At 50.9% G+C, this 112,590-nt stretch overlaps 1 protein-coding gene across 3 annotated transcripts; it reads left to right on the forward strand.

Moving 5' to 3' along the window:
• Positions 1-15,773: 15,773 nt before the first annotated feature.
• On the forward strand, positions 15,774-98,594 carry FHOD1 (formin homology 2 domain containing 1). 3 transcript variants are annotated; one of them, XM_090062802.1, is made up of 25 exons: positions 15,774-15,985; positions 53,487-53,593; positions 54,499-54,563; positions 67,212-67,279; positions 68,096-68,201; positions 68,416-68,510; positions 69,182-69,293; positions 71,509-71,603; positions 71,856-71,999; positions 74,971-75,236; positions 77,053-77,163; positions 78,710-78,733; positions 80,624-80,677; positions 84,843-85,012; positions 85,823-85,927; positions 86,750-87,549; positions 88,443-88,598; positions 90,209-90,391; positions 90,949-91,068; positions 92,868-93,029; positions 93,303-93,493; positions 94,419-94,611; positions 94,704-94,866; positions 96,075-96,251; positions 97,965-98,594. In XM_090062802.1, the coding sequence occupies exons 1-25, from the start codon at positions 15,815-15,817 to the stop codon at positions 97,997-97,999; spliced, it is 3,873 nt and encodes a 1,290-aa protein (XP_089918928.1). In that variant the 5' UTR covers positions 15,774-15,814; the 3' UTR covers positions 98,000-98,594. The 3 variants fall into 3 exon arrangements, with proteins under 3 accessions (XP_089918928.1, XP_089918927.1, XP_089918929.1); XM_090062801.1 differs by lacking the exon at positions 97,965-98,594 and adding an exon at positions 96,802-97,934 and having other exon boundaries at positions 15,775-15,985; XM_090062803.1 differs by lacking the exons at positions 78,710-78,733; positions 80,624-80,677; positions 97,965-98,594 and adding an exon at positions 96,802-97,934 and having other exon boundaries at positions 15,775-15,985.
• Positions 98,595-112,590: the final 13,996 nt, after the last annotated feature.

Below are 112,590 nucleotides of genomic sequence, written 5' to 3' on the forward strand. Positions count from 1 at the left end.
AGGGAGCAGCAGGGATTAGGCCAATGCTGCCACCTCTCTGCTAGGCATATTCCTTCCAGGAAAAGGATTTGTTACCAAGCAGAAGAGACATGAAACTGCAGGCTCTTTTCTTGTGCAACGAGGCATGAATCATGCTGAAACTTAATAGTATGGGGTTTGGAGGGAGTGAAAGGCCTGACCAACCTCAGTGCGGGTCCCAGCAAGTCCTTGTCCCTGCCACTGTGGCACAAGCTGGTGGCCAGGATTCTCTCTAGCAGCAACAAAGGAAACCTCCTTTACAAAAGCACTGCTAACCTGACTTCCACATGTTCCAGCCTTTTACCTAGGGATGGTGCCTCCACCAAGGCAAACTAGGATTTTGATCTATTGTCCTATTGTTTAATTATTTCAAGTTATTTGAAATGGAGATCTAGCAAGGCAGACTTTGCCTCCTGAGGCATCCTTGAATGCCCTCAACTTAGGTTCTCAATTCTCTTGAGCCCCTGGACTAATTGTGAAAAGGAAAAAATAAAATCACAGGTCACCCATTATTTCTTAATATAATTTAAATCTCCCCAAAAGGGTAATAATGAGTCACTGCTTAATATGATCCATTTGGTGCATGAGGGAATTGTTTCTGCAAGTGATGATAATTGCTTGCCCCACCACCTAGGAGCTTTGCCTGATCAAAGCTCATGTAAAAGACTTCTGTGAACTATGCCAGCTTCCCAGCAATCTTGATGTTGCTGCTATTACCTGCATTACAGGTGTTAGGTAGGTTGGTAAAATGATAAAATGAGCAAGAGACAAATCTACAGCTTGACCTTAAAATTATTTACACCCCAAAGCACAAGCACTTATCCCACAACAGTGCAATACAGACTTTTACTTACACTGTCTAGAGAGACTCAGGATGGGGGAAAGGATGGCAGCCGGACTAGCAGCAGGTCTTTTGGTATTTGCTGAGTTCTCCAATTTTCCCTCCAGTCAATACCCCACATTTATACGTGGCATCCTCTAATACATAGGTAGCCAACCTGTGGCACATAGGCATCCTCCATATATGGCACTTGCAGACCAGGGAGGAGACAGGTAGCACAATGGCAGACAGAGCAGGGAGCAGAAGTCAGAACAGCAGACTGAGCCTGGAGCATTGAGCAGGGAGCAGAAAGCAAAGCAGCCAGCAGGGGAAGGGGATCACAGTAGCACTCCAGGAGGATGTAAGGCTATTTTGTGGCACATCTGCCAAAAAGGTTGGCCTTCTCTGCTCTAATATACATTCTCTAATGGGTTTAATTACATTTCTTTGTTTCACTGAGGCTCTGAGAACTGGACTAAACCAGATTTTCTTTGGCATTAGAAGTTGTAAATTAGAAAAGATTTATATCCTTGTCAAACTTACAGTTTTTTGTAGGAAGGATTTCTTATTTCCTTCCTTCACCATTTGGGAATGTCCCTTGCCATTGTCCTTTTTTTTCACTTTGGTTTATGGTCTTCGCTGACAAAGCTGCTCTCTTTTTACAGGTTATCTATGAAATTTGACACAAATATATCTATTATAGCAAAACTCCACCTTTTATATTTGGTTACATCTATATCCTCACTACTAACATTCTTAAGATGAAACTCTAATATCCTATATTTGGATCTATTATTTATTTTAAGGCCTTCTTGTATACTGTGTATTTTCAGGCCTTTAGCTCTATTTAATTTGGTTTCATTTGCCTTTAAGCTGGACATGCTAATTACTTTCTTCACTTTGCTGATCAGGGTAGTTGTCATGTCTACAAAGGGTTACTCTGTAGTCACTCAGAAACAAGTTTTTGGGCCTTTTGCTATCGCCAAATTCCTGCAAATGGCCAAGGCTGGCAACACCACTGAGAAACAAGTTCTGCCCACTCTCACCCATTCTATATATTCCATATACTAAAAGCATCTTTAGCTGGATGGACCTAGAATCATAGAAAATTAGGGCTGGAAGGGACCTCAGGAGGTTATCTACTCCAACCCCCTGCTCAAAGCAGGACCATCCCCAACTAGATCATTCCAGCCAGGGCTGTGTCAAGCCAGGCCTTAAAAACCTTCAAGGATTGAAGAATCCACCATCTCTCTAGGTAACTTGCTCCAGTGCTTCACCACCCTCCTAGTGAGAAATTTCTTCCTAATGTCCAACCTAAACTTCCCTTGCTGCAACTTGAGACCATTGCTCCTTGTTCTGTCATCTGCCACCACTGAACAGTCTAACTCCATTGTCTTTGGAACCCATTTCACATAGTTAAAGGCTGCTATGAATTCCCCTCTCAGTCTTCTCTTTTGCAGACTGAATAAACCCAGTTCCCTCAGCCTCTCCTTATAAGTCATGTGCCCCAGCCCCTGAACCATTTTCATTGCTCTCCGCTGGACTGTTTCCATCTTGTCCACATCCTTTCTATAGTGGGTGGCCCAAAATTTGACACAGTACTCCAGATATGGCTTCACTAGTGCAGAATAGGGCGGAATAATCACTTCCCTCTAACTGCTGGCCATGGTCCTAAATACTGCAGCTCAGTATGCTGTTAGCCTTCTTGGTGACAAGGGTGCACTGCTCACTCACATCCATCTTATTGTCAACTGTAACCTCCAGGTTGTTTTCTGCAGAACTGCTTCTTAGCCAGTCAGCCCCCAGGCTGCAGTGGTGCATGAGATTGTTCTGTCCTAAGTGCAGGACTTTGCACTTGTCCTTGCTGAACCTCATGAGATTTCTTTTGACCCAGTCCTTTCATTTGTTGAGGTCACTCTGAATCCTAGCTCTACCCTCCAGCATATCTACTACACCCCCTGCTGGGTGTCATCCACAAACTTGCTGAGAGTGCAATCCATCCCATCTTCCAGATCGTTAATGAAGATATTAAACAAAACCAGCCCTAGGACTGACCTCAGGGGCACTCCACTTTATACTAGCTACCAGCTAGACATTGAGCCACTGATTACGACCCATTGAGCCCAACAATCCAGAAAGCTTTCTATCCACCTTACAGTTCATTCATTCAACCCATACTTAACTCAGCTTGCTTGCAAGAATGCTGTGGGAGAGTGTACCAGAAAGCCTTGCTAAAGTCAAGGTATATCACGTCCACTGCTTTCTCCGCATCCGCAGAGCCATTTATTTCATCACAGAAGGCAATCAGGTTGGTCAGCCATGACTTTCCCTTGTGAATCCATGCCGATTGTTCCTAATCACTTTCTTCCCCTGGTGCTTTGAGGACCTGCTCCATGATTTTTCATTGACTGATGTGAGGCTGACTGGCCTATAGCTCCCTGGATCCTCCTCCTTCGCTTTCCTAAAGATAGTATATAATTGCCCTTTTCCAATCATCTGGGACCTTCCCCAATTACTACAGGTTTTAAAAGATAATGGCCAGTGGTTCTGCAATCACATGAGCCAACTCCCTCAGCACTCCCATGTGGCCCCATGGACTTGTACACATCCAGCTTTTCCTAGTCCCTAACCTGTTCTTTCACCACTGAGGGCTGCTCACCTCTCCCCAGACCGCGTTGCCTGGTGCAGTAGCCTAGAAGCTGACCTTGCCTATGAAGACCAAGGTAAAAAAGGCACTGAGGACTTCAGCCTTTCCTCATCATGTCACTAGGTTGCCTCCCCCATTCCATAAGGGACATACACTTTCCCTGACCTCCCTCTTGTGCTAACATACTTGTAGAAACCCTTCTTTTTGCCCTTCATGTCCCTTGCTTTCTGCAACTCAGATTACGCTTTGGCCTTCCTGACTTCAACCCTACATGCCTGAGCAATATTGTTATACTCCTCCTAAGTTGTTTGTCCATGCTTTCACTTCTTGTAAGCTTCCTTTTTGTGTTAAGCTCACTGAAGAGTTCTCTGCTACGCTTGCCACATTTGCTATTCTTCCTACACATTGAGGTGGTTTGTTCTTGTGCCCTCAGTAAGGTTTCTTTAAAATACAACCAGCTCTCCTGGACCCCTTTCCCCCTCAGAGTGGCCTCCCAAGGGATCCTGCCCATCAGTTCCCTGAGGGAGTCAAAGCTTCCTTTTCTAAAATCCAGGCTCCATACTCTTTCTTCCTTTTGTCAGGATCCTGAGATGAATAATTTTGTGGTCACTGCTGCCCAACTTGACATCCACTTCTACACCCCCCACCAATGCATCCCTGTTTGTGAGCAGTAGGTCAAGAAGACCACAGCCCCTAGTTGGTCTCTCCAACACTTGCACCTTGAAGTTGTCTCCAAAAACTGCCTGGACCTAGCACCACACTCAAGAGTATACTCAAGGCTGAGCTCTTGGCAGTGATAGGTGCAGAGCAGACAGGACTAAGCAGACAAAGCTTCCTTCCTTGCAGTGGTTCCAAGGTCATGGCAGAGGCAATGTTAATGTACCCTTTATCAGTCTCAGATCTCTCTCTTTTGTATTTGACTCCTTTCTGCAATTCCACCTGGTTCAATAAACTGCCTGTTCTCCAAAAGTCTGCGGAGATCTGTCTGAAGGGTACCACATTTAGCATCAGATTCTTTTCAAGGCCTCTGTGGATTATACTATATCGTTATCTTGATAACAATGAAGCAAGATTCATGGGGTAGTCATATATTTTATTGGTGCACCCTGTACAGCTGGAAGAAAGGTCAAACAAGCTTTTGGGCATCAAGTGCCCTTCATCAGGTCCAGGAAAGAAACAGGGATTTTCCAAACTAAATGTAAGTTAGAAAAATGGCTTTTATTTAATGTTATTATGTTAGTGATATGACCACTTGAAAGGCAATTGGACAGTTATGACATATGGAGGAAAGAGAAGTTAGCAGAGGGAGAGGTAAGAGACAAGTTATGGTGAGATATGTTATTATGGGGAACAGATATGAGGCCCTGGTATCACTAGAGGAGAGTGCAGCAAAGGAAGCTGCATCCACAGCCACTACCATGCAGACTGAGGGACAACTGGATAACCAGAAGAAGAGGCACCGAGTCGTCATGATGGGTGATTCCCTCCCAAGAGAAACGGAGGGAGTCTTCTGTAGGCTGGATCCCACAATATGAGAGGTATGCTGTCTGCCCAGAGCCTGGATTCAGGACATCACTGTGAGGATTCCTGACCTCATCCAGCCCTCCAACTATTAACCCATGGTCCTTATCCATGTGGGTACAAATGATACAGCCAGCAGTAGTCTGGGCTGAATCATGAGTGACTGCAAGGCTCTGGGGGGTCAGGCTTAGGAGACTGGGGGCACAGGTGATCTTCTTGTTGTTCCTCCTGGCCAGCGGTCACATCCAGCATCGAGACAGCTGTATTAGAGAAGTCAACTCGCAGCTCCAGAGTTGGTGCCACCATGCAGGTTTTGGCTTCTTTGACCATGATCCGCACTTTCACGAAAGAGGCATGTTGGGACGAACTGGTCTCCATCTCTCTTCGAAAGGTAAGAGTCTGTTCTCTTACAGATTGGCTGATCTCCTACACAGGGCTTTAAACTAGGTTCATTGGGGGATGGGGATGCAGAAGACAGAGAGGACACCTAGGAACAACAAACCATGCACTGGAACAGTCCACGTAAGTAGAGGGGCCCGATAGGCATCAGGACAGGAGAGTACCAAGGGCACCTATCAGGGAACTTAAGTGTCTCCATACTAATGCTAGGAGCATGGGGAACAAGCAGGAGGAACTCACACTCCTGCTTGCAAACAAAGACTTTGACCTGGATGGATTAACTGAAACCTGGTGGGACCCTACCCACGATTGAGCAGTAGGCATTGAGGGCTATAGACTGCATAGACATAGTAGTGGGAGGAAAAGGGTGTGTGGGGGGGAGCATTGCTTTCTATGTTAATGAACAATACACATCTTCAGTAATCAAGATGGGATCAGAGGAGGGACAAATTGAGATACTGTGGGTCAGAATACAAGGGGGTTGGGGTGAAAGGGACTTGGTAGTGGGAGTCTATTACAGACCATCACACCAGGAGGATGAACTAGACCTAGAATTCTCAAGGCAGCTCTCAGAGGCTGTACGCTCAAGGGACATGGTTATCATGGATGACCTTAACTACCCTGACATCTGCTGGGAGGAGCAGTCAGCTAGATCAGGGAAGCCCAGGAAAGCCCAGGGATGAAAAAAAGGGACCTACAGACTGTGGAAGCAGGGGGTAGCCACCAAGGAGGAGCATAATATATCTGCTTGGCTTGCACTTGCAATTAGAAAGGCCAAGGCAGCAATGGAACTCAGGCTGGCATCAAAAATTAAAGATGACAAAAAGTCCTTCAGGTATACAGGGAGCAAAAAGAAGGTGCATGGTGACATAGGACCCCTGCAGGACAGACTAGGGCAGGGGTTTTCAACCTTTTTTAGTCTAAGTACGCCCAGCGGCTGGAAGCCAAGCAGGGAACAGGGGGAGAGCTTGTGGCCAGACACAGAGCAGGGAGGTGGGGACAATGCATGGGTGAGCAGGGATGGCGTGCCACCGCCTCCCAGAAGCAAGGCTGGGGCAGGGCAAGGGAAACTTACTGGGTTAGAATGAGGGCAGTGGCACCTTTCTGTGGGGCAGGGAAGCTCACTGGGTTGGTGTGTGGTTGCAGCAGCTGCTGTGTGTGAGCTTCCCCACCCCACAGAGGGGCGCTGCTGCCCCTCCCCTGCCCCTGGGAGGTGACAGCACTCCATCCCCACCTGCCTGTACCCCTTAGGACCAGTCCAAGTACCCCCAGGGGTATGCAGACCCCCGAATGACAATCCTTGGACTAAGGAAATTAGTGACACATAGGAGAGACAAAGCTGAGCTCTTCAATGAGTTATTTGCACCAGTATTCCTCAACACAGATAAAGACATATCTCCAAACTGGACTATAGACAGGCACAGGAGGGACACCAGCCTATCAACAGTTAATGCCAACCTAGTGAAGGGACACTTGGAGGGGCTTGATGTGTTTAATTCAGCAGGCCCAGATGATCTTCATCCAAGGGTGCTGAAAGAATTAGCCAGTGTCATAGCAGAACCACTGACAAGAAAACACTCATGGCTCTCAGGACAAATCCCAGAGGACTGGAAAAGGGTCAGTGTGGTCCCTATTTTCAAAAAGGGCTGGAAGCAGGATCCAGGTAACTATAGACCAGTTAGTCTCACCTCTATCCTTTGAAACAATTACAAAGGACTACATTTGTGGGAGCCCAGCAGGAAAAATAATGCTGACAGGCAGCCAGCATGGATTCATTGCAGGGAGATCCTGCCTGACAAATCTTGTTTCTTTTTAAGACCTGGTCACAAAATGCTTAAAAGCAGGAGTCAAGGTAGATGTAACATACCTAGATTTTTAAAAAGCCTTTGATACAGTGTCTCATCCCAGTCTCATAAATAAACTAAGTGGCTGTGATGTAGATGATTACATGGTCAGGTGGGTGATGAATTGGCTTATGGGATGCATCCAGAGAGTGGTGGTGGAGGGGTCAGTATCAACCTGGAGAGATGTGGGCAGTGGTGTCCCCCAAGGCATGGTCCTTGGACTAGTGCTGTTCAGTATTTTCATCAGTGAGTTGGACGAGGGCATGGAGAGCACTCTGTCCAGATTTGCAGATATCGCCAAATTATGGGGCAAAGTAAACACACAGGTGGACAGGGAATGGATTCAAGTGTCATCTTAAACTGTGAAGAGCAAGGAGGACAGATGGAGTTAGAGACCTACCTCCATGACTAGCTTGATTCTGCCATGGAATTTGATGGCAATGAGGGTAAAGAAGTCCTTCTCTCCAGCTAGGCATTCATAAATTCACAGATTGTAAGGGGCTGGAAGGGACTTTGCAAGACCATTGGGTCCAGCCCCCCTGCACTAGGCAGGAAAGTCAACTGGGGTCAGGTGACCCCAGCAAGGTGACTGTCCAGTCTCCTTTTGAAGATTTCCAGAGCAGGTGATTGCACCACCTCTAGAGGGAGTTTATTCCACAGTCAGGGCATTGGCTGAGCATCATCCATTCATCTTTCAGAAGTACCTGCTCAAAGCCATATTTCTCAATAGACTTCTGCAGATCTTTGAAAAGAATCCCCCAAGGTTTAAGTAGGTAAAGATTCCCCAAATAAGAAACCTGCATTGATTATATTGTCAAACTTGTAGCATAAGTATGTCAAAAGATGAACAACATTTCCCACCTCTGCTGACTCATTTCACTGCAGAACAAAGGAGCAGCTGTGTTTTATTCCAGTCTTGAAATGTTCTTTCGTGTTTTCTGATGTTATCTTGTAGTCTGTGGGAATCAATGTCATTTGATAAAGGCTGAACTGTTGTTTTGCATCTTCTCCCATCATTAGCATTCTCAGCAGCTGGTAAAAGCTACACTTGAAATGCTTGAAGGAGCTAGAGGAGATACTTTCAATGCTCTTGAATAGTCATTGAAATTATAAAGGTTGGTTACAGAGGGCTCTACAGCACTAGTGAAAGCTGCAGCCCTCTGAACTGTTACCAATAGCATAAGGGGCCACTGACTCAGTAGTAGCACAAATACCATTGTGCTGTGAACTTCTGCAGTACTGATGGAAGCACCCACAATTTTATCATAATTGCTATGGGATGGGGTCCCTAAGGATGGCCATGTTACCCCTAAGGCCCCTTGACCATGCCAATTTGGCCCAATGGGCACCCTCTATTCTTGCCTGCCGTGTCTTGATGTATTTTTGTAATATAGGAAGGTTGCCTTCATGTCCTGTTGGATTTCCCTGAACCCCATGGGTCCCATTTCAAAATGGGTATTTCAGGGCACCTTACCCTTATGGGCTATATGCGTGCCTCCAACCACCCCTTTACCGCACCCCAAATCTCGCAGATCGTACTGACATTATCTGGTCTAGGCCTTGTTGTAATGTGGCCCTCTTGTCCTGCCTGGGCTCTCCGCAGCCCGGTCTTGCCCTGCGCTGGGGTCTGTGCACCCCAAATGCCACACCCTCTCTGGTGCTGGGGTCTGTGCACCCGGAATGCTGCACCCTCTCTGGCACCGGGGTCCCCATGCTGCAGTGGGCCCCCAATGAGGCCTCCTTCTTCCCCAAATAGCCTCACCCAAACCACCAGTCTTATAAACAGAAATCAACCTGTAAGCCCCAAGGCTATAACATAAACTCAAGCTGCCTGGCTATAATATTAATTGAGCCACACAAGGGGTGCTCTGTCCCTCAACAGTACCAGAAGCTGCACCTACAGTCAGGCCTGTCCCCTTTGCTTCCTCTGGAAGAGCTCCTTCCCCCTTGACTGCTGGCGAAGAACTGCTCTCCCAGCCTCTGGCCCTGCCCCTTCTGGTCAGCTGACTGCTGGCAGGTTGGGGCCCACTAGCTCCTTCTGGCTGCCCTGGTAACCAGGAGCTGGGGCTCCTAACTCATTGCTAGGGCTCTCCCCCTAGCAGCTCCAGCCCTTAAAAGGAGCAGGACACCCTAGTGCCCTGTGACAATAATACCAGCGCTATGGGATTGTAAGCCTCCTCTACAGCAGTGGCACAAGTGTTTGACAGCTGTGCAATAAAACCAGAGTACAAAGGGGTAAATCAATATTACCCCTTTCCTTTCTGTCCCAGAGACAAAGAGAAACCAGTCAATTTGTAGTGATTCGTTATGAGACCAGCAATAATTATCACATACCAAGAAGTAGCTCAGTTAATTATCAGACAACTGATTGGCAGGCCAGCCCAAGATCACCTATTGATTCCTGGTAGCCAAAGAGCATTATGGAGCATTATAGATTATGGAGAAGCCTGTTGCCTTCAATGAGGGCTGAAGGAATCACACCTCTAAAACTCAAGCCTTGAGTTTCTGTCAGCAGAGTGACACAGGACTTCTCAAAAACTGATGCTGGCCTAAAGCAGAGGTGCCTTACCATGCTTGTTTGGACCCTGAAAGAAAGGTCTGGCCTGACCCTTAAAAGTGGGCCTTGTCTTGACCAAGCAGACCTTCCCCTTCCCCCACAGCAGGAGCCATTCCTTGCTGGCCCAGGGAGCAAACCCTACTGGGTAGGCCTTTGAGTAAGAGCATGCAGACAGCCAATAACTATGGAGCAGCTCAACATAAACGCTCGTAGTATGGGCAACAAGGAGGAGGAACTCACCCTCCTGCTGGCTGACACCAGCCCGGACATAGTGGGGATTACAGAAATGTGGTGGGACGCAACACATGATTGGGCGGTGAATGTCAAGGGCTATATGCTGTACAGGAGGGACAGGATAGGAAAGAGAGGTGGGGGCGTAGTGCTCTATATTAAGGAGGAATACACATCCTCGTTAATTAGCAAGGAGTCAGGGGAGGGGCACTCTGAAGTGCTTTGGGTTAGAGTACAAGGCAGTCGAGGGGAAAGGGACTTAACGGTGGGAGTCTACTACAGACCTCCCAACCAGGGAGAAGAGCTTGACCAGGAATTCTTGGGTCAGCTCACAGAGGTAGTGAAGGCTAAGGATGTGGTAGTCATGGGGGACCTGAATTTCCCGGACATCTGCCAGGTCTGACCGCTCACGTAGGTTCTTGGCCAGAGTGCAGGACCTCCGTCTAACCCAGGAGGTGCACAGCCCCACCAGGGGTGACGCCTTGTTGGACCTAGTGCTGACCACGGGTGATGACCTGGTGAGGGGGCTGCGGGTGCTCAACCACCTGGGCGACAGCGATCATCGCCTGCTGGAATTCACCATCCAGCGCAAGGTGGCAAAGGCATGCAGTAAGGCAGCTGCCCTAGATTTTAGGAGGGCAGACTTCAACGAGCTAAGGAGGATAGTTGGGGATGCGCTGAGGTCCCGCAGGGGAGGGGAGCCAGGTGTCCAAGGAGAGTGGTCGCTTCTTAAGGAGACGATCCTCCAAGCCCAAAGGAAGGTAATCCCAGCGAGGATCAAAGGGAGCAGGAGAGCACACAAGCCTCCGTGGCTCACCAAAAGCATCCAGGAATGTCTCCTTGCTAAAAAGGAGGCTTACACCCAATGGAAAGAAGGGGTCATCACCAGGGAGGACTATTCTGTAGTTGCTCGGGGATGTAGGGGGTAGTTAGGAAGGCCAAGGCAGAGATGGAACTGGGACTAGCTTCTCAGATTAAGGACAATAAGAAGTCCTTTTTTAAATACGTAGGGTGTAAAAAGAAGGTCCCGGATAATGTGGGGCCCTTGCAGAATGCCATGGAAAACTTGGTCGTCACACCAGACGGCAAAGCTAACATGTTTAACGATTTCTTTGCCTCCGTCTTCCTAAGTAGGAACCAGAACAGCCACCTCCCTGCTGGGCCCCCTTAGGGCCCCGGGGGAGGCACACCTGGGCCACGGGTTAGCGAGGATTTAGTTAGGGAGCTTCTGGAGGGGTTGGATGTATTCAAGTCAGCCGGCCTGGATGATCTCCACCCTAGAGTTCTAGAGGAACTGGCCGAGGTCATTGCAAGTCCCCTGGCACAACTTTACGAGCACTCGTGGTGCTCTGGTAAGGTACCAGAGGACTGGAAGAGGGCCAACGTGGTCCCCATCTTCAAAAAAGGCAGGAAGGAGGACCTGGGAAACTATAGGCCAGTTAGTCTTACCTCGATCCTAGGCAAGCTGTTTGAGAAAATTATGCTGGCACACATCCAGGAGGGCCAGCTGGGGTCTGCATGCTTAGGGGCAACCAACACGGGTTCATCAGTGGCAGGACCTGTCAGACCAACCTGGTGGTCTTTTACGATCAGATCACCAGATCATTAGATGCAGGGGTAGCAGTGGGTATAGTCTTCCTGGACTTCCGGAAGGCTTTTGACACTGTCTCTCACCCCATTCTCCTGAAGAAACTGGGGGGCTGTGGTGTAGACACCCACACAGTCAAATGGGTCACCAACTGGCTGGAGGGCCGCACCCAGAGGGTGGTGGTGGATGGGTCCTTCTCAACCTGGAAGGACGTGGGCAGTGGGGTCTCCCAGGGCTCGGTCCTCGGGCCCGCACTGTTCAACACCTTCATCAGTGATTTGAATGAGGGGGTAAAAAGCACCCTGTTCAAATTTGCTGATGACACCAAGATGTGGGGTGACGTGGGTACACTGGAAGGATGCAACAGGCTACAATCAGACCTAGACAGGTTACAGGGGTGGGCGGACGAGAACAGGATGGGATTCAACACAGACAAGTGCAAGGTGATGCACCTCGGGAGGAACAACCGGCACCAAACCTACAGGTTAGGGAACTCCCCCTTGTCAGCATGGAGGCGGAAAAGGATCTGGGGGTCATCACTGACTCCAAGATGAACATGGGCCGGCAGTGTGGGGAGGCAGTCAGGAAGGCCAACCGCACCTTGGCATGCATCCACAACTGCATCTCGAGCAGGTCCAAGGAGGTGATCCTCCCCCTCTATGCGGCACTGGTCAGGCCGCAGCTGGAGTATTGCATCCAGTTCTGGGCACCGCACTTCAAGAAGGATGTTGACACCATGGAGAAGGTCCAGAGGAGGCCACTCGTATGATCAGGGGACAACAGGGCAGGCCCTATGAGAAGAGGCTACGGGACCTGAACCTGTTCAGCCTCCAAAAGAGAAGGCTGAGGGGGGATCTTGTGACCTGTTATAAACTAGTCAGGGGGGATCAGCAGGCGTTGGGGGAGTCACTGTTCCCCCAAGCACTGCCAGGAGTGACCAGGAATAACGGTCACAAGCTGGCAGAGGGCAGGTTTAGGTTAGATATCAGGAGGCGCTACTTCACTGTCAGGGCGGCTAGGGTCTGGAACCAGCTTCCAAGAGAAGTGGTGCAGGCTCCTACCCTGGGGGTGTTTAAGAGGAGGTTAGATGAACATCTTGCTGGGGTCATTTGACCCCAGTATTCTTTCCTGCCATGGCAGGGGGTCGGACTAGATGATCTGTTCAGGTCCCTTCCGACCCTACAAACTATGAAACTATGAAACAATAAACCCCACCCCCTTTTACCCTGTAACATTCATAGATTTCATAGACATTAGGGCTGGAAGGGACCTCGGGAGATCATCGAGTCCAGCCCCCTGCCCAAAGGGCAGGAAGTCAGCTGGGGTCATAGGATCCCAGCAAGATAAGCATCTGATTTACTCTTGAAGGTGTTCAATGTAGGTGCTTGAACCACCTCCGCTGGCAGACTGTTCCAGACCTTGGGGGCTTGGACAGTAAAGAAATTCTTCCTTATGTCCAGCCTGAAACGGTCTTGCAGGAGTTTGTGACCGTTCGACCTCGTCATCCCTTGGGGCGCTCTGGTGAACAGATGTTCCCCCAGATCCTGGTGTTCACCCCTGATAAACTTATAGGTGGCCATCAGATCACCCCTGAGCCTGCGGTTTTCCAGGCTAAAGAGTCCCGTGGCTCTCAGCCTGTCATCGTAACATCTGTTTTCCTGACCTCTGATCATGCGCGTGGCTCTCCATATTGTTCATATGTCTATACCACCGTATATTACTGGGTTCAAAACTGTGCTGCTCAGGCAAAACTTCTGTGTCGCTGTAAGCAGCAAAAAGAAAACTTCAGCTAAGAAAACAGCAGAGTGATAACTGCAACCCTACACAGATAGAGTGTGAGGCTGTGTAAACAGCAAAATGAAAAACAACACTGAAAAGGCAGAAAAGCTTAGGACCATTTGGTTTAGAGAGGAGAGAGTTGGGAGGAGAAATGCATGGAGGCATCATGTAAGAACTAATAGTGATCTCAGATTTAATCTGTTGGAAGATAATCTTTTCTCACCTCTCTCAGGAAAGTGTTTGCATTGTTTAGTGCAAACTAAACATCGATTTAAGCCTCCTCTGTTTCGGTCTAATTTGAAGCTGCTGTGCCATGAGCTGGTGTGCTGACCAGCGCTCCTGAGATGGGGAGTCTCTTTGCATCTCTCTCTCGCTGTCACTCTCCTTTTAAAAGAAGGGACAAGGACATTCCCTCAAAAAGGAAAATGTGGTTAAAAAACATTGGTTTCCATGCAGATGGCACCTTCTCAGCATGAACTCTTCTGAACAAAGGAGCGTTCGTGAATGTATCTTTCCTAACCCACACTCCCCATGTTCACTGACAGCCTCTGCCTTCTATAAATAATGCTGTGTTCCCGCATACCTCCACATAACACACCCACTGCATTCCTCACCAGAGCATTATAATGCAAAACCCCACAGCAACCACTTACCCCCCTGGGAAAACAATGCATCCTACAAATCACAGATGTCTAAAAGGCATGCATGTTAATGCTAGGCTATAAGAGTTAAGGGATTACCAGAAGGGAGAAGAGACCCACTCCCAAACACCAGAGGAACTCTGCAGCTGGAGAGGGTGCTAAGCCAGACCTGGTCTCAGGACCTTGCAACCAATGCAGTTGACTAGGTCCCAGCCCAAATACGGTCCCCTTGCGGAGCAGTTTCACAGCTGCAGTAGGGTTGCCTAGTAGGGCTGTGCAAATTTTCACTGGCTGTTTTGTTTTAACGCTGTTTCAATTTGTTTCAAGCTCAAAACAGGGAAGTGGAAACAAAACCAAGGGCTTTGAAACAGCCTCCAAACAAAATGAGGGCAGTTGAAACCTTTCAAAAGTTTTGAAACGTTTTGAGTTTCAAAGCTGAAGCTAGGCTTGCCTGCAGGGAAACAGAAAGTAAGGACAGGGAGGGGGAAGAGGGGATTGTGACTGTGACTGTGACAGTTTGGCTGCCTGAGATGCTGCTGGTCTACTGTGCTGCTTGCTAAGTTATTACCTGTTGTCATTTAAAGTGGTGGACCAGGCTGAGGCTGTAGGAGGCCTCACTGGGGCACACTACTGTGTCCTGTAGAGGCCCCAGTGCCAGTGAGGGTGTGCCTTAACGAACACACACACACACACACACACACATCACAAGTTTTGCTTGTCAGCAGCCTGAGGTACAGTTTCCTAGAAACCCCTGCACCTATTTCCTTGAAAGCTGGCAGGCTTCATGGCTTCAGCAGGGGCTACCATCCCTGCAGTTTTCACCCTGCTGTGCCTTAACAAACACATGACATGAGTTTTGCTTGTTAGCAGCTTGAGGTGCCATTTCCCAGAAACGCCTGCACCTATCTCCTTCAAACTCAGCAGGCTTCATGCTCTCAGAAGGGCCTACCATGCCTGCAAGTTTCATCCACATCAAGCAAGAAATCACAGTTATAGGCTGTTTCATGCTTCCCCATTATAGCCTATGGGCAAAATGTTGAAACAGGTTTGATGAAAGCAAGGGAAGGAGCAGCGCTTGGAAATGAAACCAGAGGCTGAACCGAAACCCTGCCCCGGCAAAACGGGAGTCGAAACAAAATGGTGCTGTTTCTCATGGCCCTATTTGACTCGTAAGGAGTGGGGGCTTCCTAGAGAAACTCTCCCCCCAGGTGAACCCTGCCCCCGCCCGGATCCGTTCCCACAGCACCTGCTCGGGCGCATTCAGGCCCCCCCGGCTGCTGCCCTACCAAGGCGAGCAAGGGCTCACCTGAAGGCGCGGGTGCCCCGTGCCAGCCCCGCTCGCAGAGCAGGCAGCCGGGGCCGCAGCCCGTCTCGGGGCCGTGAAGGGACGCCCCCCACGAGGAGCCAAGCCCCGCAGGACCGTGGCTCTCCGGCGGTGACAGGAGCGGGCCGGGCTGGGCGCGCGGCTACCAGCCAGCGGCCTTTCTCCAGACTTAGTAACGTGTCAGCTCGCGGCCGGGCCGGGCCGGGCCGGGCCCGGTCCATCCCCTCCCGCCGCTGCGAGCAGCTCGCTCAGTCGCCTCCGCCGACTTGTTGCCCCGGCGACTCCCCGCGGCGGAGGGCGCGGCCCGGCGCCGGGACTGGCGGCGTTCCCGCGTGCTCGGAGCCGCTTCCCCGCCTGGCGGCGCTGCGCTGCCGGGGCCGCTGCCCTGGTGACGGCCCGGCCGGCGGGTGCTCCTCCCCGCGCAGGGGCGGCTGGCGGCGCTGCCATGGCGGGTCGCGCGGTGCCGTGCCGCGTGCAGTACCTGGAGGACGCCGACCCCTTCTCGTGCGCCAGCTTCCCGGAGCCGCGGCGCGCGCCCATCCACGCCGTGCTGGAGGCGCTGCCCTTGGGCGCGCAGCTGCCCGCCCTGCACAGCCTGGTCGGCGCGCCGCAGCCGGTGAGCGGGGCCGGGCGGGGCCGGGGCCGGGGACGCGCGGCTCTCCTGGCCCCTTGCGGCGGGGACGAGGCGGCCGGGAGCCGGGCGCTGCGGGGCCGCCCTGCCCCTTGGCCTCGGCGGCGGGGGGCGATGGACCTACGGCTTTGACTTCACTGCTCGCGAGGGGGGATCTGGGCTCTGGCTCCCCGTAGGCATCTCAGTTTCATGGGGCAGCTGTCCTGTGCTTCCTCCGAAACTTTCAGGCCAGAGTCCTCGTCTCCAGCAGGGAGCTCGTTAGGCTCAGAGGGACAGGGACGGTCACAGACAACGCTGCTCGCCAGCCTCCCGGCACAGAGCTGTTGTGCAGACCTGCTGGTGCTCCCGCGGGGCAGGAGGGGCAGCACGACTGCCTGGGTTTGCAGCTAAACCTTGCCCGGTGGCAAGAATTTGATGCTGCCGTTCCCAGGGCGTGTAAACCAGCAACACTTGCAAGCGGCTCTAGAGGAATGCCTGACAAACACAGCTGAAGGAGAGGTTAGCTTGAATCTGTGTTATTCTGGCAGATAGGGCAGCTTCTTGCTGCACTGCAGTAGGCTTCTAGCATGGTGTGGAAAATCAGGGCTCCTTTAATTATAAGAAAGGTTGATCTGCATCTCGGATCCTAATGTTCTCCAGCAGGGCTCTGAAATTTTAATTTGTGCCTGTATGGAGCCGCCTTGTGTTGATGATAGGCCCCTCAGACTGCACTGCAACCTCAGCTCAGAGGGTGAGCCTGTCTCCCACTTGCTGCTGTGTCTCATTGCCCACATTGCTGTCTGAGCTGTTGTCATTGCAACATCTTCTGGAGGCAGAGGGTTGGATCCCCTGACCAGCTGGCTCACAAATAGGGATGAGAGAGGGTTGCTCTTCAAATGGCAACTTGGTGGTCAACCTGGGGCATGAGTGGCCAGGCTTGGAGTGTGGCTTGTGACAGATCAGGGAGAGAACAGGCAGTGGAGAGAGGGCAGGAAGCAGAAGGCAGAGCAAGACGTGTGGTACAAAACACACTAGGAAGCAGAGAAGCAGCTTGGGTAGAGGAAGGGGATTGACGTGGCACTCGATGAGAGTGTGGAACTAACTTGTGGCACACCTGCCAGAAAGGCTGACCCCCCACTGTTTTCTGGTATATTTTTTCAAAGTCACGGGGCATGGTGGGAGAGCAGTGAAAGTGTTTTCAAAAGATGCAAGTTTGAGCCTTTCTTTGGACTTGGGCTGAAGTCTTCCCCCAGTTTAGGTTGGGGAGTTAAAGGTGGCTGCTCTCTTGTGTGGTGTCGGCTGTAGAAACTGGTGCGCCTTAACCACAGCAGCTCAAGATGCTAGTCTCAGGTGGACCTTTGCCCTTTTATTTCCTACAAAACTGATTCCCAGATCACTGAATCTTAAAAAATAAAGCTGGAAGACACCTTTGGGAGACAACCTGGTGCAATGGTTCTCAACCTTTTTTGTACCAAAACCCATATGTAAACATTGACCAGTCCTGACCCAGTGCCCCTCACTCCTGATCTGCTGTCCCCCACCCCTCCAGGGTGTGGGGGGGCAGGGGGCGATGTGGTGCATGGGGGGGCCTCAAGCAGCCCCTTGCAGCCTGGAACTGCCAGCTTGCAAGGAAAAAGCCACGGTTTTTCCCATTTTTAAAGTTTGTGCATCTATTTTTAAAGTTTGTTTGCTACTCTTTCATATATTCTTGTGACCTACAGGTTGAGAAACACTGATCTAGTCCAACCCACTGCCAAAGTCAGGATTGTCCCTGTCTAAACTATCCCAGGCAAATGTACCTTTGCTTCCAAGGACGGAGATTTCATGACCTCTCCACCCCAGTGTCTGTAGGTCGTAGCATGCAAGGGAATGCGTGCCCCCCGTGGCTAAGTGGGGCATGGTGGTGGTGGGAGCATGGCGGTGGTAAGCGGGGAGCTCCTGCAGATGCTGCCAGTGCTGTCGGTGGCAGGGCTGGGGTGGCGAGTGCTGATCAGGAGGTGGTGACCACCCGCAGACTCTTGCCAGCAGTGGTGGCCAGCAGCAATCTCTGACCACCGGCAGATGCTGCTGGTGGTGTTGGTGGGGGGATGGGGCTAGCGATGGGCAACTGCCCACAGGCGCCGCTCACAGTGTTGGTGGCACCTTTTCATAGGGAGTGCACCACCATGCTCAGGGTGCATGTGCACCCCCTATGCATCACCAGTGGTGTGGCGGGTGTCACATTCACACTCCTCTGTTTCCCCAGCCTGTTCCCATGCTCATCGTAGCTAACTCTCCTTGTTGCAATTCAAGCCCCATCCTTTCTGCAATGGGTGCAGATACGGGTGACACACAGGAGAGAGAGACAAAAAATGACACAAGCAGTGCTGTGGCTGGTCACAGACCAAGCTGGTATGGAGTTGGAAGGAGGTGAAAGAGAGGCGGATAAAAGGGATCTATGGAGTCCTCCAGAGAGGGATTAAAAACAAGAATAAGTTTGACTTGGTTCCTAAAAAGAATGAGCCAGTGGAGGTATCTAAGGATGAGAGTTAATGTTCAGGACATCCAGAATATTTGTGCTCCATTGAATATGTCGGGAAAGAAGCAGCCTCCAGAGAGCTTAGGGTGTTGCGGGAGTGTATGTGGGCAGGGCAAGAGGAGATGGCTTGGCAGATGGGGGATAGTGACAGCAGGCTTGCAGACTAACAGTGACTGAGGGAAGGCCCCAGGGGTTTCTGGAGTATTTATCTGGGCCCTTCCTTGCAGGCTAAGATTAGCTGGAAACTGTCTTGTTTCCTTTCCTGAACTCTGAGTGAGTTGTCCGGGAGGAAGTGGATAACCATTGTTAGGGTAAGTTTAGGATGCTGTCTACTTCCATGAGAGCTGTTCTCTAGACATAGCAGAAGGTTTCGCAGTGCGTAACTGTTCTTCTGAGAGCTCAGAAAACAGACTTTAGGCTGGGTTTTACCTTGCCTCAGAATGAGTTGTTGGAACAGTCCGTCACACCTTGTTTTCATGATTCTTTTCCTTTGTATAATACAACTGAGCCTGATTTTGGTCTGAATGTCTTCTATAGTACTATATTGGGACACATCCTGGCCAGCATGTCACTTGATAAACAAGCAGTCAGTGTGTCTGGAGTCTAATGTCTCTGCTGATTCCCAGAGGGAAACAAAAAGGTTGTGGGCTGGGTAGAGGCTCCACACAATGTCAGTTTTCCTACTTCAGAGTGCTGAAGCAGTCTGTGCTGAGGAGATGACAAACCCCTGTGTTGTGCCCACAGGGCTATTCAGGGTGAACAAAAAGGGTATTGAGGGACTGAATGGACTTGCATAGCATCCTGGAGTCTGCTTAACTGCATGCCAGGAGCCTGTAGAAGAGGGGAGGGTGTGAATAGGTAAGAATGAGCAGTGTAAGCAGGGAATTCTCATGCAAAGTAAAGATCTCTTATATCTTCCCATTTCTGTGCTGCAGGCAGTTTCCTTTGGCAACAGGGAGTGGTTTGTCTTAGCTGATAAGAGTTGCTTGGCAAGCGGGAATCTGTCAGGTGAAGTTCTTTGGACACAGCCCTATTTTCTGGAGCAGTGAATAAACTGAGGGCACTTCATCTGTGTCCTGTTCCCTTTGCTTGATGGAGCAAAGTAGAGAGCCATAGCAATGTCTGATATGGGGAATGGAAAGCAAGCATCTGTACTGACTGACTGCAGCTATAGAGGTACCCTCTTCCAGTAAGACCTGCATTTAGAGTAGAGAATTGTTGAGCAGGAGAGTAGAGAATTGTTGTAGTGGGGAATCCCTCCTACCTAGAGCTGGAGGGTTATGGTACATCTTATCAAATGTTATCCATGTAGGTTCCATGTTATCCCTACATCCTCTCCTCCAGGCGTTCCCCAATATTTTTTTAATGGCTCATCACTGGAGATGAGCACACCCTGCCCCATTGCAACGTATATTGCGTAAGTATGTGATGTTTCCTCACAATATAGTATCCTTCAAAAAAAACAATCAAATGCATGAGCAGCAGCAGAACAGCAAAGGCACACTTTGATTCAGTGAAGCGTGGTGGCAGCCATGTTGCAAGGTTCGGGGTTAGGGTCTGTTCAGATAAATACATGGGCTCTGAGTGATCAGCTGTGACCACAGGGCCCAGAGATACCTCACCACATAAGAAATTCCTGCCCAGAAGAACATTCCGTCCTTTTACTCTTCTGCGGATATGAAACATTATAACCAGAAGGAAATATGACTACATCCTGCTTGCCACCAAAAAACTTTGAAGTAAACAGACTATTCCAACGTTTCTCTCAGCCTAACCTGTATAAAGTGAACCATCCCAAACAGGAGATTTTACCACACCTTGAACGCTCCTATGAAATATGAACTTTCATTTCAACCTAGGAGAACGCTTACAATCTCTTCTTCTTTGCCTGATGCAAGATTTCAGGCACAAGCACTCTTCAATTAAATAATTTGTTTTGCAAAAATCTAGTTGGTCTAATAAGATATCACCTCTACCTCTAGTTCTTATTCCTTTCAACTTTGCTGCATTCCTCCATCAAGCCCCATGATCATTCCTCTGCTTGTTTCCCTAGGAGACATTACCTTCCCCTTGCCTTCATCCTGGGAAATAAGGAAGGCTGCAGGGTTTTCACTTTTCTCCAGTGTCTTGTGCATGTTCTCTTGTCCACCATTTCTGTGGTAATCACACCATCTCTTCTCTTTAGAGGTTTCCTTTTTTTCTGTGTCCTTCTATGCAAATTCCCCTTCCCAGTGATTATTTTTTCCCCCAAAGTACTGGGTTGCCTTTCCCATAAGGATGCAGGACAACCTTGGGTTGTTTACTTGTTGATATAGGCCCTGCTGACCCTACCTCACATACGCACACATGCATGGGGCATGCTGCTTTTGGCTTCTGCCTGTATTGCAGCTACATTCCTGATGGGGAGAGAGTAAGGAAAGAGCAGGGGCTGGGAGGTGGGGTGTATTCAGCTGTGCCCACTGAAGAAAGGATTTTCACCTACATAGCAGCAAGAAGAGGTTGCTTTTCTCAAAGCAGGAGAGTAGAGAAGGCAAGCAGGAGAAATGCACCAGATACATTTGACTCTCACATGAGCTGAAAAGCTTGGCATGTCTAGATACTAGACCTTGTTGTTAGATCTTCCTCTGAACCAGACAAGCTCCTTTTATCCACATCTGCATATTTTTTTTTTGGACTGAACCAGTGGAGTCTCATGTCATTGAAGTCATGCGATATTTTTTCCTCAGTGACTAAACAGAGTTAATTTGGGAGCAAACAGCAAACGCAATGCCTGATGGAGCAAACTTGGATTTCAGGCATTTGTTTTCTTCTCTGAGCTGGACTGTATTTATAAAAAGACCTTTTATCTTGGACTGCAGGGAATGTAATAAACATGGCATGAGAGTTTGGATGGCAGAATTAGAGATTTCTAGAAGGGCTGTACGTTTCTGTGGCATTTCAGAGAATGTTGCTATGTGTAAAGGGTGTTGGTTTTGTGACTACCTCACAGGAACATAATTATAAGCAGGGTCCTGGTTTTCTCTGTTTAAAAATTGCAAATTCTCTGACAGCCCCAAATTCTCTAATTAAAAAACCCCAAATCTACGTTTTTCTGTGATTAAAATGAAAAGCAACTCTGTATATAGGTATCAGTTGAACACAATGTTTTACTGATATTTATAATTTTAAAGCAATTTGGAAACCTACCAGTGCCTCAGTCACTATAATAAAATAATTTCTAAATATCTGTGCATTTTGCCATTTGATTTTGGGTTTTTTATCATGGAAAATCAGAGCTCCCCCTGCTGCTTTCATTGACCAGAGTGCGGGTCCAGCTGTATCTGTCTGTTCCTCACCTCCCGCTTTGTGGCACTGAGTAGCCCTGACATGCTGGCACCCTGCCCATGCCATTGCCTCTTGCTCCCTACCCGCAGCCCCTTGCCCCTCCCAGCCCCGCTGGAGGGGGCTGCCAGCTGCCAGGGCTATGGGGCCAGGGTCCACAGCCCCATGACCCCTGCAGCAGCACCTGAGCCCCAGCTGCCACCCATGGGAGGTGGCGGCTGCTGCGGCAGAGCATAGCGCAAAACCCAGCTCCCTCTTCCCCCATGGGTGGCTTGGCCAGAGGAGAGCCCGGCAGGGGAGGGGGGAGAGATGTGGGCTGCTGGGAGCCCCATACCACCATAGTGAGGTGCCCCCCCTGCCCACCCATCAGCAGCAAGGGGCACAACCCTGTGCCATCACCCCTGCTGCTGCTAATCAGGTAGGGGGGTGCCTCACCATGACTTCACAGGGCTCGCAGCCATGGCACCAAGTTTCTCCACCCTGCCATGCCAGGTCCTGTCCGCTGGGCTGCAAAAGCCCTCGGGGAGGGCAGCTGGGTGGGAAGCCCAAACCTGCAGTGAGCAGCCTGCATCCACCCCTGTCTCATGCACAAATCTGGGGGGTACTCTCTCCCCCCCAGGCTCCTCCTGGGAGTGTGTGGAGCTGCAGGGAACCAGCTTCACCTCCCACCCCTCCCCGCCTCCCGGACAAGCCACCTACAGCTCTGTCCCACTCTCTGCCCAGGCCCTGTACCCACGGATTCCAGCCCCAAGTCCCATGTACTACCCCAGCTGGGCAGCAGCCCCAGCCCTGGCCAACTCCCCCCCCTCCCTCACTATGGGGGCCGCAATCCTCCCCACCCCTCCTGACCTACCTGTGGGGAGCTGCTCTCCGTACTTCCTGGTGGCTCTGTGCATGAGTATGTGCGCACATGTACATGTTGCCCCCTGCCTGACCACCCTCCTTCCGCTCCCCCCAGCCCCTTGCAGCTTGCCAGCCTGCAAGGAGAAACCCACCTTTTCCCATGTTTTTCTCCTTAGAAGGAGAAAATCTGGGTTTTACCACATTTTTCCTTGGCAAATGGAAAACCTGAATCCCTGATTATATAGCTCTCTTCCCACTTATCTGTCACCTGGTTCCAGGGCTCAGTAAGTTACATTTTTGCAGTTTATTGCTGATGATTTTCAGTTTCATGTGAAACTGCCTCTTGGGGAGCCATATGGAGGGTCTTCTGGGGTTCTGCTCTGATTGCAGACTCCCTGTGTTGGATTTACTTTTTCCAGCCTTCCCAGAGCATCCAGTGGAGGTAGAAAGCCAAATGTCACATGAATTTGACATCCTTGTGGAGCAGCCCAGTTGGCCTGGAAGAGCTGTCTCCTGCACAGTGGCCTCTTTGGTGCAGTTAGTGCAGCAAAGAGTGGGTTGGCCCCATGTTTTCTCATTCAGAGTCCCTGTACCTTCCTTCTTATGCCACAAATGGAAAAGAACAAAGCTTTTCAACTGTTGTCTTCAGTGACTGATTTAAACTTTCTTGAGGAACCATCAGTAGGTAACAGGTGCTGTCTGAACTAATGGAGCAAAACCTCCCCTAGAATAAGTCCATTTGACTTATCTGCAGTTGTTCTCAGGGCTTGTCTGCAGGAGATTTCCATTGGTGTTGCTACTTAGCATCCTAGTGTAAAGTGCGTCTCACCTGTTCACCTACAAAACTTAACTGCACCGGTGCAGCTTATCTACATTAGGGGTTGGCCTTGCTCTAACGGCACTGATGTAGTTCAGGCATGTCAAACAAGGTTCAGTGGGCTGGATCTGATCCATGGAGCCCCTTTTTTCTGGCCTCCATTGCTAGCCTTGGGTCTGAATTAACCTGGATAAGCCCTGTGTGCAGAGCCCTGGACATGTGCCACACATGGCACCCATTCCAGTCACTCTGGAACCAGTGCTGCGCATGGTGCCGATAGGCACCACATGCAGCGTGGGTCCCAGACTGGCTGGAGCAGACACTGTGTGTGGTACAGACCCAGACCAACTGCTAACGGGTGCTGTATGCAGCACGGGTCCTGAAATAGGTGCCGCACGTGCCTCCAGCTGGTCCAGAATGCACGCTATGCGCGGTGCTTCTTCAGGCTGAACTGCACTGTCTTGACAGCACAGATTTGAGAGTGGCTGTAGCAGGGGCTGGATCCAGCTTGTGGGGAGGAGGGCAGTCTATGAATTGACTCCATGTCACTCAGTTTGGCACCCCTGATGTAGTTACACTGGCATGAACTGAAAATGTTCTTCATTTAGAGCAGCTCATCATTCCAGGTAACAGTGAGATTTCACCTCTGGGCAGATTAGCGTGCTGTGCCCAAAATTAGTAACTGAACAGTCACATTTTCCTAAAGAATTTGCTTCAAAATTTCATCTGGGATTATTAAGTATAAAACTTATTCTAAGCACTATGTGCCATCAGTGTTGTGCATGATTCTCCAGAGTAGACCTGTCTGATTTCAGACACCAGTAGGACTGCTTTTTGTTTAGTGAACTCAGAAGCAAATTCCTGAACTGTATCCCAAAGGCATGGGCAGGGATGTAGCAGAGATATAACCCTTGTACTTTCTAGTAAATGTACTGCATTTATGTCCTGGAACTAAAAGAGGAACAGCTAAGAGAAATGACGCAACAATATACCCTGGCCCAGCAGCATCCCCACACAGGATCACCAAAGCAGGGCTTTGCAGGCTTCCTTCCTTCACCCCTCCACACAGCAGAGAAACAGAAGTGACTGCAGCAGAGAGACCAAGGTGTCTGCAGCAATGGAGAAGGGACTTGATGGACTTTTCTGCACTGATGTCAGAAGGCCATTACTGAGGAGGGGTAGGAAGGTTTACTTTCTGTGGAACGCCGCATATTTTCCTTTTCACTTAAAGACCTTGCCAAAGTGAAAAGGCTAAGCCCCTCCTATATCTGAGAAAACCCATGGATATCTTTGTGCCTAGCCCATCTGAATTTAATTGGGCTGAACCACTTACAGGTAGAACTGTATCATAGAGCCAAAGTGCTGTCAACTTTCCCTTACTTGAATGAAAGTAAGTGCAACAAAAGTAATGTGGACTTCAGAGTATATATCATTCTCAGTGCTATAGAAATGCATCTCAGAAAGCCTGGATCTCAAAGCTTGAGAGATTATTCGTTTGCACTGGAACCCCAGGGCCATTTCAGTAGCTGGTGGGCATACTGTCTGAATGCTCCTCAAGGTTTTGGTTAATGTCAGACAACATTTAATCTTTCTGATACGAAATCCACTGAAACTTAATGTTTTAAGTAGAGGTGCACTGATGCATCAGTCCCATATTGTATCGGCACCAATATAAGGAAAATTGACTGCATTGGCAATCAGCTGTTTTGGGCTGATGTGGCCGATAATGCCACTGATAAATGCCCCATGTATGCGTGCAGCCACAGCGCAGCATACAGACGGCCAGGAGCACAGCCCGGCAGCATAGAGAACAGCCAGGTCTGGCTGGTAAGTCTGTTGTGAGGGACAGGGTGTGGGGGTGGGGGCAGATTGAGGCCCTGTGGTGAGGGAGGGAGTGAGGCAGGGGGAGGTGCTGCCCAGCTGACCCACAGGAGAGACCCACGAGCAGCTCATGGGGGAGGTGGCTCCCACTGCCACATGTACCCTGGGAGGGCATGCGCCCCCAGATCTGTGCATGGGGCGAGGGCAGGCTGTCGCTGTGGGCTGGGGTTGTGCCGAGCTCTTCCCAGTGGGGAGCCTGGGCCAGGCTGTGCTAAGGGTGGATGGAGGTAGGGCACTGGGAGGGAGCTATGGCAGGTTTTGGGGTGCCTGCCCCAAGTGCAACCCAGCCCAGCCCCACTGCTGGGAAGAGCCCAGCGCCACCCTGGCCCCAGGCCACACTGGCACACATAGATCTGAGGGCACGTGCTCCCCATGCCCTCCCAGGCTACACACAGCAGCAGGAGCTGCCCTCCTCCCCTCCATGCCACACATGATGAGCGGTTTGCAGTGCTGTCCTGTGCCTCAACCTGGTTGTGCAGCGCCTGCCTCTGCCTCAGCTCTGCGCCACTTCCTCCCTTACTGTGGCTGCCTTGATCTGCCCCCTTCCCTCTCCAAGCCCCTTCCCTCACCCCTTCTCCCACAACAGACTTACCAGCCAGATGCCGCTTTCCATGCTGCCGGGCTGCATATCAGAATTGGATTGGCATCGGCCAATGTGGCTCATTAAAAATCGGCCATCGGTATTGGCTCAAATTCGCTGTCAGTGCACCCTCAGTTTTAAGACATCTGGAAACTGTGCCAACAAAACTGTAGCATTGCGTTCTATGTCATGTACTATGTGAAGACCTTTGGTGTTATTCTTTGCTGATTTAAGCTGATGTAACCTTTTTTTAATCACTCTAAATCTCTTCAGTGTGGTTGGATGGCTTCATATACTTCACAGTTTATATATTTTTTAATCAGCAGTGTCTGTGCAATCATTTTTTGTACAAATGAATATTAAGTAGCTAGTATGGAGCGAAGATTGATCTTTGAAGTCCTAGTTATGGCAAGTGTAGTTTTCTTTTTTGCAATTGCAAAAGGTAACAATGTGTTAGGGACTATCCCTTGCAGAAGCAGCAAGTTATTTTAGTACAATGTGTAATTTGTCCTGTCTGGTAAATTAGTTCATTTGTAAGATGTTTTTGCACTAACTGTGCTAGTAAAATTACAAGCGTTTTCCCACTAAAAGCTGCTCTGTGGCTGCAGAAACTTTTCTTTTTACTTGCAGAGGAACACCCCTTCTCCAGGCAAAAGAAGGTTTCTGCTGCCTACTGGAAGGAGGCTTATGTAGATGAGCCTCTACTTTTTTTGCCAGCTGTAGTGGGCCTTTCAAAAGCTGGTGCCTTCCCAGAGTGTACTTCGTCCTCTCGCAGCACACCTATTGACTAGAGCCAGGAGAAGCAGCTTAGTGTATGCAAGGCCTGTGGTGGGAATTTCTTGTGTGATGACATCAGGTAGGCCCCTCCTCTTGGCTCTGCAAAGCTTTTTTCCCCCTCCATTCCTGAGACAGCCCGTTATTTTGGTTTCCTTTACCCAGCATTTCAGTGGCAGCTTCATGCTTCTGTGTTTGCTGGCATGCAGAGTGCAGCCAGCCTCACTGGTTGCCCACTTGGTGAAGTACAGATCACCTTGCAGGCACCTAGTGTTGTCTACGTATTAGTGTCGGTTGACAGTCCTTTAAAAACATGTGGTTAGCCAAGCCAGCGAGGTTTAACCAGATCAAATCCCTGTCTAAAAGTACAATCAGGACTTGTGGTAGAGGTGGTATCTTTTATTAGACCAACAAGATTTTTGCAAAAACATTTATTTAATTGCAAGTGTTTGGGCACAAACACCCTTCATCAGGCATTGGAGAAAAGATTGTAAAAGTTCTCCTGGGTAGAAATGAAAGTTCATATTTCACAGGATTTCACAGAGGAGTCAATAGATGGAAAACTCCTCTGGGCAGTCAGTTCATAGCTGGTATGAAGCCTCTCACCTCCTGTGAGGATCTGTGATGATGCAAATTACCTTGAAACAATATCTTCCATGTGTCAGGTATTCAGGCTGTAGCTGTATTAGTCTAGAGGAAAAGGTAATCAGGACTCAGAGCAGAGGTATATGAAAGTACAGTACTTATATTAGTTTACCGGAAGCCTTTAAAAGTGTAAGCTACCTACCAGGTGCTGCTGTCGTCAACAAAGGCTGGGTTCAAAATCTGGAAGTTCCTCACAAGACTACAAGTCCCCATTCAGGAGGCTGGGGAAGCACCTACCTCTCTTGGTAGACCATAAACAAAGAAAATGTAATTATGGGGAAAGGGAACGCAACATTAGTTTGAGAAAGCATAAGGACATCAGCAACGTGAAAATAGTAAGTAAATCTCCCCCCTCAGCATTTTGGACCAGAATCCTTTGTCTCAGTTTTTTCATCCACTGAAGCTAAACTGAGAGAAAAATGCTGTCAGGTAGAAGCTTTCTTATGGGATTTGTACCAGTTTAACTGCACTGGTTAAAAAACAATTTAATGTGAAACCAGTATGTGCAACTGTCTTGTATGAATAAGACCTGCTTGAACCAGATTTCTGGTTAAAGGGATCTTCTCAGCATTGACAAGAAGCTGAATGTTACAGCGTTCCTTGTGATACCTACCAGCCTAACTAGCCTGCTCCTCAGGTTTGAGGTTGTTTCTGAGACCACTCAGAAAGTTTTCTGCAGATTTCTAAAGTCTATACACTTTCCACCCACTGTTCTGTGAGCATTTTCAGAAAATCAGCTAGATTTTAATAGCAGACCCTCTCAAAATGCCTGCAAGGACTAAAACTGATTAGTGAGATATTTATATCAATATTGAACATTTTTAGGAAGCAGGAGTTTTGGCAGAACTCAAAACTCTAAGTAAGAAAACATCCAAGAGTGTGAGAGAGAGCTTATTATTCTAAAGGAAGCTTACGGATGGTGCAACAGGTTGGGACAACTCTGCAGTGTGAATTATAGAGGGAACAAAAAGGAGTCAGCATGGTGTCTTGTAGGTCAGCATGAAGAGCTTTAAAACAGTCCCTATAACTATTTTGAACACAAGAGCCACTTCTTATATCAGGGATTAGCAGTGAACTAGAGGGTGGATATGTTCAGGAGAGTTCATCTGGCTTTCAATACAGAGCTCCTTCTTAAAAAAAATCATAAAGAAAACTCCATCTAGGCAATGGGGTGTGTAGACAGAAATGCAGCTCCCAGCTGCAACTCAGGTTTTCTGCAAAGTGTTCTGAGTTACAACCTTACCCCGGACCAAACAGAAGTGCACTGGTGGTTCCAGCTGGGAGGGGAATCTAGGGGGGGCTGGGAGCCTGCAGCCAGGTTCCCATAGCAGGAGCCAGGGCCCTCTGCCAGTGTTTGCTGTTTTCAGAAGGAAAGGAGGGAAAGGCAGCAGAGGGAGCTCATTCTTGGGGCTCCCCAGCTGGTGCTGAAGGGTGAGTGAATTGGAGCCCCTGCCCCCACCTCAGGAAGGCTTCCAATACACCTGCCAGATGAAACCCCCCGAGAATGAACTTCCTCTGATCCCTTTCCCTACCCTCAATCTGAAAACAGGGAGAGGCTGGGAGCTCTGCAGACATAGGTTACAGAAGATGTATAATCTTTATCTGATACCTTATGCAATGAGGGGTCAGATTTTCACCTGATCAGCCATTTTTGAAGCTGCCCACAGCTATGCACTTGTGTTTGGTTACACCTATAAATTCCTTTCTGTGGCCAGATCGGGCAAAAATTGTCACTTCTGGAAAAGAGAATTGTGAGCAGGATCTTTTATAATGGCCGGACTTATGCAGATCACACTCGATTTACAGGGTCAGGCTTGATTTTATTACTAAACAAACAAAATAACTATGCTGGGTGCACCAGGAAGCACCCACTCACACTCGGTGGAACCGGGGAGGGGTCGCCGGGATCAGGCGGGTCTGGCGTCCTTCCCTCCGGCTGATCAGGCCGAAGGTCGCTCCGTGTCGGTCGTCGTGGGGTACATTTCGTTCCGTCGGGCGCACAAAGACCCCAAAGTTCACAGCGTGATGATTTTTATACTCTCTGTGATGCGGGGCGGTCCAACCACATGCGGCGCTTTCCCATTGGCCTGGGGCGGTGACCGTCACATTATTGACAAGCCCTGGACTTCCCCCTGAGAGACCCCCCGTGCGGAAAATTCCAGCCGCATGCTGCTTCCACGCTGCAGCCCCAGAGCCTCCCATCCACCCAGCACCTGCCACACAAACACTAAACACATGCGAACATGGCCACCCATAGCACTTAGCAAGTGCAAAATAATTACAACATGCCCCCCTGGCCATGTGAGCCAAGTGGCTTACAACAAATTGGTAAACGAACCACTACAATAATAAGATAACAAAAGGAACATCAAACAGCTGTAAACATTGGAGTTGCTTCCGTTACTTAACACACTCGAAACCTTAGAGGGAAAATGGGGCAACGGCCCAAACACTCAAAGCGCAGTTGAACAGAAACCTTAACAGGTCTAGTTCAGTTCAAGGTAAGTATTACCATTAAACTTAACTAGTTAAACAGAAATGGAACTTGGCTACTGAACTAGCTCTATAATACGCTTCGCCTTATTTCTTGAGGGTAAACATTTGTCTGGGGAAAGTGCTTGTGATGTGTAATAAGCATAACAGATGTAACCTGACGTCGGATACAATGGGCAACTAGGCCAATACAACAAGACCCAACTAAAATCACAATCAGGATTGTAAACAGGGGGGTTAACAGATTTACTAACCACGGCGAAAGCCGAAGGTTAAATAGTGATTCGAATGTGCTTGTTAACCAATTAAAAGGGGTCTGAATGATTGTGCGTATGTCTTCCGCTACCTTGCGGATTTGGCTGATAGCTTTGGAGAGGGGTTCTGAGGCATTATAAATGACGAGACAACAAGTCTCATGTGGTGCAGTGAGGTTCAACGTCGCGCAGAACCCAGCTTCTTTAGCTAGCATAAAATCCAGTACAAGACGGTTTTGGAACGCCATTTTAGAGGTGTCCTGCAACTGGCGGTTAAACACTTCTAAAGCATCTGCCGTACCGTTGGCGAGTCTTGCTAACAATTCTAAAGTCTGTAACTGCTGAATGGCTAAAGCAGAGGCAGAAGCACCAGTGGCGAACATGCCATATAAAGTCCATCCGGTAGCAAACTTTCTACGCTCAGTGTGGGTCATATTGGACCAGAATTTGGGTTCTCCCATGACACCTGTGATTTGGTCAGTGGAAACTACATCGCGGCGTTTCCGAGCGTTACTTGGGAGGGTGAGCGGGGCGGTCCAATGAGTGACATTGGAAAACTGATAAGGGCATAGGGTAACCTGCACTAAGATACAACAAACGTTCAAGTGATATGGAAAATGACTATATAAAATGGCCTGGGTTGAATTTTCATCTTGCTGGCAATAAAACATGGTGTCATGGGGAGCTGGAATTAGCCCCACTGGGGGGGGGGGGGTTGGTATTGAAAAGAGCCAATAATGACTTGAGATCCGAGCTAAAGTGGTTGGTAAAGGTTTTAAATGCCTTACGGTGAGCAGGTAAACCAAAATTGCTCCCTGTTGTCATAAAAGCTTTTGTGGAGAACAAACGGAATGCCGTAATATCTTCAAAAGCCCTCCTGGATACGGACGTTTTGAAGGTACACGGAATAGTGTGACACCCCGGCCAAAAACACTGGGTGTCAAGGGTAGAGAGTTTAACCTTTACTGTTTGTAAAACGGCTTGAGGAAGTGACGGGATAGAAAGAGTGACATTATTGGGGTCCGGCACGATGGAGTGCGGTGCTCCCCACGATGGCCCATGGGTAAGATTAAAGCAACCCTGTGGCACATCTTGGACCGTGCAATTAATCGGGTGGGTACCATTCCACTTCCATGCATAAGTAAGGGTTTTAACGGAACAAGTCGTTCTACATGCTAAATAGTGGATGGTTTCGTTACCGGAAGAATTATGTGTAAAACTCAAAAATAACTCCGTGTAATTAACAGGGATAACAGCTATACGAAAAGGGCTATCTGCAGCTGAGGTAGGTGCATGGGCACAAACCAAGCCTGAGGTGTGTCCACTGTAACATCCACTCCCGTGAGGTGTGGAGGAATAAGTTATCCGCAGCGGGTAATGGGGATAAATCTAAACTTCGCTTCGCGCGTTTTGTAAAGGAAAGCATTACAATGACATTGGTTAACGACAAGAAATAGATCAAAAACAGTAACCATAGCTTCCGACGTTGGCGTGGGATTACACTCAGTCCCGATGTGGGGGCAGTTGCTCCCGATCCCCTTGGTTTCCCCACAAGCCTCACCCATAGCCCCACAAATGACAGGGGAAGCGCCCGTGGGTCTCGCGGTGGCAGCGTGATGGGTGGACAGATGAGAGGTTCGGTAGCGGCCTCCTCGTCCTGTCGACAGGTGGACATCGCGAGGAGTTACCTGACTTAGAAAACAAACAGTTGTTAACTTAACAAAACACTGCGAGGCTTTAACCAGTTGAAATGTACTAAATGCTCACAATCATCGACTGAGTCAATTAAATGGAGCTTGTAGGTATGGGCTAAAGCCGTGGGTTCAACGACCACGCTAGGAAATGTGGGTGGATACTTGGTGGGAGTCGAGGTTGGGAAGGCAACCCATACAGGGTCCCCAGGTTTAAAGTCTGGGTCCCATCCCTCTCGAGTCTGAAGAGGCCCTATGGCCCAGAGGTGTTTGCCACTGTTGAAGATGTCTTGTAGCTGTGGAGGATCACTAATATCACTGCACCGGCGGGCGCTTGGATCCGCAGTATCAGCGTCCACCCATACTAGTTTTTTGGCTTGGGGGTGAACTGGAAGCCAAGCTTAACCGCTAACTGTCTCTGAGTCTCCTCGTCTAGGTGACGAAGCATTTCCTTTCTTATGCCAGCGTGATTTAGGAGGAACCCAAAACGGGCGCGTTCCTCCAGGGTACGTTCGGGATACCGACGTGGAGCTTCACGGACGAAGTTGGTGATTTTGGCTAACAGGGCTTGTGCGGGGTGTTTTGGTGCTCTGTGCTCATGCTGTTGTTGTCGTCGTCTGTGTTGGAACCGGTACAACGCTGCAATGGGCTGATGATGAAGAGAGCTAACTTGAAGCTCTGCGAGCTCTGGATTATCTGCATAGATGTCAATCACGGCTTGTAAAATTGCTGGGGAAATCTGAAGTTGGAGAGGGTCCTTGCAGTGCCGCTGAGGCCACAGGTCATAACCACGACGAGGCTGTTGCGTTGGTCGATTGGGTGATGCCTCTGATCCGGTGGATGTGGAATCCGGTGGCCTGGAAGAGGTAGGTATGTCATCACTGGAGTGATGTTCGTCCCTGTCATCATCATCGCTATCGTCATTATCGCCCTTGTTTCCTGCTCGGGTGAGAACAGATATGCTGGCATCAATCGTGGAACGTCTCTTCGGGATAGAGAGATACACTGCGCCAGCCAATGCGTTAGCAAACGGCTGTGAATGCAGAGCGTGCATCGGCTGGGCCCCCTCGTGCGCTTGATGTGGCTTCTCGTGAATGGCTCCTGCCACTAGAGCGGGAAGCGAAATAGGCTACGGAGTACGTGCAATTTCTAGGACATTAGATCCGGGTAGAAGTCCTAAGCTGTAACTGCCATGTGTGGTCAGAACTACAGCCTCGCGATGGCTGAGCGTTTCATGATCGCATTCCAAAACCAGGCGTCCTAGCCACTGGGTTGGCGTCTCATCGCTTTGGCGGGCTGTCCTGCTTATGAGTTCATTCATTTCACCATGATCACGGTCTCTAGTAGTTCGCTCGGTGATAATGTTACCGTCGTTGTCCTGACGGGTCTTCACAATTTCAATAGGATAAACCTGAAGCGAAGGGGTTAACACAGAGTTGGCTGCTGGAGGAGGAGTTGAAGGAGGAGCTGGAGGAGGGGCTGGAGGAGGACGAGTCTTGCCCCGCCCTTCAAGGAGTGGCGGGTATAGTGACGTCACCGGTGGAGGTGGTGCCTTGTCTCCCAAATATGGTGGTGGGGGTGGTATGGTGGGCGGAGCAGTGGGTGGGGGCTCTGGCGTGTCTCCGCCGCTCGGCCGCTGCTGACAGGCGCCATCTTTGCTGGCGCGGCTCATAGTCACAACTGCTACCTCGTGATCATTCAAGCGGTTGAGGGTGGCTACGAGGGTTTGACAACAAGCACGCAGGCACGCGACTTTCCTTCCCCTCTTTCTCCCTTCTTTTAACACCCCGAGATCTTTGGCCAGGGCGTGCAGCCGCCGGTGGCTGACGCCACCGGGGATCATAGATGGAGAGGGGGGAGCGATTCCCTGTAGGCACCCCTTGTCACCCGCAAGCACCGTGATCGCCTCTACACAGCCGTCCCCAGTCCTGGGAGGGGGTAACGTCCCACTCGGGAGGGGGGAACTCGCTGGCTGCAGCAACCTGCTCCCCTTGGGCCGACGGGATAGAGAACGCGACCGCGGGATCTCTCAATATACAGCCGAGAGCGCGGCCTGTAAGACGGGCCTCCCAAGGTCTCCTGGGGTTTTCCCCAAGCCACGTACAAAATGCTTGGGTCCCGTTATTATCAGTGTGGCTGGGGGCCTGATGAAATTGGAGATGGCGCCACAGTTCATCAGCGTCCACTAGCTGCCTGCAGCCAGACGCCCAAGGACATGCCTGACAGCAGGACTGATCATCCCTGTCATGATCTGCAGCCGACCATCCTGTTCGTGACGCCATGTGAGCAGGATCTTTTATAATGGCCGGACTTATGCAGATCACACTCGATTTACAGGGTCAGGCTTGATTTTATTACTAAACAAACAAAATAACTATGGTGGGTGCACCAGGAAGCACCCACTCACACTCGGTGGAACCGGGGAGGGGTCGCCGGGATCAGGCGGATCTGGCGTCCTTCCCTCCGGCTGATCAGGCCGAAGGTCGCTCCGTGTCGGTCGTCGTGGGGTACATTTCGTTCCGTCGGGCGCACAAAGACCCCAAAGTTCACAGCGCGATGATTTTTATACTCTCTGTGATGCGGGGCGGTCCAACCACATGCGGCGCTTTCCCATTGGCCTGGGGCGGTGACCGTCACATTATTGACAAGCCCTGCACTTCCCCCTGAGAGACCCCGTGCGGAAAATTCCAGCCGCATGCTGCTTCCATGCTGCAGCCCCAGAGCCTCCCATCCACCCAGCACCTGCCACACAAACACTAAACACGTGCGAACATGGTCACCCATAGCACTTAGCAAGTGCAAAATAATTACAACAAGAATCATTTATAAAAATAGCTGGGGAGAATCAAGCAGGTTATGGCACACTTAAAATGTTCAAATGCTTAAGAGTAGCCAGCAGGGTGATGTGTGTCCTAGAATATTAAGGGGATTATCAGATTGGTGCTGTGCCACTGGCGGTTATTTTGTTTTGTAATAGTGATGGAAGCTGTGACTTCTGCTAGTAGCATTATTGCCACCTCGTATCCCACTAAACTTGACTACACTGACACTGTGCTGTCTTTGGGTCATTAAAATGCAGATGAAAATGAGATCCCAGAATGTAGCAGTTTCCAGTGCTTCCTGGATCCCTGCAGAACCCACACCATTTCAAAACCCCAGATGTACTACCCCCCAGGACATTGCTGGTCCCAAGTATAGATTGCGACAAAACTTGAGGCATTCAGTTGCTCAGCATGGCTCTTGTGCCCTGTTGAAACATTATCCTTTCACCCAAACTATCCAGATCCTATACAGACCTCTTCAAATACTTCTGCAAGAAAGTGAGCTTATATACTTTGTAAAAGGAAGGTTAGATCCAGAAAGGGATGGTCTATGTATAATTCAAAGCTGTACTGGGGGCCACAGCATATGGGTCTCCTGCACTTGAATGAAGCATGGAAGCCTATCACATTTTCAGCCATAAATGCAAATGGATTCTCAGCATTAACACTTATTTCCATCAGTCAGATGGCAGCAAATAGGTTTCAGTAACTAGACACACTTGAAAGAAACACTAGGGAGAGGTTGTTCAGTGGTATAGTCGTAGGTGTTCTCTGCAGTCTGGTATTTCTAGCTTTAAAAATAAAAGATGGCGGGGGAAGAGGGGAGGGGGTGATCCTTCTGTTCAATCACTTAAAGCCCCACTATTAATTCATGCCTTGGAGCCTGCAGGTGGAAGGCATAAAATGAGAGCTGTGCATCATCCTGCCTAGCTCTGTGGCACATTAGTTGTAAACCCAAATCAAGATAAGGATGTGTACAGAAAAGCCCGGTGCATGTTTTCTGTATTTTCGAACACTTTTCTTAGAAAGGGGAGCCTGCATCAGTTGTTACTTTGTAACTTTTGTGTCCCTTAAAGTTGCCAAGGTTTTGCTATATTTGTATCACTAGAGACTGAAGTCCTAACAGTTACAGTATAACAGCTTGTATTGTTTAATATTGCTACAGTTGTTACCTCTGTCTGTAGCCTAGGACAGACCTGTATGGGAATGCAGAAATACAGGGGCGGGCAAAATACAGCTCACAGGCCAGATCCAGCCTGCCAGGCTATTCTGTCTGGTCCACAGGGCCCCTCCAAAAAACAATTATAACTGGACTGCAGCTGCCTTTCTGAAAACCAGCAGGAAGCAGGCTTTCAGAGGTCGCATGCCATTGGACCGGGCAGGCTGTGTGTGTCTACCTCTGTGTGGCTTCCAGCGCTCTAACTGGGAGCTTCATGTGGAGGCACAGAGTGTGATGGCTTGCATCTGGCCAACTAGTGAGCGGGGAGGGGAGCTGCTGCCTGCAGGAAAGAGTGTGGGGTTTGTGTGGGGCTCCCCCACCACATGCCCCCCCCTCCAATGGCACACAACCCAGCGGCAACAGGCCCTTGGGGTACTCATGGCCCATGGTAGGCAGAGCCCCCCCAGTGACACACGGCTCTAGCTGAACTCCTGGGAGCTGCACATGGTGGCATAGAGCCAGACTGGCCTGGATCGGTAGTGCACACCTTTGCACCAGACTGGGCTGGCGCTGTGCCAGCATGTAGGGCTCCCAGAATGCAGGCGGGAGCCATGTGCCATTGGGCTGGGCTGGCTCCAGGCTTTCACACGGGGCCTTCAGCACTCCAGTGGGGAGCCACACTTGGAGGCAGGCTCCACACTGACATGTGCAGCTCCCTGCTGGAGTGCTGGAAGCCCCACGTGGAGGCACGGAGCTGGCCCAGCCCGACGGCACGTGGCCTCCACCTGCAGTGCCAGGAGCCCCATATGCTGGCAGAGAGCCAGCCCGGTCTGGTTTGAAGGCATACACCAGTGGGCTGGGCTGGGTGGACCCCATCCGTCTATGTGAAGCTTCTGGGATTCAGCTGGAGCTGTGTGCCACTGGGGGGCTCTGCCTGCTGTAGGCCAGGAGTGTCCCAAGGGCCCACTGCCTGCTGCTGTAGCCAGTGGCGGGAGGGGGGTATGGCGGGAGGGCCCATACCCTCCCACAGACCCCATACCCACACACACACACCCCTACACACCCTCATACCCCTTCACAAACTCCATACACATCCACATCTTCAAATTCCACACCTAATACACTCCCACACACAATATGCAAGAGTAAGACTTAATTTTGAGCTATTATGCAATCACCTCTATATACGCTACACAAACGCATGTAAATCAGGACAAAAATATTTTTTGAAATAAAATTAAAGTATGTTATAGTAGTCATTGGATTTTTAGTAGATGATTTTTTTTTCTGGTTCCAAGATTGCAAACACACTGGAGTACTTCCAAGGGCAAGGGGAGGGACTTCTGGTGGCAAAGGCTAGGGTTTAGGGGTGGGATTTCTGGTCCCAAAATGGCAATCCAGGGGTAGGACACCTGTAAAGGGCCAAGGCTACCTTTGAGGCCCTCCACAGCTCACCAGTCTTTAATTTAATAATTGCCCACCTCTGCAGTAATGTTTGTCACCTTGCATGAGGATTGTCTCATCCTGATTCCTCAGTAGTTATCCACACATCTAAAATCAGAAAACACACTTTGTATACACCTCTGCATCCAGGGCACGTTAGAATTGTGTAGAACTTCAAATACTAAGTTGCCCCTGTCTGCACTATGTTACCCGTGTCAAGTATATAAGATCCAACCTGAACAAAATTCCTAGGTATATAAATAATGAGATCTAGCTATGGTCAGAAAGGACAGAGGAGGGTTTGGTGGTTCTGGGCATTTCTCCAAATCTTGCTGTTCAAGACTGTAAGATTTCTGCTGCTGCATTTCAATATGCTCATGAGACCCTTGTCAAATTGTGTATATTGTAGACGTATGTGCTTGGCATTCCAAGGGCTCACTCACTTACCATCTATTCATTTCTGTTGTGTGGTTTGTTTTGTCTTAATTTTACAAACCATGACTCTCGCTTGAATCTGTCCCCTGTTTTACTGCAGATATGGGATACCAGCCTTTTCGCATTCCTAGTGCTAGCATATGAATAGCATCCCATGGTGGGGGCAGCTGTAAGTGTGTTCAACACCTGTGACTAGGGGGATTTCTTCTGAACCAGCCAGAGCACCTGCACTTCAAATTTTGAGAAAGTTATCATCACCCTGTGAGCAGAGTGCCTACAGGGTATTCAGTCATTTTGGGAACTGCTACTGTGTGTTATGCCATGAACAGGCAAAGCACCTGGGATCTATGAAGTGATGTGATGCAAGAATTTCTTCAAATGCACTAAAGATTGGAAAATAAGAACTGTGTGGGCAATTAGGAGCACAGTAAAGTTGGGAAAATGTCTGAAAAAAGAAACAGAAAAAAGTGGTTTCCTTATATCTGTGTTGGATAGAGACTATTGACAGCCAGCTCATGGAGTAGCCACTTGTGTGACAGAGGGCAAACAAGGAGATCAAAACTAGTGGGAGGCCAATGTTAATGCAGAAATGGACCAGTCAATGTGTAGGGGCATGTTCCATTCTGTGGTGCCGGGATGGGCAAACTGGTGAGCTGTGCGTTCTAGCAAGTCTTTTAGTAATGGAAAAGTACCAGGTGTTCAGGACACAGTAACTATTGTTTCAAGATTCAGAAAGAAGCTGTGGGAAAGGATGCAAAAACAACATACCTGCAGATGTATACCCTTTTGTCTTGTACAAGGATTCAGCATATTTGTGGTGCTGTTGCTTAAGGTTGCATTTGAGAAAGTGCGGCTGTAATAGGAGCTAGCTAGTAGTTATAAAAAACAGATCATGCTATAAATCTGACTGTTTTCTAAAATAATAATCCTCTTGAAATCCCTGTTCCTATGTTTCACTGCATACCCAAAGATTGTAAGGAAATTGTTACAGCTCCTTACCCACAAGCTTCTAGTTTTATTTGTAGAGAAGAAAAAAAAGCAGGATTAGGCACAGATTATTACATCAGGACTGCATCCAGGCTGTTATCCTGGGCCTCTTGAATAAATAGCAGTGACTATGTGTAGTGTGGCTGCACACAGAGCAGTTAGATTACTCCACCTTTACAGCTCATATAGGAAAGATCTTGAGTTAAAAACATCCCTGAATGTTTGGAACCACTTAAAGAACTAAAGCCTGAGCCCTTCCAGGTCCTGTATAATATGCGTCTGTCTTCCTTTATCTGCTTTGCAGCGTTAATTAAATGGAGGCAAATAAAATGACACTTTGTCTACATGAGAAAAGTTTAACTAAGTGCATGATTTTTGAGCTAGTGCCAATCCCTGTGTGGTCATTCTTAGTTAGTTAAAGTTGGTTCCAGTTAGCTGTTCTTATACATAAATAGCATATCTGCCCACATTTGACTCACATTTAAGCAAATCGAGCTCAAATCTTGTGTTCAAAGTGATATCACCTCATCATGAAGACAATGCCTGTTCTTTGAAACAGTTTGAGGAATTCTTGGCACACCAGAGACTCCAAAGAACAGGTTTTGGTCTCCAGCTGCACAGCTTTCTCCATGCTGACTGGACTGAGCACTAACAGGGAAAATGTCAGTTGATGTTCAATTTGTGCATTTCCAGCTTTGACACCTACACAGAAATTTCCTCTTGCCCTTTCACTGTTAGGTACAGACCTCTGATAGTAGATGACTGCTTGCACCTGCACCACAATAGTAGACAGTATGAACTTCTTTAGCCCCAGGTGAAGTTGGAGAGGATGTGAGCAAGTAGGTTGCTGTCTGACCTAATATATCTCTACCTCATAGAATGCGTTATACCCAGACTGTGCTAAAAATCCACGTTCCTTTAGGGACAACCCCAGACAGTAGAACTGATTCTTGCTCAAGATCTGCAAGGAAATGCATCACCATATGGTGCTGAGTAGAATAAAACCCTACGGTTAAGATGTGGCTAAAGAGAATACCATTAATCTGAGACATGGAACAAATTACAGCTTGACTCATAGTCCCAAGACTAGTTTGGAAAATGCTGGGCTTTAATGAATCTCTGATTACAATATATATATATTCTAATATAATAAAAGGCTTTGTCTGTGTGTCTGTCAGTAATGCTTTTGACCAACTGCACATGCACTGCCAAGAGGGCGGGGGGCAATTGGCTGCGCGGGCCCAAGTTTGAGCCCCTGCCGGGGACGTTTGCGGCAGCAGCGAACACGCCCCAACCACCCGAGCAGCAGGGCTTGCCCATGCCTCCCTGCCTAAGGGAGAAGGGGGTGGTCACGGTGGCAGTGCCCCCCCCGCTGCCTGTCCCCAATACCGCCCCCGAACAGCTGGCAGGGAGGGGAGTGGGAAAGTGGGGGTCACAGTGGTGGCTGTTGTCAGGGCCAGGCGGAGAGGGGAGGGGAGTGGGAAGGGGGCCCTGACAACAGCTGGTAGGGAGGGGGACACAGTGGGGAGGGAGGGGAAGTGGGGGGAAGCCCTGCAGCGATGCAGGTGGGGGGAGGGAGCCATTTGCATGGCTGGCCCCTAAGGGTGATGGGGGAGGGCAGGGGGGGCCATGTAAACACTCCCTGAAACACTGTCATTCAGGATAGGCAAGTGGCTATTATATATATAAAAGCACAGGGCAAGTAATGGCTCCAAGCTGTGTCAGAACTTCTGCAACCAGAGAAGTTTCCCATCTGCATTTTGATTCCTGCACATGTTGATTTTTCCCACCTTGCTGCGTTAGATGCAGGGCCAGACCAGGGAATAATGTGTCCTGACAACTGTGTGACTTGTGCTGTTACCTTTGTGTAATTATTTTCTTTCAGTTGTGAAAAAAAAATTAGAGCTCCTGCAATTTGATTATTTTTTCTGGTTTGATTCTAACTTGCCCCTGGGCACTGGTGTTACCTTCAAATGCACTTTTGCAACATCAGTTCTAGGTTAACTTGCTGTAAGAATTGGAGCTACTTGGCCCCTAACTGCTGCACAACCTTGTCATAGGAAAGGATGGTCTCCATTTGTACACTGTAGAGATATCAATTGCCAAGTGTATCAGTATAATTTTTTTAAATGTCATGGTGAAATTTCTTCCACCCTGCACTTTTGTGTCAGCAAGGTACAGAGATGGGCATGGAGTTCTGAAGTTTCATAGTAGTTTGGGGTCAGAAGGGACCTGAACAGATCATCTAGTCCAATCCCCGCCACTGGCTGGAGCACACACTGGGATCACACGACCCCAGGCAGGTGTTTGTCCAACCTCTTTCTGAATTTACCCAAGGTAGGAGCGAGGACCACTTCCATAGGAAGTTGGTTCCAGATCCTAGCCACCCTAACAGTGAAATAGTGCCTCCTAATCTCTAATCCAAACCTATTCTCCAGCAGCTTCTGGCCATTGTTCCTCATCACTCCAGGTTCTGTTGGGGGGAATAGGACCCTTCCTATTTGCTGCTGATCTCCCCTAATGGGTTTGTAGTACAGAGTTTCTTGTACAGTTGTACTCCAGCAGGTTCATTAAGGTACAGAGGAGGTGCTAGATCAGGGGTGGGCAATTATTTTGGGTGGAGTGCCACATGGATAGCTCTGCCCCTTGATATGTGCCTTGCCCCCTGGTTGCCATCTTGTGACTGGAAGCCCTGCCCTCTAACCACTGACCTTTGCCACCAGAAGAACCTTCCCTTGCACCCAGAAGTATGCCTTTCAGCAAGAGGTTTTGCCGTCTCAGAACCAGCAAAATACCAAATTATATTATAGACAGGGAACATCTAAAATATTCATTAATTTGATTTAAAAAATATTTTTGTCCTGGTTTACATGTGTTTGTGTGGTACTTAGAGGTGATTGCACAATAGCTTAAAATGAAGTCTAACTCTTGTATATTGTGGGGGGTGTTTTTGGGAGGGCTCTGGGGATGTGGGCATGTGTGAGGGAGCTTGTGGGTGTATGGGTGGGTTTGGGGCTTGTGGGGGACTGTGTGGGAGGAGGGTGGCTGGGTTGTGAGGGGGTGTAGGTGTAGATGTAGAGGTCTGCATGTATGGTAGTGAGAGGGAGGTTGTGGGTGAATGTGTATGGTGTGCATGTGGGACTCACCCTACAAACACACACACCTCCCATCCTGCTCCTGGCCCTGGGATACTGGTGCATACCCATGCTCCTGTGGTCCAGCCATGCAGCCGAGAGCCATGTGATGCAGAAGCAGCTGGCGGGTGGGCAGGGAAGCGGTGAAAGTTGGGGAGGGGGGCAGTGGGAGCAAGTGGACATGCAGATCACAGCAACAGCTGGGTGAGAGGACAGGGCCAGAGGGGCCCAGAGCAGGGCAGCAGGAGTGCAGGTCCTGGGCTGGCAGGGGTCTATGGAGCTGGGCCAGGCTGTGCCAACAGAGAAAGCAGGGAGCCAGCCTGGCTTCAGAGCCCCTGCCACCCTGGCCCCACTCTGGGCCCCACTGGCGCAGGCCCTGCGCTCCTGCCCTGCTGTCTCTGTGCTCCGCATGCCTGTTCACTGCCATGCCCTCCCCCCCCACCTGCAGCTGCTTTCATCACTTCCGTGCCCACCTGCCTGACACCTGCACCACATGGCTCCCGGCTGCAGGGCCAGACCACAGGACTCAGCAGGAGCAGGCTGCTCATGCTGTCCCTGTGCTGGATGATGCTAAGGAAACAAGTGAGCCTTTATGCTCAGAATAAGGAGGAGAGATTTTTGGAGTTGCAGCATGAGGGAGCACACACGCATGCATGTGCAGACTGTCATTTCAAACCCATCTTTTCTTCTCCTCACTGATCTTCCCTAGCTTTGTTAGGGAGACTTTTTGCAGCCCAGAATTCCTGCCTCTGCATACCTCTCTTTGTGGTTACCAGCTGGTTCCCTCCTGAGCTAGGCCTCTTCTGGCTGTCTCTGCCTGGAGAGGGACATCAGACCAAGGAGTTTTCACTTGTGCATGGTCACTTACTGCATTTTTCATTCAAAAACATTGGCAGAAACCCCTTTTAATGTAAATGGGGCATTAAAACCAAAACAGCTAAAATTCAGCATTGCGTAAAGAGGCTGAAAGAGAGGAATTAAGTCCCTGAGGGAAAAGGGGACGTGTAGAGAATGGCTGGCTCTTGCAGGTAGATTGTGTGAATGTGAAACTCACCTCAGCCTCATCTGTACTTGAGAGCAGATTCTGTCTCAGACCCATAGCAGGCGAGGGGCAGGTGGAGGGTTAAATGGACATACAAGAAAAATAAAATACCAATCCATAATGCCCATTTATTTTGGCCCCAAAATTTCTGGGTGTAAATTAGGCTGCTTGTTTAATGTCTCTCCAAAGCCTAGATAGAGTAGGGGCAAAGTAATGTTAAGTTTAGCTGTGCCACTGAGAAGCCCTTCCTTACTCCTGCTCTGCGTACATCAGATGCTGGAAACAAGGCTGCTTCCCATTTTAGAGCAGTGCTCAGAACATGCCCAGAGCTTCTCTTGGTTTCAGTTGTGCTTACTGACATGGGCCAGTGGCCACTGGGAGGCAGGTATGCTGCCATATTTTCCAGACCTGGTGTTCACAGAGTAGGAGCAAGTGGGAGGGCATGCTACTCAGCGGTGGTGCCAGGCCCAGGCTGGAAGCAATGGCAACATGCCCTCTGCATTCCTCTCCTAGTGCACTTCTTGGTTGGGCTGGGGTGACGGTGGACCCTCCCAGTTGTGCTTTCTGCCATTGTCTGACTGCTCTCTGGAGGTGGAATTGGCTGGTGTTTGGTGAGTAGAAACATTGATAGAGAGCACCACTCGTATACAAGTCGAAGGGGACAGCTGCCAAAAATCTGTTGAGGAGCTCATTGAAGAGCCACTTGAGGCTCATTTTACCTTGTGGAAAACGTGAAAGGGGGGCTATGGCGGGAGCTGGGCTGACCATGGGACTATTTGCCAGCTGCCAGCTCCAGTCATGTGTCCTTAACTGCAAGACTGTCATTGTGAACTGATGCTTCCAGTCTGTTCCCTCTGGAGTCTGCTGCCTGCACAGTAGCTCAGAGCAGGTTGGTGAGGAAGGTGTGATGGCTGCCCCCCATAGGGGTTTCCATGTGAATATGCCCTTTCAGAGTCTTAGAATTAGTCCCCAGGTGCATGGGAACGCTTGTACCAGACCCTTGGTACTGTCCAGTGGCAGAAGATCATGCTGGTGCAGACAAGCAAGGGTAGTATTCTTTGGGCCAGTCTGAAACACTTTAATCTTGTAGCCTCTGCAGTTGTGTTCCCTGTTAATGCCCCTCCCCCTTGCCTCATAAAATGTTGACATCCACTTGGAAAAGAGGCTATCATTATAACCTTCCCAGTGCAAACCAGGACATTGGGTTGTCTCCTCAACATGTGCATAGACAGCCTGAGAGTCTGAGCATCAGCCCTAGGACTCACTGTCCTGTTTGCAGTAGTTTGCAAAGTCTATGCGATTCCCACTGGTTTCAAGTTCAAACCATCGGGGTGAAGAATAGGGCCTTAAAACAAGCAAAAGTAATTGTGGTAGTTCTTGTATTCCATGTAGCTTGGCTGTGTTTAACACAGGACCATTTGTCCCAGGACCTACCCTACAATGAGCTCTGTGCATCTAGAAATGCCAGTCAAGGCTTTTAGCTTACAGTAAATTCTGAAAATTGCCACTCATCACAGACTGGAAACTTTAGGCTTCAATTGCAGCTGCTCTGAGAAGACGGCGCGTGTGGGCTGGCAGAGCTGTGAGCTCCTGGCTGAGTGAGGAGGTCCCTGCCACACTCCAGGGAGCTCATTTTGCTATTACCCCAGCAAAAGGCTTTCAGCCCGTTGAGTGAGTTTGCTGCATCTGGTTGTAACCTTCAATTTTCAATTCCACCATTCTTTGGCAGCTGCCAACTATTCTACACTGGCCTGGGTCCAGGGTGGATATCTTTAAATGTCAAGCGAGTCTAGTGATGTCATTTCCATCTGCTACCTATTCAAGGTTAGATTTCTCCCTTCCGTGACTTATACCTGCAAATGCCTCAGAAGCAATTCAAAGTTCAGTATGGTCATGGTAAAAATGAGATTTATTCTCTGTTAGTAGAGAATCTACATTCTTGAGCTAGATAGGAGCTTGTTGAATGCCTGTTTGGTAAGGAGGAGTGTGGGACCGTCTGCCTTCCCCAGGCTCATTGCCATAGGCGGTAGAAGGCTGGGGCTTATCCCCCCACCCCACCAAACACAGGCAGCCTGGGTGCAGACTCTGAGTGGCTGCAGTGGGGGAGTGGGGCACACAGAGACAGAGACAAGCCATCGGACCCTGCAGGTAGCATGAAACTCAGCTCAGCCCAGCTGTGTGTGGAGCACTGCCCAGCAAGTAAATGTGTGGACAGGAAGGGGTGGGGTTGGGGAGGGGCATGGGGTGGGGGCAGATTGAAGCCCCTGTGCAGAGGGAGGGGGTGAATAGGGCTCTGGGGTAGGTTGTGGGATGCTCACTGCCCAGGTGGCTTGTCTAGGGGCATAGCGGGGCTCCCACCACTGCCCGCACCCCTGGGACAGGCACAGGGGATGTGTGCCCCTGAACTGTGCTGTATGCTTCTGGTGCCCCAGCAGCATAACATGGGCCAGTGTGCAGGAGACATGTGGTGTTATGCCACTCCCAGGGCACCAGCAGTGGGGTGCAGACCTCTCCACCCTGCACACAGATGGGGGGGAGCACATGCCCCCTGTGCCTGCCCCGAGGATGCGTACAGCAGCAGGAGCCTCCCTGTATCCCTGGATGAGTCACCCAGGCTCTGAGCATCCCATGATCTGTCCGGGGCCCCAATCACCCCAGCCCCTGCCCGTATCTTTGCCCCACTTCCTCCCTCACCGTGGGGGGCCCTCAATCTACCCCTCCATGCCCCTTTCCCACAGCACACTTACTTGCTGTGGGGTGGGGGGGGGAAGAAGGTGCATGCACTCAGTCAGCCCCCCCAAATTATATTTTCTTCCTCTGCCTATGCTCATAGCAGGGCCTCTTGCCCTCCCCCCTTGCTTCCGTGGAATCAGCCCAGTCATACTGTCCAAGTTATACTATGGCCATATACATGCCTACTCACTGCCATACAGGTCCCTGCAGCCAGATTTGCCCAGCTGTCTGTTAGTCCATCACATGTCCTCTGTAGTCCTTCCATATTGGAATCAGCATTTGGATCGGATGCATTTCTCAAATATTCTAGATACCTATATGCATGTTTCTTGGCACAAAGTCACTTCGCCTCTGTGGAATGGGCTATGGATACCTATTCCCTCACCCCTGTTCAAGGCTAGCTCCTATTCTAGTTTTTCACTGTCCTTTGAAGTGGTATTTCTCCATCTCTGGAGGGGTTCACTTGAGGCCAGTTCAGAATGGCCTTGAATTCCAGTTTAAACTAGCAGACCATTAAGATGCTTTCCCTCCATACGTGTTTGATCGGTGGAAGGTGATCCGTCTTGCTGACGACTGGGGGCCCCAAGAAGGTGTGATGTCTTATGGATCATCTGCTTGTCACAGGCATGGCTCTAAGTGCATCACAAGCAGCTGTATTACTGTTGAGTCTGGACTTGTGTCAGGGCTTTTACTGCAAGTGTCCTGGTGTTTTGCCTGGGTGGACTTAATGAAACAACCTGGGTCCCTGCTGCATTCACTGCTGTCCAGTGCAAGAACTCCTGCCCTGGGCACTGCTTCTCAAAGGTTCCCAGGATAGTCAAGCACATGAGTCCTCAGAACTGCTTGTGTCTGTCCCCAGGGGCTGGTGCTAGGAGACTGCATTAGCCTTGGGGTTAAGATCCTAAATGAGAGCCCTGTGGTTGGAACATCCCTCAGTGGGAAATGCACTCTTGCCAAGCTTATATGGGAAACTAGCATCTGAGTTTCAGCAACAGCAGTGAGAAGGGGCTGGCTTCCTCATCAATCCAGATGCCCCAAATAATAGGTCCCAAAAGGAGGCATGTCTGTTAACCCTAGAACACTGTGCTTTATTTACTGCTGGGCCATAGGGCTGGCATTACGTTGGGTTGAGTAAGCCTGGAAAGAACTGACAGGCTTTTCCCTGCTGCATTTCCAGAGCCATGGTTTCTAGCCCATCTGGGAGAATGTGTTGGGCCAGGACTGGTTTGGAGGGAAGAGCACCAATTCCTATTAGTTCCTTCCTAGTTTTTGTCATCATCCTGTCCAAGTATTGACTCAGTCAGAGTCCTCAGCTGTGGGCAGAAATGGCTGGTCACAACTTGCAGCAGCAAGGCTAATGTTGGCAGATTACCAGATGTTCCCCTCTCCCCCCGTAATGGGGGTGTAACAGGCCACCCTTCCTAGTACTCCGCACCTTGCATAGGCGCCTTTGGACCCTTCTTTAGGGTTCTTATCTCCCGCCCTATACTCTCCTGCCATGTCTTGATGGAAATTAGGATGATGTTCTTGCAAGTGGGAGGCTGTCTATTGTATTGGATATGTTGGGGCCTTTTCCCCATGTGGAAAGGACCCCTGGTTTTCTCTAGGTAGGCCTCCCTGTCTAAACCCACTAAACACTGTTTGACTTTGAGGCTCTAGCCTTTTCCATTGTCTTGAGGCCTGGGGCCCCTTTTCCTGCTCCAATCTGGGGCCTGGTCCAGAGGGCCCAGGCACCAACCCCACAGCCAGAGGGCTGCAAGCCCAAAACCAAGGGATGACCCCAAGCCTGCTGCCTCCCAGGCCACAAAAAAACCAAGACCAGAATAACGCTGCCCCACAGGCACACCAGAGCTCCCCAGCTTTTAAGATGGCCTCTCGCTGCCCCCTCTCTGCAGCTGGGGTTCCCACAATGCCAAGGGTCCCCTATGAGGCCTCCTCCAACCCCTAATGGCCTCATCCAAACCTCCGGTCTAACAGCAGACAAAACACCAACCCCTCAGCTATAACATAACTTCAAACCATCTGGCTAAAATCTTATTCATGCCCCTAGGGTTGCTTCATCCCTTACCCATCTCCAGAGCTGCTCGTATAGGGCAGGCTTCTTCCTGTTACACTAACAGAGCTCCTTCCCCCTTTAGCTGCCAACAGGGAACTGCCTGCCTGGACTCAGTCCTGGGGTTTAAATGGGAGTCAGGCCCTGCCCCTTCTGGTCAGCTGACCGCTAGCAGGTGCCGGTCACTGGCTCCCTTCGGTTGCCCTAGTGGTTATTCTGGCTCTACAAGTAGCAGGCACCTTAGTGCCCTGCTACAGGGGGACATGGGTGCTTTCATGCACAGATATTGGTTGGGCCTTCTGGGTGGTGCTTGGCCTCCAAATAAAGGGCTAGAATATGGGCATTCCTGGCTTCTTGCTGCGCTCTGTTCATGCAGTCATGCTGTCCTCTTCTGTGCCATTAAGGTATTTTTGGCAGGATGCCTGCCATCTAATATTGGGGTATGTCCTTCAGGGAGAATAGTGGAAGGAGCAGCCAGCCGTAACTCAGATGAGGGATGAAATGGAACAGTTCTGCCTTCCAGTTGTTGGCAGGGAGAACAGGAACCACTCCCTTAAAGCAGCTCCAGTGAGATAAAAGAAAGGCTCTCAGCATCTCTGAACAGTATGTGAGTAGGTGAGGTGGTGGTTGCCATCTGGCACTTGGCCCTAGAACTGTGGCAAGCAGGCCCTTCAATATGTAGCCACACTCTGTTGGGCTGAGTGGCAGTAGATTATTTGTCACTTTGGCAGATAAGGTGATTTTGGATACATTAAATGTGTGCAATATCATGTCCAAGCCTTGCTCTTCCTTTGCTGAAAGATACTGGGCAAAGGTTGCTGATGCATGTGGCACATGGGCTATATCCTGATGGGTCTGCACTGCTTGACATTAAGCAAAAGGAAATGAGTGGGAGTGCCTCTGCTTTGATTGGCCTCACTTAAAAGGCAGCCAAGGTAGCAGTGATCTCCAACTGCTATCATGAGGCAGCTGGTGATTTCGGCTGCTCTTCTGCCTATACATGGAACAAGGTAGCTTTGCACTTGGTGATTGATCTTGATGCAGCAAGCCCTTCTTTGTATATCACTGCTTGCCCATGCAGCTTAGATGGTTGTCCAGCTGCAATGTATTTGGTGATAGCCTCTTTTTGCAATAGAAACTATATTAATAACTAGCTACAAACATACCAACCTTAGCTATGCAGTGTACCTAGTCTGCCTGGATTCTGGTGATTTTTACATGCAGAATACGAGCGCTTTTGAAGGCTCAAAACTCTTTAAAGGTTTGATGCCTTAGTTTTGTATATGTGTGTTTAAAAAAAAAACAAAGCAGACAATTTTAAACAGGATATGCAAACTTGAGCTGGCAGACAGTAAGCATTGGTAGCAAGTGACATGATAGCAAGGAATCCTAGACATGATTTTCCTTGTGACCAGTGACCTGTCCTGTCCATGGAAAGCTGACTGTAGACAGTGAGTGGGAGGAGATGTCATAAATGGAGTTGGGCTTGCTGAAGGTAATCTTATTGACACCATTGCAGAGCAAACTTTCCAAAGCATGGGAAAGGCACAGACTCTTCATCTAAAAACAGCAGGCTCGGTGGTCTGAACGGCAGCTCCAAGGGACTGCAATCCATTTTGACTGCCCAGTTCACCTAGTGGCTGCATGTAGGTATTGAAATGGTCCAGACTGAGGGGTCTAGGGCTGGGGCGGGCAATTATTTCGGGCGGAGGGCCACTTACTGTGTTTTGGCAAGCCATCGAGGGCTGCATGACAGGCAGTCAGGGGGCAGATAAATATTAATTTTCTACATTTTTAGGGGCCCCCATGGGCCAGACAGAATGGCCTGGCAGGCTGCATCCGGCCTGTGGGCCGCATTTTAACCACCCCTGGTCTAGGTGCAGAGGCCTCCAGGGGAGGCCAGCAGGGCAGAGAGCCCAATCCCACAGCAGGCAGCACCCCCCCCACCACATGCTGGTGAGGGGGAGCCGAGTTTCATGCTGTGCTCCCCGCTCATGGAGCAGATTTTTCTCATGGTTCATTTCATTGTGATGTAACAAGGGAACTCCAGGGTCAGCATTTCTCAATCTGTGGGTCACAAGAATACATGAAAGGGTCACGAAGAAACTTTAGAAATGGATTCTCCCTTAAAGGAAAAAAAATGCAGGAAATGATGGCTTTTCCCTTGCAGGCTGGCAGAGTTCCAGCCTGCAAGGGGCTGCCTGGGGCACCCCCACCCCACCCCACCCCACACACCCACCCCCTGCCCCACACATAGAGGGGCTGGGGCCTGGGGGTGGAGGGCAGCAGGTCAGGAGCAAGGGGTACTGGATCAGGACTAGCCATTGATGTATGCAAATGGGTTCTGGTACAAAAAAGCATGGCACGTGAGGCCATTTTGCTTGGCACACTGTGGCGCAGCTGTTTGGAGCCTCCCGGCTGCAGCTGGCCCTGGCTCTGGGGAGCTGCTGCCAGCCAGGATCCCGGGCTGCTCCTAGCGGGCAGCTGGGACGCTGCAAGCCCTGCTGGGAGCATCCTGGGCTCCAGCAGCTACCCAGAGCCGGGTACCTGCTGGCAGCCACAGAGCCTGGGCTGTGGGGCAGGGGCTTTGGGTGGGGGGCAAGGAGCACAAGCAGGGCATCCTGCCATGTACCCCTTGCCATCATTTTGTTTTTCTGCCATGCCAGCACTTTGGCACCTTCCAAGGTAGGCATTGTGGTGTTTTTCGGCACTCCGGCCCAAAGACATTGCCTACCCCTCTCCTAGGTCATTGATTCCAGTCCCTGCTGTCTGAGAGGACCACATGCTATTATCTCCTTCATACCAGCTTCACTGTAAATCTAGTTGGGACTTTTGCCCCGGTACTCCTTTCCTTAATTTTCATTATGGGGGAAATGGGTGAAAGCAGGAGCAAATATAGGATGGTGGATGAGAATGAAGATAAGGAAGCAGAAAGTCCCACATCTGAGGTGGAAGCAGAGTGGAGCTCCATGTGCTCGGACCAGGTCGATTGGATAAATTCTGGCAGATCTGGCACATGCAGTCACAGATGTGACGGCCAGGCTGCCCCAGGACCTCTCTCCTCTGATGGTCAGAAGCCTTCTAATGTTCAGCCTAAATTTATTCATGGCCCCTTTGAATCCATTTGTTCTTGTACCAGCATTGACCTTTGGTTTAAAAATAGCTCTTTTCTCCTCCTAAGTATATTTATAGAAAACAAACCCATAGGCTCTTTGCCTTTGTTTTGTTAGGCCAGACAAGCCAACTTAGTGTCCTCTTGTATGTTTGGCTCTCCATTCCTTGGATCATCCTTCTCTGAACCTGTTCCCATTTGAATTCATCTTTCTTGAACCTGGTTCTTCAAAAACCTAGGGTGAATTTACCTTGCAGCTGGTAGCGTAGCCTTGCTACACTATGGGTATTTCCCAAATATCTGGGCTTTTTTGGTTGCCACATGGGACCGAGAAGGAATATTTTTCCCTCCTGTTGTTACATATCTCAGGGGGTGAGGGCACTTTTCTCAGAAGCCCTGGGGTTGGCTGCAGCTAAGGCTGGTTTTTATGCTAAGGTGGATCCGTGCTCTAGCTGAAACTAAAACCTGGAGGTTTCTAGCCAGAAGGTCTTGCTCCTTCCCTTGAGGTCAAACCCATTACCATATTTTGTCTGGGAGGAATTATCCCGCATGAGGGCTTTGCCTTCCTCTGTAAGTGGGTGATGGAGGGGTGCTGTGGCTGCCTTCCTTGATCTCTTGAGCCTGTTTCAATGACCCTTGAAGCAGCAGGACATTGGATTCTGTTCTCCTCCTGCTTTACCTGTGGCGGGTTAGGGTACTATTCCTTGTGGTAGTCTGACAGCACTGTCTGTGTAGATTTAGTAATAGGTTAGACAAGGATGTGCTTGGAATGGTTTGGATAGGAAGCATTGATCCTGCCTCAGGCAGTTGGTCAAACTAGATGACCTCCAGAGGTCAGAGGTCCCTTCCAGCGCTGCTTATCTATTATTTTGCGATCACATGCTTTAACGCAGTCCAGATTTCTGACTGTCTAGACTAGAGGTGCTCAACCAGTCAGTGGGGTGCTGCATGTGTACGCACACACACACACACCAGTGCTCTCTCCCCCTGCCCCGCCCTGGCCTAGGCGTGGTGCCCACCCCCGATCTCTGCCTGCTGCTTGGGAGGGGGCAGGCTGGGCTGTGCAGGGCCTCCCTACTGGACTGCACCCCCTGCCTCTGCCCACCTGCCTCTGCCTGCAGCAGTGCCACTGACTTGGGGGAGGGGGATGCCAAAATACAAGTTCACCCAGGACGCTATTTTCCCTAAGGTGGGCTCTGCACGGAGTCATAAGTATAAATAAATAAATATGGCAACCTTTCCCCACTGCCAAATTCCCAGACCACGAGCCCTGCACAGCAGGTTGGGGGCAGGTCATGCTCCCTTCCCCGCACTCCCACTGCTGGATGAGGCTGGGCCATGGCCCTCCTGCCAGGCTGAATGGGCCTTGACCATGCCCCCTTACCCTGTGGGGCCAGGTTGGGGCTGCTCAAGCCCCCTTCCCACTTCGTCCACCTGTGGGGCCGAGCCACACTTCTTCCCTCTCCCTGTGGGGGCAGGTTGGAGCCAGGATGCCCCCTGCCCCACTCTGCACTCCTGGATGGGGCCCTACTACAACTGCCCTGTGCTGGACCATCAGCCAGATCTTGCCTGTGGATAGCCTGGGCACTGTCTGTCCAGCCCACTGGCCAAAAAGGTTGAGCACCACTGTTCTAGACAAAGGAGATCAAACTGTCAAGAAGCAGAATAGGTGGTTTCCAATTCCCTGAATGTCTCAGGTTCCTCCCATGGTACTGTTGAGGAAGATAAATTCCCTGCCTGTAGTAGGGGTCTGGGTTCTTAACCCTACCCATGGTAGAGATGGCAGCCAACTCATACTGCCTTTCCATAAGGCTTGTATGACTGATCCTGATGAGTTGTCACCTTATGACTCAGAGAGCGTGCTGTAAGGCTGCAGATCTGTGCTCCAAGTCAGAAGGCTGCACCCAAGACAGGCCTTGCGGCTATGACTTTGGTGGTTTGCTTTCATGCAGCAGTGAACCAGGCTGGAAGCTGAATCAGGGTTTAGTCATGTATGTGGGTGAGTCACTGGCTCCTTGTGCAATGAGGACACGGTGCATGTCTTTTCTGTGGCTCCAGGCTGTGGTTGGTCACATCTCCTGAGTTTTTTGGGGTCTTTGTTTCCCACCTGCTTTTATTTTGTTTTAGAGCCTTTTCTCTCACCTGCTGCCTGTCCAGTCTAACAAACTCTGCAGCTTCTTGCCCAAGGGCTGTTAGACATAAAAGAACAAGCATGGTTTGCCTAGCTCCCAGAAGAGGGCCACCTTCTCTGAGGGCAAGAGAAAGTGGTAGGGGCAAGGAAGCAGTCCATGAGTCCTCTAATCTTGGATCTGTCAGCTTGGAGGATGGGATGGGCTAGGCTGCCATAACTGAGGGGGCACAACATAGAGTTTCTGAACTTAATGCTGAATTAAAGCAAGGTGACCCAGTCGCTGAACAGGACCCGGCTTGCTGCACGGCACCAAACCCCTGTAAAAGAGGGTGGTAGGATCTGAGGGAGAGGGAAATAAATTTTATAGGTAAGGAGTTGCATGATCCAGAGGTAGGAACAGGCAGCTCTAGGAGTCAGACACCAGGGTCCAATACCTAACCTGTTGCTGACACTCTCTGCCCTGCCTATGAAATAACCATGATGATCACCATTGTTGTGTGCTAAGGGCTCTGCTGTTGTTAGACTGGGTGCTTAGCACTAACTTTATTCTCTATGGCCAGCTGTTCTGTCTTCCCTCCTATCAGCCCTCTGCCCTGGGCCAGACCCCACAATGACCTGTAGATGTGTTTGTGTCTGTAGCTGGAGGACTGCACGCTGCAGGTCTCGCCATCGGGACACTACCTGGATCTTGAACTATCACTCCTGGAACAGAAAGATGATCTGGAAGGGTTCTATGAGGAAGCAAGGTGAGCTGTGGGAATCATGGATAGTCCTGTCTGAACAATTGGGGTGGAGCCATCCTGTAGCCCAATGAGCCACTGTTCCCTAGCACAGGACCTCCCAGTCTCTCCCCTCCTTCCCATGGGTCCTCCAGTTGCCCAGTGTGCGCCATTCTTATAAAACATAAGGAGCCAAGTTTTTGGTGCTTGTGTCTTTCCTGGCTGCTCAGCAAGACAGAGCAGACAAGTGTGAGGCCTAGGTGGGCAGAAGGAATGCCTGGAATTGGGGCTTGGTCTGGAAAAGTTACTTGGGAGAGCTGCTCCTTTGCAGACATTTATATAGACTTTAAAATGGGCTCCTGGGCCAACAGGCTAGGGCCATGCTTTAGGGTGTGAGCAAACTTGGGGCCAGAGTAGCAGGCACTGGCTGTGGGTCAGGACTGAGATAAACGGAGAAAGGATTGTGGAGACTCCAGGATGTGACTGGGTGTCAGCCTAGATGGAAGCTCCAGGGTGTGACTTGTGTGCTCTCTCCTCTGTGTGACTGCATATTCTTACTGCCCTGAGAGCAGCTATAGCAGTCCTACCTTGTGTGTCCCAGAAGCACCTGGTAGCTGAGCATTTCTGCTTTCCTTGTTTTTGACCACTTTCTCATAACCTGTTGCAGTTCTTAGTGGTGGGGCTGGGTGCAGGCATGTATCCTCTAGAACTGGGGATGTGGGGGGTGATAGAGGTAGAGGTGACTGCTGGGGAATCTGGAAGAGAACAGGTGGTGATGTGGAGGGCGGCAGGCATTGGTTAGTGTGGGTCCAGGAGTCATGAACATGTAAACTCCTAGTAAGTTTACTGTGAGCAGGCTCTGGCTGCTCATGAATGAAGCTATCAGTGATGAAGATGTTCATGGTGACTTATTTGCTTTCTTCTCATTCCAGCAAAGGGAGGCGACCAACTCTCATCGTGCGCACTCAGCTTTCTGTTCGAGTCCACGCCATCCTTGGTGAGTCATTCACCTCCTAGGGCTTGGAAACTCTGCTCTGAACTCAGCCTGTTTCCACGTTCCTTACATTCTAGATGTTGTTAACTGGCCCAAGACCACATAAACCAGTAGCTCAGCACTGTTAGAGTATCAGAGAACAGGGCTGTTTGGGACATGGTTAATCCTGGTTCCTTAGTTAATTCCCAAGTAATACTGGAGACTAATGGAGATAGCTGACTGGCAGGTTCCTTCCTCATCATCCAGTGTGCCTCTCCATTCTCACTGGCTGCATGTCACTGTTGGACCAAGTTGGGTTCTTCAAGCCCCTCTCACTAATGAGGACCTTGTGAAAAGCAAATACCATAGAAAAGGAAGTTCTGAGCAAGCCACAGGTGCTAGTCTTGACACTATGGGTGAAGCATGACCTAAAAGTACTGCCAGCATGCGATGTAGTGGGCTCGCTAGGCCTTTCAAGGGCAGGGCTCTAAGCAGACCTCCTACTTACGAATCCCCCTGGCACAGAAAGTAGTTCAAATAAGAAGTAGAAGAGCAGGTGATTGCTGCAGAGACGTGCCCCAAGTTGTGATGTGCCTGCCTTGGATTTTGCAATAGCACCATGAAGAGCCAGGTTTGTAGTGCCTGACATGAAAATAACAGTGAAATTAAATATTTACAGATATTACTGACTGCTGTTGTGGTGGTGCCTAGATGCCTTTGTCATGGATGAGGACCTCCCAGGCTAGACTCTGTACAGACATACATATAGCCAAAGGCCATGCCTGGTGGGCCCTGGGAGCAAGGAGCTCCCACAGAGGAGACAGTTTGGAGGGAGGGCAGCCTGTTTATTTGGATGGGGTAGAGCAGATGCCCAAAGAAGAGAGTCTCCCTCTCTAGTTCTCAAGTACTGTTCCAGGGGCTGATCCTAGGATAGAGGCTGTAATTAGCTGCCCATCTTTTTCCTTACTGGTATTCCTGGCACTGACATCTCTGGCTGCACCCCAACAGTGAGCTCTCTGCATCCCCTTGTTGCCAGCAGATGGACTTACGTGTTTTCTCAATTCTGATTGATTACAGAAGTTGTGGGGGGGTTTTACAGGCAGGTCTGTGAGATAAGCAGGGATCTGGGTTTTCCGTTTCAAGTGGAAAAAAAATGTGGATTTTCCCTTTTAACTGAGAAAAACTTGGATTTCTCATTTTAACGGAGAAACATGAGGATTTTCCACTTTTGCAAAGAGCTCACTGCAGGCTGACAGAGTTCTAGCCTACAAGGGGATGGGGGGAAGCAGGAGGACAGTGGTGTCACACACGCACACACACGGCTGCCAGGCAGCGTGGAGGGCAGGTCCCGCAGGTAAATCTGGTGGGGGGGTGGGGGGGAGATTGAGACCCCTATGGGGAGAGAGGGAGGGAGTTGGGCGGGGCTTGGGACTGGGGTTTTAGCATAGCTGGGGTACACAGGGCTTGGGGCCTGGGGCTGGAATATGTGGTTGCAGGGTCCAGTCAGGGAGTGGGATGGGGCCATGGGCAGCTCGGTCCAGGGTTAGGGAGGGGTGCCTCCCCACTGCTGTGCACATTCCTAGGAGTTGCAAGGGGGTACGTGCCTCCCAGATCTGTGCACTGGGTGCATGTGGCCTGCCTGTTGCAGGCCTAGGCTGCCTGCCCTGTTGCCCTCCTCCTGGGGCCTCTGCGGCCCAGTGGGTGGGACCCATCACAGCAGAGCACAGCGGGGCAGGACAGGGGAAGCTCCTTGTAGCTATGAACCCTGCACTATCATGGCCAAGTGCCCTCTTCCAGCAACAGGAGCATGCAATTGTGCCCCTCGCTGCTGCCAGGTGGGCAGGGCAACACAGAGTTCCCAACAGTAGCAAGGAGCTTCCCTGCCCGGCCCTGGTATGCCCTGTAATGCCAGGTACTGCCCACTGGGTCACAGAGGCCATAGGGGGAGGGTGCCAGGGACTGCAGACCTGGGTCCCTGGCCCCATAGCCCTGTAGCTGGGGCCCCCTCTGGGAGGGCTGGAGGGGGCAGGGGGCTGTGGGTGGGGAGTGAGATTTACCAGCAGGGCCAGGGTCCTGTGGTTGAGGAGTGGGGGGCATGAGCAGGGCTGTGGGGTTGTGGCTCGGGAGTGAGGGCCCTGGACCTGTCCCCTAGTGAGTGAAGGGGGCAGGGTGGGCTCAGGTTTTGCATTAGCTGTGTGTGGGCTCAGTGTGATGAACATGCTCCTAGTAGTGTGTGCTATAGCCCAGCCCTGTGCCCAGGGAGGGTCTGTCTCTTTGTCATGAGGCTGCCCATGCTAGTTGAAGGTTTCACGGTGCCAGTAGAACAACTATTGTGGGAGTTTATGGTTGCCCTAACATGGTAGCAACTATCAGTTCCATGTTGGGGGCTGAAAACTGAGATGGAGACCTGAACAGTCTTCTCGGCCCTGGAGACTGGTGGAGGAAGCCTTGGGCTGGGCCAGTGTGCGGCTGAACTGTCTGGTCGCTGTGCTTTGAATCAACAGGAACTTTTCACAGAGTCAGGCACTTCATTGCTAAATAGAGACCATCGGTAGTCTTGTTAGGATGTCACAAGGATGTGAGTCACACAACAACCAGTGACACCCTGTGCAGCCTATGGCCAACTGTAGGTGGGATTCATTGCCCTGGTTGTTTGGGTCTCCTGATACAGTGAGAGTCTGCAGATGAGGGTATATGAGCCAGTTTAGTAGTATGAAAGCAGATGCCTTCAGTGGCTGAGGCACTTCCTTGTAAGTCTGCACATTTCCCTGGTGATCTCCTTTCATTCTGTGCAGGGGAGGATCTCTTTCAGATGGTGGGGAAGCTGAAAGTGATGCACGTCCTATTTGATGAATGGGTGTTATCCACGAAGCACCAGCATTTCAGCCCATAACATCTTGCTGGTGTTCCCTGGGGCTTTACATAGCTCTCAATGGCCACCCTGAAACTCCAAAGGTAGAGGAGTGGCCCTTTAGGTTGCATCAGCAGAGCAGGTCTGAGCTATGTCAGGGTGATATTGCTGACTCCTCCAGCCTCAAAGGAGTTTGTCTACCAGCATTCAGCGCCAAAGAGGGACTAGACCAGGACAGAGGTGGCCAAGTGCTGCCTGCTTAGTGGGATCTCTTCCCCCTTTCTGTATATTGCATCCTGTGCTGCTTGTCCCAGGCCAGAAGTGACCACAGCTCCACAGGCTATTGTTGTTTACTCTGAGAGCTGGTCTGCACTGATAAGCACCGCAGGAATTTCCTGTGCTGTCGTGCCTTGCTCTGGCTGAGGCATGCTGCAGGGTTGGAGGTAGACTGCACATGCTGCAGGACACGCCAAGGCCTGATCCATAGTCCAAGTACAAGGCTGCTCTCAAGTAGAGCAGCTGAATCAGTGCAGGTGGTTTGGCAAAAGAGGGAGGGTGAGCCTGGGGGCACTGCAGGGTGGAGAGCAGTGTCCCCTGGAAGGGGCTGGGGGAGGTACTGTAATGGAGGAGTAATGGAGGATGGGATACCCCAGCACAGGAGCTATGGTGTGTGGTGAAGGATGCAGCCAAGAAGATTGTGTCCATCTTCTGTTTCTGCTGCAGGATCCAGCACTATTTTCAGGGGAGGAGGAGGTGCTGCTGCAGCAGTGCTAGGAGCAGAGTGCAGCCTGTCCTCTTTGCCCTGTCTGCGCCTCCCAGGAATGGCCTGTGTTGAGCTGCATGCTGGGGGAGATGAGAAGTGGTGCAGGCTGCAAGGAAGCGGGTGGCAGTTTGATTCCCCAAACTGACTGCCATCCTGCTCCCTCTGTCTTGCGTGTGCGATGGGCTCTGAGCAGCTCAGGAGAAGCAGTACCAAAGGAGGCCTGGCATCTGGGGGCCTCTCATAGCTGGGAACACTTTAGTCTTTGGGCACCTGTAGGCAGCCTCCTCAGGAGCTGCAGACGTCTCCAGGAGCCCGGTCCTGGCTCTGTTATGGACTTCCAGCATTTCTCTCAGTTCTCAGTTTCTAAGGACACCATCTGGGACAGAGGCTCTGACCTTTGACCTGGTTTCCACCCCCATGCGATGTCACGGAGAGGGGGTGAACGTGGGGGAGACGGATCCTGAGGAGCAGAGACCCTGTTTCCCTGTAGATACCACCGGTGATTCAAATGGAGCCAAGGTTCTTGTCCTCGTTCAGGGCGAGGCGTAGCTCCCAAAGGGAAACCAAGACAACTGCCTCTGGCACACGCTGGTCTTGGAAGTTTGACAGAGGTTACCAATGGGGTGTTGGTTTCTAGGGTCTAAAAATAATGACTTTCCCAGAACGGAGGGTTCCCCTGGCTAGGCTGTACTATACAATGAAACTCCTCCTTTCACTATGTTTCCTCTTCTGAGGAGTGGAGAGTGGGAGATCATCGTTTCAGAACAGACGTGTCTGAGGAAGAGGAACCTGAATCTGAGCTGAGTTACATGGGGTAGGTTCTTTAACAAAGAAAGCCTGAGCTCTCTGGTGGGTGCCACTGGTAGCTGTGTCTTAATCAGGGAGAGAGCAGCACAGCAGTTATTTATAACCCTCTGAGTGCTGAGTAAATGCATCCCGGTTGGAAGCATGGAGCTGGAGCAGCTGAGGAATCTCTGACGGTGTTTCCCTCGTCAGTGCCTGCGGCTGGTGCCCTCTGTGTGAGAGCTGCCATTTCTTGCACAGCATAAACTTTAATGGATGTAGCCTCAGTCCCCCTGGAAATGCACGGAAAAGTCAAACTGCATCCCTTTGCCAAGGGAACTCCTCCCTATGTCTTTTGCTGCCACATCTGTCACACGCGGGATACAATGGAACATGTTCCCAAGTGAGGGTGGATGAAGAATACCGATGGTCGTAGGCGTCCCATTTCCTTTTCCTCCTACCTGTGGTGCTTTAAGTGTTCTCTTAACCCCTTTTGCCCAATCTGGAGCCTCCAAGCTCATGTAAATGTGACCCAGTGGCTCTTGAGGACCTAAGGGGTTAAACTTCTTCAGCACAAAGATTTGCTGTACCAATATTTTTGCTTGTTGGACTGAAAACATGTTGCATGCTACAAATATTCTGGGTTGTCCAGGCAAATGCTAAAAATAGCCTTGGAAAGAACAAACAAGTCTCTCGTGGACAAGAAACCCCTAATGGTGGGTCAGGCATCCTGTTCTGGGAACCAGCATGGGAACTTGGAACCAGTGCGTCCCCCACTTCGTTCTGGGTGGGAGGAAGAACAAGTATTGCCCAGGGAGCTGTGACAGTGAGATATGGGCCTGTGGGTCTTCAGCCGTGGCCTCTGGTCCTCTTGGTCCAGCTGCGCTCAGATCTTTTCTCACCAGTACCAGCCACCTATTGAAGATGCCATGAGATGACCTCCAGGGGGTTCCCTGGAGCTGCTTGGAGCTCTCGCTCTGAACCAGGGGTGGGCAAAATATGGCCCACGGGCAACATCCAGGCTGCCAGGCCATTCTATCCAGTCTTCAGGGCCCCTAAAAAGTTTAGACAATCAGGACCCAGGGGCAATAGGACACAGGGGAAGTCCCAGCAGGTTCCTGCAACAGCAGGGCCCACTTGTTCCCTGCTCCCTCCCCTGCCCCCTTCCCCAGCTAAAAGCTTCTGCCTAACAGGGGCTTCTGGCCTGGGACCCTGGGGCTGTTAGTGGCTGCACTGGTGTGGGAAATTCAGGTAAGAAGTGGGGAAGGCAGAGGAGGACCGTGGGGATTGCCCCAGTCCTCAGGGCTGGGCCAGCTCCTGCTGAGACCCGCAGTTTGGCCATGCAGCTGGGAGCTGGAGGGCAGGCGGGAAAGCAGTGGTGGGGGCAGGGGGGAGTGGAAGTAAGCAGGAGCACGGGGCCTGTGTCGGGGTCCCAGGGCCAGCACCAGCGGGGCCCAGAGTGAGGCGGTAGGAGTGCAGGGTGGGGGCTGGCAGGGCCTGTGGAGCCAGGCTGGGCTGCATCAGCAGGGAGAGTGGGGAGCTTACTCAGCTGCATAGAGTCCCTGCCAGCCAGGACCCCTTGCTCTTGCTGCCCTGCTCTGGGCCCCACTGGTGCTGGCCCTGGGACACTGGCGGGGTCCCGCGCTCCTGCCTGGCTGCCGCTGGCTCCCAGTGCCCTCACCCCAGCCCCACAGTACAGGCGGGGAGCAGCACTAAGCCCTGACCCTGCACATCCTGAACTTGCCTATCTGGACTAAGCAGCAGCGGCAGGGAACGAGCTGGTGGTCAGCATGGGGGAAAAGCACCCCCCCTTGGGGGTACACTTAATAAAAAGGGGACTGCCAGGGGTACACATTTAAAAAGATTGAAAACCCCTGCTGTAGAGGGATGAACCAATTTCTGTGCTTAGGGCATCCTGTTAGACAGCAGGAAGTCCAAAAGGAAACTGGCCATACAGCTATAACAAAGAATCCCAGCTCCGCATGTTGTCCTGCAAGACATGAACCAAAGGGCATGTCAGAGGTATACCGAGACAGCAGTGTTAACAAGTCAGCTCTGACAATGAATCACATGTACTGCCCATAGGATTGGCCAAGTAAAACACATAAAGTGAAGCAATGCTCCCAGCTATGTGAGAGCAGAGGGTCAGGGTAAAGCTGTTCTGTCCCCCAGCAGCAGTTAGCAGAAGCTCCAACTATGGGGTCAGAAACTGTTTTTTGCTAAACTGGAAACTGGGCTTTAAAACACTGGAGAGTTACAAGCATAAAGCTGAAAATGGAGGGTGGGAACTGAGTTACTTGAAAAGCAAGTTTTGATGAAGCCAGTCTCAGGCTGACCTGGTAAATGGGACGGGGAGATGCAGATGTTGCTGGTGCCCATCTAACTGGGGTTTTGCTGGAATTCAAAGCCTGAGTTGAGAGGTGGGTCTTTCAGATCCTCTTCAGCATTGGCTTTTAAGCCCAAGCTTCTCTCTGTTGTTGCAGCTGTTCATCACTTCTTGTAGCCAGACATCCTGGTTTTCTCTGATAAAAAAAAAAAAAAAAAATCCCCAATTTTCAGGTTAAAAAAAGTAACCCTAAATCTACATTTTTATGTGATTTAAAACAAAGCACGACTTACATTCTGTGTTTAGGACATCCTGTCAAACAGCAGGAAGTCAAAAGAAACCAGCCATGCAGCTATATTCTGTGCTTTTCTAAAGCCATAGAAAAGCCATATTCTGTGCTTTTTCTAAAGCACAGAAATATAAATATATATATATGCGGTGTTTCATTTTAATTATGGAAAAATGTGGGTTTTGGGTTGCTTTTTAAATCCAAAAATTGGGGATTTTTTTAATCAGAGAAAACCAGGATCCCTGCTTATAGCTATGTTGAGAGCCACAGGGACAGATAAATATCTCCAATGTCACAGTGAAAATGCTGGTGGACACCTGTGTCCTGGCTGTGTGTACTCCTAGCCCTCTGGCTGCACTTAATTTCCTCAAGTCAGGGAAGGCAGGATCTAGGCTGCTCTGTCTTTGTGCAGGGCCTCAGCACTGTCTTTCTTCTGCTGGAGCATGGTTGCAGGCAGGCTCTGCAGAGCTTCTGGATCGTTTCTGCACCTACTGCCTGAGATTCACTTGGCCTCTTCATACCCACTTCCTGACTCTCCGTAGAAGCTTTATAATGTTTCCTCTGTATCCACATTGCTGATTAAACCTTGTTTTACATGCATTATGGCATGAACAGCACTTCTCAGGAAAGCTTTACAAAGCTCAAGCTGGCCCTCAGAGGCATCCTGACAAGGGCCTTCTCCAGCTGTAGTAAATGCTTGTGCTTACAGGGAATTTAGCAGCAAGGCAATGCTGCCCATGCAGAAAGTCTTGGCACTTTATTCTGTGCCCATGTTATACATATGTTGAAGGGTGTCTCTCAGCATCATTATGTCCCTGGAGAGGGATATGAGCGATCTGCAGCTCTGACCATGCAAAGCTGTTGCAAGAATAAGTAGAATCTGGGGTAATTCAGCCAGAGCTTGTCAGCCTCAGCTTACCTTGCCTTTGTACAACTGAGTTTGTTGCTGGTAACTGCCCATTTTGAGCTTTCCTCCTACATCTGCAGGTTTTGAGTTCTGATTCCATATTGTGATCCAGAAGTCCTCACCCTGCAGCTGAAGCTCCAGGGCAACATTTTACTACCTACTGCAGAGCTGGGAAGACCCATCTAGGTTAAAGAAAGCCTCTTTCCACTGTTCCACTTTAGCCTCTCTACTGCTGAGATCTTGCTTCTAGAGCAACCACCTCTGCTTCCCAGGTAGAGCCATCAGAAAAGGACACCAGTGCCCTCTAGTCAAACTCAGCCCCTTTGGACCAGCAGTAAACCTCTGTTTTTAGTGGCATCTGGCTCTAACCCTCCTTATTTACATAATGAGATTTCCTGCTGATGCTGGTTTCAGACCTAAACACCACTAAGCAAACATCCGCAGGCTAGGGGGAAATCCAGATGAATAAAAAACTTGAGCTATCTAACACAGTAACTGGCTGCTTCTCAGAGCAAGGTAGTTTGAGGTAGGGGTCCCCTGTCACGGGCATAGGCTTCTCTGATGTTTGTTGGAAGAGGTGGGGCTGGAGTCTGCTGATAGCACTGCATTCTTACTGCAGCAGGGATGTAGCTTTCACTGCAGTTGACAGGTCAGTCAGATTGATCAGCTATGAAAGCTTGAGGTTGTCAAACTGTGAGGAGTGTTGCCATCTCCAGCCCCCACCAAACCCCTGCATGGCTATGTGCTGTAATGTGCTCCGACCCACACCCTGTCCGGGACACTGGCTTTCCTCTCACTCTTGCTGCAGTGAGGTGAAGGATCACCCCACGTTGCCAAGTTTGGTTTTGTATCTATACTGACAGCAGGAGGTCTCAGATACCCAAGGGGTCAGGGCAGGAGAAGCCTCTAAGCAGCATCAGTGGCACATTTCTAGAAGTCCATGCAAGAGAGCCTCTCAGGAGCAGGCGGAAGGGAGCAGCAAAAGGCAGATGTAAGGGCTTGCTCCCCCACCCATAGACATCTTATTCCTGCGCTCTGACCTTCAATATGCCAAGTCTCATGTCACTGATGTGATGTGCTGTGAGCTAAGAGAGGGGTCAGTAGCTCTCGCATGTCAGATCCTCAGCAACTGGCTTCAGAGGGTAGGAAGGAATCTGCCACCATGTACAAAATTGCACAACCTGCCATGTGTGCTAAGTGGGGGCCTTTGCCCGTTCTCTGGTTTACCCATGTCTGATTGCACCAGGAGACCAGAGGCCAGCCAAGACAGAGCCCTTGTTTGATGCACTAGGGCAGATTCCTTGCTGCCTGCAGTCAGATCTTCTCATTGTCACTTTTGCTAGACAAGAATGAACATCAGCCCTCTGTGAAGTGGGGATCATGTTGGTGCTTCACTTTCCTGCACCTCTGAGGCTCCATGATCTGCGAGGTGCTTTGCACCTCAGAGGCAGTTCAGGCAAATGTGACCAACAGTGCTATTCTGCTCAGCCACACTTTGCACTGCTCAAGGTGCCGAGGTCAGAGGAGGTCAGTGGTTGTGTTTCTGTCATGTCCTATGATTTCACCTTTTGCCTGAATGGAGAGTCTTAAGCAATGCTCACCTGTGATGTCATACCACCTCGTCATGCTGCCTGCTCAGGCCAAACTGGGCATGAGCCCAGGTGAAGCTGACCTCTGTTGCCTCTTTGCTGAAGGCGCAGTCAGAGGCTGTTGCTCAGCAGAGTTCCTGTTTCTTCTTTGTTCAAGAAGCCAAAGGAGATATTTGTGTCATTGTGCAGCAAAAAACCCCACAAAACAGGAAGATGACAAGTTGAAAATAGCCAGCCCAGACCAGTCCCCAGTTGCTTCCTGACTGTCGTCACTCAACCCATCTGCAGCTCCCAAGCCCTGAGAGTGACTGGGCTGTGGGGGCATAAGAGCTCCACGTTAGTGGTATGGAGGGAGGGCGTGCAGGTGGGCTGCCCACAGTCTGAAGCAGGAGGAGCATGCTGCAGAAATGCTTCTGAGGCCTGGCACAGACTTCCAGGAAGAACCACACCCTACTCTGGGCAGAGACTGTGTTAGGGCAGTTTCACTCCCCAGAGAAGTGCTGCACTCCCCAGAGAAGAGCTACTCAGGGCTGGAAACAGCTGCTGGGACTGAACCTCCACCTCCGCTGCAGGCACTGCCTGCAGGTGCAGTGGTGGGCCAAGCTTGGTGTTATGGTGTGGGGCAGCTTGCTGTGGTGGTTTTCTGGGGACAGATTTTGGACTGGCTTCCTGATTGCTGCTACTCCTGCTTTGCTGGCAGGCTGACTGGGCCCTTCGTCTGACCCATGATATATCTGGCTAATGACCAGGGATCCTGGTTTTCTCTGATAAAAAAAAAAAGTCCTGAGTTTTCAGGTTAAAAAAAGTAGCCCAAAATTCACATTTTTGTGTGATTAAAATGAAACACCACTAATATATATAGATTAGCGGTGTTTCATTTTAATCATGGGGAAAAAATGGATTTTGGGTTACTTTTTAAAATCTGAAAATTGGGGATTTTTTAAATCAGAAAACCAGGATCCCTGGTCATGAGGCCCTACATATTGAAGAGCATCTGGTGTGGGGTAACAGGGAGTGCAATACCCTGGGGCAGGGCCTGAATGATTTGGTTTTCAGTTCTGAGGTGGGTCTCTACCTTGGGTCTGTGCTTTGGCCAGGGGAGAGCATTGCTTTAGCTACTGCATGAAGGCGCTGGGATGGCAGGGCTGGGGCCTCTCTCCTCCCAGGCTCTGCTGTAGCTCTCAGTTCGGGAAGCACTGGGCCTCCCCAGCCCACATGAGTCAGCAGTTTCAGTCCCCTCCAGCCTGTTGGAGTTTATATGCATGACCTCAGGCTCAGAGAAGTATTTATGAGCCGTGGCTTCATGGTAGGGTCATCTCTTGCACATAGTTTCCAGCTCTGTCCCTCACGGTGGCACTTAGCTCATCATCCTGCCTGCATTAAGAGAGTGGGCTGCTTTCAGTCTTGGGGAGCTGGATGGGAGCTCTGCACACGGTGTTTGTATAATCCTGTAGGGGTTTTGGCAGAGAGGGCATCACCCTGACTCCAGAGTCCCTCCATGTATCCAGGGAGCAGAGCACAGCTGTTATTTTGTGGTGGGGAACTGATTGCCATGGGGGGTGGAGCAGGGTGTGAGCTGGTTCAGGGGATCTGATCTGTCCCCTCTCTGTGAAGACCTCAGTCCAAGCCAGCCCGAAATTTGTCCCTTGGGAAGCTTCTGAAGCAGCTCTTTCCATCTCAATAAACTTTTTGAGCCCTGTGCTTCTCTCTGAGAGCACCAATAGTGTTCTGCCTCTAAGGGTTAACACCTTGTTAGGTGTCCCCAAGGGGGAAAGACACCAGCTGGTAGGAACAGAAAAAGCCAAGGCAGGGTCTGCTGCACTGCAGGGGAAGGAGTGACGTTGGGACGAGTCAGATCTGCAGCCACCTCTTCTCCCAGGGCTGTGCAGAGAAGCCCCCCACACACACACACATGCACGCGTGCACACACAAACTCTGTGAAATCAGTGTCCAGTCAGAGCCTCCCGTCTTTCACCTGCTGTGTGGCTTGGGAGAAGGCTGCAGAGAGATGAACAGCCCCTCCAGGCAGTCTTAGCACTTGCAGATGCCACTGAAGCAGGGCCCTCCAGCCGCTCTGACAACCTGGGGCCCACTGCCCATGCTCTGGGGCTGAGGGGCCATTCACTCCCAGTTCTTTGCCTCCCTGCCCTGTCTCTTCACCTCAGCTACCCTCTACATTTCCCCCTCTTATTCTCTTATTCCTTTCCTTGGTGCTCTCACTCAAGTTTCTTTCCATATGGCCAATTTCCCCCCACCTCCCCAACTAAACTCATCTTACAAATGAAGCTGTCCTGCCCAGGGCTGTCCCAGGGGGGAGAGGGGCGACTCAGGGCAACTGCCCCAGGCCCTGCACTTTGAGGGGCCCCGCAGAGCTGGGCAGAGAGGTGGCGGCTGCAGTTTAGCCCGCCTGCCCGTCTGTCCGCCCGCCCGCCAGGCAGGCTGGGCGGCTCTTGCCTGTTCCGGCCGGAAGTTCCAGCCACCGCGTCCGGCGTGCCAGGGCTTTCACTCCCCGGCATAAGTGTGCCAGGGAATGGGGAGTGGGGCCCGCACCCTGCTGGGATCATCTCTGGTCCTGCCATTTGGTGCCATTGCACTGTTCTCGCTGACGGCCTGTTCTGCCCCTTCCCCATGGGGTCCTCCTGGGCTGTTTGACTGCCAGCTCTTTGGGGCAGGGATTATCTGTTACTGCATGTGGTGGGCACCTAGCGTAATGGGGTCTCATGTTTTGTACCCCCGGTAGCGCAACAGCCATGGTTGATCTTACAAGGGGATGGGAAATGCTTTTGGTGCCTGATACACTTTCCAGCTCTGCACCAGTGTGGAGTTGTGGGAAGCTATTCTTAGCTTGGGGCTGACCCCTCCTGCTCCCCCTCCCCTGTGTGCCTGGCTTGGCTGCACCTCCCACCCCCACCCTACCCCCAAGGGATTTGGAAACTGGGATAAGCCAGCATTGATGGTAGACATGTCAGTTCCTGGGGCCAAGCTAGTAGACGGTTGCGCTGGCTGAGGACGCTACTGCTCTGCCTCTGGCTCCATGGGGTGTGTCTGTGCTCACTGGCAGCTTTGGGGATGGTTCACATCCTTAGCTGTTGCTAGGGGAAACCAGAGGCCCCTTGTTTAAAACTGCCTAATGGAAGACCTGTGTCTGTCTTGTCCCATTTCAGAAAAGCTGTACAACTCCCAGGGGCCGGAGCTGAGGCGCTCTCTTTTCTCCCTGAAGCAGCTCTTTCAGGTACAGTCCCCTTAGCCCTGCAAAGCATCCTGGAGCCAAGCCCTCAACCCAGAGCCATGGGACCTCTTGAGCCTGCTGCTGTGCACCAGGGCTCGTGTGCGGTCGTAGCGCTGCGCTGGGGCACGCTGGACTCACCGGGGCGGGCTGCGGTACTTCACAAGCCAGTCGCACCAGTCTCCTCAGTTGCTAGTATGAACACTGAATGTCACCATTTTATGCTGCCTGCCATTTTGCTGGCCTGCATGTTCCTGTTTTGTGGCAGCTGGCAGGTGGGCTGCTGGAAGTTGGGACTTGGTGCTTTTGACCTGGGGGCAGTTGGGGTTTGTTATATAGCTTCTTCCCTCTGCATGTCTCTACTGTGGGGAGGGGGGTGTACAGCAGGAGCCTTTGGACTCTTTGTTTTTGTAGCAACTAGCTCTTCCTCTGGTTGTTGCCTTAGTATCTATCTTTTGTAACATTTGACTGCAGCGGCCATGCAGATGAGCTGGAGGTTCCTGCTGAACCGATCTGCAGTGAAGTAGTTAATGTTGACATTTAGCCTATTGTCTTAGTGTGGGCAATGTGAGGTGGCCCTTTCTTCTCCGAGCCCTGCCTGCTCTGTGCAAATGAGCCTTTACCGGTTGCACTGCGTGGGCAGCCCTTGGGCTCCCCCAACTCTAACACCCTCTTCTATCAATCCCCGCCATTCTTTCTCATCCCCACGCCATTGCAGGCTGCCGCTAGGGGAGCTGCTCATGGAGTCACTCATGCCCTTGTCTTAGGCTTGGCCTCTGTCTTGTGGGAGTAGATCAGTGAGCTCTCTGGTTTGTGCTGCAGGAGGATAAGGACCTGGTGCCGGAGTTTGTGAACCTAGAGGGGTTGACGTGCCTGATCAAAGTGGGGGCACAGGCTGACCAGAATTACCAGAACTACATCCTGCGAGGTTGGTAACCAGAGCAGCCCTCTGCCCAATGCCATGGGGTCATATCTGGAATTGGGGGCAATGGGAAGGGGAGAGACCCCTCTCCCTGCTCCTAGCCAGGCCCTCATACATGAGGAAACTCTGATCATGGGGCCAGGCTGGGGCAGGGAGAGAAACACATTTCCTCCTACTGAGCCACGAAGTGCCATGACTCTAACTCTGCTTTTCCTTCCAGCACTGAGTCAGATCATGCTCTTTGTGGATGGGATGCAGGGGGTGATTGATCACAATGAAACAGTGCAATGGCTCTACACACTGACTGGGAGCCTGGTGAGTTTCCTCAGCTATGCACCCCTGCTCCCCAAAAGGATTAGCTACTGCTCCTGGGCAGATGCTGCCTGTCACTGTTCTGGGGAGCCTGGCTTTGGCCTTCCACTTACCCTTCCACCACAGCCTCCTTAGGGAGTGCACTGGGACAGTGGCTTAGCTGAGCACTTTGTCATGTACCCTCCCTAGCTGGGTACCTGTCCCAACACAAGACCTGTGCTTCGCTTCCCTTCCAACTAGGCTCTGCACAGTCATTCAGGTTTGTCTACTCAATGCTCTGTCCTCAGGCCAAGTGTAATGGTGTAGTATATTTATGTGCCTGTAGGGCCTCTGTCCCCAGGCTACATGTGCCATCCAGTGCCTGGCAGAGAAGAGCAGAGGGCAAGAGGGACAAGAGCAAGCTCTGTACATTAACCTCTGGAGCAGGCAACATGGTCCTCCTGGCGACACAGCAGCTCACTGGTGTCTTACTGGAGCCTGCTGCTGCCCACCTTTGCACTGGGAGCAGCTTCCATGTCACAAGGAGCCCTGCAGCCTCCCTTCCATGATAAAGCAAGGGTGGCTGCAGTGACTTCATTCTCTGATAGGCTCTAGAGTGCTAGGGCAAGCGTGAAGCCTTCATCCAGCTCCTTAAACTTCTGGCCTCAGCAGAGTGTGTCCCCCTGTCTCCCCAGTACCGCCTGGTGGTGAAGACAGCACTGAAGCTGCTACTGGTGTTTGTGCAGTACACGGAATCCAATGCCCAGCTTCTCATAGAGGCTATCAACACGGTGGACCAGGAGAGAGGTGAGAATGGTGTCTATATGCCCCATCTGGACCTGGAGCAGAAGCAGATGGGGCCTGCTGGAAGTGCCTGTTTTCTCTCACTTCCTGCAGTCCACATGCCTGGAATTAAAACCTGTGTGGAGGCCTCTTGCTGAGCCTCTTAGAGGGTCTCTATAACCCTTGTGGGTCTATTCTGGGAGGCACATGGATATGGTACCAGTGTATACGCTCATGTTTCACTGAGAGGCAGAAGCAGTCCTGAGCCTTCTCCTGCCCTTGGGGTTACCCCTGTCGGAATGGGGGTGGGGGGAAGAAACAGGGTAGGAGGTGCCATAGCCTCAACTTGGAGGTGGAGAAGGGAACAGGGCAGAGCTGGTAATCAGAACCTACTCCTCATTCCCCTGCACTCAGGACTGCATAGCTTGGACAGCTTGTGGATAGGTCTTGTAGTGCCAAGCTAACACTGGCTGGGCAGTTTCAGCCAGCATTATAGTCACAGCAGGCATGCCATGGCTCAGGCAGTAACTGGTTGTTCCCCGTGTGCCCCCTTTCCCCTTTTCCTTCAGCTCCCTTCTCTGTGTCAGTCCTGTGGGGAGCAGCCTTAGTCCTGGGATCCCCCCGCTGACTCCTGAGCTATGGGGTGTCAGGGGCCTTCTTGATCTGAGAAGGGAAGTGTTGGTCTAGTTCTGTCCCTTTGGTCTAGTTCTGTCAGCACAGAGAAGTCAGCACAGAGAAGCGTCTGACTTCAGGGGTGGGCCATTTTTCCAGACACGTTTGTGTACTGCTGATGCTGTTAGTGCCAGCTCTCAGAGAGCCTTGCACCAGCATTTTGTGGGCACCATCATGGTCACCAAAGAGCATGGCCATCCTCCAGGGGAATGGGCTGAGGTGCCATATTGGGGAGAAACAGAGATGCAGCAGGCTGTGGGTGATGTCCCAGGTAGGAGAAGGCACTGCCAAATGCTCTCTGGCACTAATGGACTGGGTGCAGGGTGGCTGCTCTTGGGCCTTGGTCTTGCTCTCTGAGCACTACTCACTGCATGAGCCTGATGCTCCATCTCAAGGATGTGCCAGGCAGTGCACCCTGTGCTTGGCAGTCCCAGTGGCAGGTCAGGGCATTAGTGGTTTCTAAAGCTTCTTCAGGCAGGGAAGATCCTTCTTTCTACGCTCTAAGAATTAAAACTGTATGAATAAAAGCATAGGCACAGGCAAGAGGGAGATAAACCTGATTTGAGTGCCCTCTTAAATGTTTTGTGGCCCTTTCATATATTCTTGCAACCCACTTTTGGGTTGCACCCCACAGGTTAATAAACACTGTTCTTGAGAACATGCCATATGCACTCTCAGCCTTGCACTAGTTGCCCTGTCTCTGGCCAACTCCATGTGGCATACCCCACCATGGCATGTTCTATGTATGGTGACAGGACAGGAGCGGAGCCAGGGCCTGTGTCAGAGAGACAAACCTTTCCCTCTTGGCCAGGCTTGGAAAGCCAAGCAACCAGCAAGACCCCAGACAGCAGATTCCTGAGAGACCAAGCATTTCTGCTGTCATCTCCTTTGGCCTCTCTGCATTTACTTATGCCCAGCACTGAACTGGAAAGTCCTGGCAGTTTAAGTGCAGTGCGAGCAATGGAGTCCCACGGTAGTAGCAGCTGCTTGAACCCTGTGGGGTCCAGGAGCAGTGTCCTCAGAAGATCTGCTCAAAGCAGGTCTGTGATTGCTGCACAGAACAGACAGAGCAGTACAGGCCCTGCCATCCCCCAGGGACACTCTGGCTGCTCAGCACTGAGGACCCAGGGAGGACAGGTTCCAATGAGGAAGCTGGCTGGAGCAGGAGACATCCCCTGCCACAGGACAAATGTAGCCAAGCTCCCAGGCACTCTGCACTATGTGTGCCTGGCTGCTCCTTGCCACGTGATTGATGGCACTGCAGGATATTGTGTCTGGGACAGAGCCCTTTGGTGGATGCTGAAACATGGAAGCCCTTTTCATAGCTCCCTGCAGGCTGCAGTCCTGGACCACTAAACCTCCCTGTACACATGTGGTGCATGCCCTGCAACTTTTGCCACTTCTGCCCCACAACACTGGCCTCGTCATCCAGGCTGAGTAACTACAGAGGTGGTACCATGTGGCTCAGTGCCACCCTGAAGGATCCTGGGGAGGTGTGTAGGTGCCGGGAGGAAAGTCCTGCCCTGTACATAGGGTTGTCTGCCATGCATATGTTACTGTCTCCTAGGTGCAAATCCATGGTCAAACCTGATGGCAATCCTAGAGCAGCGCAATGGGGCTGACACAGAGCTGCTGCTGTTCACCATAATGCTCATTAACAAGGTCAGTATGACGGGGTAGGGGTGGCCTTAAACTGACCTATTCTGTGCCACCCCACTAGCCCCTTCGTGGGGTCTGATTTCCCTTGACTCCTCCAGAAGCAAAACACAGATGTCTGAGCCTCAGTTTTTTCACATGCCTGGGAACAACCTCTCCCCACAGTCTGAAAAGGCCTTGTAGCCACAGAGGCTGCTTGGCTGGCTGCAGTGCCCATTGATGGCCCAGTCCTGATTGTGTTCCCTTGGTGTTTCTCAGACACTGGTGGCCCTCCCAGACCAGGACTCATTCTATGATGTGACGGACTGTCTGGAGCAACAGGGAATGGAGAGCATCATGCAGCAGCACATGAACAGCAAAGGCACCGATCCTGACTTGAAGCAGCAGTTTGCAATCTATGAAGTAAGTGGTGTTGCTTCTTGCAGTGCAGGGCTCAAGCCCCATCATGTGGTGTTCCTGAGAGTGCTGTTGTTCTTGACGCTATGAAGGGAAAGACCCCACACTTGAGAGGCCCATTCGCTTATACTGGCAGTTCTAGGAACAGGGTGGCATAATGTTCCACCTGCCAATGAGATGCCCTCAGGAGTCAGAGGAGGTGGGCACATACAGTAATGTTGTTGACAGCACCTTCAGTGCCTCTTGCTTGACAAGTGTCCTACATCCTGGGATCCTATCCCTTCTCCATGAGGAACGTAGTGGCAGTATTTTTTGTCAGTCTCAGCCTTGTCTCATCTCACTGAATACCTCTCCAATGGGAAATGCTGTCCCTGTGGCACCACTTCCCTTCCTTGTCCTCCTTCCTTCTCTTCCACTTTCCCTTCACTGTCTTTGTATCTGTTTATCTTCCCTGGTCTTTGTCATCTCTTCTCCATCCCGTCTGTTTAGAATGATGATCAACAGTGAAAGGGTGAATGATGAAATGACAAGGGACGACCTAGACACTCGTATTCTCATGCAGGGGAGGCTGGGGAAGGCTGAGTGAATTCACCTCATGGAGGTGTTGGCTAACTCCAGGCCTGGATGCACAGTGTGTACAGTGGTGTAACCTGCCTTACGCTGGGATAAACAAAACAGCAAAGGATATACAACATACAGCCGTATATTGTTGTAACTGATTTGAATCAGATAAAGTGACCCCAGGGAAAATCAGGGATCAAACTGCACTGCTGTCAGTTATCCTGCGGCTTGTCAGGATTTGGTTTTTATCGGTAAATGTTGATAAACATCGCTCTCGCCTCACATTCACAAACCAACAAAAAATATTTCCACCATTAATAATCAAAATTTATAGATAGAGACATAAAAAAATGATGGCTGATGGAGTGTGTGATGACAGGGGGAGCAGTCCTACAGAACAGTGCTGACTGTAGTTTGGACTGCAACTCCCAGAAACCCCAGCAGATTGGAAACAACAGAAGAGGAACTGACAAAGTTCATGAGGGAGCTTGTCTGCCCCCACACCTCTAATTTCATGCAATCCTGAAAATTGAAACAAATTAAAATTAAACATCAATATTATCCATTGAAAGTATACAAAATATTGAATTCTGCCAAGTCGAATTATACTGGAGTCCTTGTTGCTTGTCTACTTCTGTCCTAGAGCATCCCTTCACTTAACCCATGTTTAGGCTTGGCAGGACTCTATTTATTGATAAACATCGATAAATAGCAATTTCACTTGACACAGACCGAAGGAAATAATAATCAAAATTTATAGAAGGGGGACATTAAAAAAAAAAAGCAGGATGAGTAAGAAAATCCAGGGCAAGGGGTGCTGCATGCATGTACACGCGTGGGCGCGTGCGCGCACACACACACACACGCACTGGGCCAATGCTGGTGGGGTAGGGGGAGCCCTGGCTGTACCACCTGCACACTGGTCATCTGGCAGCAGCTTGGGCAGGGCAGCCATTGCAGGAACTGGGGGCTGTGCTGGGAGAGCTGTGCTTGGAAGCAGGGTTGGAGGGGCAGGGCTGTTGGCAGCCGAAAGCCCAACTGCCACTGGATCAGGCACAGAATTCCCACTGGGCCTGGCCCCTGCATGATCGAGGCAGGGGCCAAACTCCCACCAAGCCCAGGATGACCCCTAGTTGATCAGGTATGCTTTATTGATTTATGAATATTTACTTGTGATATTTTAACGCGATTTTGTAAAGCTTTTAACAGTGTACCGTCATTAAATTATCTGCCCCCCACATCCTTAATTTCCCACAATCCTGAAAATCTAATTTGATAAAAATTGATAGAAATGCTTAAAAATATACATCACTTTTGGCTGTTAACTTTATAAAAAAATAAAAATTGAATTCTGTTAATCCTGCATATGGTATTACTGGCTTCCCTGCCACCTAGTGGGAAGGTATGGTAATAACACCTACTGTAACTGCTGCTCCTGTATGCCTATCTGCTCCAGATGCTGGAGTAACACACATTGGTGCGTAAAAACTTGTAAGTGACATGAATATGCATGTGCTGTATGGCTTGTCCCTCCAGAAATTAGGTTGACATTGGTTGAAGCTCAAATGTTATTTCCACAGCCAGAAAGGCTGGAAAACTGTTCTGGGGTTAGGTGGAACCTTAGGCTACGTACTGTTAGAACGTACATTGCAGACCGATGAGCAGGGATCCTGGTTTTCCCTGATAAAAAATTGCAAATTCTCTGATTAAAAAATTGCAAATTTTCTGATAACTCCCCCCAAATCCATGATTAAAATTAAAGGCTCCCCACAGCCCCCCTGGCCCTGCTGGTGCCCCAGGCTCCCCCACAGGCCCCCAGCCCAGCTCACACTGCTCTAGATACTGCACTGCTCTGGATCCATGCCAGCAGGTACTCCATGTCTCCGCCCAACACCTCCCCATTCCCTCAGTCCTCAGCCAGCTTCCCTCCCAGTTCTGCCCTGCAAACCGCAAGCCCCACTTACCTCTCAGGCTCCAGGAACAAACAATGAGCCTGAGCTGGGCCTTGGGTAACTGAGAGCCCCAGGCTTTGGACTTCCCTTCTTCCTCCCCCTCCAGGCAGGGTTGGAGGTTTCCTGCCCTTGTTTCAATCAGCTCTTGCAGACTGGAACTCTGCCCTCCTGCAGAGCTGTTTGCAAATGGGGGAAATCCACGAGTATCTCTGCTACAAGGAAAAATCCTTTTTTTTCTCTGATAAAATAAGGAAATCTGTGTTTTTTTCTGTGGGAAATGGGAAGCCCGGATCACTACTGATGATGAAGCAGGGTCTGAGCTGGCAGCCAGTGTGCTGGCAGTGCATGTGAACATGTGAAGAGTGTTGGAACGTAGCAGAGGGAACACAGAGTATTTGGGGGCTTCTTTGCTTCTGCAAGAGCACGCACTGCCCATGTCCCATCCTCACTTGTGTTCTCCACAGAGTGCACTCAGATATGAAGATGGGGTTGAAGAGTCGCCATTGGGAGTACGCAAGGAACGAAGGAAAACAGATGAGGGCCGGCGAGGCTGGCGCTCCTTAGGAGGTGGTATAGATGTCAGTTTCACTGCCAGTTCCCCAAGCCCAGTCCAGGAAAGCAACCATCTGCCTGAGAACTCCAGCACCCTGATAGAGCCCCCTGCCGAAGACCTTCATCCCCCAGCACCCTCATCCCCTGCAGAGGTTGTTGCTGAGAGCAGCCCAGCACAGTAAGTACAGCATTTTCTGTGGGGGAGGGAGGAGGGAATCTATTTGCCGGCACCTGGGAGTCAGGCACATGAGGTGGTACCTCAGAGCAGGGCAGCCTCTGTATGATGCTGTGGTGTACAGAGGTCTTTTGGGTGGGAGCTGTGTATCTGGTACAAGACTATTTAAAAATTTAGGGCTGTGCAAAACAGCACAATTTCATTTCGACTTCTGTTTTGCTGTTTCGAAGGGACAGTGTTTCGTTTCATCATTTCATTTAGTTTCTTTGAAACTGTTTTGCTGTTTCAAAACATTTCGGCATTTCGCCCATAGGCTATAATGGGGAATCATGAAAATACCTATAACTTTGTCACTTCTTGCCTGATTCAGATAAAAATTGCAGAGATGGTAGCCCCTTCTGAGGGCATGAAGCCTGCCAAGCCTCAAGGAGATAGGTGCAGGGGTTTTTGTGAACCTGCACCTCAAACAGTTGAAAGCAAAGCTCGTATCACTTGCCAGCAACGGTAGCCTGCTGTCATCCCACATGTAGATCTGGAGGCCCGCACCCCCAGGAGGGCTTCAGGGCTGTGCCAGACTCCTCCTGGGGGTGCGGGCCCCTGGATCTGCACACGGGATGACAGGAGGGTGCCGCTGCCGCCTGGGACTGGTGCTGGGCCCTTGCCCAGCACCTGGAAGACTGCAGCTGCTGCTGGCCCCAGGCAGCAAGTTTCTGCCAGCCCATGTGCAGATCTGGGGGCCTGCACCCCCGCAGGAGGTCCAGGCTCGGTGGCAGGACTGGGAAGGTGGGAGGAGGGGCTGCAGCGAATTTTGGGGTGGCAGCAGTCCCCCTTCCATCACTATGGCCTGCCTCAAGGACCAGGGAGAGCCTGATGCTGCCCCTGCTGCAGCCCCAAGAGTGATGGATGCCACTTGCCTGCAGCCGCTGGGCTGTGTCATATCGGGGGTTTGGGGCACAATACAACCCAGCAGCTGCAGGCAGGCAGCATCTACTGCTTCTGGGGCTGCAGCAGGGGTGGCACCGGGCTCTTCTCAGTGGCAGTGCTGGGAGGGCAGGTTGAGCTCCATGGGGCTCGCAGAGCCACTCAGAGCACAGCCGTGGCTCTCCCCACCTTCCGCCATTGGGCTGAGAGCCACTGGCCAGGCCTGTGCTTGGAGCCAGGACCATGCCCCGAGTGGCTCTGCCACTGGCCCTCCGCCACCTCCTGCTGCCTCCCCCGCGAGGCTCACCTCCATGGGGCTGTGGAGCCTCCAGCCACTGGGCTGCTTCGAAACTCAAAAAGGTTCAAAACTTTTGAAATGTTTCAAGTGCCCTCATTTTGTTTTGAAGCTGTTTCAAAGCCTTTTGTTTCATTTCGATTTCACTGTTTTGAGCTCAAAATGTGTCAAAACAGCTTTGAAACAAAACACCATCAACATTTTGCACAGCTCTGCTGCTTATGTGTGGGGAGGGGGGTTTCTGCAGAGTACAGGGCAGGCTGAAACCCAGCTCAGTCCAGTGGCTAAGCCTGTGCACCATCAGTTTGCATCACATTCCTCAGGGTTTCATTGGCCCCAGGCTTTCTGCCAAGGCTGAAAGTCCATCTGGGCATGCTTGCACTTCTGCAGCAAGTCCTAGCTTCTGTGGTGCATGACACTCGCCTGCCAAAGGTGCACATATCTGATTTACTTGCCCATGGATGTATTGGAGCCAGAGCTTGTCATAGCTTTTGCCAGACTGTGCTTGTACTTCAGTGGCCTGTGAGCTGCAAGAGGTGTGGAGAGCAGCCTGTTCACAGGCTAGAGGAAGTACATTCTCACCCTGCATCCCTTCTTTTCCAGGCCACGCTTTCAGAGTCTTTACAACAGTGCCTCTAATGTGCAGCTCTCTGTGCCAGCTGCAGCAGGGGAGAGGGAGCAACCCAGCATCGTGGGGGAGAGGAGCATTTACAAGTAAGTCAGAGTTACCTTGGTGTGCTTAACCAGTTGTCGCTCCCCAAGATTTGTTTCTTGGCCTGGCTCTTCTTGCCTGAGAGACACTGGGCCCAAGGACCTGTCTTTTCTGGACTAGCTGGGAGCTGTTCCTTTGGAGACTACATGTTGGAAGTGTGACGCTGGGGCCTTCTCTCAAGACCACAGAGACCAAGGACAAGCAGGCCTCCTGACAGAGATGCCCAATGGCCTGAGCTTGGACTATCCCTAAGCTTTGGGTTCTGCTGGCATATGTGATAGATCACTTGCAGGGAAGGCAGGATAGGGTCTATCCTCAAGCTCTGCTGCTTTGGGAACATGACTTTCACCGCACACCCAGCAGTGATGACCTCTAGGAAGCAGCTGGACACAGAGACATGTAAGGACGTGCCACCCTAGGCATGGTGCCTGCCCAGGAATGGTATTTTGTGGGGGAAGAATGAGGGATCCAGAAGGGGCCCAAGAGTTCTGGGAGCCAGGACTCAGAGATACTGGGGAATGCAAGGCATGAGTTGGATTTCATAGATTTCATAGATTTCATAGACGTCAGGGCTGGAAGGGACCTCAGGAGATCATCGAGTCCAGCCCCCTGCCCAAAGGGCAGGAAGTCAGCTGGGGTCATAGGATCCCAGCAAGATAAGCATCCAATTTACTTTTGAAGGTGTTCAATGTAGGTGCTTGAACCACCTCCGCTGGCAGACTGTTCCAGACCTTGGGGGCTTGGACAGTAAAGAAATTCTTCCTTATGTCCAGCCTGAAACGGTCTTGCAGGAGTTTGTGACCGTTTGACCTCGTCATCCCTTGGGGCGCTCTGGTGAACAAACGTTCCCCCAGATCCTGGTGGCCACCCCTGATAAACTTATAGGTGGCCATCAGATCACCCCTGAGCCTGCGCTTTTCCAGGCTAAAGAGTCCCATGGCTCTCAGCCTGTCATCGTAAGATCTGTTTTCCTGACCTCTGATCATGTGCGTGGCTCTCCTCTGGACTCTTTCAAGCTTCTCCACATCCTTTTTGAATTGTGGAGCCCAAAACTGGACGCAGTACTCCAGCTGCGGCCTCACCAAGGCCGAGTACAAGGGGAGAATGACGTCCCGGAACAGTCTTGTATGTGATACCCAGCTTATGCTGCTCACAGTCAGATGTGCTAAGCTGGAGCCTTGCTCTGGGGACAGCAGTGTCCAAGTACCCAAAGAAGAGAGCAAGCCCTGGAGGCTTCCTGCCTGTTGGCCTCTAGTCTCTGTTGCCAGTGGTTGGATAGAGGCTGCGTGACTGTGGAGGGGCACTGGGGGGATGGAGGAGGGGCTTAGGGGAAAGCCCTTCAGCCTACTGAGAGGGTCCTAACCACGCCTTAGGGAAATGGCTTGCATGCCCTCCTGAAAAGCCTCCTCCTCCTCTTCTGCCAGAGCCTTAGCCCCTAGATGTGCCCCTGGCAAGCAGTGGGCAGTGTTTCAAAGCTGCAGCTCTGCCCTCTCTGCTTCTTTTCTGAGCACTGATTCTCTTCTGCCTAAACTCTCTTTCCTTTTGCAGACTGCACCATACTGCCCCTATTTGGTAAGTGACATGGTCTCTGCGTGTGTGTGTGTGTGTGTGTGCGCATGCATGCGTGCACACATGTAAAGTATATGTGTGTGACTTTTTTCCAGCATGCTGTGCCTATCTGCTGTTTCAGTGGTTTTCTCCCTCTGCCCAATGAGCTGCTGTGGTGAAGAGGCCTCCCCCCTCACTGTGCTGGGCTGTTGGGTGTGCACTGCGCTAGTTTCTCTGAAGTGTGTTTGCACCCCTGAAGCAACTGGATCCAGGCCTCCGTCTACTCTGAGTGCTGGCTGCACAGTTCCCTCCTCCAAGAATGTGCCTAGCCCTGCCTGGCTCCCCTTCATCAGGCCATAACTCACATTTCACTCAGTGACCTAGGCCACATCCTGCAGATTGACTGACCTCTGGGGCTGTTGGGTGTGACATATGTTGTGGGACAATAGCCAGGGACCTTAATCTATGGGGTTGTCTTGCTGTGGGTATGATTGGCCCCATGAAGGTTACACAGGAAACATTTCTGCTCATTTGTACAAGGCTTGGTATGCTGGCTCCCCATCCTCTTCCTGTCCTCTCTGTGGGGATTACAAGCACTACAAAGCCCACCTGACTTCCTGCACTTCTGTCTGGGGTACCCATCTATTGGAACCTAGCAAAACCCGGCACCAGGGCAGGCCAATGTGTAGAGCAGGCGCAGGCACCTACCTTCCAAGCTGGCGGCCTTGCCTGGGCACTCATCAGAAACTTGGAAGGTTGGCAGCCATCCCTCACAAAGGAATGAGGAGTGCAAGGAACTCCATTCACTGCCCTGGGACCTGCACCATAGCCCTACAGATCCCCCAGCTGCTGTTAAAACTGCCTAGCCATGCAGCTGCTGAGGGGATCAGAGCACTTGTGTGGTTATCCAGCAGAGATTGTGTCAGCCGCTGAGGATGACCAGACCATACCTGCCAAGATGAGAAGGAGAGCACAGCAGCAGGGGGAGATCACGCAGGTCTGGGCTGTCTGGTTTCTACATGGCTCTCGGGATCTCTTGAGTAAAAGGCAGCAGCCTGTCTGGTTGTTGCTGGAACTCACTTCTTTAGCCTGGGCTTTTGGTCAGCTGGAGCAGCCTCCTGACTGGGATTTTTCTAGCTTGGTTTGTGCTAGTGCAGGGCTTTTCAACCTTTTTTGTTTGGTGTACCCCCAGCGGCCGGTCGAGAAGCAGGGAGTCCCACAGTCAATCGACAAGTGGGGGGGAGGGGGGAGAACAAAACCAGAAGCACCAGTGGCAAAACGAGAAACATCACCGGTGAAACCAGAAGTGCCCCCACTTCTCCACACTGCTGCCACATATGCCCATGGGACCTTCCCAAGTACCCCCAGGGCTACGTGCACTCCTGGTTGGCAACACCTGTGCTAGTGTGTAAGAGGCGATCTTAGCAGAGGGGCTGGTGCCAGTGCAGTGGCCAGTCAGCTGCGGTTGCTAATGCCTCAAATCCCAGATGTCTAGCCCTGCGAGTAGCCCCACTTCAGCGTGTGCTTGTGCCCCTGTGCTCTGGGAGTCCTTCCGCTGCTCTGACCCTCCCTGCCTGGCCATGCTGGCTACTATGCTCTGCAGAAAGATAGAGGTGTGAGTATTGAGGCTGGTAGGGGAGATGCTGTAGACCAGCAGTGACTAATAATTGCTTTAGACAGCCTGTTTTGCAGCACTGTGACTAGGGACCAGGACTGGCAGTGGTTGGGAGGAGAAGTGGCAGAGGAATACAGAAGTAGTGGCAGGTGCTATGCTGTGTAGTGTGAATCCCTGGGCACTGTCCTGACACAGAGCCCTGCGGCTAGGAGCTGAGGTGGCTGCAGTGTGACAGCATGCAGAAAGCATGAGCGGTGGGGCACTGAGGGCAGCTGGTGCTGACTCATTTTTTCTCTCAGGCAAGAGGAGAACCCCCCTTTGCGTGGGGACAAGCCCATTCTGAGGAAGTTTGAGTAAGTACAGACATGTGCCTGGCTCCAGTTGTGCACTTTGTCCAGTGGCGGTAAGCCTGGGCAGAACCATAACTCCAAGGGACTCTTTGGTGCCAGTCTGTGCTGGGCTGCATGTAGGGCCTCTCTGCATTGGAAAATAAAAGCTGCCGTGGTGGTGGGACCTGGGACTTACTGGCTCACTCTGATGTGTCTCACCCCCTGCCAGTGCTCACAGCTGTTCTGGTGCGTGCCACACTGAGGAGTGGTAATGAGCCTGGTGATGTGACGGGTAGCAGTGTCTATGTCTTGAGGAATGACACAGCGGGGCTCAGGGCCAGAGCGATTGGCCTGAAGAGAGGTGGAAGGCTGGTTTCCTTAATTGATTTCTGCTTACTTTAGAGGGGAGCAGGAGACAGTAGGCCTGAGCCCCGACAAAGGTACTCATCCTTCCTGGGGGCCAAGGCTTACATTTCACCCTTCAGCGATTGGCCTTGGAACCCTGAGCTTAAAATACACATCTCTGTTTGAGGCAGGGGGGCTTCAAGGGGTCTGGTCTTCCCCCTCCTGCTCTAGAAGCCATTGCTAGAGCCTTTTCTATGAAAGAAAAGAGTAGTACCTTGAGGCCAGGATCCTGTGTTTATCTGGCGTAGCTCCAGTGACTGGTGTGAGGGTTGCTGCTGAGCTAGGAAGGTGGTGGGGATGGGTGCTGGGAGCAGGCAGGGTACTCTGATGTAGCCGGTTTGGAGCATTCCAGTAGTCAGAGAGGTTGGCCTCATTACAAGCCTCTGGCTTGTAACCTAGGCTAGTGAGAGCTGGCAGATTTTAATGTTCAGTACTCCCAGTGTTCATCAGCCTAAGCTAGAGCCAATGGCCTTCTGTCCTGGAACACTCACCATGGGCAGCAGCACGTCGTCTCTTTGTCCATTCATTGGACTCTAAGATGCAGAGAGGCAGGGCATCTGCACAGGGAGACGCTTCCCCCAAGCACTGTCATCTGGCACTGTGGAGAACTTATCTCTGTTGGAGGTGGCTGTGAGGGCTGAGTCCTTGGATTTTGTGCAGTGAAGTGAAACTGTCCCACTGAGAACCCGTGAGTGAAGCTACGCACCTCCTTCATATGTGGGGCCCAGACTGTGCTGCAAGGTTCCCAAATCCTGAAGCCCGCTAGTGGTGCCAGCTTCTCTGCTGGTGCTGACGTCCTTTCACCAGCAGAGAGTTGCTGGGCTACAGTGTTCTGTATTGGATGATGAGCAGGAATCCTGGTTTTCTCTGATAAACCTCACAAATTCTCTGATAAAACCTTCAAAATCCATGATTAAAATAAAATGTCACTATATATATGTATGTATATGTGTGTGTGTGTATATAGATATATAGGGGTGTGTGCATGTGTGTGTGTATATAGGGGTGTGCGTGTGTGTGTATAGGGGTGGGTGTGTGTGTATAGGTGTTTATAGGTATGTATGTATGTGTATATATAGGTGTGTGTGTGTATATAGGGGTGTGTGTGTATATAGGTATATATAGGTGTGTGTATGTATGTATGTGTGTGCATATATATATGTATGTATGTGTGTGTGTGTGTGTGTGTGTGTGTGTGTGTGTATATATACATATGTATCAGTTGAACAAATGGTTTATTTGCAATTTTAAAGCCATTTGAAAGACTACCAGTGCCTCAGTCATTATAATAAAATACATTCTAAATACCTATACATTTTGGTAATTGATTTTGGGTTTTTATCATGGAAAATCAGAGCTCCCCCTGCCCCCTACATTCACCAGGACGCAAGTCCAGGCCCATCACTCCCAAGCCACAGCCCCTGAGCCCTGCTGGCGCCCTTCACTCCCCAACCACAATCCCCCAGCCCTGCTGGTGCCCCTGAGCCTCCATCCACAGCCCTCTCCCCAGCCCTGCTGGAGGGGGCACCCAGCTGCCAAGGCTGTAGGACCAGAGACCCAGGTCTGCAGCCCCCTGTCTGCCACAGCAGCACCCAAGCTCCGGCTGCCACCCATGGGAGGTGGTGGCAGCTGTGACCTGAGCGGGGAGTAGAGCCCGGCTCCCCTTCCCGCATGGGGGTGGCAGGTGCAGGCTACCCACTGCAGGTTCAGGGCTGCTTGCCCTGATGCCCTCCCCTGGGGCCTTCGTGGCCCAGCGGGCAGCACCCAACACAGCAGGGCAGAGCAGGGAAATTCATTGCTGCTACTGCAAGCCCCACACCACACTGGCAAGACACCTGCTCCCTGCCCGTCTGCCAGCAATGAGGGGCACAACTCCGTACCACCACCCCTGCTGCTGCCAGGCAGGCCGGGGACACCTCGCCAGGGAAACACAGAGCTTGCAGCGTCAAGGAGCTTCCCCACCCGGCCTCTGCTGTGTCCTGCTGCACTGGGTCCTACCCACCAGGCCACAGATGCCCAATGGGAGGGCAGCAGAGCGGGGAGCCCAAGCCTGCAGCAGGCAGCTCACACCCAACTCTGCCCCCCCAGATGAGCAGCCCACAGCCCCATCCCATTTCCCACCAGGGCCCTGCAGCTGTGCATTTTGGCCCCGGGCCCCAAACCCCACACACTGCCCCAGCTGGACAGCAGCCCAAGCCCTCCCCAACTCCCTCCCTCCCATGAATACTGCATGCCCCTGGAGGCGGGGGTGGGCATGGCAAGCTCCTGCAGGCAGTGGTGGCGCTGTCGGCAGAGGGAGCGTGGCAGTGGCAAGTGGTAAGCTTCCGCAGGTGGCTGCAGCGCTGTTGGGGGTGGCAAGCGACGACCACCTGCAGGCACTGCCGACAATGTTGGCAGTGCCTTTTTGCATGAGGTGCACTGCCAAGCTCAGGGGGTGCACCTGCGTGCACCCCCTATGCATCACCAGTGCTCCCTCCCTCCCTATGGGAGCCTCAATTCCCCTCCCCCCCACCACTTTCCTGTGGGACCCGCTCTCCAGGCTTCATGCACATGGCACCCCCTGCCTGACTGCCGTCCTCCCGCTCCCTCAGCCCCTTGCAGGGTGGAATTCTTTGCAAAAGTGGAAAATCTGCGTGTTTTTCTGCTAAAATGAGAAATCCGTGTTTTTCTCAGTTAGAAGTGAAAATCCGCATTTTTACCCATTTTTCCACGGAAAACATAAAAACCGGATCCCCGATGATGAGTCAGACAGGACCCTTAGGCTCATGTGTGATAGGAGTAGTGATTATTTTTCTAGCCTCTCCTTCTCCCTTTCCCAACACTCAAGTTCTGTTGATGTTTGACTCATAGCACAGAGCACCAGTAGAGCAGCCACTAGGGGAGCTGGAGGCATTGGTTTCTGGGCAAAAGAGGGTCAGATGCTTTGTAGTGGGAAGTCACTGAGAGAGAGGGAGACATGAATCAGTGGGTGTTTTGCTAAAATGGTCAACAATGATAATTCTGTGAAAATCCCCGAGACCTGTGATTGTCACTGGCTCTTAATTGTTTCTGATTTGTGGTTGCATGAGATATTATTAGATTCTTATGCATCTAAAATGTCAAGAGTGAAAACAAATTGGTGTGAAGTCCACAAACATGAGGACCCATCCATGCACTCTCCCCTAGTAAATGGGTTTATGGGTAACCACATCTTTCCTAATCTAATGGGGCTAGGGGAGAAGGGCCATCATTTAGGGAGGGAAATAGGTATTGTGCAGCCTGCTTTGATATACAGCCTTGAACTTGGCAACCCAAGTGCTGAAGCTGCAGTGATCCCTCCACTCTCCTTTAGTGGTTGCTTCTATAACAACAGCTGGCTGGTTATGGAGTGTTCCCAGGGCAAGGGTGTTGACTTGTTCCCTGTACAATGGACCTGGCTGGTGCCCTGTTTACTCAAAGATAAGGCAGGTGAAGCACTAGCTGAGGACAAAGGGCTTCCTTGTGTGAAATATCTCTGAGGTCCAGTAGCACCATCTCACAGGAAGAGGAAGGAGAAGTCTGGTAACTTGGCTGACCATTGGGGGTGGTGATGAGGGGAGCACTGGCTTGAGAACTAGATGGTTGCAGGGACCTAAGATATGAGCATGTCCAGGTCTGGCTCCGGGGCCGTGTCCTGCCCTGTGCAAAAGGTGTTTCCGTGTAAAGTAGTTTCTGCTTTTCCAGGATGTAGTTGCTGCTCTAGAGTCCATGGCTCCACGTCTTGCCCCACATGCTGCCATTTGCTGATATCTGGCTCCTTTTGCAGAACTCGCTTCCTGGAAAACCTCGCTGCATCCCAAAAGGAGAAGATTTCAGCCATGGCCAAGGGGCAGATTGACATCTTCACCGAAGTTGCTCTTGGGCACCCTGCAACCGTGTTGCCACTTCAAGGAGATGGCAGTGTCTGTGAGCCTGACACAGAGCTGACTGCTACAGGTACACAGCTCTCATGTATGCCTGAGCCCAAAAGCACCTCTCAAGAGAGGCAGCATGCATCAGTTGGAGAGTCATCCCACAGGGTGGAGCCATGCTGGGTCACCAGGGAGGCAGTTGCTTTCCTCTTCAGCTGTTCAGTCATTTCCAGTTCTTCCCCTATCTCTAATCAATACCCAGCTGACCAGAGCCTTCAGGACATGTCTCTGAGTCCACAGAATCATACTCTCTCCTGTCTAGAGTCACAAGAGTTTACTGGCAAGGCTTGTATGTGTTTACACATATGTATCCAGTAGGGCTGTGATCCTGAGAATGCCTCTGCACTACAACGATGGAATGATGGTCTCTTATCAGTATCCCCCATGAGCTGCGCGCTCTGGACAGCAAGATCCTGCATTCTCTCCCCACCCCGTGTGACTCCCAGAGCCAGACCCCTTTTGAGAGCGTGCATGTGCAGAGAAGCTCAGAATTCCTGCGTACAGGTGTGACTGTGTGCACTAGTCCCTGTGTGTGGGGCCCACAGGACCCCCACCTTTGTATGCAGAACCATGGAATTGCCTGTATTGACAGAACTGTTTCAGGTCTGACATTGCTCCTGAGGATGTGCAGCCCTGCAGGGAAAAACTGCACCCTTGTTGACATGACTGCTCCAACGCTGGGACTGCTTTGGGCTGTGAGCAAACTCCCCTGTATGCATTATGTACACTCAGGCTGGGCATGTGATGACAGGGTCATGGGGGCTGTGGGGGTGGAAACTTCTTCTCCTGCCTAACATCCCTGGGCTTCCTAACCTCTACTCCCTCTGTATTGCAGGAAGGAGGAGCAAAATGGAGGAGCAGAACAAAGCAGCTAATGAGATAGAGCCATGCTCAGCCAAGAGCACACAGGGGAGAGATGAGAAGCAGGGCAATACATCAGGCAAGGACTGTCCCTGAGCCCAGCCACTGCCAAAGGCTTCTGCTTCCCTGCCTCAGTTACCAAGGCCCCCTGCTCCTTGGCTGTGAGCCCCAACTCCCAGCCACATTGGAACTGCATTGTGCCTTCGCAAGGCCCCCCTCCCAGTATGCGATGGCTTGAGTGTTTGCTCTCTGTGTCAAGTCACTGTCTGCTTTTCCACCCCAGACACAGCTGCGTGCAGGGCTGGCGGATGGCATCAGGGAAGCTAGTGTGCAGTGGGATGGTGACCAGTGGGAGGCTGCAGGGTGCCAGGGGCTGGGCCAGTCATGGTGGCTGCAGCTGGCAGTGTTCCCTGGAGGTCAGGCTCCTCAGCACTGCCTGTTCTGTCCTGTGCTCACACACTCAGCAGTGTCCCACACTTCTGCCTCTTGGACTGCCATTTCCCACACTGAACTTGGGGTGGGGGCGGAGAAGGTACCACAACTGCTTGGCTGCAAAGGAATGTTTGCCAAGGCCAAAAGCAGCCACACTGTGGGGCGAGCAGACTGGGCTGCCTTCTGCCTCAGGGCAGATTCAACATGATCCTTTCCATGCTGTTATTCTAGTGCTGGACAGTCAGCATCTGCTGCTGTAGAGACACGGGCGTCATGCAGCCATGTGACCTGGTCAGGGAGCAGGAAGAGAGCTTCTGTGCAAGAGAACAAGAGCAGGGTTCACGGAGGTGGGCAGGGGCCAGGGACTTAGCTAACACCACAGAGAAGGAGGTGCCTCAGGACTGCACCATGGCACTGAACCACTAGAAGGGTGAGTGCTCTGGTCACACTTTGTCCCTGTTCCCTGCAGGGCCCAGCCTCCCCTGGCATGAGAGCACCGAGTCCTGCAGCACCATCTCCTCCAACAAGAAGTTCATGTTAGACAAGCCGTTTGGTAAGAAGCACATGGAGTCAGGGAGGGAGCAGCTCTTCCATGAAACACCAACCTCACCTCTGCCCCTGGCAGAAGCCAGGGACATGCGAAACCATGCTGAGACACAGGGCCTGGCAGGTGCCTGGCCCCACAGCAAAGCCCCTGATGCCCAGGGCAGGCTGGTGCAGGCCCAGTCCAGTATTGATGCAGACACCAATTCTCAGAACTTGGAGAGAGCCCTCATGACCCCGTTCAAAAAAGATTCTGAGTTCACATGGGATTGGCTGGAGGCCAGCTCCAAGGTGCTGAAGATCAAGGACCTGGACTTCTCAGACCTTTGCAGTGAGGAAGATTGTGATGTCCTAGATACAGCAACAGTAGAAAATGACTCTTTACATGCACCTCCCCCTTTGCCTCCTGGTATTGGGCTGATGGCATTGCCACCACCACCCCCTCCTCTCGGCTGTCCTCCACCTCCTCCCCCAGTCCCTGGCTGCCCCCTGCCCCCACCACCTCCTGCACCTCTTGGGTCCTCCATACCCAATGGCCATTCCCCACCTAAGAAAAAGAAGACTGTGAAGCTCTTCTGGAAGGAGCTCAGGCAGCCTGATAACTGCACTGGGGCTGGCAAGTTTGGCCAGGCCACTGTGTGGTCTGCCCTGCAGAGAGTGGAGATTGATGCTGCCAAGCTAGAGCATCTCTTTGAGTCCCGGGCCAAGGAAGTGCCAAGTTCCAAGGTAAGTAGGTAGGCTGACAAGCTGGCAGGCAGCCCCACAAGGTGAGCACAGGGGCAGGACAGCAGGGTGTGTGCTGAGTGCTGTGGCTGAGGTAATGCCCAAGTAAGGAAGAGTCCAAAGTCCAGCCAAAGCATTTCCCCAGGTCCTTCATGGGGCAGCACCTGTTGTGGCTGTTTTGTTTGGCATTTGGAGGATTGCTGGTGACTGGGAGCCTGCTGAGGGAGCGGGGGGGAGTAGAATTATTTCCATTTGTGTAAGCTTCTCCAAAGGCCTTGGAGAGCTCAGCCCCTCATTTGCCAGTCATTTGCTTCAGTCCCTCATTTGCCAGTCCATGGCCATATCCCTGCCAGCAAGGCTAAGCTGCCTTCCCAAGGCAGTGCTGGAGGAGCACAGACTGAAGCTGTTCAAAAGAGAAGGAGAAAAAGATAAGAGCAGGGACAAGTAAGGGTCTGCTGTGACCCCAGCTGTGTAGCTGGTGGCCACACAAATATGTAAGTCAAGGGCGGCGGGGGGAGGGAATGGATTCTGTGGCTCCTCTGAAAAGTACAGCACAGCTAAAGTGCAGAGAAGACTATTGAAACGGTGGGTAGCACTTTCACTTTGTTAAAGATGATTTAGCAGATCCTGACTCCCCACGGCAAGATACATTTCTGTATTAGAAAAGCTGTCCCTGTGTATGCTCAGCAGTCTGGGTGCATGCAAGTGGGGTAGAGAGCAGTTGCTGTCCTCTAAAGTCTCCTCCTGCACTGGCCTTCAGATACACACATGGCCTGATGTGTGTTAAGTGTGCTCCTAGAGTTCAGGGGAGACATCGAGCATGTGTTGAGGTTGCCTGTGAGGGTCTAACCTGCATTTCAACACCAACATCCTTTGTTTCCTATTTGTCCATGAAGAAAGCTGCTGATGCGAAAAAGACAGTCATCATAGTCCTAGATCCCAAGAGGAGCAATGCCATTAACATCGGCCTGACGGTGCTTCCACCTGTTCACATCATTAAGACGGCGATTCTCAACTTTGATGAGTTTGCTATTAGCAAGGAAGGAATTGAGGTAAGGCCTGCAGGGTGTTGTTCCATCTACCAGTAACCTCTTAAACATTTGCTCTACAAATAGAAGAAGTGGCATCTTGGCCCGCAAGCACACCCCACCTGCCTCCAGCTTCTACAAACTTTCAGCCCCGCAAATGCATCACCTCATTTCCTTCAGAGATGTTAAGACCAGAAGACCACTTCAGTCATCTAGTCTGACCTCCTGTATGACACAGGCCAGAAACACTCACCTTCTGGTTTTCATATCAGACCTAGTAACTCCTGGTTAAGCTAAAGTATAGCCTGGGGGAGAGAGAGATTTACTAAGTCTTGATGTAGATGCCAAGTAGCTGAGATACCACCATGCCTACAGATAAATGAATCCCAAGGTTTCGTTCTCCTCACTGTCAAATACTTGCTATTTTCTATTTGTTGTATAATGACTTCTGCTTCCATCTCTTGGATCTTGTTCTGCCTTTGTGTACATGGGGTACAGAGCCCTCTAAGATCAGAAATCCTCTCTGTGATGGTCCAGGAACATGTCAGGTTATGGTTCTGCTGGAGGAATCTGACTACCATGCACTATCCCAATTACCAACTTGCCATTTCTGAGGGAAATGGGCAACACGGCTTCTAATGGAGCCCCTCCAGTTTCTTCTGTTCTCCTTCCAGTGGTATATTTCTGACCTGGGGAGGTAGGGTGGGAAAATATCTCTCCTGTTAAGCATATGATAGCTGATGCTTCAGGCCAGGGCTGTGTGATTTCTTATGGGGACATCCTTCTAGATGTTTCTGTTTTATGGAGTTGTGCATAGGGCTGATGAGGGTTGGCTCCAGTGAGACATTCTCACAGAACTGGAGTATTTCTGGGAGCACTTGCCAACACCGTCTCCCCAGGTTGACCTGCCCCTCTGCATCTCCAAAGCCAGTGCATTTGATGTGTTTGCATTTTGATTTTGCACTTTGCTTGACTTTAGCAACTTGACACTTGCAGATTTATGAGAACAAGATGGGTGTTTCCATAACTTCCTTATGTTCTCAGGTAGTTCCTTTGCTAGCACTTGATTTAATTTTGCCAGGAGCTGTTTGTTCTTTCCCTTATTCACCACTAAGAGTTTGTCCCTCAAGTGAGACTCCAGACACCTGACAACCAGAAGGTGATTCCTAGAGTGCACTTCAGAGCCTGATTTGGAAGGAGCTGTCTTCTGCTGTTGCCTTTTTGATAGCAGTGCCATCACATACAGCCCCTCAGCAGCAGAGGGCAAGTCCACTCCTACTGCTCAGCTTACCTTTGCTCTCACTTCTGCCTAGATATATGGGAGAAGCCAAGGTGCACCCATCAGTGGGGTCATTCTTCCAGAGAGCTCAAACTACTGAGGGTCAAAGCCACATGTCTGTTGGGAAGCTTGTTGGACCCAGGTCCTAATAATGCTGGCTCAGTTCAGGGTGTAAAGGGAACAGGACAGTCAATAACAAGCCATGGCCATAGTAGTGAACTTCCCACTCTGTGGGCTCCTCAAATGCTGCCACTGAAACCTGTGGTCCTAGCCATGGAGTTCTTATGTGGAGTTGCTTCTCTGGCAACTGAAGCCCAAGCATGGCCTCTGATATATGGCTCTTTGCACATTATAGAAAATCCTGACCATGGTCCCAACAGATGAGGAGAAGCAGAAGATCCAGGAGGCACAGCTAGCCAATCCAGAAGTCCCCCTCGGGTCAGCTGAACAGTTTCTGCTTACCCTCTCCTCCATCAGTGACCTCACAGCCAGACTCCAGCTGTGGGCATTCAAACTGGACTACGAAAGCATGGAGCAGGTAATGAAGCAAACCCAACCCACCAGCCATTTCCCCTGCAAACCAGACTGACCATGATCACCTTGGTGTGTGTGTTGGCAAGAATGCTATTCCCATGAGAGCAGCTGTAACACTTTCCCTCTGTGTCTCAATTGTGCCTAGAGATTTTCAGCTGTACATGCAAACGCTGCTTCATTCTCAAGCCATCTTGTTACTATTTGGATTGGTTATAGATGCATATCCAGGTTCCTGGCCAGTGGCCCAGTCCTATAGCAAATGGGACCTGTTGTCCAGGCCATCTCATCTCCTAATCTTGGGGATTCTTTTGGCTATAGTTTATTTCCTGTGGCAAATTCAGAAGGGATCCACATCCTCTGTCATGACTCTCAGCATTGGCTGTTTCAAGCTGGGTACTTTCCCTCCCTTCTGAACCTCACTCACTCTCAGGGGAAGTGGAGCCACACTTGCTGTGATGAGGTTGCTGTTTCCGCACAGCATCAGGAGTGAATGCAATCACATTCCAGACCAAGTGTGGACTGGAGCAGGTTGTCACAGTGCATGGATGTTTTCTTGTCCAGGAGATTGCTGAGCCTTTGTTTGACCTGAAACTTGGGATGGAGCAGCTGGCCAAGAACCATACCTTCAAGTGCATCCTGGCCACTTTGCTGGCTACAGGCAACTTCCTGAATGGTTCCCAGGTAGGACCACAGTGGTAAAAGGTCCTTGGGAGGCTGCACTTGGAGCTGGGAGTGCTCCAGTTATAGACTAGTGAGGCTGGAGGGGACTTCAGGAGATCATTTAGTCCAACTTTCCTGTTCAGGGCATTATCACCCCTATCTAAACCATCCCTGTCAAGTGCCTGTCCTAACCCATTCTTAAGAACATTCAAGGATGGAGCTTCCACAGCATCACTGGGTAGCCAGTTCCAGTGCTTAACCACCTTCATAGTGAGAAAGTTCTTCCTAATATCTTCCTAGTCATCACCAAAATTGCTCTCTGTTCTGAGATAAAAGCCCAGTTAGATCTGCAACATCTATTTTCACTTCCCTTAGCTGGAGGAGGTGAAGCAGTTGCCACAACACTCAGGGACCTAATGTGAGACATGTGGAAAGGAGGGCCTGGGATTAATGTGCCCAGCTGAGCAGGTGTTGGGTGAAGAGGGTGCTGAGGTAAAGTGATACTGATAAGAGACCATCAGGGAGCAGAATCTGGGACACAGTCCTGGATGGCCCACAGATCTTGATGGATCATCTACACCCCTCCTGGTTCCAGTTAGTGTAGCTGCTTCAGAACAAATGAGCTCTGCTGAAATAAACTAAAAAGGGAAACTAAAAAGAGTACCTTCAGCAGAGCTAATTAATATGGCTACGTTAATGTGATGCTACACTGAAGCAATGTGATGCTGCTGATGTTAGAGAAGGCCCAAGATGGTTCGTGCAAACTGGAAGAACAAACAAGGGAAGGCAGTGTTTTGTGAATGAGAGCCCTAGTCAGACTGTGTTAGGTGCTGTACAAACACATGGCAGGAGGTTCTTCAGCACTAAAGAGCTCCCTCAGAATAGAGGAGGGTGTGAAGGGAAGTGGAGTCACTGAGAAGGAAGTGACTTGGCAAAGGCCCAACAGGGCAGCAGCAGAGCTGAGAAGATGGCCCCCAGTCCAGTATCTAGCCCATAAGACCTTGCTAGCTCTCCAGCAATACTGGGGATTCCTAATGCAGAGTAATGGGGTTTGCACCCAATGCACTTCCAGAGACACCTGGGGGCTGTGCAGTGAGGAGGATTGTGGGGTGTGACAGGGGGCAAACTCCCCAAACCCAATTACTGTACTGGCCTGCCTGCGTGTGTCTTTGAGCAAGCCACCCACCTTACTTGTCTGCCACGCCTTGTAAAGTAATGAAGGTGTTAAGTAGATGGGAAGCTGCCCTTTGGGTGTCCTGATGTCCAAGGGTGGTAAACACATGATTCCAACCTCCCATTATCATGTCCCATGCCTTGCAGATCTCTGTGAGTTGTGCTATGCTCCAGCTTGAGGCCAGGCCCAACTCAGCCTCTATAACTCAACAAAAGCTGAGCACACAAGCAGGCCTCAGCCAAAGCTGGAAAGCCAATAAGCAAGAAAAGCTGCTGGCAGAGGCAGTTTCCTAGTTTCATAGTTTCTAGGGTTGGAAGGGACCTAAGGAGATCATCAAGTCTGACCCCCTGCCATGGGCAGGAAAGAGTACTGGGATCAAACGACCCCAGCTAGGTGATTATTCAGCCTCCTTATGAAGGACCCCCAGGATAAGAGCAAGCACCACTTCCCTTGGAAGATGGTTCCAGATCCTAGCCACCCTGACTATGAAATAGTGCCTCCTGACGTCTAGCCTGATATCTAGCCTATCTAACAGATCTAGTTGGTAGGAAGGAGAGAGGGTTGACTTGGGCTCAGCCCTTGCCCCTTCTCCTTTGGGGCATGCCCTCCCTGGGGGAGATGCTCTGCTGAGTCTGTTTTGTTTCAGAGCAGGGGCTTTGAGCTGAGCTACCTGGAGAAAGTCTCTGAGGTGAAGGACACTGTGCACAGGCAGTCCTTGCTGCATCACCTCTGCCAGATGGTGGTGGAGAAGTTCCCAGAAACCACCAACCTCTATTCGGAGATCGGAGCCCTCACACGATCAGCCAAAGTAAGTTTCAGCTGAGTGCCAGAGCTGGCCAAGAGTTGACCCATTTCAGGTGGTACTGGCTTTCCTGCTTTTGCCCTTTCCCCTGCTGACCTGGGGAACAAGAGAGGGGCCTGGGCCTGAAGAAGTTGCAGACCCTCCACCATGCTGCAGACCCCACAGTCCCAGGGAAGGGGCCAGAGGCCCTGCATTCCCAGTGTGTCTCACATGCTGCTTGTACAGTGCCTGGACCTTGGAGGATGGATGTGGGAAGATGCTGATGTGCTTCTCCTTCAGGTTGACTTCGATGAACTTGCAGAAAGTCTGGTTCAACTGGAGCGAAGATGCAAAGCATCATGGGACAGCCTGAAGGTGATAACCAAACACGAGTACAAACCTGGTCTGAAGAGCAAACTGATGGAATTTCTGAAGGAGAGCTCCCGGAAGATCATCATCCTGAAAGTGGTGCACAGGCGTGTGCTGAACAGGTCTGTCATCACCCCACTGGAGCTGGTATGGGCAATGTAGGGCTCCAAAGTTCCTGGCTCTCTCTTTCCTCATAACCACTGTCTCATCCTTACTGGGATGAAGGAGGAGCGTGTGGGTGTTGAGTCTAGGTGGCAGGCAATAGTGGCTGGTGGTTATGGTTGTGGATACATGGACGTGAAGGGACAAGGAAGGAGCTGGTAATGAGTCAGGGTGAGGTGGGGGCAGGGAGGGAATATGCACTGGGAGAATGGGGGTGGTGGGACAGAAGTAAGAGTGTTTGGTAAGTGGGGTGGCAAGGGGGCTTGTGATTGGTGAGATATTGCAGGGAAAGGAAGAGAGCATGTGGTGGATGAGGGTATGTGGTAGAGGCTGGTGAATGGGAATAGCAGGAACAGAGAGGGAACGCATGGCAAGTGGATGCTGAAATTCAAAACACTTGATTTGAACTGAAGTCTTAGCCCAATGACTGGGCCTGTTCTGCCACTGTACCCAGCTTGCTTGGGGAGCTGCACCATCTTCTGTAGATGTTCCTGTGGAGAGACCCAGAGTCCAGACCTAGTCCCAGCAGGGTGGGGGTGTCTGAATGAGCTATTCCAGGTCTCAGGAGGGTGGGAGTGTCTGAGGGAGCTGTTCTGAGTCCCATCAGGGCAAGAGCACCCAAGAGAATTATCTGAGGCCCCAGGACAGCAGGGATGTCCAAGCAGGCTAGCCCAGGTCCAGCTGATAGGGGTGTCTGAGTGATGTAAGTGGGGGTGTTCGAAAAGAGGTGCCATGTCTGGCTGTTCATACTCTTCTGCCTTCTCCCAGTGATTTGCATAAGACCTTGAGTGCTTCTGAGTGTACCTGGAAGGGTGTCGGGGTGAGACTGGACCCATGTGCAGCCTTGATTTCCTCTGCTTAACCTGCTGGGCCATGGTTTTCCAGGTTTCACTCTTTCCTGTTGTACCTGGGCTACTCTACCAGTGCAGTGCGAGATGTGAAGGTGACTCGCTTTTGCAAGACCCTGCGGGAGTTCGCCCTGGAGTACCGCACCTGCTGGGAGCGTGTCTTACAGCAGCAAAAGAAACGGGCTGCGTACCGTGAAAGGAACAAGACCCGGGGCCGGCTGATCACAGAGGTAATAGGCCAAGGAGCACCCCAGGGAGCCTGAGATCATCATTGCCTTCTCTCCCTCCCCGCTATCCTACTAAGCATCTCCTCTTGCTGCAGACAGAGAAGTTCTCCAGCATTGCCAGCAGCACTGAGACCAGCTCCCCTGTGCCTGCAGTATCCACCAGCCCCGAGCAGCAGGCTGAGGCAGGCCATGAAAGCATGAAGAGCATGCTGATCTCCTCGACAGAGACTCCTGCCCGGCGCAGCAGGGCCAGCCGAGGTAGGGGCCATGCTCAGCCCAGTGCTAGGGAGAGGGAGGGCAGGAGCCAGGAGCTGGTCTGGTCCCTGGCTGTACATATACTGGTTCACAACCCCCAACTGTCCCCTCTGGGCCTTCAAAGCGTGTCCAAGGGCTCCTCACACTATCCCAAGCTAGGGCTCAGCAGGCTGTGCTATGGATAGTGTATCCATCTGGTGCGGCTTGCTCTTTGCCATGTAGATTCATTTTGCAGCAGCCTCTCAGTTGCCTCTTGGTGCCCTGTAAAGCCCTTTGCTCATTGGTGCGTCAGTGGCAGGGATGGGACAGGCCATGCTTGTTCCTGTCCATGTCCCAGAATCTGCCTGGCACTAGTCTGGTGCTGTTGTCTGGGCAGCCAGGGATGGCAATGCCCAACAGTGTGAAATGCCACCTTCCACAAACCGCTGGGGTGCTGCTGACTAGGCCACATGCCGAGAGCTTGCTCTCCTGGGCCGTAAGGCCAAATCTGCTAGTCAGCAGCCCCTGCCTCAGCCTTACATGCTATTCCATGGCTGGTGAAGAGATGAAGGAGCTCTGTTCCTGCTGCTTTCTGCATCCATCAGGCAGCACTAGGAATTTGCCCATTTTGGCTCAGCAAGGTTCCTTGTTATCAGAGGCCCTTGAACCCTGGCAGGAAGAGGAGCACTTCCCTGTCCACCCAGGCCTTGGCCGTATTTCCCTATGCAAATTAGGGCACTTGGTGGGAGGAATGAAGAGCTGGGAAGAGTCAGGGGGATGAAGTGAAGGAATGGTGGAAGGTGCAGTAGTGTGCTTCCCAGGAAAATGGAAGGGACTGGGCCTCTCGGGTGCATTTAGCTGCTAGTAAGGGGCAGAGGGGCTTTGTAGGCAGCAGGGAGGTGTAGGGTTACCAGGGCAGGGGAAGGGGTTGTGAAGCTGGTGTGATGGGTTAAGAGTATAAAGGATGGTAGCTTTGGGGGAATGTTCAAGACAGCTACCAGTGGGGGTCTGCTGCTTGGGAAGGGAAGCAGTTGAGTGGGTTTGAGGACTTTCTGGGCAAGTTTGGATGATGGGTAGGAGGGTCTGGAGAAGGAAGGAGCCAGAAAGGGCTGTGAGGGAGAGGAGTCAGAGGAGCTACAGGGGAGATTGGTAGCAGAGCTGGCAGCTCTGGTGCAGGTGGCTCTGCACCCTGAGAACTAAGGATGCTGACATTTCCAGTGCTCCCCCGGCAGGTGTGGGACAATCCAGCCCCTCCAGTGGGTCCCCAGCCCAGGAGGACACTTCCAGCTCCCCTGATGATGCATCAGATGAAATCATGGATCGTTTGGTGAAATCTGTCACCCACAATCCCAACCCACGGCCAGGTGCCGCCAAGGAACGCAAGAGGTCACGTGTGAACAGGAAGTCCTGTAAGTCAGCCCTCAGGCAGTGCCTATCCCAGGCCCAGGCAGGGCCACCATGGCTGTGCCATGTCCCCTGAGGGGTGGTAGGGGGGTGCTCCTGCCTTCTCTTCCACACCACTTCCAGGGGGTAGCTGGGAAACAAAACTGTTGGCTGCATCCTCTATGGTCTCTGGTTGGACTGTGGGTCAGTGTCACATTTCCAGTTCCTCATATATGTTAAGCCCAGTGTCAGACTTCTCCGAGCAGCTGCTCCTCTGCTGCTACCCACAGGCATCAGAGAGCCATGCAGGGGAGGGGCCCAGGCTCCTTTTCAGTCAGTCTTTTTGGATGGCCCCTCATGTGGATTTTACAGAGGGCAGTCTGCTTCTGGTACAGCCCTGGGGCCTGTGGGAGGGGGTTGATGGGCACCTGCCCTTAGCGAGTAGAGGTGACGTCAGGGAGGGGAAGGAGGCAGAGTGCTCCTGCTGTGTGCTGGGTCTCTAGTGACCAGGTTTCCAGAACCAAACTGATCCCTGCAGCAGGCCCCAACCTCTCACACCTTTGCTTTCCACTCCAGTGAGGAGGACCCTGAAGAGTGACTTCAGCGAGGACGTGGTGAAGGCGCTGGGTCTGGCCCGGACTCCTGGTGTGGATGTGTGAAGGTTGCCATAGCAAGCAGAGTGTGTTGTGAAGGAGCCTGAGCATGGCCTGTGCTGCTCCCCCCCGTGCTGCTCCCCACCTCCAGAGCAAATGGAGCTGTGAGTGTGTGGGGAGCCCCCCTGCAGAGCCAGGACAGTGCTCTGTGTCAAATAGGAAGGCAGGCAGGTGGTCACAGGGAAGGACACATGAGGGGGCACTGAGCCACTGGTGCTGCAGCCCCAGTTTGCTTGTCACCACAGTCCCTGCCTGGGCCCCAAAGCCTGTGCCATGTGGTGGGGTCTCCCACAAGGGCTGCTGCTTTCCCTTCACTCTGCCACTCCCTCCCCACCCCCTCTTCAGGTATCTGTGCCCTGCTGCCCAAACAACCCAGCTGTTGTGTGGTTTCCTGCCACAGTGCTGAATCTTAAAGGGCTTTACCTCAGGGATGTTGCAGCTTTTGAGCACGTAGCCAATAGCTGGGGAACTCCTTGTGCTTAGAGAGCGAAGTGCTGTGGGCCAAGCCAGCATGGAGAGCAGCTGGAAGCAGTAGGGGTAGGGGACTGGAGGGAGTTTCTTTAGTGGATGCTTGTGGTACCACCCCACCCAGACACACCTTTGGGGAAAACCCCATTTCCTTGTTTTGCCTCCTGTCCCTGCTTCCTTCCCTCCAGGACACTGCACTCTGGTACATCTCTGAGCTGTCCCATGGCTGCAGTCAGCTTTTACCTAGGGACAGGCTGCTGGCTCTTCTATCCCATGCAGTCCTCTGTTCATAGTACAAGGCTCCTGCCCCAACATGCAGATTCCCCCTTGTTTGTAAGCAAAGGCAAGGGTGCTGTGTGTTGGCTTAGGCTGTGTGTGCTGAGGAAGGTGTCATGTGCTCTGTCCCTGATGGAGAGCTGGGCTGTCTGTGTGTGTGGTTGCTCTGGATTTGTAGTCTGAACTAGGGCGATGTGTGTGGTGGTCACCTACCACTAGCCCTGTATCTGAGGTAGTCCCAGTGCTATGGCTAGAGAAGGCCCATGCTGTGTTATAGGTGCTGACTACACTGAATAAAGACACTTGACATTGCTTGTCTGTGGTTATCTTTTTAATACACAGGGTCTGGACCCAGGTGTGATCATTGCTACCCGTGACTGGGACACTGAGCACAAATCTGCCTGCTGCACTACTTACCTTGCCCCACAGCCTTTCTGCTGGGCTTGTCAGGATGGAGAGAATTGTGCTGCCTTTTCCAATCCTTCCTCACCACAACAGCCTTGCATTCAGGAGATGATGACTGCAAGGAATTCAAAAGGGAGAGCATGGATTAAGCAGAATCACTGTGGGTTAAAATCACTTAACTGAAGGATGCTACAAGGGCTCTGGGGGGTAGAACAGGGAATCTGCTGTAGCTTCCCTGGGTTAGATGTGGACATGGACTGAGTTTTTTCTGCAGTGTTATCAGAGAACAAATTGCTACCGGGAATTGTGTCACAGGAGACTGCAGCTTCCTGGATGAAGACTAGAAAGCATCCCTGCTTATAATGGTAGGGCCCACCTATCTCCCAGTGCAATAGGTGGCAGATTTCTTAGTCACGTAGTCACTGAACTGGTAAAGCAATGATGTATTTTTTTATTTGGCTTTGATAAGTCAGAAGGATGTTGTAGGAGAGCTGGTTGTAAGAAATAACCTTGTAGTGAGTTATCACAACTTGATTCAGTTTCAAAGAAACAGAAAGATAAACAAAAGCAGGTCTGTAACTAAGGTTTTTGATTTCCAAAGGGCAAGGTTGGATAAACTAAGTGAGCCAGTTAGTTAAATCAACTGGACTGACAAGCTTAGGGCCTTGCATGTAGAGAAGGCCTGGGTTTTATGTTTTTTTAAGTCCAAAGTACGAAGCTATATGGATTTTACATCCCACTAGGGAAGGACCCAACACCAACTGGATCAATAACCATTGAACAAGGATATTAGAAGGAAGCAAGAAGCCTGTGAGCCATGGAAAAAAAGGTTGATCAGCAAAGAAATCTGCAGCTGAGAGGTCAGGAAGTATAGAGATAAACAGAACTGGAAAAAGTCAAGCTGAGTTGGACTTTGCAAAGGAAATTTTAAGAAAATAGTAAAAGTTTTCCCCCCCATATAAATAAAAAGGGGAAAGACAATGTGGAGCTGCTCTGCAGTTAGAATGGGGCAGAGATGAAAGATAATATAGGTGCAGTTCAAGAACTAAATGAATATTTTGCCCATTTTCAATCAAGATAATTTCATAGTTTCATAGTTTTTAGGGTCAGAAGGGACCTAAACAGATCATCAGGTCCGACCCCCTGCCCCGGGCAGTAATGAGTGTCGGGGTCATAACACTCCAGCCAAATATCTGTCCAGGCTCCTCTTGAAGACCCCCGAGGTAGAAGAGAGCACCGCCTCCCTTGGGAGGTAATTCTAGAGCCTGGCAGCCCTAACTGTGAAGTAATGTCTCCTGATGTCCAGCTTGAACCTTCTCTCTAACAATTTATGGTCGTTATTCCTAGTAACCCCGGATGGTGCCTGGGGGAAAAGAGCCTTCCCCAGTTCCTGCCTATAGGTGTGTTGCTGGTTCCTTCTCCCTAGATGTAGTACCCTGCACTTGTCTGGGTTGAATTCCATCGTATTCTCATCCACCCACCTCTGTAACCTGCCTAGATCTAGCTGGATCCACCCCCCTCCAGTGTGCCCACCGTGCCCCACAACTTGATGTCATCAGTGAATTTGGACAGCGTGCAGTGGTTCTCAACTTTTTTGGTACCAGGATCCATTTGTAAACACTGATGGCCTGTCCTGACCCAGTGCCTCTCACTCCTGACCCACTGCCACCAGGACCTAGCCCCAGAGTGTGTAGGCTGGGGTGGTGGGGCATGAGGAGCCTGAAGCAGCTCCTTGCAGGCTGGAACTGCCAGCCTGCAAGATAAAAGCCACAGTTACTCATGTTTTTCTCCTCTAAAGGAGAATCCATTTCTAAAGTTTATTTGTGACCCTTTCATATAGTCTTGTGACCTACTTTTGGGTCACAATCCATGGGTTAAGAAATGCTGCTATATGGGAACTTGTTAGTTAAACTGAAGGAGATGGGGATTTAGTACAAGAGCTGTGAGGTAGATAAGAATTTGAATAAGGGGGAGGTGACAAGGGGAAGAATCAGTCTGAAGGGAGATTACTAAGAGAGCTCCACAAGGCTTGGTCTTGGAGCTGAACTACCTTTTATGTCAGGGTCATTAATGGAAATTAGGAGTGTACTAATGAAACGTGTTGATTAAGCAAAGGTAGGAGACATCATCAACTCAGTGGAGGATAAAGATACTGTTCAGAAAGCTCTGGATGACTGAGGACTAGAGAAATAGGATGAAATTCAAAAGTGCAAAGTGGCAAGTTATGTGCTTGGGGGCGAACAAAAACTACTGCCAGGGGCTGGGCCATCATCAGTTGGAAATGAATGAGAAAGAGAAAGACTTGGATATTGTAGCTGCTCATGGAGTAACTATAAGCCAAAATTTTGTAGCCACACAAAAAGGAAATACAGTCTTAGGATGTATCAGGAAAAGCATTTCCAGTAGAGAGAGGCAGATATTAATCCTAACATCCCAGGCCCTAGTGAGACCTCATCTACAATACTGCAATTCTAGTCAGCCATGTTCAAGAAAGGTGAACTGAAACTGGTAGAGGTGCAGAGAAGGGCTGCCAGGATGATCAGTGGTGATAAGGAGCCTGTCACAGGAGAGTAGCCTGGAAGAGTTTGGCTTGTTTAGCCTGGTGAAGTGAAAGCTAGGAGGAGGTGTGATTGCTGTGCATAAACACACTGGCAGGGGTGGGGTGGGGGTAGGAAAGTTTCCATGAGAAGGGAGAAAAGCTATTTAAGAACAGTGCTGTCAGCAAGACAGATGGGTATAACCTCGCCATGACTAAGCTGAGGCTAAATATTAAGCAGTTTATGAGACAGCAGCAATAGTTAGACTAGCCTCTGGACAGGAGCTGGGGAAAGGGAGAAAGATCTAACCATGCCATGGAATTTGAGTCTATTGGGATTGCAGGACATGCTTGCCTGAAATACCAGTAACATGATGACCCAGTGAGTGACCTCAGGATCAAGCTCCTCTCTGGGCCTCCCTGAGTCCCTGCTGTTACCTACTTGGGAGAAGGGAGGCCCCATGGCTGCCCTTGTTATTCCTGAGAGTGTCTGTCTAGCTCTCCTGTCCTCACTGGGGCAGTGGCCTGGCCTGCTGACCTGGCTGGTTTCCTTAACATCTCTCCCAAGCAGCTGCTAGACACTAGAGCATCTGTTCCCCACCTTCTCTGCATCTTGGGCAATCCTGCAAGGAGTCCCTGAATGCTCCCAGGTCCTAGGCTCCAGGTCTATTTGGCTACTGCACCTTTGCCCCGGGGCAACTGCACTTCTTAGAGACCCTGCATTGAGTTACAAGGAGGAAGAGTGCCAGGGCTATGCTGAGGTTAGGGGGTCCAGATGACTTGCCTGCAGCCCATCTCCCAGCCCCTTTACCTGAGATGCCAACCACTAGCATAATCCTTCTTACACCAGCTGGCTAACCAGGCAACCAGAACAGAGGTGCAAGTGGCTATTGCCTCCTGCCAAGATCTTAAACCTGTCCCATGATCAGTATCTGGGCAGCCAAACCTCAAACCAGAAGGAGAGCAGGGGAAGGTTGGTCAGGCACTGCAGTTCTCACATGCATGCATGGTTCACACAGAAGGCAGCCAGCAGAGACAGAAGAGCTGAGCACTGCAGCCAGAGCTCCCCAGGTGGGCAGCCTGCCAAGTTTCTGCACTGCCAATATTGGAGCTAGGGCTGAGGACGCTTCTCTCCAGTCAATAAGAGCCAACTGGCAATAGCTGCTGCCAGAGGATGGCTCCTGGGCCTGAAATGCCTGGAGTTTCTCAACCCAGAGAAGGGATAGGGAAGTGTAGGGAAGTTGCCCAGTTGGGAGTTTACTGGGTGCAAAAAAAGCCACCTGAATCAAAATCTGTGCCTACAGGGACATGGCCAAAGGTTTTTACCCCCTGTGCTCTGTCACATGCCCATCAGTGTCAGAGTCTAAGAGCACTGGAGAGCTGGCATGGCAGGGCCACACACCAAGGCCTTGGTCCAGCTTGCTTCCTCAAAGAAATCAGAGCTCCTTGTCACTCCCTACTGCAGCCCTGTGCTGCCCTGCAGTGGTAGATGATCGGGTTCAGAGACCATGGCCAAGCAGATTAACCTGCAATGCCTCATTGTTTCCTCATGCTTGCCTGTCTCCATTTTTGCCTTATGTCTTCTCCTGAGACGGTAAATCCCCTGTGGGGGGGAACCATCTCCTGGCCTTTGTATGGTGCCAGCACAGCGGGGTTCTAACTCCAAAGGTGGTTTCTGTGGGAATACAAGAAAAAACTAATGATAATTCTAGCTGCCAGCAGGTGGAGTGCGAGCCACACAACAAAGACAGCTGGCAGCCAGGAGCCTTTCCACAGGTCCCTATAAATCTTCTATAACTGGGTACCAGCTTTCTGCCACCAAGCCTAGATGGTGACAGGCTCTCTGGACCACAGCCAAGGGCCTATCCTGCTGTGAGTACACAACACCTCTAATGTTTCCAACTGCGACAATCATTCAGTGAGGGGTGGTGATTTCTAGCCAACACCTTGCCCATCAAGGTATGCATGGAGCTGGAGAACTAGCACAGCTGGCCCACCCCAGCCACCCAGACACAACCCAACTCTGGGGGGCTCAGCAGGTGCTGCAGATAGTAGAAAGGGGGGCACCAAGATATTTCCCCTCTCTCTAAGGAAAAAGGCCCATTACTCACCCCCACCCCAGCCACTGTGTTGTTTTGTAGCTGAAGGCCTGGCTGACATATGCAGCTCTGGGCAGAAGCTCAGTCAAACCCTTGCATGGTACATGGACACAGAGCCTGGAGCTGCCAGCCAGCCATTCAGCCTATAAGCCATGTGCACTGGCATCTCTACATGACCTCCCTATGCCTACAGGGCAGTACTCTCCAGGGACAGGCTGTGTTGTAAGCCATGGGGACTTTGCCCAGCGGGATCTGTGGTGGAAATGGGGAGACACTCCACATGACTGAGTCCCCTGGCTCTCCCAGCATCATCCGCTCTGCAGACAAACCTGGGGCCCCCAGCCCCACAAGCCCTATGGCACACCCTGGCTGGCAGCACCAGATCCACCACCTGTAGCAACAGGACATACCATCTATTGTTACACTGCTTGAAGGAACTGGGCACATAAGCCTTGGCTGGATGGCTGAAGAGGTCAGCTGGGCACAGTAGCAGGTTTTCATGCCATTTCCCAGCAGTGACCATAGGAGTCAACATGGATTGCATGTACCCCTGGTCAGTAAAGGCCACCCCAAGCATCTGGGTCACAGCAACTGAACTTCCTGCATATACCTGCAGGGACTGAGCTGGAAACTACAGTATCTCAGAACATGAATCCTGCCTCTGAGCTACAGGGCCAGCACCATTACTCTCTGTGACTCAGATGGGAAAGTGTCTCTGCTATGGGGGCACCAGCTCCTGAGCAAACCTACCATTCTCCCACATACAGGAAAAAGAGGAGAATGGCTTACCCCTCTAGGCATATCTGCCCCTGGTGACAGAGATGCTCCAGCAGAGCAGCCAGGAGGCATTCACATGCTTTGAACTAGATGGATGGATAGGTGTGTGGAGAGATGGATGGATGCAAGAAAGAGAGGTATGTACAAGGCTGAATGGATGAATTGGGTGTATTTAGGGATGACAATAACCTTTGTATCCAAGGGTGTCTGGAACTCGCCAGTCTAAACTTTGCAAGCTCAAATTTGGCCATTACTTCCAGCTGATTGGTTGCTCATTCTGCCCCATTTGTGTCACTCAGAAACTTCCATGCACATCGTTCTTCCCCTCAGTTTTGTCTTTCCAACCTGGGCCCTTTTATCTTAGCCTCAGACAATACAGGAGAACCTGCTGACTACCAGGCTATAAGGAGGTTCTGGGAAAGAAGTGATCTTTCTGAGTGTCTCCTCTTGAAGTGGCTCCAGCAACAGCTGCAGCAGGAATTTACCTGGCTCTGACACATCCTAAGCAAGTTCCTCAATGGTGAAAAGGTTCAGTTCCAACTAACTAAATGACATTGTTCTAATGAAAAAAAAGGTTTGATGAAAAAATTCTGAACTAGCTTATCTGTACAGCACTTCACACACTGCAGACACTATTAGATAATCATGGAATTACAGACTAGTGAGGACCGGAAGGGTCCTCAAGAGACCATTGAGTCCAAACCCCCTTTTCAAGGTAGGATCATCCCTATCCATAAGTGGATTAATGCACAGGTCAGCTGGGCACAAGCCCAGGGGCTCCTACCAGTTCAGGGCCCCAGGATCCTCATCAGCAGGGAAGTAAAAGCAGGGCTTTAAACTTGGAGCGTTTTTGTCTCCCAGCAGGGACACAAAAATGGTGCCTAGTTTAAAACCCCAGCTTTCACATTTGTTTCCCTGCAGTCAGGAGTGGAGCCCCTCCCCCAGTGGGGCTGTGGGGGTAAGGCTGGGGTCAGTGCCGAGCTAGGGCAAGGGGCCAGGCCAGGAGTGCTGCTCCATGCTTCTGCAGGCAGGCGGTGGCACTGGGGGGGCCTTGAGGGGTTGTAGCCCACCAAAATTCACCTTAGCCCCCCATAGCCACCCTTCCCACCCACAGGTGTGGCACTCCCCACACACGTGCACAGTTGCACAGTTCAACTGCATCCTATTCTGTTCCGCCCACTTCCCCAGCCTGTCCAAATCTGCCTGGATTCGCTCCCTGCCCTCTAGTTTGTTTACTCCACCCCATAGTTTGGTGTCATCAGCAAACTTGGACAGAGTGCTTTCTATTCCCTCGTTCAAGTCACTAATGAACAGTACGAGCCCCAGGACAAAGCCTTGGGGGACTCCGCTGCCCATATTTCTCCAGGCAGAGACCGACACATCCACTACCACTCTCTGGATGCATCCCATAAGTCTGTAACCTGTAAGCAGGTTAGAAACTTTTGTGAACGGGCAGACATGACTGCCTGTTCCTCCCAGTGGATGTTTAGGAAGTTTAGGCTGCCCATGACAACCAGGTCCTTTGAGTGCGCTGCCTCTGAGAGCTGTCTCAAGAATTCTAGGTCTAACTTGGCTCCCTGGTGTGGGGGTCTGTAATAGACCCAACAACCAAGTCCCTTTCTCCCCAACCCCCCTGTAATCTGACCCACAGTACCTCAATTTGCCCTTCTTCTAGGCCAACTTAACTACAGAAGATGTATATTGCTCCTTAACGTAGAGAGCAATGCCCCCACCCCACGCCTTTTTTCCCCACTCTATCCTGTCTGTACACCCTGTAGCCCTCAATACCTACTGCCCAGTTGTGGGTAGGGTCCCACCAGATTTCTGCTAGCCCAACCAGGTTGAATTCTTTGTTTGCAAGCAGAAATGCAAGTTCCTCCTGCTTGTTCCCCATGCTCCTAGCATTAGCGTAGAGACATCTAAGCCCTGCAATAGGTGCCCTTACTATTTCCCCGTTCTGATGCGTGGCAGGGTCCTTGGTACTTACTTGGACTGTTCCAGTGCCTGGCTCATGGTTCATCATTCCTGGCATCGCCCTGTTGTCAACATCCCCATCCCCCAACAAACCTAGTTTAAAGCCTGCGTAGGAGATCAGCCAACCTGTAAGAGAACAGACTCTTACCTCTTGGAGAGAGATGTAGCCTGTCTCATCCAAACAAGACCTTATGCTGGAAGTACAGGTCATGGTCAAGGAATCCAAACCCTGCACGATGGCACCAGCTCCGAAGCTGTGAGCTGACCTCTCTAATGCAGTTGCTGTGGTACTGTTCATGACTGTTGACTGGGAGGATGGATGAGAAGACCACCTGTGCCCCTGAACCTCTGAGCCTGTCTCCCAGTGACATGTAGTCACTCATGACCCTTCCTGGACTACTCTGGGCCGTGTCATTCATTTCTATGCGGATAAGGACCATGGGATAGTAGTTGGAGGGCCTAATCAGATCTGGAATCCTTGTTTTGACATCTCAAATCCGGGCTCCGGGGAGGCAGCAAACCTCCCGTACCATGGGATCTGGGCAGCAGACGGCTCCCTCTGTTCCTCTCGGGAGGGAGTCACTTACCACAATGACCCATCATTTTCTCCTCCAGCTGCATGGTTCTCCCTCAGCTTGCTTGGTGGTGGCTATGGGTGCGGCCTCCAGTGCTGTGCTCTCTGCCAGTGACACCAGGGCCTCATATCTCCTCTCCAGCTGCACTGAGGGAGGCGCCCTGGCAGTGCGATATCTAGCCCTCAAGGTGACTGTTTGCCATCCGGCTGCATCGATTCCCTCCTGTGATGCCTTCCCTCCAGGTGTGTGATCCTGCAGAGAATGGAAGTACCCATCAATCTCTTCCTCAGTCGCCCTGATCCCCCACAGCCTGCTCACCTCTGCCTGGAGCTTCCTCCAGAGCCTCAAACCAGGCACATGTGGGACAGGTGAGGGGTCTCCCAGCCCTCCTGCTACCCCCAGGCCCTCGAGGACCCACCAGGCAACCCCTGCAGGCAGGGGGCCCTGGTGCTGCCGACCCACCCAATGGCTCTGTCTGGGTGGAGACCTCAGAGGAACCCCAGGTGGCAGGCAGCATCAGGGCAGGGTCCCTGGCTGTGCTCTGAGTCACCACCCCCATTAAAGACTCCCTCGTGTACACTCACCTGAAGACTGTCCGAAACGGCCGACGCAGAGAGTCTCAGGCCCCTCCTGCTCTCCCCCCTGTGCGAACTCCTACGAAAACTCTGGCACGCCCCTAAAGAGACCGTGATGGACTGGTCAGTCCCAGGGTGACTATAAATCACAAATACTATGTAGCCATGAGAAAGGCATCTGTGATCTCAGGGTGTCAGCTGCGATTGTTGTTTGGCAGCTTTCTCCTATAACTGGTGCAGGGTAAATATCATGTCAGCAGTGCTGTGTGATGAACAAAAACCATGCTGGGATTCAGGCAGTGCATCATCTGCAATAACCTGGAGCCTTCTCAGCAACAGCTTACCAAGGGTCTTACCCACAATGGAAAGGAGCAAAATGCCATGATAGTTGCTGTAGTCATGTCTGTCTCCTTTATGCTTGTAGAGTGTTATGATTTTGGTATCTTTAAAATCCTGCGGTAAAGCCTCGTTTTCCCAGCAGAAAGTAAATAGGTCTAGCCAAGGTTTCTGAAGTGTAGGACCACTATATTTAAGAACTTCAGCTGGGATTTTGTCAGCTCCACCTGCCTTTCCTTTTGTTATTTCCATGAGTGTGTTCTCAGTCTCCTCCAGAGTTGGGGCATCTTTGAGTTCATATCGAACTGGTCCTTGAACAAATGAGGGTACTAATTGATCATATGTGTACTACTCATGATTGAGGAGGGTAGTAAAATGTTATTTCCATCTTTCTAATATTATATTGTGCTCAGTCGGAAAGGCGGTGCTGTCAGTGGACAAGATTGAACAGGTATTGGCTCTTTGAGGCCCATAAATGGACTTTAACTCCTGAGGTACATCACAAACAGATCTAGGGAGGTGATACTTCTCCTCAATGTGGCATTGGTCAGGCCGCAGCTGGAGTACTGTGTCCAGTTTTGGGCACCACACTTCAGGAGGGATGTAGATAACCTGGAAAGGTTCAGTGGAAGGCCACCTGTCTGGTTAAAGGCCTACAGAAAAAACCCTACAATGACCAGTTGAGGGACCTGAATTTCTTCAGCCTCCACAAGAAAAGGCTGAGAGGTGATCTTGTTGCCATCTACAAACTCACTGGGAGGGGACAGCAGGAAATAGGGGATACAATGTTTACCAGGGCACCCATCAGGGTAACTAGAAACAATGGCAACAAACTGAAGGAGAGCAAATTTAGACTGGACATCAGGAAAAAAATCTTTACAGTGAGGGTTGTCAAAATATGAAATACACTTCCAAGGGAGGTGGGGCTGTCCCCTTCCTTGGAGGTATTTAAGAGGAGATTAGACAAACACCTGGTTGGGATCATCTGACCCCAGCACTCTTTCGTGCCCAGGGCAGGGGGTTGGACTCGATGATCTAATAAGTCCCTTCCAACCCTGAAATCTATGAAAAAACCTTGATTGTTATTTGTATCAGCAGGAGCTTGTAGTTCTGTTGCTTTGTTTCTCCACCAAGTGTCCTCCAACTCCCACAACTTTTTCTGCACTTCAGATTTTGATTCCTTGAAGGCTTCTGCAGCCACAAGAGAGGAGAGGTTGTTCAGTTTAATTTGGTGCATGGCTCAATGGGCCACAAGGAGTGCTTGAATATTGTTGTCATTTGTATCAAACCAGTCCACTTTTCATCAAGTTGGGACACCAAAGACTTCTTTAGCTGTTGATTGCACTGCAACGGTTCTGCTTGCTCTTGCATTGGCACAGTTTGATGGTGCAGCATGAGTTGAAGTTACTAAATGAGCTGTCCCCTCTTCCATGCAAAGTTTTGATACATCAACACATCAGTTTGGTTTTGGAGCAACTTTCTGTCCTCCTTCACAAAGGAGTGTGAATCCTGATGTTTGGTTAGTACAGATAAGCTGATGATATGTAACGCATTCTGCCCCTTGCAGAATATACCTGTTGGGTATATTTTTTAGAGTGTCATTTAGCTGGCTGTAGAAATGAATCTTCCTTTCTTCAGGAGCAAGTAATGTTGGGGTCTAGGCGCTTGTTATTGCCAGAAGTTGTTGTGGGACAGTGGTATCCACAATGTCATTAGGCACTCAGATATTGATACAGGTTGCTGTGGTAGTTTATAAGCAATGGAGTTTGCTATTGCAAGTCCTACCCTGTATAGGATGGCATTTTGATCTAACTTATAACCTGATCAGTAGAAAATGTATTCATGTGGTCTAGTCTTGGATAAGGCAGCAATATTTATTTGATACCTGTGTAGTTCTTTTGCTACTAATGCAGTTTTTCGCTTGAATTTTTTTAACGTCAAGTAATGTATGAATGTTCCAGCGTCTGATTATCAGTTTCTGTCCATTTTTTATTGTTTCTACCACTTAAAAAAGAGATCCCATTGATCATGGGAAACAGCCAGGAGTTGGTGACAGGAAAGTAGAGAGACGTGACAGGAAATTTTTTAACCAGACAGGGCCCTGGAACTGGGACCCTGTATCAAACCACCTTGTGCAACAGATGGGTGCTTGAGAGCTGTTTAGTAGCAGGGTGAAAGACCACTGGGGAAGAAGTGAAGAATAGCATTCCCTACCAGGGACAAGGATTGCTTGAATGGTCTACCAGGAAGCAGTAGGTGAGGTGAATTGAAAGCACTGTCACAGCAGAGTCCTCTGGAAAAGGTCCATGAGAGCTTCCAGATAAGAGAAAAGCTATGTGTAATCCACTACAGACTAGACATGTGGGAGTAGCTACCTCCTGACCTGTCCCACTGGGATGTCAGGAGTGAGCTGTAGGAGCTAGAATCTGTTATGATTGCACAGATGACAGGATTGTGAGAACTGTGGCATGGGGAAGTTGAGATAGTGGGGTACAGAATTAACTACTAAGTAAGGGAATATGTGAAGGAAACAAGGCTTGGGGTGACTGGAAGGGAAGATGGAAATGAAGTGAGAGTGCCTGTGTGCTCAGAGACATATGGTCACAAGATAAGAGACAGGTGCTTGCAGCATGACAGAGGTCATTTACAAGACAGGAGCATGGTTTAATCAAGTAATATGTTGTATTAGAGAAAAGAATTGCTGCAGAAACCGACAACAGTGAAGAAAGGCAACTGAGATGACTGCTTGCAAGCTACCCTTGCCATGGAGGGTATAGGTGTATACACTTCTAGGCAAGCGTGACAAAGGTTTCAAACATGAGTGACACCTGAGACTGTGTCTGAAAGGCATGTGTTCTGTTCAGTAGCACTTCAGTAGCTGGTGTGTTAGAGGCATGCCCATGGGACACCAGACAGGAGATAGCACCTGGCCATTGCTATGGTGGCATGCTACCTGATGTGATTCAATCTGCTGAAGCCTGGGGTAATAAGACAGCAGTTCTCACAGATGACAGAAATGTCCTCACTTGATGAGGCCCCATTGTCTGAAGAACTCTGAAAACAGAGTACAAGGCCTCCCCTTGAATAGCTTACCCTATAAATTCATAGATATAAAGCCAGGAGGGTCTATCATAATCATCCAGCCCCACAACTTACTCTCCTGGGTAATCCAGAGCAAAGCTTTCTGGAAGAGACACCCAGGAATGGGGAATTTATCCCTCCAAGTAAGTTATTCCAGTGGTGCTTTGCTCTCTTGGTTTGAAAAATGGACAAGGGTAGACAAGCTGTGATGAGACAGGCCAGACACAGGCTGCAGAAGAACTATGCATCCTCAGGCAATGTCGTGTGAGCATGGGGCCAAGTCAACAGTTTCTCTTTAGTTTTCATTTAGGTTTTAGTGGATGAGGATGTGCTACATGGAAAGACAGAAACCAAAAAGGAGTTAGTGGGGATCGGAAGGGAAGAGGTTGGGATGGAGAGGATGTTGGCTGTTTGCTCCTATCATCAGGAGATAAGTGAAAGCAGAGTAAACACAATAGACACAGCTTTGTGCCAACCTTGGCATGCAGTGGGCCCTTCCCCACAGCACAGGAGGTCCCTATTCCCCTAGAATATTTGCTTATTCAATCTCCATGACACGCTCCTTGTCCCTTGCCCCTACACATGAAGACACACACATGCAGAATAGTGAGAGACACACCTGTGCCCACTCATAAACACCAGTGATTACTACTTCCAATTCCCTGCCATGAGCTGATAATGACTAGTGCCATCCACTTCTCCCTCCTCCTCCCCAACCCCAACACATGGCTACTTCATTCCTTCTGCACACACTGATAAAGCCTGCTCCCATCCCTGGGCATACACCCCACTGCTAGCACCAACAACACATCCTTCCCTATCATGTTCGTGTGCACTATCTGAGTAAAATATTCCTGTCAGAAGAGTTTCCATTGGAAAGGTCAACAAAATGTTTTGAAGAAATGTTGATTCTCAGTGTGGAGAAGTTGACATGAATTTATTCTAGCTTTCTCTGCTAGAACATTTTGTTTCCATAAGGTCCAATCTCTCTCTCCCTTTATTCATTATTCTTCAACTTATTAACAATATCAAAATGTATAAAATATCTGACCAGGAAAGTGAAACACTTTGGTGATGCAAAATAGGAACTTTTCAGAATCTCTGTTCCATGGGAAAGGTAGAGATTGCAACCTGTAGCCCTTAGAAAGGAATTTCCTCTAGAGATAGCAGCCATGCCCACAGGACAGAAATCCCATCTTACAACCAAATCAGCTAGTCAGCCTGCTGCCCAAATGCAGAGATTCCCTTGCATGCCAGTTGGTGTCATGGCAATTGAAGGTAAATGCTGAAGTAAGATGGCTAGTGCTATGTTCAAAGCTCAGGGATAAGGGTAAGCGTGGATGAGATTCAATTACATCCAGTTAAAGCAGTGGTGCAGAAAGGTTTGGCATCTCTACGTCAAGCTAGAGAATCTTTGACACTTTGACACTATATGCCTGCCCAACTTCTCACCAAGCGTATTCACTATGAGAGCTGCTAAATAGGGCTGTGTGAAGCTTCCGTCCCTGATTCGATTCAACGGAGATTTGACTGAGCCCTGCATCCCCCAGCTCAGTGACTGATGCCTCCTGGGTCTGAGAGGGCACCCGGAGTCTCCCCGCGGCTGATCACTGAGCTGGATGGGCATGGTTGACTCCCCCCAGACACTCCCTGACAGATCTGGAAGTGGTCCACTTCCATGTTTGCCACTGAACACACGGGGGGGGGGGCCCACCTGCACTCCTGTGAGATACTTCATCTGCCCCAGCATTGCAGCATTCATGAGCCACACCTGGTACCTCAAGGTATGTAGAAAAAACATTTAAAGCTGTTTCATAGTAGGTAGGGTTGGAAGGGACCTGAGCGGATCATAAAGTCCGACCCCCTGCCATGAGCAGGAAAGGATGCTGGGGTTAAAAGGCCCCAGCAAGGTGATTATCTATCCTCCTTTTAAAGACCCCCAGGTCTTTAAAGCGAGCACCACTTCCCTTGGAAGTTGGTTCCAGATCCTAGCTGCCCTGACTGTGAAGTAGCGCCTCCTGATGTCTAGCCTGAATCTACTCTCAGTCAACTTATGGCTGTTATTCCTTGTTACCCCCAGTAGTGCTCAGGGGAGCAGGGACTTTCCCGTTCCCTGCTTGTCCCCCTTGGCCAGTTTATAGATGGCCACCAGATCCCCTCTCAGCCTTTTCTTGTGAAGACTGAACAGGTTCAGGTCCTGTAGCCTCTCCACATAGGGCCTGCCCTGTTGCCCCCGATCATGCGAGTGGCCCTCCTCTGGATCCTCTCAATGCTGGCCACTTCCCAATGCAGCACCCAGCACTGGACACAGTACTCCATGTTCATCTTGGAATCAATAATGACTCCAAGATCCTTTTCTGCCTTGTGCTGATGAGAGGGAAGTTCCTCACCTTGTAGGTATGCTGTTGGTTCTTTCTCCCTACGTGCAATATTGTCAATATTGAATCCCATCCTATTCTCATCCACCGACCCCTGTAACCTGTCCAGATCTAGTTGTAGCTTGTCCCTCCCTTCTAGCGTGCCCACCTCTCCCCACATCTTAATGTCATCCGTGAATTTGAACAAGGTGCTTTTTACCCCCTTATCCAAGTCACTGATGAAGATGTTGAA

This window comes from Crocodylus siamensis, chromosome 9 (assembly GCF_052110815.1).
Source record: "Crocodylus siamensis isolate JL-2025a chromosome 9, ASM5211081v1, whole genome shotgun sequence".
Taxonomy (NCBI): domain Eukaryota; kingdom Metazoa; phylum Chordata; order Crocodylia; family Crocodylidae; genus Crocodylus; species Crocodylus siamensis.

Bases quoted from the DNA above. Each gene is read 5' to 3' on its own strand.
- FHOD1 (XM_090062801.1), top strand. From the start codon at position 15,815: ATGGCGGGTCGCGCGGTGCCGTGCCGCGTGCAGTACCTGGAGGACGCC. The intron at 71,604-71,855 runs GTCAGTATGACG...GGTGTTTCTCAG, and splicing joins CCATAATGCTCATTAACAAG to ACACTGGTGGCCCTCCCAGA. The intron at 88,599-90,208 runs GTAAGGCCTGCA...TGCACATTATAG, and splicing joins TTAGCAAGGAAGGAATTGAG to AAAATCCTGACCATGGTCCC.